This window comes from Triticum aestivum, chromosome 3A (assembly GCF_018294505.1).
Source record: "Triticum aestivum cultivar Chinese Spring chromosome 3A, IWGSC CS RefSeq v2.1, whole genome shotgun sequence".
Taxonomy (NCBI): Eukaryota; Viridiplantae; Streptophyta; class Magnoliopsida; order Poales; family Poaceae; genus Triticum; species Triticum aestivum.
In genome coordinates this window covers 366,938,981-367,083,159 of record NC_057800.1, presented here as the reverse complement: position 1 = coordinate 367,083,159, position 144,179 = coordinate 366,938,981, and positions in this window count along the sequence as shown.

The window sequence follows — 144,179 nt, the reverse complement described above, 5'->3', positions numbered from 1 at the left end:
CTATCCTTGTGTTCAAAATCTTCCATGGAGTATTCGAAGGAGGAACCCGCCTTGCAATGCCGAAGACAATACTGCCCGCCGGACTCATCGTCATTGAAGCCTGGTTCGGGGGCTACTGAGGGAGTCCTAGATTAGGGGGTCTCCGGATAGCTGGACTATATCCTTTGGCCGAACTATTGGACTATGAAGATACAAGATTGAAGACTTCGTCTCGTGTCCGGATGGGACTCTCCTTGGCGTGGAAGGCAAGCTAGGCAATACGGATATGTAGATCTCCTCCCTTGTAACCAACTCTGTGTAACCCTATCCCCCTCCGGTGTCTATATAAACCGAAGGGTTTAGTCCGTAGGAAAACATACAATCATACCATAGGCTAGCTTGTAGGGTTTAGCCTCTACGATCTCATGGTAGATCAACTCTTGTAATACTCATATCATCAAGAATAATCAAGCAGGACATAGGGTATTACCTGCTTCAAGAGGGCCCGAACCTAGGTAAACTTCGTGTCCCCTCCCTCCTGTTACCATCCGCCTTAGACTCACAGTTAGGGACCCCTACCTGAGATCCGCCGGTTTTGACACCGACAGTCGCCGTCGAGGAGGCGGTGGTGCTGCAAGCAAGGAGTGAAGGTTTCAACTTGGAAAAGAAGGCGGAAACATGGGAAATGTGACTTTTGGTAAGGAAGACGGGGCGGGGAGGTAGATATTTGCATGGAGCCAAAAACTTGGAATCGCTTCAGCCAAAAAACTGGCGCACAAAGTGTCATCAGATACGGTCCCTTATTCAGACACGGTCCGAAGATATTTTGTGTTGCATCTCACACGGTTGGTTATAATAAACTGTGTGGGATCTACTTGATTTTTCGTCTTGATTGGAATTACATAATGGGGTCAAAGCGGCCATGGATGGTGTTTTAATTGATAGAACTTTTATCTGCAGTGAACATGCAACTATAGGTGTGTCGTCAAAAAAATTGGAATTATTCAGGGTTCATTTGGACATTTTTATATATTAACTGGATTTCTAGGCATTTTATGCGCATAATTCAAATTTGAACTACATGCACATGCTCGAGTGCATATAAACTGGTTGAAAAATCAAATATGTGTCTTTGGTTGCATGCTTATGTCCCATGCAAGAAATGGGAATGAATTTCAAACACCCTGCTATGGTCAGTCGATCGCACATATTGAGATACCTGGTTTTTAAATTCTAGTAAATCCAAAACTCGTCTGAAATTAAAGAAACTTGGCATGCTATCATGGAGCACAATCAACATGCCGTGGTATAATTTTTGTCCCATTTGGGGCAGGTTTGTGTATAAGCTTCTCACAAACCAGAAACGTGCCACCTTTGGGGACGAACGTGTATTGAAATTCACAATTTGGGTTCTAAGGGAAATAATTTTTGCGGGCGGAAAATGCCTAGTGATAAAAGCATCTTTGCACTTATTCCAAGAATCAATACTATTGCGAGGCAAAGAAGAGAACCAAATTTTTGCAGAATCACACAAAGAAAACGGATATAATTTCATCTTGACCACATCATTGTCCACATCTTTTTTCTTTTGCATATCACATAATTCCACGAAGGTATTAAGATGGGACACGGCATCCTCATTAGGAGTACCAGAAAATTGGTCTTTCATAACGAGATTCAGCAAAGTAGTATTAATATCACAAGTCTCCGCACTAGTGGCGGGAGGAGCAAACAGATTGCCAATAAAATCATTGTTGTTGGTATTTGAGAAATCACATAACTTGGTGTTCTCTTGAGTCATGATGCCCACACAATAAGATTGCACTCAAAAGGAGATCCGGCAGGAAAATGGCGAATGGAAAAGAGAGGTGAATAAAATGAAAAAAAATTGTGAAGTGGGGGAGAGGAAAATGAGAGGCAAATGACAAATAACATAAATTTCAAGAAGATGAGATTGTGATTAGGAGCCTGGTATATGTTGAAGATCCTTGCGGGAACGGCACTAGAAATTCCTTTTGATGTCGCTTGAAGCTACGTCGGTATTTTCCCAAAGAGGAAGGGATGATGTAGCACAGTGGCGGTAGGTATTTCCCTCAGATATGAAACCAAGGTTATCGAACCAGTAGGAGAACCAAGCAACACAACGTAAATAGCCCATACACACAGATAACAAATCCTCGCAACCCGACGTGTTAAAGGGGTTATCAATCCCTTTCAGGTAACGGTGCCAGAAATTGGTGCGTGACGGGAAAAAGTTGTAATAGATTGGATAAATAGATCGTAAATAAAATAAAGTGCAGCAAAGTATTTTTTTGGGTTTTTGGATTAATGGATCTGAAAATAAATGCAAATAAAAGTAGATCGCAAAGGCAAATAATATGAGAAAGAGACCCGGGGCCCATAGATTTCACTAGTGGCTTCTCTCGAGAAAATAGCAAAGCGGTGGGTGACCAAATTACTGTCGGGCAATTGATAGAACTTCAAATACTCATGACGATATCCAGACAATGATCATTACATAGGCATCACCTCCAAGATTAGTGGACCGACTCTTGCCTGTATCTACTACTATTACGGAAGAAAATATGCCCTAGAGGCAATAATAAAGTTGTTATTTAAATTTCCTTATATCATGATAAATGTTTATTATTCATGCTAGAATTGTATTAACCAGAAACTTAGTACATGTGTGAATACATAACCAAATAGAGTTTCCCTAGTATGGCTCTACTTGACTAGCTCATTAATCAAAGATGGTTGAGTTTCCTAGCCATGGACATGTGTTGTCATTTGATGAATGGGATCACATCATTAGAGAAAGATGTGATGGACAAGACCCATCCATTAGCTTAGCATAATGATCGTTTAGTTGTTCTGCTATTGCTTTCTTCATGACTTATACATGTTCATCAGACTATGACATTATGCAACTCCCAAATACCGGAGGAACACGTTGTGTGCTATCAAATGTCACAACATAACTGGGTGATTATAAAGATGCTCTACAGGTGTCTCTGACGGTGTTTGTTGAGTTGGCATAGATCAAGATTGGGATTTGTCACTCCGTATATCGGAGAGGTATCTCTGGGCCGTCTCGGTAATGCACATCACTATGAGCCTTGCAAGCAATGTGTCTAAAGAGTTAGCCACATGATGATGGATTACGTAATGAGTAAAGAGGCTTGCCAATGACGAGATTGAACTAGGTATGATGATACTGATGATCAAATCTCAGGCAAGTAACATACCAATGACAAAGGGAACAACGTATGTTGTTATGCGATTTGAACGATAAAGATCTTCGTAGAATATGTAGGAACCAATATGAGCATCCAGGTTCCGTTATTGGTTATCGACCGGAGATGTAACTTGGTTATGTGTACATAGTTCTCAAACCTGTAGGGTCCGCACGCTTAACGTTTGATGACGATTTGTATTATGAGTTATGTGATTTGATGTACCGACGTTTGTTCGAAGTCCCGGATGAGATCACGGACTTGACAAGCAGTCTCGAAATGGTCAAGACATAAATATTCATATATTGGAAGGTCATATTTGGACACCGGAATGGTTCGGGTCATTTCGGGTAAGTTTCGGAGTACCGGGGGTTACCAGAACCCCTAGGGAAGTTATTGGGGCTCATGGGCCTAGTGGTGGAAGAGAGGAGGCAGGCCAAGGAGTGGCACGCCCACCCTAGCCAAAACCGAATTGGAGTAGGGTTGGGGGAGGGCTGCCCCCTTTCCTTCTCTCCTCCTCCTCCTTCCCCCTTCTCCTAGTGGGAATAGGAAAGAGGGGGGTGAATCCTACTTGGGGTAGGACCCCCCCCCTTGGGCGCGCCACCCTTGGTAGGCCTCCTCCTCCCTCCCTCCTTTATATACGTGGGGAGGTGGCACCCTAGAACATACAAGTTGATCTTTTAGCCGTGTGCGGTGCCCCCTCCACAGAAACACACCTCGGTCATATCGTCGTAGTGCTTAGGCAAAGCCCTGCGCCGGTCACTTTATCATCACTATCGCCACTCCATCGTGCTGACGGAACTCTCGCTTGGCCTCAATTGGATCAAGAGTATGAGGGATGTCATCGAGCTGAACATGTGCTGAACACGGAGGTGCCGTATGTTCGGTGCTAGGATCGGTCGGATCGTGTAGACGTATGACTACATCAACCGCGTTGATAAACGCTTCCGCTTTCGGTTGACGAGGGTACGTGGACACACTCTCCCCACTCGTTGCTATGATTCTCCTAGATAGATCTTGTGTGATCATAGGAATTTTTTTCAAATACTATGTTCCCCAACAATTACTCCACACATCGACCGCTATCCAGCATGCATCTATTGTATTAAGTTCATGGACAAACGGAGTAATGCAATAAGAACATGACATGATGTAGACATGATCTATATATGTACAGATAGACCCCATCGTTTTATCCTTGGTAGCAACGATACATACGTGTCGGTTCCCTTTCTATCACAGGGATCAAGCACCATAAGATCGAACCCACTACAAAGCACCTTTTCCATTGCAAGATAAATAGATCAAGTTGGCCAAACAAAACCCAAATATCATAGAAGGATAGGAGTTTTTTCTCTATCTTGCTCCATGGTGTTCAAGCAATGCGTCCAGAAAGCAGAAATACGAGGCTATAAGAGATCATGCATAAAAGAGATCAAAGAAACTCAAATACTTTCATGATATAAAAATGTAGATCTGATTATAAACTCAAAGTTCATCGATCCCAACAAACACACCACAAAAAGAGTTACATCATATGGATCTCCAAGAGACCATTGTATTGAGAATCAAGAGAGAGAGAGAGAGAGAGAGAGAGAGAGGAAGCCATCTAGCTACTAACTACAAACCCGAAGGTCTACAAAGAACTACTCACGCATCATCGAAGAGGCACCAATCGAGGTGGTGAATCCCATCCGAGATGGTGTCTAGATTGAATCTGGTGGTTCTGGACTCTACGGCGACTGGATCATTATTTCGTCGACTCCCCTAGGGCTTTGGGAATATTGGTGTATTTATAGAGCAAAGAGGCAGTCCGGGGGGCAGCTGAGGTAGGCACAACCCACCAGGGCGCGCCTGGGCCTCCTGGCGCGCCCTGGTGGGTTGTGCCTCCCTCGGGGCACCCCCAAGTGCAGCCATGGCGCGTTGTGTTCCTCTTGGCCCATAAAAATTCTCCGTAATGTTTCGTGGCATTTGGACTCCGTTTGATATTGATTTTCTGCGATGTAAAAAACATGGAAAAAACAGCAACTGGCACTTGGCACTATGTCAATAGGTCAGTACCAAAAAATGTTATAAAATGACTTAAAATGATTATAAAACATCCAAGATTGATAATATAACAACATGGAACAACCAAAAAAATTAGAGATACGTTGGAGACATATAACTTAGTTCCCCTAGCATTTCTATTTCTTCACTTTGATCAGTTGGGGAACGCAGTAATTTCAAAAATTTCCTACGCAGACGCAAGATCCATCTAGGAGATGCATAGCAAGCGAGAGGGGGAGAGTATGTCTACGTACCCTCGTAGACCGAAAGTGGAAGCGTTATGAAACGCGGTTGATGTAGTCAAACATCTTCGTGATTCAACCGATCAAGTACCAAACGCACGACACCTCTGTGATCTACACACGTTCAGCTCGATGACATCCCTCGTACTCTTGATCCAGCTGAGGCTGAGGAAGAGTTTTGTCAGCACGACCGCATGATGATGGTGATGATGAAGTTACCAACGTAGGGCTTTGCCTAAGCGCTACAACGATATGACCGAGGTGGAATTCTGTGGAGGGGGGCACCGCACACGGCTAAACAATCAACTTGTGTGTCTATGGGGTGCCCCCCTCCCAATATATAAAGGAGTGGAGGAGGGTAGGGCCGGCCCTCTCATGGCGCGCCAAGGGGGGGATTCCTACTCCCAGTAGGAGTAGGTTTCCCCCCTTCCCTAGTTGGACTAGGAGAAGAAGGAAGAGGGAGAGGGAGAGAAGGAAAGGGGAGCGAGCCCCCTTCCCAATTTGGATTGAGCTTGGGGGGGCTCCCCCACCTTGTCTACTTCCTCCTCTCTCCCACTAAGGCCCAATAAGGCCCATTGACTCCCCGAGGGGTTCTGGTAACCCCCCGGTACTCCGGTAAATGCCCGAACTCATCCAGAACCATTCCGATGTCCAAACATAGCCTTCCAATATATCGATCTTTATGTCTCGACCATTTTGAGACTCCTCGTCATGTCCGTGATCACATCCGGGACTCTGAACTACCTTCGGCACATGAAAACACATAAACTAATAATACCGATCATCATCGAACGTTAAGCATGTGGACCCTATGGTTCGAGAACTATGTAGACATGACCGAGACTCACTTACGATCAATAACCAATAGTGGAACCTAGATCCTCATATTGGTTCCTACATATTCTATGAAGTTCTTTATCGGTCAAACCGCTTAACAACATACGTTGTTCCCTTTGTCATCGGGATGTTACTTGCCCGAGAATATATGGTCGGTATCTCAATACCTAGTTCAACCTCATTACCGGCAAGTCTCTTTACTCGTTCCGTAATGCAACATCCCGCAACTAACTCATTAGTCACATTGCTTGCCAGGCTTATAGTGATGTGCATTACCGAGAGGGCACAGAGATACCTCTCTGACAATCAGAGTGACAAATCCTAATCTCGATCTATGCCAACTCAACAAACACCATCAAAGACACCTGTAGAGCATCGTTATAGTCACCTAGTTATGTTGTGACGTTTGATAGCACACTCTGTGTTCCTCCGGTATTCGTGAGTTGCATAATCTCATAGTCATAGGAACAGGTATAAGTCATGGAGAAAGCAATAGAAATAAACTAAATGATCATAGTGCTAAGCTAAGGGATGGGTCAAGTCAATCACATCATTCTCCAATGATGTGATCCCGTTCATTAAATGACAACTCATGGCTATGGTTAGGAAACTTAACCATCTTTGATTAACGAGCTAGTCAAGTAGAGGCATACTAGTGACACTCTGTTTGTCTATGTATTCACACATGTACTAAGTTTCCGGTTAATACAATTCTAGCATGAATAATAAACATTTATCATGATATAAGGAAATATAAATAACAACTTTATTATTACCTCTAGGGCATATTTCCTTCAGTCTCCCACTTGCACAAGAGTCAATAATCTAGTTCACATCGCCATGTGATTTAACACCAATAGTTCACATCACGATGTGATCAGTTCACATCGCCATGTGACTAATACCCAAAGGGTTTACTAGAGTCAATAATATAGGTCACATCGCTATGTGATTAACACCCAAAGGGAGATCATGTTTTTCTTTTGAGAGAAGTTTAGTCTACGGGTCTGAACATTCAGATCCGTATGTATTTTGCAAATTTTTGTGTCTACAATACTATGCACGGAGCTACTTTAGCTAATTGTTCCCACTTTCAATATGTATCTAGATCGAGACTTAGAGTCATCCAGATCGGTGTCAAAGCATGCATCGACGTAACTCTTTACGACGAACTCTTTGTCATCTCCATAACCGAGAACCATTTCCATATTCCACTAAGGATAATTTTGACCGCTGTTTAGTGATCCACTCCTGGATCACTATTGTACCCTCTTGCCAAACTCATGGTGAGAGGTACACAATAGGTCTGGTACATAGCATAGCATACTTTATAGAACGTATGACCGAGGCATAGGGAATGACTTTTCATTCTCTTTCTATTTCCTGTCGTGGTCGTGTTTTGAGTCTTTACTCAACTTCACACCTTGCAACACAGGCAAGTACTCCTTCTTTGACTGTTCCATTTTGAACTACTTCAAAATCTTGTCAAGGTATGTACTCATTGAAAAATCTTGTCAAGCGTCTTGATCTATCTCTATAGATCTTGATGCCCAATATGTAAGCAGCTTCACCAAGGTTTTTCTTTGAAAAACTCCTTTCAAGCACTCCTTTATGCTTTCCAGAAAATTCTACATCATTTTCGATCAATAATATGTCATTCACATATACTTATCAGAAAGGTTGTAGTGCTCCCACTCACTTTCTTGTAAATACAGACTTCACCAAAAGTCTGTATAAAACTATATGCTTTGATCAACTCATAAAAGCATATATTCCAACTCTGAGAGGCTTGCACCAGTCCATAGATAGATCACTGGAGCTTGCAAATTTTTTTAGCACGTTTAGGATTGACAAAACCTTCTGGTTGTATCATATACAACTCTTCTTTTAAGAAATCCATTAAGGAATGCAGTTTTGACATCCATTTGCCAGATTTCATAAAATGTGGCAATTGCTCACATGATTCAGACGGACTTAAGAATCACTGCGGGTGAGAAGGTCTCATCGTAGTCAACTCCTTGAACTTGTCGAAAGCCTTCCGCAACAAGTCGAGCTTTGTAGACAGTAACATTACCGTCAGCGTCAGTCTTCTTCTTAAAGATCCATTTATTATCTATGGCTTGCTGATCATCGGGAAATTCAACCAAATTCCACACTTTGTTTTCATACATGGATCCCATATCAGATTTCATGGCCTCAAGCCATTTTGCGGAATATGGGCTCATCATCGCTTCCTCATAGTTCATGGGTTCGCCATGGTCTAGTAACATTACTTCCAGAACAGGATTAGCGTACCACTCTGGTGTAGAACGTACTCTGGTTGACCTATGAGGTTCGGTAGTAACTTGATCTGAAGTTTCATGATCATCATCATTAACTTCCTCACTAATTGGTGTAGGCATCACTGGAACTTATTTCTGTGATGAACTACTTTCCAATTCGGGAGAAGGTACAATTACCTCATCAAGTTCTACTTTCCTCCCACTCACTTCTTTTGAGAGAAACTCCTTCTCTAGAAAGGATCCACTCTTAGCAACAAAGATCTTGCCTTCGGATCTGTGATAGAAGGTGTACCCAACAGTTTATTTTGGTATCCTGTGAAGACGCACTTCTCCGATTAGGGTTTGAGCTTATCAGGTTGAAGCTTTTTCACATAAGCATCGCAACCCCAAACTTTAAGAAATGACAACTTAGGTTTCTTGCCAAACCATACTTTATACAATTGCATTTCAATGGATTTAGATGGTGCCCTATTTAACGTTAATGCAGTTGTCTCTAGTGCATAACCTTCAAAACGATAGTGGTAAATCAGTAGGAGACATCATAGATCGCACAATATCTAATAAAGTACGGTTACGACGTTCGGACACACCGTTACACTGTCGTGTTCCAGGTGGCGTGAGTTGCGAAACTATTCCACATTGTTTCAAATGAAGACCAAACTCGTAACTCAAATATTTGTCTCCGCGTTCAGATCGTAGAAACTTTATTTTCTTGTTACGATGATTTTCCACTTCACTCTAAAATTCTTTGAACTTTTCAAATGTTTCAGCCTTATGTTTCATCAAGTAGATATACCCATATCTGCTCAAATCATCTGTGAATGTCAGAAAATAATGATACCCGCCGTGAGCCTCAACACTCATTGGATCGCATACATCAGTATATATTATTTCCAATAAGTCTGTTGCTCGCTCCATTGTTCCAGAGAACGGATTCTTAGTCATCTTACCCATGAGGCATGGTTCGCAAGCATCAACTAATTCTAAAATCCCATCAGCAAGGAGTTTCTTCATACGCTTTAAACCAATATGACCTAAACGGCAGTGCCACAAATATGTTGCACTATCATTATCAACTTTGCATCTTTTGGCATCAATATTATGAATATGTGAATCACTACGATTGAGATTCAATAAACCATTCACCTTGGGTGTATGACCTCGGAAGGTTTTATTCATGTAAACAGAATAACAATTATTCTTTGACTTAAATGAATAACCATATTGCAATAAACATGATCCAATCATATTATGCTCAACACAAACACCAAATAACATTTATTTTAGGTTCAACACTAATCCCAAAGGTAAAGGGAGTGTGATGGTGATCTTATCAACCTTGGAATCACTTCCAACACACATCGTCACCTAGTCCTCAACTAGTCTCTATTCATTTTGTAACTCCTGGTTCAAGTTACTAATCATAGCAACTGAACTAGTATCAAATACCCAGGGGCTACAATGAACACTAGTAAAGTACATATCAATAACATGTATATCATATATACTTTTGTTCACTTTTCCATCCTTCTTATCCGCCAAGTTATTTGGGGCAGTTCCGCTTCCAGTGGCCATTTCCTTTGCAGTGGAAGCACTCAGTTTCAGGCTTGGGTCTAGCTTTGGGCTTCTTCATGGGAGTGGCAACTTGCTTGCCATTCTTCTTGGAGTTCCCTTTCTTTCCCTTGCCCTTTTACTTGAAACTAGTGGTCTTGTCTACCATCAAAACTTGATGCTTTTCTTGATTTCTACCTTCGCCGATTTCAACATCGCGAAGAGCTCGGGGAATCATTTTCGTCATCCCTTGCATATTATAGTTCATCATGAAGTTCGAGTAACTTGGTGATAGTGACTAGAGAACCCTGTCAATCACTATCTTATCTGGAAGATTAACTCCCACTTGATTCAAGCAATTGCAGTACCCAGACAATCTGAGCACATGCTCACTGGTTGAGCTATTCTCCTCCATCTTGTAGGCAAAGTACTGTCAGAGATCTCATACCCCTCGACACGGAAATGAGCCTAATATACTAATTTCAACTCTTGGAACATCTTATATGCTCTGTGGCATTCAAAATGTTTTTGAAGTCCTAGTTCTAAGTGATAAAGCATGGCGCACTAAACTATCAAGTAGTTATCATACCGAGCTTGCCTAACGTTCATAACGTCTACATCTGCTCCTGGAATTGGTCCGTCACCTAGCGGTGCATCAAGGACATAATTCTTCTGTGTAGCAATGAGGATAATCCTCAGATCATGGAGCTAGTCCGCATCATTGCTACTAACATCTTTCAACATAGTTTTCTCTAGGAACATATCATAAATAAAATGGGGAAGCTATACGCGAGCAATTGATCTACAACATAGATATGAAAATACTATCAGGACTAAGTTCAATTAATCATATTACTTAAGAACTCCCACTTAGATAGACATCCCTCTAATCATCTAAGTGATCACGTGATCCATATCAACTAAACCATGTTTGATCATCACATGAGATGGAGTAGTTTTCAATGGCGAACATCATTATGTTGATCATATCTACTATATGATTCAGCTCGACCTTTAGGTCTCAGTGTTCCGAGGCCATATCTGCATATGCTAGGCTCGTCAAGTTTAACCCGAGTATTCTGCGTGTGCAAAACTGGCTTACCCCCGTTGTATGTGAACGTAGAGCTTATCACACGTGATCATCACATGGTGTCTCGGCATGACGAACTGTCGCAATGGTGCATACTCAGGGAGAACACTTGTACCTTGAAATTTAGTGAGAGATGATATGATAATGCTACCGCCGTACTAAGCAAAATAAGATGCATAAAGATATAAATATCACATGCAATCAAATAATTGATATGATATGGCCACCATCATCTTGTGCCTTTCATCTCCATCTCCAAAGCACCGTCATGATCACCATCGTCACCGGCTTGACACCTTGATCTCCATCGAAGCATCGTTGTCGTCACGCCAACTATTGCTTCTACGACTATCACTACTGCTTAGTGATAAAGTAAAGCAATTACATGGCGTTTGCATTCAATAGAATAAAGCAACAACCATCTGGCTCCTGTCAGTTGCCGATAACTGTTACAGAACATGATTATCTCATACAACAATTTATATATCGTCATGTCTTGACCATATCACATCACAGCAAGCCCTGCAAAAACAAGTTAGACATCCTCTACTTTGTTGTTGCAAGTTTTATGTGGCTGCTACGGGCTTGGCAAGAACCATTCTTACCTATGCATCTAAAACCACAACATGGTATAGTGATTTCTTTTTGATCTTCAGAAAGAACCCAGTTCATTGAGTCCGATTCAACTAAAGTTGGAGAAACTGACACCCGCCAGCCACCTGTATGCAAAGCACGTCGGTAGAACCAGTCTCATGAACACGGTCATGTAATGTTGGTCCGGGCCGCTTCATCCAACAATACCGCTGAATCAAGAAACAACTAGTGATGGCAAGCAATACGTATATACCCACGCCCACAACTCTTTTGTGTTCTACTCATGCATATAACATCTATGCATAGACCTAGCTCTGATACCACTATTGGGGAACGCAATAATTTCAAAAAATTCCTACGCACACACAAGATCCATCTAGAAGATGCATAGCAACGAGAGGGGGAGAGTATGTCTATGTACACTCGTAGACCGAAAGTGGAAGCGTTATTAAACGCAGTTGATGTAGTCGAATGTCTTCACGATTCAACCGATCAAGTACCGAATGCACAGCACCTCCGCGATCTGCACACGTTCAGCTTAATGACGTCCCTCGTACTCTTGATCCAGCTGAGGCCAAGGGAGAGTTTTGTCACCATGATGGCGTGATGACGGTGATGATGAAGTTACCAACACAGGGCTTCGCCTAAGCGCTACAACAATATGACCGAGGTGGAATTCTGTGGAGAGGGGCACCGCACACGGCTAGACAATCAACTTGTGTGTCTATGGGGTGCCCCCTCCCCCATATATAAAGGAGTGGAGGAGGGGAGGGCCAACCCTCTCATGGCGCACCCAAGGGGGGAGTACTACTCCCAGTAGGAGTCGGTTCCCCCCTTCCCTAGTTGGAGTAGGAGAAGAAGGAAGAGGGAGATGGAGAGAAGGAAAGGGGAGCCGGCCCCCTTCCAAATTCAGATTGGGCTTGTGGAGGGGGATGTCGGTGTCAAAACCGGCGGATCTCGGGTAGGGGGTCCCGAACTGTGCGTCTAAGGCGGATGGTAACATGAGGCAGGTGACACAATGTTTACCCAGGTTCGGGCCCTCTCGATGGAGGTAATACCCTACGTCCTGCTTGATTGATCTTGATGATATGAGTATTACAAGAGTTGATCTACCATGAGATCGTGGAGGCTAAACCCTAGAAGCTAGCCTATGATTATGATTTTTGTTGTCCTACGAACTAAACTCTCCGGCTTATATAGACACCGGAGGGGGCTAGGGTTACACAGAGTCGGTTCCAGGGGAGGAGATCTACATATCCGAATTGCCAAGCTTGCCTTCCACGCAAAGGAGAGTCCCACCCGGACACAGGACGAAGTCTTCAATCTTGTATCTTCATAGTCCAACAGTCCAGCCAAAGTATATAGTCCGGCTGTCAGAGGACCCCCTAATCCAGGACTCCCTTAGTAACCCCTAAACCAGGCTTCAATGACGATGAGTCAGGCGCACAGATTGTCTTCGGCATTGCAAGGAGGGTTCCTTCTTCGAATACTCCGTAGAAGATTTTGAACACAAGGATAGTGCCCAGCTCTGCAAAACAAATTCCACATACCACCGTAGAGAGTATAATATTTCCACAAATCTAATCTGCCGACAACGTGACATCATGCCATGGCCCAGTCATTATTCGAACCGTTTTTCTCAACCAGCCATTGCATGTGTTGCGAGGCGGTTTTCTTGGCACGTCTTATCGAAGCAGAGATCGTGTCCCCTTATCACGGGATTCTCATCAATACGGGTGTGGGTAACCCAACCATGCCATCAATTACTGCGCTTGGGGAATAAGCGATTTTACCAGGCAGGTGGGGAGGTGCATAGCTTCTTCCGCCCTTATAAAGGGACAAGGACCCCTCCTTTTCACCCACGCCTTCTTCTTCCCTGCCTATCCATCCTTGCGCACTCGAGCTCCAGTGCCCAAGTTTGCATTTTCTCCATAAAACCGCTCCAAACATGTCCAGAGTGGGTGGCAAGTGGATGGTCTCCTCCGTTACGGAGGAGAACATTATGAAGCTCCGGGAAGCCGGATACCTGGCCGCAGACATCGCGCACCGGCTCCCAGACGAGGGGCAGATCATCCCTACTCCCGGACCCCATGAGAGGGTTGTATTCCTCCCCCACTTCATCCGCGGGCTGGAATTTCCATGATCTAGCCCCCAATTTCATCCTCAACATTTCGGCGTTTATCATCGTGTGCGGGGCCTTCCTCCGCATCAAGCCCCACTTCGGCCTGTGGCTGAAGACCTTCAACGTGAAACCGACGGTGGTGGTCGGCTAGCAAGCGGAGTGCGGAGGCGCCATGGTGGGAAAAATGCCTAATGTCACCTGGCTCGAAGGCTCCTATGTGGAGACTGTGAAGTGGTGGCAATCGGGGTGGTTCTACATCACCGAGCCGCGCGACGCCAACTGGGCGGCGGCCCCCGAATTTCGACCCGGCATCCCCACGTGGCTCACCTCCTCGAAGGAGAAGGGCCTATCCTGGGGTTCATCGTTAGAGCTGACCGGACTCCAAAACTACATAAGAAATATGATAAGCAAGAAAATCTAGCTCGTCAACAGGGTCCAGGTCATGCTCTTCCACCGGATCCTTCCGTGTCAAGGACGGGCATTCAATATGTGGGAGTTTGACCCGGCCAAGAACCAGACGCTGCGAGAGCTTTTTGACACGACGCACCAAGACGTCTGGAGGGTGCTATTCAAGGCCGCCGAGGTACCTCCTCCCCTTACCGAGGATCGCGGACTCAGTGCAAAGTGCCCTGCCAATCCGGTAAGCTCTTTATATCTCATAAGACGTTTTCTTTCCCTAGTATAATCATGTGGGGGATCTAAGCCTCCATGCCATTTAACAGGAATGGGTCACGACAGCAGAGCAGATCGATTGTCCGGCCCCACTTCATGAGGATCCAGCAAGTGCTCTATTAACGGAGATGCTGGCTCCTGCGCCCTATGAGGCGTCGGAGAAGAAGGCCAAGAAGAAGGCCACAGGGACCAGGAAAGGTCTCCGACGCAAGGTCATATCGGACTCATCGTCCGATAACACCGAGGCGCCCTCCTCCCACGAAAACGAGGAGGAGGAAGAGGAAAGTTCTCCCCCCTAGATGGGGGAGACAAGAAAAGGAAGGCCGCCTCGTCAGGGGAAGCTGAAGGGTCCAAGAAGGGAAGGACTCTCCTTCCGGACTGCTCCACGGCAGCCGCTGTTAGTGATGAAGAGTGGTTACCTAGGGACAAGCCCCTGGCGAAGTCGTAAGTATCCGGATACCATAATAGTTCTTGGTATGTTTTATTTTATTGCTTCTTATCATGCCGAACATGATCATGTAGCCCATCCAAAGCCCATATTGATGTATCCTCTTTGGATGAGTCTTTGGGCTTGTCGGAGATGAATAGCGATTCACTCCCGACCGCCTCCTCCCCCCGCCCTACAGACGACATCGAGGTGCTGTCTCAAAGGGTACCGAACCAAGGGGAGACAGTTCCGGAAGCGCCATAAGGCGACATTCCGGACGCTGGGCGCACGAGGGGCAAGACTCCCCTGGGCTCTAACGCCGGGGGCAGCAAGTCTGTGCCGATGGCCTCTGTCCATCCAGGTTCATTGGACAATTTGCTGGAAGCGCTTCGCCACGTTTCCATTGACGAAGAGCACCGCACTATCATGAGTGCGATGGTCAAGAAGATTCAGTCCGCGAAAAGCGGACTTACCGAAGCCTGTACCAGCCTCCTAACAGGCTTCGAGGTAAGTAATCAAATTATGAGAAAATGTTATAGCATAGACAGTAGCCCCTGATGCTCTGTTTGGTGTTCAGAAGAAAAGCCGAATAGAGGATCAAAAAATAACCACAGGAGTCTAATCAGAATATGTCTATGTGAATAAGCAGGCTTCACTGCTGGCCGCTGCTGCTCACACGGGGGGAGGTCTCCGCACTAAAGCGGGACCTTGAGCGGTCCGAGGAAGAGCTCGGCCTTACCAAGAGGCAGCTCGAAGAGAACAAAGGTAAATGATACCTCATCTGTTTATTGATAAAGAAAAAGGAAACTTGTTGTTGGATCACATGATCGTCATGAATTTTGCTAGGGGCCACGACCGAAGTGGCAGCCCTGAAGAAGGTGCTGTCCGAGGCCAAAAGCAAAGCGGCCAAGGAGCGCGCAGAGCGCGAGAAGCAAGAGGCCCGAGTTGGCGAGGTTCAGCAAGAGCTCCAGGGGTTTGTCAAGAAGTACGAATCCTTGGAGCGTGTCTCTAAGACACAAGGGTCCGAGCTTGCGAAGGCCCTCGAGAACGCGCAAAATGCCAAGGCCAAAGCCCAAAAGGCCCTCCAGGAAATTGAGGCGGTCAAGAAGATAGTGGTGGGTAAGGCATTCATTATGGAAAGCTGTGACACCCCAAAATTTTGGCCTTGTTTTATTAAATTAATTTTTTTTTCAGGAATTAAAACTTTGGATTTCTGAGCTCCATTTTGAATTTTTTTTAAATCATTTCCTTCCCTGTTATGATGAGTTTTTCCCAAAGAGAAAACTTTTCAAATATGTTATTGGACTTGTTTAACCTCTCAAGAAAAACTTTCCTTTTATCAGTATAACTAATTAACTAACTTAATTGCTTGATCTTTACTTTCTTGAAAATAGTTTTTTCAAGGTTAAATGGCCATATTTGAACTACAACCATTTGATAGATTCACTTAAAATTTCCACAAAAATTTGGAGATGTCATGTGATGTTTTTAAATCACTTTTATGCAAAAATATATTTCATTCACTAAATATTTTGAGCCCTACTCTCAATTTTTCTTCTCTGGTCCAGAGTGCATTTTGCACTACAACCTATTTTATATTCATTTAAAACTTCTACCAAAATTAAGGGAGGTCAGTAGGAGCCTGTTATCCCTCTTTGTGCAAAAAACTAATTATGTTCTTTGAAAAATTTGAGTGAATCAACCTCATTTCCATTCTGGACCAACTTGAGGATTTGTACAGCAACCACCATTTTAGTTGCTCCTATACCCTTAACTATTTCTCCTACTTGTAGTCCCCCATGTTAAACCCTTAAGTCCAGGAGCATGCACCATTTAGATCATTTTTGGTTCATGGAATAATGTCATTTATTTCCTGTCCAGAATTGAAGTTTTGTAAAACTTGCACTAACAAGTTTCTTCTTTTGTCCAACTAACATCACCACTCTCTCTTTCATCCACAGAGACACTGATCTGGAGATTTTAGCCACTCCAAGAAATGCCTAAGTGCCCTTGGCATTTTGTCAAACACCTGGTATGCATGGCCAGTTTTGACATGTTTTTGTCTTTGCATTGTGACCTTGCACCTCTGATCAAACCAGCATGTCCACTAGACTCCCCGTTCCTCCTAACCTAGGTCTGTTAATTGCCAGTCTCAACCAAGCTCTGTAGCATGCTCTGGCATTTTGTCGAGCACACCCAGTGCGTGCACTGGACGCGCCCAGAGCGCGCGTATTGCAGCCGCGCGCCCGAGCCGACACGCTGGCCCCCACGGCTTTGGCCCGCTCTGCAGAACCTTGCCGCGCACTCCCTTTCTCTCCGCTACACGCCAAGCAGCCCCCGCCGCGCCCGGCAGGCCAAGCGCTAGCCGCCGCCGCCGCCCAACAGCCCTGCGCCGTTCAGCGCCGCCCAAGCCTCGCCCGCTCGCCACCTGGCCCTTGGAGCAGTGCGAGCTCATCCGCAAGCGTGTCTGCTAGCCCTCGTCGCCGCCACGTCGCCCTAGCTACAGAACGTCGGTTCGCCGGAGAGCTTATCCACGGCCGCCGCGGAACCGCCTTGCCACGCTATAAAAGGGAAGCCCCGAGCGTCTCCAAGCCCTCAGGTAGCCTCATGCCGTCTCACTAGCGCCCCCATCGTCACCAATTGGAAGGGAGCAGGTCTTCTTCAACCTCTCCGGTCAGTTCGGCCACCGCCGCCTCCCGGCTCCATTCGGCGCAACCAGAGCTTCCCCCTCTCCGTTCTCTTCACCAGGAACCATCTCATCCTCCCGTGAACTCGTTCCCCTGCTTGATTTTGATCGGGAGCCATCGCCACCACAAACTCACTTTGTCACCGAAGCTTCCCTTCGCCGCGGAGCTCGCCGCCGGCGATTTACTCCTTCCCCAGCAACCCCTCGACCACCGGGAGAAACGCCCCAGCCGTGCGGATCCATCCCCACCCTCGGGGGCCCGCGAGGAACAGCCAAACGCCGGCGACGATCGCCGGAGCCCCGCTCCGCTCGGGCAGAGGAGGGAGACGACGCACGGCGACTGGTCAAACCTGACCAGTGGGCCCCTGGACCCACTGTCAGCGACCCCGCGCCGTCCACGCTGGAGTAAGTGGAGGCGTCATACCCGTAATACGTCTTCTCTGCGCGAAAGCGTAATCTCTTCAAAACGTTTTCTTTTCTGTTTTAATTTAAAAACAGATATTGACCAGAACTTTGACTAGCTATAACTTTTTAAATATAAGTCCAAATGAGTTGATTCTTTTTCCTACCTTCTTCAAATTTGATCTAGTTTATTTTAAGATTTATTTAAAAAAATTTCAAACAACTTTTTGGTTCTGTTTTTGAAATATGTGTTAATTCAAATATATTTTCAAATAGGATTTTGGGGAAAGAGAAGAAAACTTTCAAAAGTTTGGAGAGCACCCTGCCTTTCCACACATTGAAGGCAAGCATTCTGAACCCCGGCATAATAATTTTTGGAGTAATCATTGATGCATTTATAACACCACCGCATTTCGAAGGACTTGTTATTTCATGTGATATGATCATATGCATGGGTGCATGTTATTGATTTCCATGCTGTTGGAAATGAACACACTTGTGATGATAATCATCCTCATGTGCCTTGCATGCATACCGGTAGGAACCGGGAAAACCTCTGCCTTGGGTAGGCATGAGTTTGTCGCCGGTCACCGTCGGGACGGTTATGTCCGGTATGGCATGGTAAGATATAATGAGTGTTGATTGTATTGGTTGAAATATATTCGTTATACTAATCATGCAGGGAATACTTAAACCTCCTGAGTCGACCGTAGATCGAGTCTTGTTCCAGTAACCCCCATACTTGTTTCGTACTACCACTCGTCTCTACAGCAAGTAGAGTACGGTTCAGTAAGTTGTCAACCTCTTTCTAGCACACACCGTACAGAGAGGCCATGGTGGAAGATACTGGTTGTAACTGGTAGGCAGGCCACCTGGTCCGGGAGCATGGGTGTTTCCGGTTGGGACCGAGAGGGGAGGCCACCCCTTAGAGCGCGCGATATAAATTTGATCCCATGCTACGCGAGGTTGTAGCCTCCCCACTTAGAGTTTGCTTAACAGGTGTCGTGGGTGATTCCAGACACGTGTGTGATAAGCTGGTGTGTGCAAGTTAGGTGTGTTTTCAACAAAAAGACCGTAGATGGAATTAGTCCCGATGGACTAAAGAAATCCGTTACTCGTGGGTAAAGAGTACACCCTCTGCAGAGAATAAACCTATTCGAATAGCCGTGTCCATGGTTAAGGATTACAGCCTGGGATGGGTCAAGTATCGGTCTTAGTGTCGGTCTTCGGAGGTGAAACTATTAATCCAGAAATGGAATTACTACTTGTGACTGGTGATAACTATGATTATTATTATTTGACTAACCCATGATATTATTGTTATTATCGTGTATCTCTGGGATGGTTCTACCTCCGGGATATTCACTTTGATTGTTTCTTTTAAAGCCCTTTATGAGGCGTCGCCCAGACGCCCGACTGTGGCATTTCTTTTAAAGCCCTTTATGAGGCGTCGCTCAGACGCCCGACTGTGGCATTTCTTTTAAGCCCTTTATGTGGTGTCGCTCAGACGCCCGACTGTGGCATTTCTTTTAAGTCCTTTATGTGGTGTCGCTCAGACGCCCGACTGCGGCTTTTCTTTTTAAGCCCTTTATGTGGTGTCGCTCAGACGCCCGACTGTGGCATTTCTTTTAAAGCCCTTTATGTGGCGTCGCTCAGACGCCCGACTGTGGCATTGCTGGTTATTCGTTTTTCATAAATTTTAATACTACTATGTTATTGCAATTTTATAAATAACCGCAGGCACGCATCAGAAATTTATTTACTATTTTCGACTGACGTCATGAGCATAAAATGTTTTCAGCACATCATTGTTATATTATACCTGTGTTCATAATGTTTGCGAGTACATTCAAAGTACTCACTGGCTTGTCCCTGGCTATTGTCTTGGCCAGATTTTTCTGCACGGAGAGGAGCGACGCGATGCCAGCTCCGGAACCCACGCAATGGAGATAGCAGCCTCGCGAAGATAGGAATTTAACCTGGTCAGCTGTTCCCGTGGGGAATGGAGTCCCATAGACACAGATGTTTCACAACCCGCTTCCGCCATCAATCACTAGAAACCATTGGTTGTACCCACAGGCCAGAATGGTCTTGTACTACATATTCTGTATTTTGCTTGGAATTTCTGTATCAAGTTGGAGCCTCATCAGCTAACAGTAATCCTGGGGCTGATGAGAACGACAGTCTTTTCTGGAAATTTATTACCCAGAAAACCGGTCGTGACAGACTTGGTATCAGAGCCAGGCTGACCATTGGCTAATCCTATCCTAGCCAGGTCAATAAACTTAGGCAAACCAACCCACCAGACCTTAACCAAACCCCAGCCAAGCTTCTCGTGCAAGATAGCCACACAGTGACCCAACACCTTTTGGCAGTCGGTGCCCAACCTATCAACCTAACCTGTCACTCATGTGCCAGTGACCGGCCCCTAAATAGTCCTTTCTCGCAAGCGTTCGAAGGAAGACTCCGTCCCCTTTTTCTTATAAAAAGGGGCACGCTAGCCTCAACCCAGCACAGCACAGCCGCTACCCCCAAACCGAGCCACAATGCCTGGACCTATAGTGCACAACGAAACCACCGCAACCAACCTTGGAGGTTTTGTGACCATCCTCGCAAACCTCACCCGTCGTGCCTACGCGTTAGAGGAGCCACCAGAATATGTTGTGTATCAAGGACCCATGAGCGGTGAAGACCGCCAATTCTGGGCCACTGTGCACATTTACGGTAGGAGTCTAGCACCCGAGCGCCCCTACCGGTTCACCGGAAGAACAACTTCCTTTGAGCCACAAGCCATCCAGCTAGCCGCTCGAGAGGCTATAGTTCATCTCAGGCACTTGTCGCCCAGAGTTAACTGTCGCTCGTTCCACTACTACCCCAGACGAGAAGGGTATGGTAGACCACCCCAAGTCGCCAATGGAGACCACGAGACGGACCCCGCATTGTTGCACCTAGTGCGCTATGTAAGTGCACTAGAGGCACTGTTCGACCAGATCACCATTGATCTAATAGCAGCTCGTGGAGAGCTGGTTCGTCGAGCCCCGGCGAGAGAAGAAAACGAGCCCAACACCAACAACCCGGTCGTGCTGTTTGGACAACCAATCGAGACCCCGAGATCTGCCCCAGCCATCGGCCAAGGTGCTGCGATAACCCCAGAAGTGCTTCGTAGCATATTGGGAGCACACTCCAACGGGGTTGTGGCCAACAATCCCCGCAATGGTCATTCTCACTACCCCGACCCTGCAGTTCCTCCGCCATCTCCGACTAATCCCGGCAGAGAGACACGTGGAGAAGCCTCGACATCCGCCAGGCACGCCCGTTTAGACATAAACGAGGTAGACTGAGCCGTATGAGTAGTACCAAGTTTCAATGTATCCTCGCTTTGTAATCATGCGACCGCATATATTAACGCAGCCTGTCTTTGTGCCTCTGTTTTAATAATAGCCTTGCATGTTTGGTCAGCGCATAGCTGCATATTCTTCCGGGCACAACTACCAAAACCAGCCCGACAACAACCACAGTAACACATCTCTTTATGAGATATGTGTATCTCTGACACTGACCTGACCTTTGGAGCCAAGCTGGCAAATTTATTACTTTTCGCCACGGTAAAACGATCCGGCTCCATTGCTATATAAAGGCCACCTTGTGACCTTACCCAGCAACCCTCACTTTGCGCACAACACTCACGCTTCTTCCTGTCATGCCGAACCCCAGCATTCATCTGAGAACCCCAGATGCAACCCCAGGTAGCTTTGTCAAATTATTGTGGGATTTTACCCGCAGTACCATGGGTTCTACCCAGCCACCCCAGTACGAGCTGTTCAAATCAAGGATCACCCCATCCACCTCGGAATATTGGGCAGCAGTACACATTCCTCCTGTAGACCCCAACCAAGATCCAATAGAAGTTTCCTTCGTGGGGAAATCTATGCCAACCCCACACTTGGCCATAGAAGCTGCTGCGAAAGAAGCGATTGCTCGTCTTCGATCCGCAGTACCCTATGCCCGCGAACGAGGATATTATTACTTTCCAAGTCGTGCAGCACCCGGAGAAATAACGTCTTTTCCCGGTGGGCGGATTGAGAGAGACCCAGTTCTGGCCAACCTCATCCAGTACATCATTGCTCAAGAGCATTTAAACCAGCGAGTGATGGATTATCTCCAGAGCCTCGCAGATTTAAATCCTCAGATTGCCATCGGCAGACCACTGAGACCCGACCCGGAGAGACGCATACATCGACTGGTCAATCCACTTCCTCCAATAGAAGAGGAGTGTATTCCTTTACCAGAGACATTTTATCAGGACCCCGTCCAGTTACCGTTTTCATTTTAGACGTCACTATTGTATTTGTTCCTTGCAGCATTTATTTATGTATGTGACTTATGCGTGATACCCTGAGTTTGTACGGCAAGTCAATTATTTGGCTTCTGCTCATGTGTGTAGTTTTGTTGTGGTTTACGCTCCTTTAAAGTAACTGTTTTCCCCTCGCGAAACCCTGGAGTGAGATTTTCTTTTCCCTGAGTTGCTACACCTACCCTTTCTCATGACGTGGATTATTTAATTTCACTCAGCACCACGAGCAGACTCACAACCATAATCACACGGACGCATACACTGTTTGCAAAACTTTGCAACGGTGTTACATCCAGCTAATCACCCCCTAACAACAGTTAGCACCCGGCATACTTCATCTACTCCTCATGATCACCACCACCGCGGAGAGCCAACACCCGAGCCGCAGCATCGCGATACTCATCGAAGATCATCGCGCACAGGAGCACAGAGAGCCCCAGCAGTGTCGCCAGCCCTCCGCATATCAGGATCACAAACCAGTCCGGCATCGCCTCCGCCATTAGAGCCTCGACCGAGCTTCTGTAAGCAGTAACGGAGAAATAAGGAGGAGGAGAAGTGAGGCCAGGTGTAAGGAGGAAGAGAGAGGCACCCCGGCCGTTTTTATAGCTCGAGCTCGGTGTACGGTGGGCGAAGTCCACCAACGCCGCTCGTCGCCGATCGCCGGTGTTCGGAGTCGAATCCACGAGCAGTGCCGATAGCGCACTGGCCCGCGAGGTGAGTGCACGCTGCACCAGCAGCTAGCACGCCGCGCACTACCACGGTACGGCCTAGATGCCCTACACACTAGGCGTCGCCGGTGGAGAAAGCGCGCGGGAGAGAGGAGGAAGAAAGGTCCAGAGGGAGAAGAAGAGGAGACTGACAGTGGACCCCGGGTCCACCTGTCAGCCAGAGAGAGCACTATGCTCTCGGGAGCGATCAGCGTATATCTAAATTTAGGAGTTATCCTAAATTTATATCCAGCGTAGAAATCGCCCGTTTTTGTCTCGGACCGTAGACTTTTCCGCGCAGCACCAGTTTTCACACGGTGGTTTTTCACCACTTATTGCCCTCTCACTGTAGCTACATCTTTATTGCGTAAATATTCTCTTAACACCGCTTTCAGCAAATCTCGAGGACGAGATTTTTGTTAAGGGGGATAGTATTGTGACACCCCAAAATTTTGGCCTTGTTTTATTAAATTTTTTTTTTTCAGGAATTAAAACTTTGGATTTCTGAGCTCCATTTTGATTTTTTTAAATCATTTCCTTCCCTGTTATGATGAGTTTTTCCCAAAGAGAAAACTTTTCAAATATGTTATTGGACTTGTTTAACCTCTCAAGAAAAACTTTCCTTTTATCAGTATAACTAATTAACCAACTTAATTGCTTGATCTTTACTTTCTTGAAAATAGTTTTTTTCAAGGTTAAATGGCCATATTTGAACTACAACCATTTGATAGATTCACTTAAAATTTCCACAAAAATTTGGAGATGTCATGTGATGTTTTTAAATCACTTTTATGCAAAAATATATTTCATTCACTAAATATTTTGAGCCCTACTCTCAATTTTTCTTCTCTGGTCCAGAGTGCATTTTGCACTACAACCTATTTGAGTATTCATTTAAAACTTCTACCAAAATTAGGGAGGTCAGTAGGAGCCTGTTATCCCTCTTTGTGCAAAAAACTAATTATGTTCTTTGAAAAATTTGAGTGAATCAACCTCATTTCCATTCTGGACCAACTTGAGGATTTGTACAGCAACCACCATTTTAGTTGCTCCTATACCCTTAACTATTTCTCCTACTTGTAGTCCCCCATGTTAAACCCTTAAGTCCAGGAGCATGCACCATTTAGATCATTTTTGGTTCATGGAATAATGTCATTTATTTCCTGTCCAGAATTGAAGTTTTGTAAAACTTGCACTAACAAGTTTCTTCTTTTGTCCAACTAACATCACCACTCTCTCTTTCATCCACAGAGACACTGATCTGGAGATTTTAGCCACTCCAAGAAATGCCTAAGTGCCCTTGGCATTTTGTCAAACACCTGGTATGCATGGCCAGTTTTGACATGTTTTTGTCTTTGCATTGTGACCTTGCACCTCTGATCAAACCAGCATGTCCACTAGACTCCCCGTTCCTCCTAACCTAGGTCTGTTAATTGCCAGTCTCAACCAAGCTCTGTAGCATGCTCTGGCATTTTGTCGAGCACACCCAGTGCGTGCACTGGACGCGCCCAGAGCGCGCGTATTGCAGCCGCGCGCCCGAGCCGACACGCTGGCCCCCACGGCTTTGGCCCGCTCTGCAGAACCTTGCCGCGCACTCCCTTTCTCTCCGCTACACGCCAAGCAGCCCCCGCCGCGCCCGGCAGGCCAAGCGCTAGCCGCCGCCGCCGCCCAACAGCCCTGCGCCGTTCAGCGCCGCCCAAGCCTCGCCCGCTCGCCACCTGGCCCTTGGAGCAGTGCGAGCTCATCCGCAAGCGTGTCTGCTAGCCCTCGTCGCCGCCACGTCGCCCTAGCTACAGAACGTCGGTTCGCCGGAGAGCTTATCCACGGCCGCCGCGGAACCGCCTTGCCACGCTATAAAAGGGAAGCCCCGAGCGTCTCCAAGCCCTCAGGTAGCCTCATGCCGTCTCACTAGCGCCCCCATCGTCACCAATTGGAAGGGAGCAGGTCTTCTTCAACCTCTCCGGTCAGTTCGGCCACCGCCGCCTCCCGGCTCCATTCGGCGCAACCAGAGCTTCCCCCTCTCCGTTCTCTTCACCAGGAACCATCTCATCCTCCCGTGAACTCGTTCCCCTGCTTGATTTTGATCGGGAGCCATCGCCACCACAAACTCACTTTGTCACCGAAGCTTCCCTTCGCCGCGGAGCTCGCCGCCGGCGATTTACTCCTTCCCCAGCAACCCCTCGACCACCGGGAGAAACGCCCCAGCCGTGCGGATCCATCCCCACCCTCGGGGGCCCGCGAGGAACAGCCAAACGCCGGCGACGATCGCCGGAGCCCCGCTCCGCTCGGGCAGAGGAGGGAGACGACGCACGGCGACTGGTCAAACCTGACCAGTGGGCCCCTGGACCCACTGTCAGCGACCCCGCGCCGTCCACGCTGGAGTAAGTGGAGGCGTCATACCCGTAATACGTCTTCTCTGCGCGAAAGCGTAATCTCTTCAAAACGTTTTCTTTTCTGTTTTAATTTAAAAACAGATATTGACCAGAACTTTGACTAGCTATAACTTTTTAAATATAAGTCCAAATGAGTTGATTCTTTTTCCTACCTTCTTCAAATTTGATCTAGTTTATTTTAAGATTTATTTAAAAAAATTTCAAACAACTTTTTGGTTCTGTTTTTGAAATATGTGTTAATTCAAATATATTTTCAAATAGGATTTTGGGGAAAGAGAAGAAAACTTTCAAAAGTTTGGAGAGCACCCTGCCTTTCCACACATTGAAGGCAAGCATTCTGAACCCCGGCATAATAATTTTTGGAGTAATCATTGATGCATTTATAACACCACCGCATTTCGAAGGACTTGTTATTTCATGTGATATGATCATATGCATGGGTGCATGTTATTGATTTCCATGCTGTTGGAAATGAACACACTTGTGATGATAATCATCCTCATGTGCCTTGCATGCATACCGGTAGGAACCGGGAAAACCTCTGCCTTGGGTAGGCATGAGTTTGTCGCCGGTCACCGTCGGGACGGTTATGTCCGGTATGGCATGGTAAGATATAATGAGTGTTGATTGTATTGGTTGAAATATATTCGTTATACTAATCATGCAGGGAATACTTAAACCTCCTGAGTCGACCGTAGATCGAGTCTTGTTCCAGTAACCCCCATACTTGTTTCGTACTACCACTCGTCTCTACAGCAAGTAGAGTACGGTTCAGTAAGTTGTCAACCTCTTTCTAGCACACACCGTACAGAGAGGCCATGGTGGAAGATACTGGTTGTAACTGGTAGGCAGGCCACCTGGTCCGGGAGCATGGGTGTTTCCGGTTGGGACCGAGAGGGGAGGCCACCCCTTAGAGCGCGCGATATAAATTTGATCCCATGCTACGCGAGGTTGTAGCCTCCCCACTTAGAGTTTGCTTAACAGGTGTCGTGGGTGATTCCAGACACGTGTGTGATAAGCTGGTGTGTGCAAGTTAGGTGTGTTTTCAACAAAAAGACCGTAGATGGAATTAGTCCCGATGGACTAAAGAAATCCGTTACTCGTGGGTAAAGAGTACACCCTCTGCAGAGAATAAACCTATTCGAATAGCCGTGTCCATGGTTAAGGATTACAGTCTGGGATGGGTCAAGTATCGGTCTTAGTGTCGGTCTTCGGAGGTGAAACTATTAATCCAGAAATGGAATTACTACTTGTGACTGGTGATAACTATGATTCTTATTATTTGACTAACCCATGATATTATTGTTATTATCGTGTATCTCTGGGATGGTTCTACCTCCGGGATATTCACTTTGATTGTTTCTTTTAAAGCCCTTTATGAGGCGTCGCTCAGACGCCCGACTGTGGCATTTCTTTTAAAGCCCTTTTATGAGGCGTCGCTCAGACGCCCGACTGTGGCATTTCTTTTAAAGCCCTTTATGTGGCGTCGCTCAGACGCCCGACTGTGGCATTTCTTTTAAAGCCCTTTATGTGGCGTCGCTCAGACGCCCGACTGTGGCATTTCTTTAAAGCCCTTTATGTGGCGTCGCTCAGACGCCCGACTGTGGCATTACTTGTTATTTATTTCATAAATTTCTTTTATACTATCAGGTTATTGCAATTTTATAAATAGCTTGCTTGCACGCATCGAGAGTTACTTATCTTTTGTGGCCGACGTCATGAGCATAAAATATTTTTCAGCACATCATTGTTATATTATACCTGTGTTCATAATGTTTGCGAGTACATTCAAAGTACTCACTGGCTTGTCCCTGGCTATTGTCTTGGCCAGATTTTTCTGCACGGAGAGGAGCGACGCGATGCCAGCTCCGGAACCCACGCAATGGAGATAGCAGCCTCGCGAAGATAGGAATTTAACCTGGTCAGCTGTTCCCATGGGGAATGGAGTCCCATAGACACAGATGTTTCACAACCCGCTTCCGCCATCATTCATTAGAGACCATTGGTTGTACCCACAGGCCAGAATGGTCTTGTACTACATATTCTGTATTTTGCTTGGAATTTCTGTATCAAGTTGGAGCCTCATCAGCTAACAGTAATCCTTGGGCTGATGAGAACGACAGTCTTTTCTGGAAATTTATTACCCAGAAAACCGGTCGTGACAAAAGCAAGCATGTGAAGGAAACTTTCCTTTTACTTACCCGAATTCAGAGTTCTCTAGGAGCGTTCGCAGATCTACCCCGCAGTGTGTCGGATGCCGCGGAGTTCTACCGGGCCGAGGAAGGGAGCTCGACAGAGAAGTTGTTCTGGTCTTAGTATACTGGGACCGAACATCTGATGCCCTTGAGTGACCAGTTGAAGCAACTGGTCGAGCTTTACAAGGCGGCCGAACTGGCCATGAAAGGCCTCATAGTTCAGATGTGGCCTGGTGAGCCCCTGCCTGTCAGCTATTTCGGCTTGGTAAGGTGGCTCGTGAACAGCTGCCCCCGGTTTGAAGTCATAAAGCGGTCCGTCTGCATTGAGGGTGCGCGCAGGGCTTTTGCCCGGGTGAAAGTGCACTGGGCGAAGATGGACACCGAAAAGCTGGTGAAGGAAGGGCCGCCGGAGGGCAAGGAGCATCGCCACCCCGAAAAGTATTATGACATCGTCCTGAAGGGTGCTCACCTTGTGGCAGAGGAATGTACTAAGGATGTAATATTTAAATTAATGTACTTTCTGATCCTGTAATGTGAAACAAGTTCATATGCGCTATGTAGCGCTTGTTTGATTTAAAATATTACCTTCTGTGCGACCGTTTATAAAATTTGAGAGTTGGCCAGTCTTCAACTTTTGCCCCCATGTAACTAGTACTGAGGTGTTCGGGATAAACCTGATCACTCTTTATCCTAGTTTTGGGTGCTTCGAAGGAGGTGTTCAGCACAACGAACTAGGCAATCGGACTATAAGGCTTTATCACTCTCACTTAGCCATAGAAGTCTACAATTTTAAACTTTGGCAAAGCCCCTAGTATTCGGAAGGCCGAACTTGGGGCTCTATGTACGCCTAAGTCGGACAAGGCCGACTCCTCGCCCGAAGCGGAAAAAATCTTTAAGGATTTGAGACCTCTCGAACAGCGACCAGCTCTCGCCGCATCATGACAATCAGTTTTCGGCTTTCTCTACTGAGGTGCTCATCCGGAAGAACCGGGACACAATCGCAGTAGTTCTCCCAGTGCTACCTTAGCCGATATAGAGGAACGTAAGGTACCAAAACATGGGACCCGAGCAAACCCAACTATTGACCCAAGACATGATTCGGAGCTGATGCATATAATGCTATAAGTTCGGGGTGCCGCACTGTCAAAAGTGTTCAGACTTCTCCTACCGTGTTATGGGGTACACTGAAGCCCCTGGCGCACTAGACGTACCAGAACGTACGGGTGCAAGTTGTCATAAATAGGCAGACAGGAAAAAGGATGAAGAAATGTAATAATAAGCTAATGTTGTATATTGGTATTTAAATGATACGTCAAAGCATATGTATATAAGTAGTGCAGTAAGCAAGACTAGGACTATTTGACATGTCCTATCCAAGGGCAAGCTGCGTGTGGGTATGTAAAACATGTATAGTAATCGTTCTCAGAGACCACCTGGGGATTCCCTTGTATGTCAAAGCTTCTTGCTTCCTTGGTGTTTCCTTCCCGTGATGGGTCCGATAATTAGACTATCGGAGAGGGGCCTGGCAATCCTCTTGCAGGGTACTCCGGACTCGCTTGAAGGTGTCCGAGGTCTTTTTCGCTGAATTGGCGGTTTGCCTCATAAGGCTTCTTTGCGCTTCTGCTGCGAGGGCCATCGTGTGTTCCTCCGTGCAGAGTGAGCGCTCTATGTTTCCATTAACTGTTAAAACCCCGCGAGGTCCTGGCGTTTTGAGCTTGAGGTATGCATAATGCGGTACCGCATTGAATCTGGCAAATGCGGTTTGTCTGAGTAGTGCATGATAGCCACTGCAGAAGGGGACGATATCGAAGATTAATTCCTCGCTTCGGAAGTTGTCCGGAGATCCGAAGACCACTTCCAGCGTGATTGAGCCCATGCAACATGCCTCTACACCTTGGATGACACCTTTAAAGGTGGTTTTGGTGGGTTTGATCCTCGAGGGGTCTATACCCATTTTGCACACTGTATCCTGATAGAGCAGGTTCAGGCTGCTGCCACCATCCATAAGGACCCGAGTGAGGTGAAATCCGTCAATGATGGGGTCAAGGACCAATGCGGCGGAACCTCCATGACGGATACTGGTGGGGTGGTCCCTACGATCGAAGGTGATCGGACAAGAAGACCATGGGTTGAACTTTGGGGCGACTGGCTCCAACGCATAGACGTCCCTTAGTGCACGCTTCCGTTCCCTCTTGGGAATATGGGTTGCGTATATCATGTTTACCATTTTCACTTTTGGAGGAAATTTCTTCAGCCTCCCGTGTTCGGCGGCCGGGGCTCCTCCACGTCGTTGCTATGCAGCCCCTTTTCCTTGTTTTCGGCATTCAACTTGCCGGCCTGTTTGAACACCCAGCATTCTCTGTTGGTGTGGTTGGCTGGTTTATCGGGGGTGCCGTGAATTTGACACGAACGATCGAGTATGCGGTCCAAGATGGACGGTCCCGGATTGCTTCTTTTGAATGACTTTTTCCGCTGATCAGATTTAGAGCCACTGAATCCAGCATTAACTGCCGTGTCTTCGGCGTTGTCGCCGTTGTTGCGGTGCTTGTGCCTATTACGACGTGGCCTGCCGTGGCTATCTTTGGTATCTAAATTGCCAGGGTTTCTTGATGTGTTCTTGCTGCGAGCCAGCCAACTATCCTCGCCCGCACAAAAGCGGGTCAAGAATGTCATGAGGGCAGCCATGGATTTTGGCTTTTCTTGGCCGAGGTGTCGGGCGAGCCACTCGTCGCGGATATTATTCTTAAATGCCGCTAAGGCCTCAGCATCCAGATAGTCGACAATTTGGTTCTTTTTAGTTAGGAACCGAGTCCAGAATTTCCTGGCTGATTCCCCTGCCTGTTGGGTTATGTGACTCAAGTCATCGGCATCTGGTGGTCGCACATAAGTGCCTTGGAAGTTGTCAAGGAATGCATCTTCCAAATTCTCCCAACTGCCGATGGAGTTTGCCGGCAGGCTATTGAGCCAATGCCGAGCAAGCCCTTTGAGTTTTAATGGGAGGTACTTGATGGCATGTAGGTCGTCACCGCGGGCCATGTGGATATGGTGGAGGAAATCTTCGAGCCATACTGCGGGGTCTGTTGTGCCATCATATGATTCGATATTCACTGGTTTAAAACCTTTTGGGAACTCGTGATCCCTTACTTCATCAGTGAAGCATAGGGGGTGTGCGGCTCCTCTGTGCCGGGCTATATCACGACGCAGTTCATATGAGTCTTGTCTATTGTATTCGGCCCGGCCGGATTTGCTTTCAGTGTATCCGACGTGATGGTCGTCGTCATGCATTGGGGCGCTCCCCCGTGATCTGTAGATCGATCTTGTATGTCCTGCTTTGTTTTCCAATACGTCTCACAGGTCATGCGTGTTGCCCCAGGCTTTTGTGTTTTTAATTTACTGGCGACGGGGTGCGAGCTAGACTTCGGCCTGATATGTTGCTTTGTATAGGCCACGAGGTGGTCAGTCAGCCGCATCATACGCTGGGAGCGTAGGCTTTAATGCTTCTTCCTCAAGTTGGGGTAGCAACCTGCGCTTTGTGTAACTTTTGGTTGGGCATTTGAGTTCGTATTCCTCGGCTGCCAGGTCCTCGGTCCATCTATCCGCATGCAGATCTTGGTCAGCTTGAAGCTGTTGTTGCTTTTTCTTCAGGCTTTTTGCTGTGGCTATAAGCCGGCGCTTGAAGCGCTCCTGTTCGGCGGGATCCTCAGGCACGATAAATTCGTCGTCGCCGAGGCTCAACTCACCTTCGGAGAGATGCATGTAATTGTCATCCTCTGATTCTCCGTCTGCTGCCTGTTCCTTAGGGCTGGCTTGCCCATCCTCCCACTCGAGGCCTGGCTAGAGGGGATTGTATTTGTCTTTGGTGCTATCCGCAGCGTTATTGTCTCTTGTGCCGGTATTGCCGTTTTTGCTATGGCGGGCTTTAGAGCGGTGCCGTTGACGCTGGTGCTTAGATTGCTTCTCAGGGGGATTATCCTCTGTTGCCTTGTTGCCATCGCTTTCTTTGGCGGTGTCCACCATGTATATATCATATGATGAGGTGGCTGTCCAGTGCCCTATGGGCGGTGGTTCCTGTTCTTCTCCTACATCGTCGCCCATACCGTCGATGTCTTCGGAGCCGAAATCAAGCATGTCGGTTAAGTCGTCGATAGTGGCTATTAAGTGGGTGGTGAGTGGGGAATGAGTTTCTTCGTCGTTCACTTCCCACTCAAGCCAGACATAGTTCGGCCAAGGGTCTCCTGACAAGGAGAGAGATTTCAATGAATTTAGCAAGTCGCCCAAGGGCGAGTGCTGAAAGATATCCGCGGAGGTGAACTCCATGATTAGTGCCCTATCAGATTCGATAGGCACGGGCGCGGGCGGTTTAGAGCCTGTGGCTGGGGATGAATCCAAGGGTTCGGCAACACAGGTCTCATAGGGGGTGAAGTCAGTATTCGGCTCTATCGTCGTTGAGTGTGCGGCCTCTGTGGTGGGGTCTATCCACCCATCCTCGGACGGCCCGATCTGCTCCGGATCGAGGACCGGAGTAGCCACTAGTGTGATCTCCCGGACACCGTCCAACGGCAGAGCTAAGTCATGCTCGTCGAGACTATGCGGCTTACCTGACATGGGCTCAAATCCGTCGAAGATTAAGTCTCCGCGGATGTCGGTAGTGTACTTTAAGCTTCCAAACCTGACCTGATGGCCAGGGGCGTAACTCTCGATCTGCTCCAGATGGCCAAGCGAGTTGGCCCGCAGTATGAAGCCGCCGAATACAAAGATCTATCCGAGGAGAAAAACCTCACCCTGGATCGCATCGTTGCCGATGATTGAAGGAGCCATCAAGCCTTATGGCGACGACACAGTGGAACTCTCAATGAAAGCACCAATGTCGGTGTAAAAACCGGCGGATCTCGGGTAGGGGTTCCCGAACTGTGCGTCTAAGACGAATGGTAACATGAGGCAGGGGACACAATGTTTACCCATGTTCAGGCCCTCTCGATGGAGGTAATACCCTACATCCTGCTTGATTGATCTTGATGATATGAGTATTACAAGAGTTGATCTACCACAATATCGTAGAGGCTAAACCCTAGAAGCTAGCCTATGATTATGATTGTTGTTATCCTACAGACTAAACCCTCCGGCTTATATAGACACCAGAGGTGGCTAGGGTTACACAGAGTCGGTTACAGGGGAGGAGATCTACATATCCGAATTGCCAAGCTTGCCTTCCATGCAAAGGAGAGTCCCACCCGGACACGGGACGAAGTCTTCAATCTTGTATCTTCATAGTCCAACAGTCCGTCCAAAGTATATAGTCCGGCTATCCGAGGACCCCCTAATCCAGGACTCCCTCACCCCCACCTTGGACACCTCCTCCACTCTCCCAATAAGTCCCATTGACTCCCCGGGGGGTTCCGGTATTCCAGTAAATGCCCGAACTCATCCGGAACCATTCCGATGTCCAAACATAGCCTTCCAATATATCGATCTTTGTGTCTCGACCATTTCGAGACTCCTCGTCATGTCCGTGATCACATCCGGGACACCGAACTCACTCCGGTACATGAAAACACATAAACTCATAATATCGATCGTCATCAAATGTTAAGCGTGTGCACCCTACGGGTTCCAGAACTATGTAGACATGACAGAGACTCACTTCCGGTCAATAACCAATAGCGGAACCTGGATGCTCATATTGGTTCCTACATATTCTACGAAGATCTTTATCGGTCAAATCGCATAACAACATACGTTGTTCCCTTTGTCATTGGTATGTTAGTTGCCCGAGATTCGATTGTCAGTATCTCAATACCTAGTTCAATCTCATTACCGGCAACTCTCTTTACTCGTTCCGTAATGCAACATCCCGCAATTAACTAATTACTCACATTGCTTGCAAGGCTTATAGTGATGTGCATTACCGAGGGATCAGAGATACCTCTCCGACAATCAGAGTAACAAATCCTAATTTCGATCTATGCCAACTCAACAAACACCATCGGAGACACCTGTAGAGCATCTTTATAGTCATCCAGTTATGTTGTGACGTTTGATAGCACACTAAGTGTTCTTCCGGTATTCGGGAGTTGCATAATCTCATAGTCCTAGGAACATTTATAAGTCATGGAGAAAGCAATAGCAATAAACTAAACGATCATAGTGCAAAGCTAATGGATGGGTCAAGTCAATCACATCATTCTCCAATGATGTGATCCCGTTCATCAAATGACAACTCATGTCTATGGTTAGGAAACTTAACCATCTTTGATTAACGAGCTAGTCAAGTAGAGGCATACTAGTGACATTCTGTTTGTCTATGTATTCACACATGTACTAAGTTTCCGGTTAATACAATTCTAGCATGAATAATAAACATTTATCATGATATAAGGAAATATAAATAAAAACTTTATTATTGCCTCTAGGGCATATTTCCTTCATGATCTTCATCATATTCATCAGAGTTTGATGAATTTCTAAAAATCTCCCATTCACCCCCGCTCTGTGAGTACACCTGCAATTTCAATTGGTATCAGAGTAATGCACTCCCTTGTTCTATGTGATTTAGGTTTAACCACCTGGATTTTTAATTATGTTGACCGCACATATGATCAAGGTATTCATTGCATGCCCTATCTTTGATGGCACAGACTATCCCTACTAGAATAACTAGATGCTACTGGTATAGCAAGCTGCTATACAAATGGTTTTTAACCCCTTCCTGCAATGGTATTTTGAACCGTAGCATGTGAACGTTTGCGATATGGGGTCCTTCCTACATGATCCAAAAACCGTTGGGGATAGTGTAACACCCACAATGTGGCTATATCTCTCACGTGTCGGGGCACGACTTAGAGGCATAGCCGCATGGTAGGTTTGTCGCAAGAGGGGTAATCTTCACACAATCCCATGTACTAAATAAGAAAGGGGTAATGAGTTGGCTTACAATCGCCACTTCACAAAATACATAAATAATGCATACATCATCCAAATACAATCAAAGGTCTGTCTACAGAACCAGAATAAAGGAAGATAACCACAAATGCTAGATCCCCGATCGTCCCAACTGGGCACCACAACTGATCATCCGGAAAAGACACAAAACAACGACCAAGATCTTGATCGAGCTCCCACTTGAGCTCGGTTGCGTCACCTTCACTGGTATCCTTGGCACCTGCAACTATTTGGAAGTATTTGTGAGTCACGAGGACTCAGCAATCTCACACCCGCGAGATCAAGACTATTTAAGCTTATGGGTAGGATAGGATAAAGAGGTGGAGCTGCAACAAGCACTAAGCAAATATGGTGGCTAACATACACCAATGAGAGCGAGAAGAGAAGCAACGCAACGGTCAAGAAGGTAGAAGTGATCAAAAAGTGATCCTGAAACTACTTATGTTCAAGCATAGCACAAGACCGAGTTCACTTCCCGGACTCCACCGGAAAGAGACCATCACGACTACACACGTGGTTGATGCATTTTAATTAAGTCAAGTGTCAAGTTCTCTACAACTAGAAATTAAGAAATTCCCATCTAGCACATAACCACAGGCACGGCTCTCGAAAGTTTATACCCCACAGGGGTGTCCCAACTTAGCCCATTACAAGCTCTCATGGTGAACGAAGGATATTCCTTCTCCCGGAAAGACCCGATCAGTCTCGGAATCCCGGTTACAAGACTTTTCGACAATTGTAAAACAAGACCAGCAAAGCCACCCGATGTGTCGACAATCCCAATAGGAGTTGCACGTATATCGTTCTCAGGACACACCGGATAGGTCAAGCTACGAGTAAAACCAGCCCTCAAATTGCCCCGAGGTGGCCCTGCAGGTTGCCCGGTTCAGACCAACACTTAGAGAAGCACTGGCCCGGGGGTTAAAATAAAGATGACCCTCGGGTTGGCCGACCCAAGGGAAGGGTAATAGGTTGTTAGGCAAATGTAAAACCAAGGTTGGGCCTTGCTGGAGGAGTTTAATTCAAAGTGAACTGTCAAGGGGTTCCCACAAAACCCAACCGCGTAAGGAACACAAAATCAAGGGACATAACACGGGTATGACGGAAACTAGGGCGGCAAGAGTGGAACAAAAGACCAGGAATAAGGCCGAGCCTTCCACCCTTTACCAAGCATATAGATGCATTAGTTAAAATAAGAGATATTGTGATATCCCAACATAACCCTGTTCCAACATGGAACAAACTTCAACTTCATCTGCAACTAACAATGCTATAAGAGGGGCTGAGCAAAAGCGGCAACTTAGCCAAACAACTGTCTGCTAGGAAGGAGGGTTAGAGGCTTGACATGGTAATATGGGAGGCATGATATAACAAGTGGTAGGTAGCGCGACATAGCAATAGAACAAACAACTAGCAAGCAAAGATAGAAGTGATTTCGAGGGTATGGTCATCTTGCCTGAGATCCCGCAAGGAAGAAGAACGAGTCCATGAAGAAGACAAGTGGACGTAGTCGAACGAATCCTCACAACTCCAGAACGACACCGAAGCAAACCAGAGAAGCAACCCGGAAAGAAGCAAGCAACATAGTAAACAACCATAACATAAACATGGCATGATGCACAACCAAGTATGATGCATGTCCGGTTTAATGAGGCATGGCATGACAAAATCCACAAACAATACTACAAATTAAGTGGAGCTCAATATGCAATGAGTTGCATATTGATGAAACACCACATTCAAACATTTAGTTCACTCTCGTTTATGTACCCAACAATATTAAATGTTGTTAAACATGGCAAGAGGTGAAGCATAATAAAACTAACTATCTAGGCAAGTTTAAATGAGGCCGGAACAACAAACAACAAGTCCAGAAAATCCTCATATGCAAATTATGGATTTGGTACTGTTCTACCCTAAACCATATTTTAGAGTTGTTAACCATGCAAAGCATGTACACCATGTTAAACTAGGCATTTTTCTACCCCATTTACATATAAAGATTATTTAAATCCGAGCTACTGTTAATTAGTTATGAATTAAAGCATTTTAACATGGCATTATGCAAAATAAACACAAACATCATTTTAAACATTTCAAACATGCATGGAAGTTGGAAATTATTAATCTACAAAAAATTCTAAGAATTTTGCATATAAAGTTTGTTTAAATCTGATGCATAGTTATGAGGTTATTATATGCATGAACTAGAGGGTTTTTCTGTAAAACTGCAATTCCCTGATTAATTAGCAAATTCGTGGTACTGTGAAAAAACTGCACTGGGCCAAATCTAGCTGGCCCAACAATGGAAAAAAAGGAGGGCGCTTGGGGCTGCTCACCCATGGGCCTCGGCCCAGTTCAGTGGTGAGGCGAGGCTGACCGGGGGGGGGGGTGCGCAGCTGGGCCTTGGAGCCCACCTAGCGTTCACTTGCGGATGTAGCGCACTCAACGCGTGCGCTCGCTGCATGCGAACAGAGGTGGCGCACAGGATGGCTGCGGTGGCGCGTTGGAACTCCGATGAGGCTCGGGACGGCCGGGAATAAGCGGATCCAGGCGAGGGTGACCAGATCTGAATGTGGGGAGTCCGTTTTTGGTGGCCAAGGAGCTTGGCGGCGTTGGTGGTGGAAGTCCATGCTTCGGGCGCCGATGGCGGGGCTTCCACGGTAGAGAGAAGGAGAAGGTTAGAGAGAAGGGAACCAAACAAGTTAAGAGGGAGGAGAGATAGGGAGGCCGGAGAAGACCTAGGCTTCTGGTCGCCGGCGATGGGGATTGTCGGAGTGGGAGAACAGCGGGAGGCGCGGCGGCGAACGGGAGATGGCGGGGTGCTCTCTCGATCCAGATCGGGATCGAGTGAGAGAGCCTCAGGTGCGGGCGGCGGCTCGGGACGCTCGGGCTCCGTGGGCCGCGATGAAGTGGGGCGCGAGGAGGACAAGTGGCGCACGGGGGTTGGCTGACGCGTGCGCTAGGGCGATGTGGAGGCTCGCGATAGGTCGGGGAAGGCGGTTAGGTGGCGGTGCCGGCGAGTGGCGGCGCGCCAAGTGGCGGATCTGAGGTGGAGGTGCACGCTAATTGATGAGGAGGTGGGAGGATAGAAGGTAGGGGAAGACTAGGTTGTCATATTTGGAAGGGGAGGTGTATATAGGGTAGGTGCTAGGGTTAGGGTTTTTTTGCCTGTTTTTGGACCATACGATCTCGATCACGCGACTCTGAGCAGAGGAGTAGGTAGGTGGGCTAGAGGGTCGTGTATATGGTCTAGGAAGGTAAGAGAGGGAAAGCCCGGCAACAGGTTTCAGAGACCGAAAACGGCCGACGTTTGACCGATTATATTGCGGCTATAGTTATTCGTTAGGGCATCAAACGGACTCCGAATGCGTCCAAATTTGATAGGCGGTCTATCTACACTATAATAAGACCACACGCCAACTTTCATCCCATTCCGAGAACATTTTCTGGCCACTTATAAAATAATATTTCGGAGGTGCCGCGGGGGCGTGCAAGTGTGTCTGGGCTTAGAACGGACAACGGAGAGAACTAGGGGAAACCGGACGGATGCAAGTTTTGAAAACATGATGATGCAATGCACATGATGACATGATGAAATGCAACATGCAAGCAAATGACAAGGCAACAACAACGAATAACTGGAATACACCTGGTGCATCGGACTCGGGGCGTGACAACACTCCTCCACTACAAGAGGATCTCGTCCCGAGATCTAGGATGGCATCGGAGGGAAACAGAAGAGGAAGAGAAGTGGTAAAATTAAGTTGCTTCTTTGACAAATGAGTGAAACCAAGGAACCTTGCGAGGTTGAACAACTTTAAAGAAAGAATACAACGAAGATGAACAAAGTTGAAAGCACTCCGTTAGAAAAGAGGAACAAGGAACATTACTAGAACCTTGTAGGTTGAAAGAAATAAGAAAAAGGGTTGCAATGGACATGAAGTACATGCAAGCACTCCGGATGAAATGAGATGTACAAGGAATGATAAGGATCAATTACGACAACACTCTGGTTGGACATGGAAGGTAAAGAATATGAGCTTGGCAAAATGAAAGCACTTGGATGAGAGTCCGGTTAGAAGAGGAATTATAGCCACAACACTCTGCTAAAAACAGGATAGAGAAGGAATAAGAATGATATAATTTGGACAGCACTCCGACTGTAAATGGAAGGAATTGAACATGATCTTGACAAGATGAGAGGATACTTGAAAAGAGGACACGACACTCCGGTGAATGGATAAGAAAAGGAAAAAAACATGATCTTTGACAAAAAATGGAATGATGGGTCGAAGAGTGCAACATCACAATGCCCCCGGAAGAAAGAATAGAAGATAGCTCATTGGAACAAAAGAATGTAGAAGAAAATGCCAGCTTCTGCCACAAATGAGCTTGGAGAGCACCCTTCCAAGAAGGTTATAACAGAATTGTTGGAAAACCAACAATGAAACGAATAAGTTTATAGTAGGCTTATGAAAAGCATCCCAAAATTCAGGCAAAATTCTACCAGTAATGGAAACAATAGATTGGATTGATATGAACAAGGAGACGAGAAACTTATTTCACTGGGAGGATAAGAAAAGAACTTGGGTCATTGATGAGCACCACAAATAGCAACATTCCCAATGGAAGGCTTTAGGTGAAATCTATACCAAGATACTCCAACGAAGAGATTGATGGATTACAAAGGATCTCATGAACGAATTAAAAATGATGGATTTAAAATATGTCATTTCGGACAATTTGTGAATCATGAAACACGAGGGGAAATTGTCAAGAGTGGCATAAAACCATCTCAACAGATAAGATAGAGAGAATGCACTTTGGAATGCAAGATGAAGAAGGCTTGAACTCCTCAAAACAAAGCATGTGTTGAGCACCATGTTTATTTTAGATTAAGCTAGGCAGATCTTAACTCCGAGAGAAATCTTGAAGAACAAATGAAGAATGAAAGAAATCCTTGACGAAACACCATGTAGAGCCTCCATGAAGAACTCTGATAAACGAAAGGATGTAAAAAAAGAAAGAGAAGTTGAAAACACAAAGTGAAGCCTTGCAATGATTTAGATGGAGCTTCACGACGAGATAAAGAGGAAAACTTGGAACTCCGGAAAAGAAAAGATGAACAAACAGAAACCGAGAATTGATATCATGAATGAACTCTGAAATAGAAAAGACACAACATCTCGAACCGAGAATGTGATATGAAGGAAAAATCCAGAGAGAAAGATGAATCACCTGGATGAACCAAGAATAAGAATTATGTTATGGGTATCCTTCACCAATTTAGATTGATGACAAGCAACGTATTTGGCATACTACCTATTCTCGTAGAAAGGATTAAGAGAGATATAGCATAAACAATAGGAGGTCTTCAACGAATCACCAGTCAGGATTGGAAAGAATGAATGAATCTGTATGATAACGAAGTAACAGAACTCTTGGATGAACCACCGTAAGAATTGAAAATGAAAAATAGCAAAGGCACCAATCACCAGGAAGAAATGGAAAATGAATGAAGATGCTTGCTGGGATTTAGATACATGAGAATGAAGAGATCATGAACTGATTAGTGGATATTTAAACGATGCACCGGTAAGATTTGAGAACAAAAGCTGAAAGATGGAATGAATAATTCTGAGATGATGGACTCCGAAGAATCACACTGAAAAAAAAACTCCTGAATTGCCCCGGATGGGTGAAAAGAATTCTCACAATCGAAAACAATTATGAGAGGATGGCATCAAGCTAGAACCATGAATCTTGAAGAAAATGGAGCAAGATTTGGAGGAAAACTCTTCTTTGGTCTTCAAACTCCGAGAATGACGATGAGAAACACCATCAAGAATTGTTGAGACACTCTGGAATGATTAAAAGAGGAAAGGTTGAGCCAAAAATGAAAATAATTTAAAAGCGAGATTGGAGGAGGCAAATGACTGATGAAAATTCATTCTTACGTCAAACTTTGAAAGAATTTGAGGATAGCTCCGGGAAAATTAGAAGAGTCAGATAAGATTCTGGGAGAAGACCTGTGGGTTAGGGCCCACTCAAAAGAAACATCATTGAACGATTTTAAAAGAGAGATTGCATTAGTTGAGTTAAATGGCTTGAATAAGGTAAGACCTCGAAATAGCTTGAAAGGATTAGGAATAGAAACTTGAATCTTCTGGGATATCTTCAGCACTCCAGATAAACATGAATAGCAAGAGGTGGATGATTAAGAAGTGCACCGGCATGAGAAAACATTTAAAACGAGGAAAGGAATATGATCAACAAATCTTGAATTGAATCCACCGGAGAAGAAAAAGAATGAAGAATTATAAACTCGTAGCTTCCTTAGTATCTTCCTGAGAATCACCAGATAAGAACATTGAAGGAAAAGAATGAAGAGACTTCGTGTGAATAAAATGGATAATTGATTTAACTATCTCTGAGTCCTTGAAGAAAAAGGGTGAGAGGGTAGGAAAACAAAGGAAACTTGGGGACGGATGAAACTAACACCGATGAGAAAAACTTAGAGTTGATCTTGCGGATGTTGAAAATGACCGGATCCACTTGACGAGGAAAACGCCTGTTGAAAAGGATTGACATGACAATCTCGATTATCATGAAGGATTAGTATTCACAGAGAAATATGAGAACACCGCTTAGGAAAGGTATGGAATCCACATTTGAATTCGAAGCAACTCGAATACCACAACTCAAAACAAAGCAAGGATTGGCTTGCAGAATAAGCCGGAACAAACATACGATAGAGATTTCGTCCGAAGGTTTCGTGGTGGGGCCCACACGGGCTCGATCATACAGCACCATCATGTACAAGGCAGTGCACATGACATACAAAGCGTCCCCGAGTCAGCATAGCAAAGGACTCTTTAAGACACAACGAGACCACTGTAAAACCAACCGTGGATAGGCGGACCACTATACGTCGAACCCCAATTTCATATCATGCATTTCTCGGAAAGATATTCTAGGAGCTACTTCAATTCCCACTTATAAACTCCCGAAACTTTCTGATTATTCAATCAGGTGTTAGGGATACAGGGGAAGCATAATATCTCACCCAAGCTAACAATTCCTATATCCAGCTGTATCCATCCTTCAACACATAACCAAGAAACCTTCGGAAATCGTGTACCTCAACCTTCGAAAAGCATCCGTCATGCGAGTTATGGAAATACTCCCAAACTCCTGCCCCAGTACTGGGTGGCGTGGAGGTTATCTCACCAGCAACTGCGTAAAAGAGATTTTTGATGTGGGCGAACTCAGGTATTCCAGAACTGCAACGATAAAATTGTGACGACAACACCTCGGAGCTCAACTCCCCAGGACACTGCCACAACCCCTAAATTTCAGGAGGCACCAAGAACAATGTTCTCGTCACAAGACTATCGGGACGATTCCAAGATACCCGCGTGATCCTAAATTTTTTTTAGTGAAATTTGAGGAGAGGAGAGTCAAAACTTCTACGTCAGGAGGCCTCACCAGAGCGACGAAGGGACTAAGTAGTAAAAAGAATCATACTCTCTGATATATATAATTCTAAGACTCAAAACAATTTGTTCTAGACTCAACAACGTTAGCGATTCGATCAAGCAGGGGGCTCCTAAGTTGGGGATGGCTCTGATTACCAACTTGTAACACCCACAATGCAGCTATATCTCTCACGTGTCGGGGCACGACTTAGAGGCATAGCCGCATGGTAGGTTTGTCGCAAGAGGGTAATCTTCAGACAATCCCATGTGCTGAATAAGAAAGGGGTAAAGAGTTGGGTTACAATCGCCACTTCACACAATACATAAATAATTCATAAATCATCCAAATACAATCAAAGGTCCGGCTACGGAACCAAAATAAAGGAAGACAACCCCAAATGATAGATCTCGGATCGTCCCAACCTGGCACCACTACTGATCATCCGGAAAAGACACAAAACAACGACCAAGATATTCATTGAGCTCCCACTTAAGCTCGGTTGCGTCACCTTGACTGGTATCCTTGGCACCTGCAACTGTTTGGAAGTATCTGTGAGTCACGAGGACTCAGCAATGTCACACCCGCGAGATCAAGACTATTTAAGCTTATGGGTAGGATAGGGTAAAGAGGTGGAGCTGCAACAAGCACTAAGCAAATATGGTGGCTAACATACGCAAATGTGAGCCAGAAGAGAAGCAACGCAACGGTCGAGAAGCTAGAAGTGATCAAGAAGTGATCCTAAAACTACTTACGTTCAAGCATAACACAAGACCGTGTTCACTTCCCAGACTCCGCCAGAAAGAGACCATCACGGCTACACACGCGGTTGATGCATTTTAATTAAGTCAAGTGTCAAGTTGTCTACAACCAGACATTAACAAATTCCCATCTGCCACATAACCGCGGGCACGACTCTCGAAAGTTTACACCCTGCAGGGGTGTGCCAACTTAGCCCATTACAAGCTCTCACGGTCAACGAAGGATATTCCTTCTCCCAGAAAGACCGGACCAGTCTCGGAATCCCAGTTACAAGACTTTTTGACAATAGTAAAACAGGACCAGCAAAGCCGCCTGATGTGTCGACAATCCCGATTGGAGTCGCACGTATCTCGTTCTCAGGACACACCGGATAGGTCAAGCTACGAGTAAAACCATCCCTCAAGTTGCCCCGAGGTGGCCCCGCAGGTTGCCCGGTTCGGACCAACACTTAGAGAAGCACTGGCTCGTGGGGGTTAAAATAAAGATGACCCTCGGGTTGGCCGACCCAAGGGAAGGGTAATAGGTTGTTAGGCAAATGTAAAACCATGGTTGGGCCTTGCTGGAGGAGTTTTATTCAAAGAAAACTGTCAAGGGGTTCCCATAACAACCAACCGCGTAAGGAACGCAAAATCAAGGAACATAACACCGGTATGACGGAAACTAGGGCGGCAAGAGTGGAACAAAACACCAGGCATAAGGTCGAGCCTTCCGCCCTTTACCAAGTATATAGATGCATTAGTTGAAATAAGAGATAGTGTGATATCCCAACATAACCCTGTTCCAACATGGAACAAACTTCAACTTCACGCACAACTAACAACGCTATAAGAGGGGCTGAGCAAAAGCGGTAACTTAGCCAAACAACGGTTTACTAGGAAGCAGGGTTAGAGGCTTGACATGGCAATATGGGAGGCATGATATTACAAGTGGTAGGTAGCGCGACATAGCGATAGAACGAACAACTAGCATGAAAAGATAGAAGTGATTTCGAGGGTATGGTCATCTTGCCTGAGATCCCGCAAGGAAGAAGAACGAGTCCATGAAGAAGACAAGTAGACGTAGTCGAACGAATCCTCACAACTCCAGAACGACACTGAAGCTAACGAGAGAAGCAACCCAGAAAGAAGCAAGCAACATAGTAAACAACCATCACATAAACATGGCATGATGCACAACCAAGTATGATGCATGCCCGGTTTAATGAGGCATGGCATGACAAAATGCACAAACAATACTACAAATTAAGTGGAGCTCAATATACAACGAGTTGCATGTTGACGAAACACCACATTTAAACATTTAGTTCACTCTCATTTATGTACCCAAGAATATTAAATGTTGTTAAACAAGGCAAGAGGTCAAGCATAATAAAACTACCTATCTAGGCAAGTTTAAATGAGGCCAGAACAACAAACAACAAGTCTGGAAAATCCTCATATGAAAATTATGGTTTTGGTACTGTTCTATCCTAAACCATATTTTAGAGTTGTTAACCATGCAAAGTAAGTACACCATGTTAAACTAGGCATTTTCTACCCCATTTACATATAAAGATTATTTAAATCCGAGCTACTGTTAATTAGTTATGAATTAAAGTATTTTAACATGGCATTATGCAAAATAAACACAAACATCATTTTAAACATTTCAAACATGCATGAAAGTTGGAAATTATCAATCTACACAAAATTCTAAGCATTTTACATATAAAGTTTGTTTAAATCCGATGCATGGTTATGAGGTTATTATATGCATGAACTAGAGGGTTTTTCTAGAAAACTGCAATTCCCTGGTTAATTAGCAAATTCACAGTACTGGGAAAAAACTGCACTGGGCCGAATCTAGCTGGCCCAACAATGGAAAAAAGGAGGGCGCTTTGGGCTGCTCACGCATGGGCCTCGGCCCGGTTTCGTGGTGAGGTGAGGCCGGCGGGGGGGGGGGGTGCACAACTGGGCCTTGGAGCCCACCTGGTGGTCACTTGCGGACGTAGCATAGTCAACACGTGCGCTCGCTGCACGCGAACAGAGGTGGCGCACAGGATGGCTGCAGCGGCGTGTTGGAACTGCGATGAGCCTCAGGATGGCGAGGAATAAGCGGGTCCAGGCGAGGGTGGCCAGATCAGAACGTGGGGAGTCCATTTTTGGTGGCCAAGGAGCTTGGCGGTGTCGGTGGTGGAACTCCATGCTTTGGGCGCCCATGGCGGGGCTTCCATGGCAGAGAGAGGGAGAAGGTTAGAGAGAAGGGAACCCAACAAGTTAAGAGGGAGGAGAGATAGGGAGGCCGGAGAGGACCTGGGCTTCTGGTCGCCGGCGACGGGGCTCGCCAGAGTGGGGGAACAGCGAGAGGTGCAGCGGTGGACGGGAGACGGCGGGGTGCTCTCCCGATCCAGATCGGGATCGAGCGGGAGGCGCTGGGGCGATGTGGAGGGGCGCGATAGGTTGAGGAAGGCGGTCAGGTGGCGGCGCCAGCGAGTGGCGGCACGCCAAGTGGCGGATCTAAGGTGGAGGCACAGGGAAATTGAGGAGGTGGGAGGCTAGAAGGTAGGGGAAGACTAGGTTGTCAGATTTGGAAGGGGAGGTGTATATATAGGGTAGGTGCTAGGGTTAGGGGTTTTTTGCCCGTTTTCGGACTGTACGATCTCGATCGTGCGGCTCCAAGTGAAGGGGTAGGTAGGTGTGCTAGAGGGTTGTGTAGATGGTCTAGGAAGTAAAGAGAGGGATAGCCCGGCAACAGGTTTCGGAGACCGAAACCGTCCAACGTTTGACCGACTATATTGCAGCTATAGTTATCTGTTGGGGCATCAAACGGACTCCAAATGCGACGAAATTTGACAGGCAGTCTATCTACACTATAGTAAGACCACACGCCAACTTTCATCCCATTCCGAGGACATTTTCTGGCCACTTATAAAATAATATTTCGGAGGTGCCGCGGGCGTGTGCAAGTGTGTCTGGGCTCAGAACGGAAAACAGAGAGAACTAGGGAAAACCGGATGGATGCAAGTTTTGAAAACATGATGATGCAATGCACATGATGACGTGATGAAATGCAACACGCAAGAAAATGACAAGGCAACAACAATGAATAACTGGAGGACACCTGGCGCATCGGACTCGGGGCATCACAGATAGGCCCTCCTGTCACACACGCCGGGCAAAATGAGATCGTGTGCGATGGACGAGCTATAAAATACGATTATATGTACAAGTGTGTTAAAAAATACAATTATACATGCACAATCGTTTCCGGTCGTAAGTACATCACACAGTTAGTCCCAGACAAACGTTTTCATTTGTCTATACATTCCATACATTTAATCCAAGGAATATGTTTCCGTTAACATGTATATATGAAAGTGCAACTAATCCCTGGGTGGTTTTGGTAATTCTTAACAACATATTGCTCATTGAACTTATATTCTTTCAAGATAATCATTTCAGAAAGTTCAATGATTGGCATGGCATGTACTAAGAGATGTGGATCCCTCAAAATGCTAAGGACACATATTGGCAAAATATCAAGACTTTACACTTTCATTTTAGTGATCCAAGATCACATTGAGTCCATAGGACAAGCCAATACTATTAAAAGGGTATGAGCTATTGCTTACTGGCTTGCTTGGTCAAAATGCTTAGTGATATGCTCCAAAATCCCTCAACCACTTTCTCATTTCCTCATATGTCCTAAACCTAATAGTCTAACTCGGCCCCACCGATTTGATCTATCAAGCGCCACCGAGTTCACTTGACATAGCCACTGCCAGAAACCCTAATCAGTTCTGTCTTACCAATAGGGATATCGGTCTCACCGAGATGGGATTGCAAACTCTCTGTTTCCCTTCGTAATGCTTCGATCTAACTGAGATGAGCGATCGGTCCCACCGAGTTGGCAATGCAAACTCTCTGTTTCCTTTTCGTAACGTTTCGGTCTCACCGAGATGAGCGATCGGTCCCACCGAGTTTTCCTGGCCAAGTCTCTATTTTCTCATTACTGAAATCGGTCTCACTGAGTTCATGCGATCGGTCTTACCGAGATGAGGTTTCGCCCTAACCCTAGCCCATCGGTCTCACCGAGTTGATATTGTCGGTCCCATCGAAAAGCCTAATGTTCACATTTTGAACCAAGTCGGTCTCTCCGAGTTTCACTATTGGGTCCCACCGAGTTTGGTAAATTGTGTATAATGGTTAGATTTTGTGCGGAGGCTATATATACCCCTCCACCCTCCTCTCCATCAAAGAGAGAGACATCAGAATGTGCCTACACTTCCAGCATTCATTTTCTGAGAGAGAACCTACTCATGTGTTGAGACCAAGACATTCCAATCCAAACACACGAATCTTGACCTCTAGCCTTCCCCAAGTTGCTTTCCACTCAAATCATCATTCCACCATATCCAAATCTGTGAGAGAGAGTTGAGTATCGGGGAGGCTATCATTTGAAGCACAAGAGCAAGGAGTTCATCATCAACACATGTCGGTGTACAAAAAGAGGGGTACACTTTTTGTACCCCTATAACTGTGCACGTGCATTATGAGCCACGGGCACCACCCCACCAAGCAAGGCAAGGGAGGTGATCTAGGGTAAGACGGAAGCTCAAGAGAAATACGACGCTAAGGCCAAGACCACGAAGAGCAAAGGGGACAAAGCGGACTCCCTCGGCAAGATCCTTGCCGGGAGATAGTTCTAGCAGCCCCGGCAAGACCCTTGCTGCGGCGACTCGTCCCGTGCCTACGGAGCAAATCACCCTTGAGTCCACTTCCCCCAAAGGGCAAGGATCCGGGAGACATCCCCATGGTGGAATGCAGATCTTTGTAAAGACATTCAAGATCAGATACGCACTAAGGAGACAACAACCCTTGGCGGGATCCCAGCCGAGGAAGACAACAAGGCCCCCGGCAAGCGCTTTGCCGGGGATGACAGCAGGCGCCTCGGCAAGACCCTTGCCGGGGCCCTGGCAAGGCCCATCCCGAGGACACCCGCGGGGCCACCATCAGGCCCACGCCGACTAAACCTCCACCATCGCATGCATGCAGCTGCCGACCCAACCAGCTGGGCAGGCACCTACGTGGCGGCATGCAGATCTTTGTGAAGACCCACCACTGCGCCACCTCAGCTGCCTGCCTACCTACGTGGCATCTCAGGCATCGCTGGCCAGGGCGTGTGTTGACACAAGAAGGAGCGGCAACGGACGAGACAGATCTCTCCCCCGTCCCCGATAAAGCAAAGACACCTAAGCAAGACGCATTAAATGCGCCTTGTCATGTAATGCAAGGGATAACCTCGCATCAATGTACCCTTTCCACCTCCTATGTGCCACTGTGGCAACCCCCCTTTTCTATAAAAGGAGGCCCGAGGCGACCAGGAGAAGGATTCAGCCTTTTGGAGCTCCTCACGCCCCATAGCTAACTCAAGAACACAGATATACAATCCACCAAAGCAGGTGTAGGGTTTTACGCATCCTCGCGGCCCGAACCTGGATAAACGAACCGTGTGCTACCTATTAGATCTGCTCTTCTCATGACCCCGCGCCCTGCTAACCACAGGAGGGATTCTTGTGATCCCATAGGTGTCGTTTCCACCGACATCTTTGGCGCGCCAGGTAGGGGGCGCAGTTGTGAGAATCGACTTTAGCAGTTAGTTCAGCGCTTCTTCATCGTCATGGCGCCCAAGAAGAAGACGGCGGTGGCGGTTGGCCAGTCAGAAGTCGGACAGCCCGTCCCGATGCGGGCGAGCAGCGGACCGGTCGCAGAAAGGCCCTGGGCTCTGCTCGCGAATACCAACACCATCCCAGCAGCCAGAGTTTGGGAGGCGGCGATGTTTGTGCGCCTGGTAACAGGCCACACGTCGCGAAATCCAAAGGCGGAGCCAGGCCCTTTGCGGGTGGAGCGGGGCCTTCCAAGGTCATCGCCGCCCCGCCCGAAGGCGGCGCAAGGACCTCCAAGACTCCCACGCCGGCGCCAACAGCGCGCTCCTCCCAGGCAACGCGCGACGAACAGCGTAGTCACGCCGAAGATCCCGGGCATCACCGCGGGAAGAGCCCCGAGTGCCACTCCCAGGACGTAGAAGACCTGCCCACTCGCTGAGGCGCTGGTGAAAATGGCATGCGACCGTGGGGTCGTGATAGAGCTCCTTCTGACATGGTCAGAAGTCGAAGCGCGTTGCCATCCGTGCAGGTTTCGCCACCACTGACGCCAGCAGAGGCCCTGGCGCGCGCGCAGTTGCTCCTCGACTTTCCTCCCACTACGGGGAAACTCGACAAATGGAGAGACACTATCCGAAGCCTTGTTGCGGTGGCCAACAAAGACAAACCAAGTCCGGTGGGGCCCCCAGGTCGACGCTCTGATGGAGTCTCACGGACCAGTGGCGGAAAAGCTGGCGGCGCCGTGACCATGGTGCATTCACCTCTCCCCCATCCAGTACCGTGGACGCTGGCTCGTCGCGACGTCGCGGCGATGCCATCTCCATAGCATCGTCTGACCCGCGGACCCACTGTGACCAGCGCCAAGTTCTTCGGGAACGAGCCCGTGAAGACACTCGAACCACTATCGACCGCCGGCGCGGAGCGCGCCACCAGTCAGACAGGCGAGCAGGGCCTGCTGTGAACCACCCGGCCCCGGAGAGCCCTGGAGGCCTACCTTACGAGGTAGGCTGTCCGGCTTTTACCCGTGAGCTGCGGCAGTTCCAGTGGCCCACTCACCGCACCTTCAAACCTGACGTTGGCGAAAAGTACAACGGCAAGACTCACCCGTCTGAGTTCCTCAGCATCTACACCATCACGATGCAAGCCGCCGGAGCCTGCGACGATAAGGTGCTTGCGAATTACTTTCCATTTGCTCTTAAACCCAACGCCATGTCGTGGTTGATGCACTTGCCGGTAGACTCTATTTCCTCCTGGTCGGATTTGTGCCATGAGTTTGTAGGCGCCTTTACTGGAGGTCACCAAGCCCATGGCCAAGCAAGCGATCTGCATGTCATTCCCCAGAAGGGAGGCGAGAGTCTGCGCAAGTATATACAGAGGTTCAGCCGGGTACAGTACAATATCCCTGATGTTCACCCTGCTGCCATCATCAGCGCGTTCCATCAGAATGTGCGTAACCGCAAGATGCGCGAAGAACTGGCAATGAACAAGGTGAAAGATGTGGCAGAACTCTATGTTCTTGCTGACAGATGTGCCCGAGCTGAAGAGGGAAGGAAGTACCCCGGCGAAGATGCCGGTGTGGAAACTGACTCCTCAGATGAGGATACTGCCGCCCCAAGGAAGAAAGGCCGGCGCCGCAACAGGAAGCACAAAGGTAAAGCTGTGCTTGCCGTCGAGGGATCTGACGACGCCAGCTCCGCCAAGAAAACCAAGGCAGATGACCCCGGCAAGGAAATTTCCGGATGTGTCTCCTGCCGGGCCTTGGCGGCTGCCAAGAAGCCAGGAAACTCCGACAAGCAATACTGCAAGATCCATCGCACCAAAGGCCATGATCTCCAGAACTGCCGACAGGTTGAGCTCCTTGCTGAGAAGCAGAGGGCTGAATATGAGAGGCGGGACAAGGAGAAAGGCTAGGACGGTGCTGAGGGGTCCGGCAAGAAGCGTGGCGGCCAGGCGGGCCATCGCGGCAAAGATAAACAGCAGGAGAGGCCTGCCCGGGGCCGTGAAAAAAAGCCAGAAGACGATGATCACGAAGAGGACGATGAGTCTGGTGACCAATAATTTCAGAAAGCTATAGAGGCCATGTGCGTCGATGGCGGCGCCTCGCTGCATATCTCTCACCGCCAGCTTAAACAGTGGGCGCGTGAGATTACAGCGGCGGAACCGTCATTTGATGCCCAAAGGCCGCTGAAGTGGTCCAGCACACCTATCATTTTTGACACTGAGGATCACGCTGATTGCACTACTGCAGTCAGGTGCTTGCCATTGTTGGTTTCACCAACAATATGCAACCTCAAGGTGACAAAGATGCTAGTCGATGGCGGGGCCAGCCTGAACTTAATCTCGCCTGCCGTGATCGAGAAATTGCAGATTCCTGATGAAGACCTCGAAGAGACCGGCACGTTTCAGGGGGGTCAACCCGGGAAGAAGTCAACCAAAGGGAAAGGTCACATTGCCCGTGACTTTTGGGAGTGATCTGAACTACATGACAGAAAGGATTGTGTTTGGCGTTGTCAAGATCCCCTTGCCTTACAACGGGATCCTTGGCTGCCCAGCGCTAGCCAAGTTCATGGCGGCGTCACATTATGCCTACAACACCCTGAAGATGCACGGGCCTGTGACGATCATCACCGTCCCATCAGACAAGAAGGATGGGCTAATTTGCGCTGACCAACTCTACCAACAAGCAGTTGCAGCAGCCGCCGCTGCTAAGGCACTTGCTCCTGCCGCTAGAGCCCCGGGAAGGCAAAAGTAGAAGACCGGTGAGACCTCAGGCACCCACTCCGGCAAGTGCACCTCTTCGGAGTGTAGCGCTCTCGTCAAGGACGTGCCAGAGAGCTCCGCCGACAGAAACAAGAAGTCCAGGGACACACCGCCGGGAACCAAGAAGGTTTCTGTCAAGGAGGACGGCACGGGAGGAGCTTTTACCATAAGCTCCACCCTTGACGACAAATAGGAAGACGTGCTCGTCACCTTTCTGCGGGCAAATGTCGATGTGTTTGCATGGAAAGCATCCGACATCCCCGGCGTTCCCAGGGAGGTGATTGAGCACCACCTTGCTGTTTGTCCTCATGCGCGGCCCGTCACGCAGAAGGTCAGAAAGCAAGCTTTGGAACGACAAGAGTTCATCACAGAGGAGATCCGGAAACTGGAAGCAGCGGGTTTGGTAAGAGGAGTGCTCCATCCAACGTGGTTGGCCAATCCCGTGGTAGTGCGCAAGGCAAATGGGAAGTGGAGGTTGTGTATTGATTACACAGATATTAATAAGGCTTGTCCCAAAGACCCCTTCCCATTGCCGCGCATCGACCAGATTGTTGACTCCACAGCCGGGTGTGATCTGTTGTCATTCCTTGATGCCTACTCCGGCTACCAGCAGATCTTCATGACAAGGGAATATGAAGAGAAAACGACATTCATCACCCCATGTGGTACGTATTGCTTTATACGGATGCCTTTCGGGTTGAAGAGTGCTGGTTCAACATTTGCAAGGGCGGTCCAGATTGGTTTTGAACCCCAGCTCCATAGAACATGGCAACCCTCATATTAGATTTACAAGAAACATTTGAAAACCTATGCAAGATCAATCTCAAGCTGAACCCTGAGAAGTGCGTCTTCGGCGTCTCGTCTGGCAAGCTTCTCGGGTTCTTTGTGTCACAGCGTGGGATAGAGGCCAATCCGGACAAGATCAAAGCTATAGAGCCGATTGAAGCGTCCAAGCGAGTCAAGGATGTGCGTCGGCTTGCTAGTTGCGTTGCCGCCATGAGCAGGTTCATTTCCAAGTCCGTCGAGCGCGCCCTTCCCTTTTTCAAGATTTTGAAAAAGGCGGGCCCGATGGAGTGGACGCTAGAAGCCAAAGCAGCATTGCAAGATTTGAAGAGGTACCTCTCCTCCGCGCCAATACTAGTTGCACCTAGGCCACAGGAACCGTTGTTGTTGTACCTGGCGGCAACGAACCAGGTGGTCAGCACCGCACTAGTGGCGCAGAGAGAAATTGATGATGAGGTAATAGCAGCGACGGAGCCCGATGCCACCGATGCCAAGACGACGCAGCCAATTGAAGTGCCGCTGAAGAAGAAAATGATGCAGCACCCGGTCTACTTTGTTAGTTCCCTCCTGCAGGGGGCTAGATCGAGGTACTCCGGTGTGCAGAAACTGCTCTTCGGCCTTCTTATGGCCTCGAGGGAGCTACGTCACTACTTCCAGGCGCACGAAATCACTGTCGTCACTCGCCTCCCTCTGCAATGGATATTGCACAATCCAGATGCAACGGGGAGGATCGTAGAGTGGGCACTAGAACTGTCCAGCTTTGGCCTCAAGTTTGAGAGTACCTCGACGATTCAAAGCCGAGTCCTGGCGGAGTTCGTTGCAGAATGGACCGCGACGCCTGATGAAGAAACCCAAGAGACTGCTCTCCCCGGCAAGGAGGCAAGTTGCGACTGGATCATGTACTTTGATGGAGCTTTCTCCTTGCAGGGTGTCGGGGCTGGCGTACTGCATGTCGCGCCCACCGGAGAGCACCTCAAGTACGTGATCCAGATGCACTTCCCCAGGGAGGTGTCAACAAACAATACGGCTGAGTATGAAGGGCTGCTTGCCGGTCTTAGGATCGCGACGGACCTCGGAATCAAGAAACTCGTTGTCAGAGGCGACTCGCAACTTGTCGTCAAGCAAGTCAACAAGGATTACCAGAGCCCGTTGATGAAGGCCTACGTCAATGAAGTGAGAAAGCTGCAAGAGCGTTCTGACGGTATACAGGCAGAATACGTTCCCCGAGCGGAGAATGATATCGCCAATTACCTGTCAAAAGGCGCTGCCCTCAAGCTACCTGTGGAACGAGGTACCTTTGTGCTTCGGCTAACTCAGCCATCCGTTGATCCATCAAGAGAGTAGAACAAGAGGAGAAAATCAGGGCCTAGCAAGTACTTTCCCGCCGAGCTCCCTGAAGCCGCCAGCAAGGATGTTGCTGGAGACACTGAGCCTGCCACAGGACGGCTAGCTCCGACAGAGCATCAAGCTCTTGCCGTCGAGACAGCCGCTCCTGTAGCGGAGGAAATGCCTTTAGTCCTTGCCGTCGAGCCCCAGGCTCCAGCGTGGGCACAGCATACCGTCCGATTCCTCCAAACTGGGGAACTTCCTGAGGAGCAGGAAAAAGCGGAAAAAGTAGCCCGTCGCTCTACTATGTACTAGTTCGTCGATGACGTCCTGTACAGAAAGAGGCCGAACGGCGTGAAATTGAAGTGTATCCCTCGAGAGGAAGGACTGGGGCTGTTGGCGGAGATACATGGAGGCATATGTGGATCCCACATCGGGTCAAGGGCCCTTGCTGGCAAAACATTTCGGCAAGGTTTCTTATGGTCCACCACCCTCCAGGATGCTACGACACTAGTCACCAGGTGTGAAGCGTGTCAGTTCCATTCAAAGAAGCTTCATCGGCCAGCTCAAGCCCTTCAAACCATTCCTCTCTCCTGGCCTTTCTCGGTCTGGGGGCTCGACATACTGGGCCCTTTCCCCCGCGCTGTCGGGGGCTTTGAGTACTTGTACATTGCAATCAACAAGTTCACAAAGTGGCCAGAAGTGAAAGCAGTGAGGAAGGTCATAGCACAGTCAGCCGTCAAGTTCTTCAAAGGACTGGTGTGCCGTTTTGGTGTACCCAATAGGGTTATCACCGACAACGGCACGAAGTTCACAAGCCACACCTTCATGCAATATATTCAAGACCTCGGCAGCAAGGTCTGTTTCGCTTCCGTTGCTCACCCACGAAGCAATGGTCAAGCTGAGAGGGCAAATGCTGAAGTACTGCGAGGCCTGAGGACAAAGACCTTTGACAGACTGCGCAAGAGTGGAATGCGCTGGATTGATGAATTGCTGGCGGTTCTTTGGTCAATCAGAACGACACCAAATCGAGCCACCGGCCAGACAGCCTTTGCCCTGGTATACGGGGCAGAAGCAGTTCTCCCCACAGAACTCATATACGGGTCACCTCGAGTACTCGCTTATGACGAGCTTGAGCAAGAGCAATTGTGGCAAGATGACGCAACGCTCCTTGAGGAAGTAGTCTTCGGGCGGCCGTGAGAGCAGCGCGCTACCAGCAAGCCTTGCGCCGCTACCATAGCCGCAAGTTTCATGCCCGAAGCTTTGAGGAAGGCGACCTTGTTCTTCGGCGCATTCAATCGGCCAAGAATTCCAACAAGTTGACACCAAAGTGGGAAGGCCCTTATCGGGTAATACGACTCACCAGGCCCGGCGCAGTCCACCTGGAGACCGAAGATGCCGTTCCGGTGAGTAACTCCTAGAACATTGAGCATCTTTGCAAGTTTTACCCGTGAGGCGCGGCTTGTCGGGACCCCCGGCAAGCCACCTTTTGTACGAGCCTTGCCGATGACGCATGTAACCCTTTGTACAAAGCCAGGCGCAGACCCTGAGCATAAGTAAATGAAGCGCTGGCGCCCTAAGTTATAGCATGCATGCTAGGTCGAGTCTCGTCCTTGGTTAGGGTTGATAGTGCTTAGCGGCGACTAACCCCTAGCTTAGAGGTCGAGTGTGCGTCTCTTTGTCTTTCTTTTGTCTTCTTTGGTTCATAGGACACACAGATATCCGTGCCGAACCACTTGGAGAGGAAAAAAGGGAGGAAAAGACCAGCATCTAGCCCCCGGCAAGCCAGTATTGCCGGGGGCTGCAAGAGCAAAGATTCACCCACGGCGAACCAGGGTTGCCGGGGACTGCAGCTTCAGATAAGTTCTTCATCCCTTATCATGCATTCCATTATGGACTGAGGTATGCGAAACCTTGTTTTCCCCTAAGCTACCGTGCTCCCATAACTCTAGGCCCTAGGGCTCGTTCCTGGGGCCAAGTTTGGTCGTAGTCGCGGCAGCGAAAGGATGAAACAAGGAGCCTGAACCCGCCTCATCCCTTCCTCCGCCGGCGGAGGAAGGTTGAGCAAAGTGGGGAGACGGCAAGGCCTGTTATCGGGCAAGGAAATGTTTATCTTGAAGATATCAAGGATTTACTCCTTGTCGTGGGTTCCACCCGCAAACAAATGACCCGGCAAGCATCCCTTTTTCATTAAAAAAACATTCCACTCAGGTACAGTCCATAGGGAATGAAAAACATGAATGATGGGATTACAAGTTTTAAATTCAACAAAGGCACGAAGGCTTACAAACTAAAAAGAGATAAGGTGCCCGTAATCCCTTTCTTGTCCCTCTCCTCCGGAGGCAGGTCAAGGAGGCGAAAGGGACAAAAGGAGCGCCTAGGCGAGCTACGGGTGGCGGAAGACACCAAGAGAACATCTTGGTGGCCGTCCAAAGGCTGGATGATGATGGCGGCACCGAAAGCAGAGCTCGAAGACGAGGCGGCAGGACGTCAGCACGCGTCGAAGGTGTCGGTGCCCTCGTACTCTGACTTGACGGCCTTGCCACCCGCCCTCTTCCTCTTCCGCAGCCTCCCAACGCCAGCCGCCCAAGGAGACGACACCGAGAAGTTCAGGGAGCCGGTGACGCGGATGATGGGGTCGCCGGTGCCGCACGGAGCGGCACCCGACACCTAATCGGACCTGTCATCCTGCCGCCTACTACCCTCGTCGTCGCTGCCGCTGTCCTCCTCGTCACTCCCGCCCGAGGAGGATTCTTCACTATCAGAAGAGCTCTCCACACAGCACCTTGCACGGGTCCCAAAGCACCCGAAGACCTTAACGAAGAGAAGGCTACCCTCCATCAGCTTAAAATGGAGAGTGAGCCCCTCCGTCAAGCGGTGGACATCTTCCATCCCTGACGAAGATACATCACGTGAGGGGCGGGGAAGTCGACGCGGACCCACGTGCCGCTGATCCCGCAGTGCCTCATGTGCAGCCGCAACGATTCCGGCGGATCCAGCTCCATCTGCCACGCAAATGGAGTCGGGAGACGAAGGCGACGGCGCGGCGGCCGGCGCAGCCTGACGAAGAACTCACAAGGGTCATCCCCAACATGGCCCTCCATTGGAGGAGGAGCTGCTGGCGAAGGCGAGGCCGGCGCGCCGCCCCGTCCTCCTCTTCCCCGAGTGCCCCAGCCTCGCCCTCGCCCACGGCCTCGTCCCCTCCCCCTTCCCCTCGCGGCTGGCTCTGCCACCGCAGGCGCAGGGGAAGGAGGGACGCGTTGTCGAGCGGCGACCCTCGCCACCACTGTTGAAGGACCGGGATTCCCTCTCTCCATGACGGATGGAAGGGAGGAGCAGAAGCTGAAGGAAGAAGAAGATGAAAGAATGTGGGACGACATCCCCCCTCCCGCTCTTTATAAAGGATCGGGGTTGGGGCTCGGCTGCCCCGCTCGGCCAATCAAGATACAGAAGGCGCAGGGAGCCAGGACCGACCCGCCGCCCCAACCAGCGACGGCCCGGTTTCTCGCCTCCACCGTTTGCCACCCCAGGCGCATGGGAGACACGTGGCGGACATGCAGAACCGAGGGGACGGGTGAGACGACCACTCCCCACCCCGTGATCGTGGGGAGTGGATGCCTTGAAGACCACACCTCAGCCCCATTCAGTAAATGGGCCGCGCCTCCATGCCTCCCTCCATTTATGGGGAAGGCGCGAACCGCCCCTTTACTACGATGTGACGCATGCCTGCGGGAACCAACCCCACGCATCACGTCACACGCACCTCCCCACGCTGCGCCACGCGCGGGAGTTGTGGGAAGCACAGCGCGCGAAGAATCTTACTGCAGTAAAAACTGCCCCGCCTGCCCGCACACCATTTTTGGGCCTAGCCCAACAACATGTTGTGCTTATGTGTGGCCCAGACCCGGGGGCTCCTGTCGGTGTACAAAAAGAGGGGTACACTTTTTATACCCCTATAACTGTGCACGGGCAGTCTGAGCCACATGCACCACCACACCAAGCAAGGCAAGGGAGGTGACCAGGGTAAGACCGAAGCTCAAGAGAACTACGACGCCAAGGCCAAGACCACGAAGAGCAAAGGGGACGAAGCGGACTCCCCCGGCAAGATCCTTGCCGGGGGACAGTTCTAGCAGCCCCGGCAAGACCCTTGCCGCGGCGACTCGTCCCTCGCCTACGGAGCAAATCACCCTTGAGTCCACTGCCCCCAAAGGGCAAGGATTCGGGAGACATCCCCGTGGCGGCATGCAGATCTTTGTAAAGACATTCAAGATCAGATACACACTAAGGAGACGACAACCCTTGGCGGGATCCCAGCCAAGGAAGACCACAAGGCCCCCGGCAAGCGCCTTGCCGGGGATGACAGCAGGCGCCTCGGCAAGACCCTTGCCGGGGCCCCGGCAAGGCCCTTCCCGAGGACACCCACGGGGCCACCATCAAGCCCACACCGACTAAACCTCCACCACCGCATGCATGCAGCTGCCAACCCAACTAGCTGGGAAGGCACCTACGTGGCGGCATGCAGATCTTCGTGAAGACCCACCACTACGCCACCTCAGCTGCCTGCCTACCTACGTGGCATCTCAGGCATCGCTGGCCAAGGCGCGTGTCGACACAAGAAGGAGCGGCGATGGACGAGACAGATCTCTCCCCTGTCCCCGATAAAGCAAAGACACCTAAGCAAGACGCATTAAATGCGCCTTGTCATGTAATGTGAGGGATAACCTCGCATCACTGTATCCTTTCCACCTGCGTGCCACTGTGGCAACCCCCTTTTTCTATAAAAGGAGGCCTATGGCGACCAGGAGAAGGATTCGGCTTTTTGGAGCTCCTCACGCCCCATAGCTAACTCAAGAACACAGATATACAATCCACCAAAGCAGGAGTAGGGTTTTACATATCCTCGCGGCCCGAACCTGGATAAACGAACCATGTTCTACCTGTTAGATCCGCTCTTCTCACGACCCCGCGCCCCGCTAACCACGGGAGGGATTCTTGTGATCCCATAGGTGTCATTTCCACTGACATCACACCATCTATTACCTTTTGGAGAGTGGTGTCTCCTGGATTGGTTAGATGTCACTTGGGAGCCTCCATCAAGATTGTGGAGTTGAACCAAGGAGTTTGTAAGGGCAAGGAGTTCGCCTATTTCGGGAAGATCTACCCAAGTGACGCAAGTCCTTCATGGGCGATGGCCATGTTGGGTAGACAAGGTTGCTTCTTCATGGACCCTTCGTGGGTGGAGCCCTCCGTGGACTCGCGCAACCGTTACCCTTCATGGGTTGAAGTCTCCATCAACGTGGATGTATGATAGCACCACCTATCAGAACCATGCCAAAAATCTCTGTGTCTACATTGTGTTTGCTCCCTCCAAACTCCTCCCCTTTATCTTCATATGCAATGACTTACATTCCGCTGCTATACTCTTAGAATTGCATGTGTAGGTTGATTGCTTGACTTGTGTTAAGTTGCTAAAATCTGCCAAGACTTAAAATTGGGAAAAGGCTAGATTTTTATTTGGTCAAGTAGTCTAATCACCCCCTCTAGACATACTTTCGATGCTACAAGTGGTATCAGAGCTTTGGTCTCCATTTTCCTTGATATCCATAGCTTTGGTGATCATAGCCTTGGTTTCACAACCTAGGAGAGTATGGCGTCTAGCGAGGGAAATTTCCACCGTAGAGGTCCTTACTTTGTTGGTACTAATTTTGCTAGTTGGAAGCATACGATAAAAATGCATATTCTTGGACATAACCCCGCCGTTTGTGCTATTGTGCGTATTGGCTTGCAAGGTGAATTCTACGATGGAAGGGAACTGAATCATGAAGCAACTGCTGAACAATTGAAGATGTTGCAATACAATGCTCCAGCTTACGATATCCTATTCAATGGATTGTGCCCCGAAGAATTCAACAAAATCAACCGTCTTGAGAATGCAAAGGAAATTTGGGATACTTTGATTGATATGCACGAAGGTACTGACTCCGTCAAGGAATCCAAATTGGATGTGCTTCAAAGTTAGCTTGACAAGTTCAAAATGAAGGATGGTGAAGGTGTCGCTGAAATGTACTCTAGTCTTGCTCTCATCACAAATGAGATTGCCGGCTTAGGAAGTGAACAGATGACTGATAGATTCATCATTAAGAAGATCCTAAGAGCCTTGGATGGAAAATATGACACCGTGTGCACATTGATCCAAATGATGCCCAATTACAAATATCTCAAGCCAACGGAAGTCATTGGTAGAATTGTTGCTCATGAGATGTCACTCAAGGATAAAGAAGAGCTTCACAACAAGTCTAGTGGTGCTTACAAAGCTTCATGTGATGCTCGTACATCATCAAGTGAGAAACAAGTCTTCAATGAGGAATTGAGCCTAATGGTGAAGAACTTCACCAAGTTCTACAAGAGTAGAAGCAAAGAGAGAAGTTCCAAGTCAAGGTCCTACAATCACAAAAGATCTTCTAGTCGTGAACGTAATTGTTACAATTGTGGAAGACCCGGACACTACTCCAATGAGCGTACGGCTCCCTACAAAAGAAGAGAAGACTCACCTAAAAGGAGAAGCAAAAGGGAAGAATCACCTCCAAGAGAGAGAAGGAGTAGAGATGATCATTATGAATGAAGAACCTCTTGCAGAAGCAAGGTTTCGGAAAGGAAGGACAAGTCATCAAGGAGCTATACAAAACGAAGACATCAAGCTCATGTTGGTGAATGGGTATTTGGTTCCGACTTCGACCACCACTCCGAGAGAAATTATCACTCCGACTCCGAATATACTCAAGATGAAGGTGTTGCCGGTCTTGCACTTGTGTGATCCAACTCCTATGACATATTTGATTCACCAAATTAAGGAATTGGAAGATGCTTCATGGCTAAAGGCCCAAAGGTAACACACCCCGAGTATGTTGATTTCAATAGTGATGAAGATGATTTGCCAGGTGATGATGATGATTTACTTGTTGACAACTCTAGTGATGAAAACTATGATGAACTTGCTATAAATCATGCTAATCAAGATAAAACGAATGACGATGATAAGAAGGAGATTGAGCGTCTAACTAAAGAACTAAACACCCTTAAGTTAGCTCATGAGACTACCTTAGAATCATTGAGAGCTTTCAAAGACTCATGAGAAGCTACGCTTTGAAAAGCTCAATCTAGAGCAAGAACATGGGTTCTTAAAGGCAATCAATTATGATATTCATAAGAAAAGCTCTTCTTACATTGCCAATCATTTACTCTTGTCCACTTACACGCCACAAGTAAAATCTAGCAACAAGAGTAAGAAAGATTCTTCTTCTAGTAGTAACAATAACCATGCTAAATCCAATATTGTTGCTTCTAGTAGTTCTCTTGATTCCACTAATGATTCTCTTGGCCAAGTTACACTTGAGCAAGAAAATAGCTTATTGAAGGGAATTATAGAGAAAGGTGTTTACAAGAGCCTTGCCAGAAGTAAGCAATTTGAGGAAATTGTACACAAGCAAGGAAGGCACCGGAAGAATCAAGGTGTTGGTTTTGAACGAAAGTTCAATGCCAATGGAGCTAAGTGGGAAGAAGATCAATACCCCAAGACGAAGTTTGTTCCTCAACAAGAGAAGTATGATCCTACCTACTTCAAGGGGACACAAGCTCAAGATGATCTTCCTCCACAAGACCACAAGCTAAAAGGCAAGGACAAGCTTCAAGAGGAGATTCATGCATTTGAAGAAGCTCCTAAGGCCTTGGTCAAGTGGGTTCCCAAGACTACATCAAGTTCTACTTCATCAAGTACGACTACAACTCCAAGGATTCCCATCAAGATGATGTGGATCCCAAAGAAGAAGAACTAGAGAGTTCTTGAGGGTGACTCCGCCAACATACTTCACTCATATTCATATTGACAAGGACAAGTGCAATCAATTTTCACATCTTGCACTAGATCAAGGACTCACAAACCCTCTTGTTGGTAAGTCAAGGGACAAGGTAACCTAATGTTTTCATGGACATCATCTTGTGTGTACTTCACTCTATGTATACGGATATCCTTGTATGTTCCTTGTGGGACTAACCCGTGTAGGCATTCAAAGTGAAACTCACTCCAATGGATTGCTCCAAATGATTCAACACCGAGAATCTACATCTTCAACACCTACATGAAGTCATCATCGACAAAACCCAAGGTTAGTTCATCCCTCTTAGGGGGGATATGACATCTAGGGGGAGCTTTACTCTAAGAATTGAGCTAAAGCAACTCTAATGGTTTGAACACAACAATGCTTTATGTAAAAGTGGTAGCCCCACTTGTGCTTAAACGATGAGTATGACCTACGATCAAACATTCTCATTTGACTCCTCAGTCAATATACTCATATATAGATGACCTAGTCATCGCCAATTGCTTGATAGATTCTAGAGTGTTTGTGCATGCTTTGCCACATATTTCTTTTGCCATCTTATTGTGTGAGCATGTTGAGTGCATATATTTCTCATTCGAGGACATCCATCTATTACTTTGATTGTTTGGTCTTTTCTTTTGCCAAATGGATGGACAAAAATGCCTAAGTACTCTCTCTATTTATCTATGCTTTTCTCGTCTCAAACTCTATTCATGCTACATCACAAAGTTTGGTCAAGTCAGATTCGAACCCTTTGGGTGAGGAGCACTCGGAGCCATTGATTCGTCATAGACTTAAATTTCCAAGGATTCACGACCCCAACCTCCGCTCTGGCCTTAGAGCCGAAGCGCCTCACTAGGACCGAAGACAGGATTTCTAAACCCGCCGTTCTATTTATGGCCACTAGGCCCATTACGGGAGAGCCGAAGGAAGCAGTGTTGTTGGTAACCATCACAAAGCCGGACCCTTCCCCGGATACTGGCTCCGAACTCTCGGAGTCAGCGTCATGTGAGCTCGGCCGAGGAACTCCCTTCCCGCCATACTCCACGGATTCTTTTCTCCCTCAACAAACCTCGCCTTCAAGCGGGGCTTTGGACTTGATGCGATCCCTTATGTTTACAGAGGACGAACGTCCGAACTATGCCCAGCCCGGACTAGGGGCTGAGAGCGGGGAATTTTACGTCCCACCCACCACCCACTTCATCGCCACAATAGAGGACTTAACTGACTTGCTCGATTACGGCTCCAAAGACATCGACAGTATGGACGACGATGCCGGAGAGGAGCAAGCCGAAAACCCACCGTTTATCGGACGCTGGACGGCCACCTCTTCGTATGACGTGTACATGGTGGATACACTCAAGGAGGGTGACAACGATAATGAGAAAAATCTAGAAGAGGATAAACCTCCCGAAATACAACAAAAGCGCCGACGGCGCCGCTCTAAATCACGCCACATCAAAGACAAAAATACCAGTACGAGAGACAACAACACTCCGGACGATGCCGAAGACCAAGAAAACCCCGTCGAGCAAAACTCTGAACAAGATGATCGGGAGGATGGGAAAGTTAGCCCTGATGAAGAGGCTGCAAACGAAGACTCGGAGGACAGTAATTACCTTCCACCCTCCGAGGATGAGGTGAGCCTTGGCGACAAAGACTTTATCATGCCAGAGGAACCTCTCGAGCAGGAGCGCTTTAAGCAACGGCTAATAGCCATTGCAAGGAGCCTGAAAAAGAAGTAGCAACAACTTCAAGCTGGTCAAGATCTACTCAATGATAGATAGACTGATGTCCTGGCAGCAGAGGAATACGACCTCGAGCGCCCAACCAAAAGTGACCCGAAGCATAAACTGCTACTTAAATTCGATGACGAGGCACTTGAGCCCATACCATCAACGCATAATGCGGCTGATCGACCACCGCGTGACCGGGACAAAATTGCAACTCAAGCCGGACACCAACCCCTCCTACCTCGCCGTAAAGGCAGAGATAAAACAGCTCGGGGATACACATATGACCTGCAGCAGGACCTGAAGAATAAAGCAGGTCCAGCCAGATCGATCTATGGATCGCGGGGGCGTGCCCTGACGCGCGACGACGACAATCAAGTCGAACATGGCAAGCACAATCATGTCTGGGCCGAAAACTGCACACGGACTCCATCCGAACTATGTCACGATCTGGCCCGATATTGAGGCGCCGCACACCCCCTCTGCTTCACTGATGAAGTAATGGAACATGAATTCCCAGAAGGGTTCAAACCCGTGAATATCGAATCATATGATGGAACCACAGATCCCGCGGTATGGATTGAAGACTTTATTATTCATATTCATATGGCCCAGGGTGATGACCTTAACGCCATCAAATACCTCCCTCTAAAACTCATGGGGCCAGCTCGGCACTGGTTGAACAGCCTACCCAAAAATTCCATTGGCAGCTGGGAGGACTTGGAAAACGCTTTCCACAATAATTTCCAAGGTACCTATGTCTGGCCTTCGGATGCCGATGACCTAAGTCACATTATCTAGCAGCCTAGGGAGTCAGCCAGAAAGCTCTAGACTAAGTTCTTAATTAAAAAGAAGCAAATCATCGATTGTCCGGACGCCGAAGCCCTCACGGCCTTTAAACATAGCGTACGAGACGAGTGGCTCGCCCGCCACCTCATTCAAGAAAAAACAAAATCCATGGCAGCCCTTAGCGCTCGGATGACCCGCTTTTGCGTGGGAGAAGACAGCTGGCTCGCTTGCAGAAGCAACAACACCAGTGATCCGGGCACCTCCGAAGTTTGAGACGGCAACGACATGCCACGACGCAATAAACACAAGCGTCGAAACAATAATGAAGGAACGCAAGACACGATGGTCAATGCCGGATTCAGCGGTTCCAAACCCGGTCAACGGAAAAATCCATTCAAGGCAAACAGAGACGGACCATCCAATTTAGACAAGATACTGGATCGGCCCTGCTAAATTGATGGCACCCCCAATAAACTAGCCAATCATACAAATAGAAGCTGTCTGGTCTTCAAATAAGCCAGCAAGCTTAATGCCGAACACAAGGGGATGGGTCGCCCAGTGCCAACAATGACGAAGGGACTCGCCAACCGAACACCAGGGGTCAGAAGCAATTTCCCCCCGAAGTAAAAGTAGTAAACATGGTATACATGACGCACATCCCTATAGGGAAGCACAAACACACACTATGGGACACCTAAGCCATAGAGCCAGTCGCCCCAAAATTTAGCCAATGGGCGGCCTGCCCGATCACTTCTGATCGCAAAGATCACCCAGCCAGTATCCGTCACGAAGGTTCGGTAGCTCTGGTCCTCGACCCAATTATCGATTGGTTCCATCTCACGAAAGTCCTTTTGGACGGTGGCAGTAGCCTTAATCTACTCTACCAAGACACTATCCGTGAAATGGGCATTGATCCTTCAAGAATCAAGCCCACCACAACTACCTTCAAGGGAGCAGTACCCGACATAGAAGTTCACTGCACGGGTTCAATTACATTGGAAGTCGTTTTCGGCTCGTCGAACAACTTCTGAAGCGAAGGCTTGACCTTCGATATTGTCCCGTTCCACAGTAGCTACCATGCACTGCTCGGGCGTACCGCTTTTGCTAGTTTTAATGTGGTCCCAAACTATGCTTATCTAAAGCTTGAGATGCCCGGCCCACGTGGCGTCATCATGATAAATGGAAACATGGAAGGCTCGCTCCATATAGAGAAGCATACTATGCCTACTGCAGCCGAAGTACAAAGCGCCTCAGCAAGCCGCGTATCTCATTGGCCATCAAGCTGCCGGCCTCTATTAAAAAGGACCGATCAATCTCAAGCTGGACTAGCAGTTCGGCCTTCGTCGTTTGCCTCATATAAAGGTGAAGTTTGTACCGCGCATACATAATTATGCACTTAAAACACCTTGGTCATCGGCGGAGGCACAATATGGATGGGCCTACAATGCAGTCTGCACTCCAATATCCATTTTCCCCTTTTTCTAACTATTTTCTATCTTTTACCATAGGTGATTCAAAACCTAATCATCTTACGGACTCTTTTTGGCTTCGTACAGATCACCAATGGCTATTCCTGCCAAGGAGTTCTTTTGCCAAGGCAAGGCAACGCAGACATGCGATAGGAGGTCCAAATAATTTCTTGTGGACCGCACTCTTTATTTCAAACATGTAAAGTGCCTTTCTTCTCAGCCTTCGACCCCCGACATGCTCAATAGTCCTGGTAGTGGCATTATAATCTGAAAGATTGCATTTGACGTGTCAATCAGATTACAGTGAACAAACTCCGTATTCAGTATTTTCTTTTTCTAAGAACTGAATTGTGCTTCTTCGGCTATTTCACGCTCACACCTCGGCACAAATTCCCAGGGGCTCGATGGGGCAACATATGAGTTGCCGACAAGTCCGAACAGCTCTATAGCATGCTTCGGCGTCACGAGTTTGGCCTTATATGCATCAGTTCCGAATCATATCTTTGGTCACTAGTTGGGTTGCTCGGCTATTGTGCTTACTACCTTACATTCCGCCCTATCGGCTAAGGTAGTAAGGGAGAACTACTACGATTGTGTTTTCAGTTCATCTGGTCAAGCACCTCAGTAGAGAAAGCCGAAAACTGACTGTCATGATACAGGGTGAGATGGTCAACCACTCAATGACTTATCAGAATCTTTCACGATTCCTTCCGTACTACACGAAGGACCATTTTTCTGTTCACCTATGTAACGCACCGTATTCGAATAACCGTGTACATACCAGGGGCTATATCATAGAACCGCCGTCAAACTCCTATGGCTAAGTGAAAGTGTTAAAGTCCCATAGTCCAATTGCCTTGTTCGCCACATTAACACCTCCTTCATGGACCAAGACGTTGGGTCAAGAGTGATCAAGTGCTTTTATGAACACCCCAGTATTATATGCGAGGGGGGGGGTGAAGCCGACGACTGGTAAACTTTTAGATTATACAAAAAATGGCCGTACAGGAGGAACCAAAAACTCTCAGGCAAAAAGCATAGCCTATAAAATATCATAATATTGTTTTTACAATTTCGGTACAATCACTCAAATAGCATATCCTTCGAGCACTGGCCCTCTACCAAGCGGGCGCCCTCAAGGACTTCCTCAAAATAATGCTCCGACAGGTGATGGTCCTTGCCCCCGGGTGGACTCCTTGCTGCAATATCAGTGGCCTTCATCTTCGCCCAGTACGTCTTGACGCGGGAAAGGGCCATTCATGCACCTTTAATGCATGTTGACCGCTTAACGGCGTCGATACGCGGCACCGCATCAACAAGTCGCTGCACCAAACTGAAATGACTATTCGGAATTGGTTCCGTTGGCCACAGCCGGATCACGACGTCCTTCATGGCAGATCCGGATATTCTGTGGAGCTCGGCCCACTGGGCCATCTGTTTGTTCAGCAATAGCAGGCACTTTGGCATACTGAATTGAGACCAGAAAAGCTTCTCCGTTGCATGTCCTTCTTGTGCTTGGTAAAACTGTGCCGCATCGGAGACACTCTTCGGCAAGTCCAAGAATGCATTTGGAGAACTCCACATTTGGTTAAGAGGGGCATACATTGGATCCCCGAATTTATCCTGTAATAAGAAGGGCTTACCGGCCGCTATTTCCCCATCTTGCCGGATCTCCTCCCGAGCCGCTCTAGACTCGGACCATGCTTCTCTCGCCTCTTGTAAGGCCTTGTCGAGATCGGTAGTTTTGACTTTGCCATCCTTTTTGAGGAATTCACATTAGACAGTGGCATCCTTTAGCTCGCGCGCCATGGTAGACATTCTCTCCTCACATTGGTGCCGAGCAGCCTGTTCGGCTTTCAACTTAGCGGCTGCCTTCTTGGCAACCACATCACTCATCCTGGCTTGCTCCTTGGCCTGGACGAGCTCAGCCTGCTGGGTCTCAACCGCGGCAGCACCATCTGCAGTTATGCACATCTCAGTATATAATTCTCAGCTTCATGCTCATATTATTATACATACATATACTGATTGCCCCAAAACATACCTTGCGCCTCGTCGAGCCGCATGTTAATATGCATGATGTCGTCATCCGCCACATGAAGTTTCTGCTTCAGATCCGGAACCTCTGAAGCACGGGCAGTCGCCATGGATGAAACAACCTCTCTTTCAGTTAAATAGATTAGTTCCTGGGCAAATCTTTTTTGATCCTATGATCGCCTCCTTTTTGGACGCCAACCAGAGTCTCAGGGGCTACTATCTATACACGGGCACATTTTTTTGTGCATGTAGAGTGCAATTGAAGATATTACATTGCATACCTCGAAGCCTCTTAGCAGGCCCGTGAAGGCTTCATTCAATCCGCTTCTCGTGGAAAGAATCCTTTCAACTACCATACCCATCAAGGTACGATGTTCCTCTGATATGGACGCATGTTGCAACACGTCCGTCAATGTATCCTGCGCCTCCTGATTCCTGGAAGTGGCGGTGGGAGTACGGACTCCCTTCGAAGGGATGTGTTTACTCAACCCTAGAGTCGTCTCCGGCTGCAAACCGTATAGTTCGGGGCCTTTATCGTTGGTCCCCGAAGGGGCTGCATGCCCCGGACCCTGGACTGCCGAAGTATCACATTCGGGTGTGGTCTTCATTGTCCCTTGCACCACTTGTTGATCAGGAGAAATCCTCCGGGATGATACCTCAAAGTCGTCCGCCCTATTCGGCGAGAGGTTCTGTGGAGGCGTCTCGCTTTCCATCATCTCCAGAAGAAGATCCCCCGAGGAGGAGGACTATTGAGGAAGACTGCATGCCAGATTGCAAACATATATTTCAGATGTTACCCTTGTAAGCGGAAAGTAACGGGATATGTTTAGGACACCTTTGTTTACTTTTGACTTGGCTAAAGGCTTGTCCTTACGGAGGAATTGCGCGTGAGCATCGTCTTCCGAACCCGAACCGCCAGGCAAAGACATCTTCCCTCACTTAGGAGCCTCTACCTCCAAATCTTCGGAGGCGGTCCTCTTCTTCCCATGCGGGGAAGGAATGTCCACCTCTCCTTCTCTTTTATCTTCGGATGAGGGAGTCCTAATCTCCCCGGACATAGCATCTGGCGTACCTTTAGAATGGAGGCCACCTTTGGCCTTCTTGCTCTCCTCCTTGTCCTCCTTCACCGGTACTTGATATGGTGCCGGAGCCAGCATCCTTGTTAACACAGGATCGGCTGAGTCTTCGGGAAGAGGGGCCAAACACCTAATTCGTTCCGCCTTCTTTAGCCAGCTCTGTTCGAAGATGGTTTTCTCAGTGCTACAGGATATTTAACTAAGCTGTGTTCGGGATTCGGGTACTTACCGAGGTATACGGATTGTTGCAGTCGAGGTCAATGTCTTCGTTCGTATCCGACCACTGCTTTCGTGTCCCGAAGAATAACATCCTCATTCCTTGGTGCATAGTGCCGAAGAAGTGCTAAAGGGTCCGTGGTCCTTCCGTCTTGAACTCCCACATGCGAAGGGGCCGTCGCTCGCATGGCAGGACCCGGCAGACTAGCATTACCTGGATTACGTTGATGAGGCCGGTGTCCTTTTCGAGGAGGCTCCGAATGCGTCTTTTTAGCGCCTACACTTTGTTAATTGATCCCCAGTCCAGCCCCTTATTAATCCATGAAGCGAGCTGTAATGGAGGGCCAGATCGGAATGCAGGTGTAGTTGCCCACATGGTACCACGGGGTTCGGTGATGTAAAACCACTCCTGCTGCCATAGGTTGGAAGCTTCTGTGAAAGAGCCTTTGGGCCAAAAAGCATTAGCGAGCTTGTTCACCGTAGCACCACCACACTCCATTTGCTTCCTCTCGATTACCTCTGGCTTCACATTAAAGGTCTTGAGCCATAAACCGAAGTGAGGGGTAATACGGAGAAAGGCCTCACACATGACAATAAACACCGAGATGTGAAGAAGGGAGTCCGGAGCTAGATTGTGAAAATCTAGCCCGTAATAGAACATGAGTCCGTGAACGAAGGGATGGAGAGCAAACCCTAGCCCCCGGAGGAAGTGAGAGATGAATACGACCCTCTCGCCGGGTCTAGGAGTTGGAATGACCTGTCCTTTAGCAGGTAACCTATGGGGGATTTCCGCGGTCAGGTATCTTGCCGCCCGGAGCTTCACGATATCCTCCTCTGTGACAGAGGAGGCCACCCGCCGGCCTTGAAGGATAGGTCCGGACATGACTGGCAGGCTCGGAGCAATTAAGTAGAAACCTGGGTGCTGGAACTTGAGGTTGGAGAGGTTGAGGAAGAGGTAGGCGTGGAGGAGAAAGATGGGTCTGTGCCCCTTTATAAAGGCGATGAATATCAAACGCCTCCTCATAGGCCTTAAAGCCTGCCTATTCCCACGGGATTATGCCAACGGAATGGTTGGGTTATCCACGCCCATATTAATGAGAATCCTGTAATAAGGGGACACGATCTCTGCTTCGACAAGACGTGCCAATAAAACCGCATCTTAAAGCCTGGAGCGGGAGGATAAAAAACGGTTCAAAATAATGACCAGGTTGGGACGTGGTGTCACGCTACCAAAGTTGTCAGAGGATCGGACTCATAAAATATTATACTCTCTGGGGATATATGTGGTGTTTGTTTTATAGAGCCGGACATGTTCTCTGTGTTCAAGAGTTGTATTGGAGTATTTGGAGGAGGAACCCGCCTTGCAATGCCGAAGACAATCTGCGCGCCGGACACCTCATCATTGAAGCCTGGTGTAGGGGCTATTGAGGGAGTCCTGTATTAAGGGGTCCTCGGGCATCCAACCTTTGTGATGTGGGCCAGACTAATGGGCTATGAAGATACAAGACAAAAGACTCTCTCCCGTGTCCGGATGGGACTCTCCTTGGCGTGGATGGCAAGCCTAGCGTGCGGATATGAATATTCCTTTCTCTGTAACTGACTTTGTACAACCCTAGATCCCTCCGGTGTCTATATAAACCAGAGGGTTTAGTCCGTAGAGGCAATGATAATCATACATGCTAGACTTCTAGGGTTTAGCCATTACGATATTGTGGTAGATCAATTGTTGTAACCCCCATACTCATCAATATCAATAAAGTAGGACATAGTTTATTACCTCCATCAAGAGGGCCCAAACCTGGGTAAAACTTCGTGTCCCCTGTCTCCTGTTACCATCAACCTTAGACGCACAGTTCAGGACCCCCTACCCGAGATCCACCGGTTTTGACACTGACACCCCTTCGCCCTCGCTCGATCTGGGTGCCTGCTGATGCCTAGTACACAACCTTCTTCTTGTAGACGTTGTTGGGCCTCCAAGTGCAGAGGTTTGTAGGACAGTAGCAAATTTCCCTCAAGTGGATGACCTAAGGTTTATCAATCTGTGGGAGGCGTAGGATGAAGATGGTCTCTCTCAAGCAACCCTACAACCAAATAACAAAGAGTCTGTTGTGTCCCCAACACACCCAATACAATGGTAAATTGTACAGGTGCACTAGTTCAGCGAAGAGATGGTGATACAAGTGCAATATGGATGGTAGATAAAGGTTTTTGTAATCTGAAAAATATAAAAACAGCAAGGTAACTAATGATAAAAGTGAGTGTAAACGGTATTGCAATGCGTTGAAACAAGGCCTAGGGTTCATACTTTCACTAGTGCAAGTTCCCTCAACAATAATAAAATAATTGGATCATATAACTATCCCTCAACATGCAACAAAGAGTCACTCCAAAGTCACTAATAGCGGAGAACAAACAAAGAGATTATGCACTACAAAAAAAGACACATCCGTGAAATTTTGGGCCGAACGAATTTTTTTCCTGTCATACATATGACACTTCTATGACGATAATTGTGACAAAACCCGGCATCATCATAGATGTGGTGGGATCCTACTTCTATGACAAAAAAATCATGACAGAAAATGGGCTTTTCGTCCTGGGCGGGCCGGAGACGCAGCTCCATGACATTCTATGGGCCGTCCATGACGGAAAAAACCGTGGTAGAAGCGAGGGCGAGGAAAATTTCGGGGAGTTTCCGGTTATGGTGGGAGGTCGGGGGCCGAGCGATGCGCGTTTCTCTCGTACACGTACGCGTGTGTGTGCGAGGCGTTGGCTCTAACTGAACCCGAGCAAGGCGTTGGGCTCTAACTGAACCCGACTGATTGCACTGCAGGCTACGCATTACTGAACCCGAGCGATCGATCGATGGCTGTTAACTGAACCCGATCGAGCGATTCCTTCGCTATTGCTGCTAACTGAAGCCGATCTATGCTGCCTCTGGGATGAACAGTGAGTGTTGTGGGGGGGGGGGTTGGATGAACAGTGAGCGGTGGCATTGCCTCTAGATGAACATGACCCCATGGTGTGGTGGAGGGCTGGATGAACAGTAGACGGTGGAGGGGTGCCCGTGGAGGGGTAGTTGAACAGGACTCCGTGGTGTGTAGGGTAGGATGAAAAGTAGACGGTGGAGGGGTGGTTGAACAGTAGCCGATGAAGTAGCGCGCGGTGGAGGCTGGATGAACAAGAGCCCATGGAGGCCGGAGGAGGTCGACGGTAGCCCGTGGAGGCTGGAGGAGGTCGACGGTGGAGATGAACAGTATCCGGTGGAGTCCCGTTTTGCGGTACGCCACACCCATCCCGATGGATAGGACCCCCGTTTCGACCGTAGGAGGTCCGTTTCGTCCGTTTTGCGGTACGCCACACCCCTCACGATGAACAGGACCCCCGTTTCGACCATAGGAGGTCTGTTTCATCCGTTTTGCCGTACGCCACACCCTCCCGATCAACAGGACCCCCGTTTCGACCGTAGGAGGTCCGTTTCGTCCGTTTTGCGGTACGCCACACCCCTCCCGATCAACAGGACCCCCGTTTCGACCGTAGGAGGTCCGTTTCCTCCGTTTTGCGGTACGCCAGGCCTCGTTTCCATCGCCTTTTCCGTCCAAGTCCTCCCGATGAACACGACCACGCATTCCGTTCCGACCCAGTCGGTTGGCTCCCACGCGTTTCGTTGCCTCCCGATGAACATGACGCATTCTGTTGCCTCCCCATGAACACGACGCATTCCGTTGCCTCCCCATGAACATGACGACGACATTGTTTCTCCATTCGGACCCAGCCATGTACACGATCCCTGGCCGTTCGTATGCGCGAGTAGGCGCTCGAGACCCCGCCCGTATGTACACATACATGGCCGTATTTTCTTTCTTGCACCCTGGCCATTGTACGTACGTGTACATGATACGTGCGCGCCTCTACTACGACATGTACGCGCCTCTACTACGACACATGCACGCCTCTACATCCACTAGTATATATGTACGTACAGGTTCGCGACCAGAATGAAAACGCTATGTACGCTTCGACCAGGTGGGTCCCGACAGTCAGGCACTTCCTTGCCTGCGAAGATGTAGCTGGTGGATCCTAGCAGTCAGGGGGGCGAATCATTTTTTTGCCCGGACGCACTTCCTTGCATGCGAAGATGTAGCTGGTGGGTCCTAGCAGTCAGGGGAAACGTTTTTTTCGTGAAATATAGTGGCCCGTCTGGTGGGTCCCAGCTGTCAGGTGGAGGAATAATTATTTTGTGCGTAATAAGGAGGCACTTCCTTGCTGCGGCTGTGGACCCAGCTGTCAGCCTCTCCACGTACAGTCCATGTCCGATGGAAGCCATTCCTTGACCACGTTGACCACGCCGCACCGAGAGCACCAGGGCGGTGGACGACAGCGAGGCCTAGGAAGGGGACGATGCAGAGCCGGGGAAGACGCGGCAGTGGATGCCCACGCATAGAGGAGTATGAGGGTTCACTCGTTCGGCTGCGGTGTGAGGCTACCGTCGCCGCAGAATAAAAGGGGTGTGGGTACGTAGAGGGATGGCCTGGCCAGCGGTGGGAGTAGTAGGGGGCGGTGAGGCCTCCGCTGCATCACACCCGACCACGGGCGGCGGGAGCAGGCGGCACGACCGGCGGTGCTTTGGGCGGCTGGAGCAAGAAGACAAAAGGTTGAAGAAGCACAATGGCCGTTGGATGGACATCGTGCAGTCACTGGAGCTAGAATCGTTCATATATTGACTAAAGTTGACAAAGGCCTCAGTCCCAGTCAACTTAGTAGGCTCACAAGTTAGCATCCCACCAAGGTGGGTCCCAGCTAGCAGGGGGTATTCATTTTTTGTGCGTAATAAGGAGGCACTTCCGGTGGGTCCGAGCTGACAACGGGGGGAACGTTTTTTTGCGAAATACGGTGGCACGTCCTGTGCGTCCCAACAGTCAGGGGGAAACGTTTTTTTCGTGAAATACTGGTGGCCCGTCCTGTGGGTCCCTGCTGTCAGGTGGAGGAATAATTATTTTCCGCGTAATAAGGAGCCACTTCCTTGCGGCTGCCGTGGACCCAGCTGTCAGCCTCTCCATGTATAGTACTCTTCTAATGGAAGTCGGTCGTTGACCACATTGACCACGCCGCGCCGAGAGCACCACGGCAGTGGATGACGACGAGGCCTAGGAAGGGGACGACGTGGAGCCGGGGAAGATGCGACAGTGGAAGCCCGCGTGGAGAGGAGTACGAGGGTTCACCGGTTCGGTTGCGGTGTGAGGCTACCGTCGCTGCAGAATAACAGGGGGTCTGGGTGAGTAGAGGGATGCCCTGGCCAGCGGTGGGAGTAGTAGGGGGCGCTGAGGCCTGCGCGGCAGCACAGCCGGCCACGGGAGGCGGGAGTAGGCGGTCCCGCCGGCGCTGCTTTGGCGGCGGGAGCAAGAAGATCAGAGATTGAAGAAACACGACGGCCGTTGGATTGACATCCAATGGTTACATCTGCTAGAATTGTTTGTTGACGTATATAATAACTAAAAAAATCTTGCATACGCGTCAAATAAACAGGCCGACAAGTCAGACCACTCCCTCTTTTTTTAATAATTTATATATAGCTCATGGCAACTTCTTATGCAATTTATTACAGTGTTTTTGGTTGGCCAGGGCCAATTTCGCATATTTCTGTGGGTTCCAAACTATTTTAAATACCGAAATGTCGATCCAGATTTAAAGTACTTTGAAGTTATATTTAAATTAGGTTAATGCCTAGTGAAATAGGAATCTGATAATGTGAAAAAATTCAGAAATTATAAAGTAATTACCAATTTTTCATCTGTTTTTATATTTACAACCCATTTCATATTACTTTCAAGATTTGCAGGCGTCTTGAAAGAGTTGCAGCCCATCAGGGCGTTGAAAAATAAGTAGGCCTGGATTGGGTATTCTTTAGAAAAAATAAACTAGGCTCATTTTCACAAAGAAAAAATAGCTGGGCTGGTCACATGGTGAACATAAAATATAAGCCTGGGCTAGACGGGCCACAACCCAGTTCAAACCCTGCTCCGTCTCAACAATACCAAACAAAAAAATACTGCTCGAGTAGCTACGTCCCAGGTGTCAGCCGATCTTGTGCTGTTCTCTTGTCTATTGACTTTATAGCTCACAATGTCGTGGGTCCCAGATGTGAGGAAAACACTAGGAGGAAGCATTTTATTTTTCCATACGCTGACGTGGTGGGCCCCTACTATCATCCTCTCCACGTACTTCTGCCGATTCCTGTTGTTTGTTGACCATGTTGACAACACGAGAGGGCGGCATCGCGGCGAGTGCACCAAAGCGCGCAGAGGATGTCGGCGTTAATGATTTAGGAGACGTTAGGGCAGCGATGCGTGCGCTGAGGCGCAGCCAGCCGTGGGAGGCGGAAGCAGGTGGCCCCGCCGGCGCTGGTTTGGTTTTGGCGGCTGGAGGAAGACAGGACTGAAGAAACACGACATACTGTAAAAGCAGTAGGAGTACTTAACAACCTTAACTGAAACCAGCAGGGACACTTAACAACCAAAGATGAAAGCAGTATGAGTACTTATACAGGTTCAACCGTACAAAGCACGCCTCGAACAGTGCTACTTTGCCTACAGTTAACCAAGGGTGAGGCCGCCAAGCCCCAGGACAAGGCCCAGGCGCCACCCCGCGCATCCACAACCTACTGAAAGCGGCTTCATCTCGCAACGTGGTTAATAAACAGGATATTCGATTTAGAGCCATGGAAAAACATGAATATAATCTTCCGTTCTATTCTCCAAGATGGACGGGCCTTCATTATTTGAGACCACCCGTGAATAAGTATCTTTTCACCTCCAAGGGGAATTGAGTAGGTCGACATAAACATCATGTTGTGACCAAGCACAAGTCTGACCCGACCATGGTCAGGCATCTGTATAGGAACAATAGAATTCGGCAGTTCCTCTTTCAAGAAGATCACAGCTGTAAAACTGTGTATAAGCAATAGTTTATGAACAACATATATAACAGAAAACAGCTCATACCATAAGTTTCTCGACACAGTTGGACCTGTTCAACGAGTGCAGCAGTGGCACACATATTCCACGTGGCCTTCCATCATTGAAACGCCCCACAAGGACCTCAAGACGATCAATAAAGTGTAGGAACTTGTGGATGTCGATACAGTCAACTTCAGTGCCATTAGTAACAACCGAGTTATTACAGAGTAACAAACAAGCAGACTGCTTCACTCTGAAAGACCTACACGTGCCACCAATTATAAGAAAATATTAGTTAGAAGTAGCATCTTCGTGAGAGATTCGTTGCTACTTCTAAAGTTAAATTGTGATTAGTTAGACAGAATAGGTGGATTACTAAGTAATCGAGGCAACAAGCAAGAACTAGATACAAAACTAACATGGATGAACAATTGGAACGATGTCGGGGTGGAAGATCACAGTGAAGATGAGACCAGGTTCTGCTATTTCCATCAACATTCGTGCGCCAACTTTCAGTCCGTAACACTTGAGAAAGTTTATCCAAGTTCGGCCATAAAAAAAGCAGCGATCTTCTTGGTTCATGAACCCAACTCGAAACTTATATCCATGGCTTGTCTTCACTATGACCATTAAACTAGTGTATTCAGTTATGGCAAGGCCGAGCATCTTGAGTACATGTGTTCTGGCAGAGCAAATAATACACTGCAGGAAAAATAATATGAGAACACAACATGTTCAAAAAAACCCCACCCTCCCGGATAGAAAAGAGGATTCTAGGAACATACTGTGCATGTTTCAAAATGTTGTGTTAATGAGAAGGAACAAGTGTGGCGTCTCGCCGAGGGCGCAGAAACCTGTAGGGTACTCACACTTTGGGTACTGCAAATGAAACACACTAGATTCAGTAGGAAGAAAAATGCATCAACGGCGGCAGCTGCCATCCTAGCATTACCTGTGACCAAGGGACTTGGATTTATTGGGGATGGATGAAGAATTCGTGCCTGGTTCTCCATGAGAAAACCCTATGCAATCCCCGAGAGGGGTTTTTCTCTGAACAAGCAGACGAGGGAGAAGGGGATTCAGGCCTAGTGAAATATTGCCGCTTCGTCCGTCCAGCTTACTGCTAAAGCTGGAAAGGGGGGGTTATGATTTGACGGCTCATTGGGGATTACTGCGGCACTACGACCGGGGTGTGTCTACCGTGAAGTTGCGCACTCTAATTTGTGCATATGGCACCTGGACCCCATTGCCGGTTGCCCCACATATTAGTGAAAGGAAGTAGAAAGACAGGAGTAACTAGCTACACATAAATATATATTTTTGACAGAGAGATACTCCCTATGTAAAGAAATATACAAATCTTTTATATCACAGGCTCACCTTGCCGAGAGATATACTCCCTCTGCAACGCTCGGGCATTATGGGGGTTCAGCTTTTTTTATGGGGGTTCAGCTGAGAATATAATACTCAGATAGGCTCATGGTTCTGGACTTTGGGCCACAGGCCGACCCTGCATGTTTGGGGGCCCATGTGTTCTACCTCAGCGCTTTTCATATTGCAAGCGATTGGCACGGCACTGGTTTTAGATGCTATCGCAAGGCGAATACACAAAATTGAATAAAGCACGGCAGTTGTTGGAATGAAATCGAACGATAGTTCCTAACCAGCAATCAGAGTTGCAATTCTATCAACGATATACCATGTCATAAATAATACTATCGTACTACTTATACACATAGGACACTTGTTTCACCATGCCAGATTATTACATCAAAATCTCTCGGAGGATAGATCAGTTCGGCAGTTGCGTGCTGCTACTGAAGAATTTCAAAGTTGATTTGGACCAGCTCTCCTTGCCGAGAAAGTTCGATTTTGACATCATCCCCTACCACAAGATATGATTTAGATTTGAACCTTGACCATCCTTTAGCATCAATCATCATGCGACCATCCTTTGTACTTACGGTATATTGAGCTAGTTCATTCACACCAAGGTTGCACATGGTAAGAGAAACTTGGCCGCGGTCGCCCGGATTATTGAACGACTCCCTCGTTGCTCTAGGAATTCTCTGTCTGCAAACAACAAGACATACCCAAACAGTTAGATCAACACAGTGAATCATGTGAAACAACATGGAAAGAAAAAAGAACGAAGCACTTGGGCGGCCAATGCTTACCAAGAAAGTGGACATGTCGGTTTGTAAGGACTTTGGTACATGAAGTGCGAACTGCAGCACAGTCTGTTGCCAGTGCAACTGCACGGGCCAGAGTAGATGCAAGTGCAAGTGTTGGTACAGGTGCCGAAGCTACTGCTGCTGCCGGAGATGGTGCTCCTTGTAGAGCTGGTGCCTGTGTTGGAGCAGGTGCCGGTGTCGATGCCCGATCCTCCGGTAGATCAGACTGATCCGCTGACACGGTCGGTGCCCAATCCTCAGCTGGATCAGACTGAGCTGCTGCCGCTGTTAGTGCTAGAGCAACTGCCGGTGCTCGATCTATGCGAGACATCGGCGATCGTGTCTGGTCTGCTATGATCAACTTTCTTACTTGACTAGGATCCATGATCGTGATCCAGTCTTTTTCTTCATTTATTTTAAATGCGAGAAGGACTAATTGTGGCGTTTTTGTTAAACCAAACTGCAGTTCATCATAGGGATTCAGCTTGTACTCAGACAATAGACTGACCCAATTTTTTCCAGTAATATAAGTGATGCACAGTGCCTTCGTTACTGACATGACATAAGAAGTGAAACCTACAAAAATAGCCATCGTAGAGCAAACCAAACGGTTTATTCTGTGATGAATGTCACATGGAAAAACTTGCATCATAAAATTGCAGGAAAAGAAAGAAAACATGACATTAAATCAATAAGATTTAGACAGTAAATCAATAAGATTTACTTGACGTGACACGAGTGAATCCTTACCAGGAAATCACTATGTTGAAGTACTAAATAGAAGATTGATCGTCCAACTACGCATGGCAGGCAGGGGCCCCGCCTACTCCCACAAGCAGGACAGTCCAAAGGTCGTGACAAATCATATGGACCGAACATCCATGGGACTGGAAATCCTGGTGGGTGCGATAAACCCTACAATGCATACAGATATTGGAGTGTAACCATAATTGATAAACCGTCCTCACAAAAAATATGATCTGGATACTTCAAAATATATAGACTGAATTGAGTGGACAGACATTAACATAGACCATTCTCAGGACTGACCACATACCAAAAGCGGCAGTACTAATAAACAATACAGGGTTCACAAACGCAAATCAAGTACTGAACAATAGTACTTACTACAGACAAGCAAAGTTGCACTAACTAAACTCTGTAGACTATTTCTTGCCACCAATCTATGGGATTAACCCCGCATAACTGACTAGGCCATGGACTTTGTGTGAGATGTCTACATGCACCATCACCATCTTGTCAACCTTGGAGAAGCTAACAGAGTGGTCTTTCCACTCATAAACATGATGATGAAGACAGGCCGCATCAGATTTGTTGGGAAGCTTTACAAGAACCACACCCTTCGTAATCAAAGGCACAGCCAGGAAATTGTTGTGGTCAAGTATAGCCTCGAGAACACGTCTGACAACAATGCTACAGGAAAACACTAGTTCAGGACATGCGGCGACAAGGACACAACAGCAGGATAGTTCAGCAGTAGAACTCATCATCAGGTCTTCCAGTTCACACGACATGACTTTGAGAACTTCATCTCCACCGCGGACCTGGTTCTAATTCAAACAGAAACCATATTTTATTACTACCTCCGTTCAGAAATATAAGATGCTTTTCGATATTATACTCCATATATGACTACATATACGCACAAAAATGAGTGAACAAAGACATCAGAACATGTATTAAGTCACATTTTAGTATTAGATACATCCGTATCTAGACAAATCTAAGACAAGAAATTTGGGACAGAGGGAGTAGTTGAAAGTAATCTATAAGAAATCAGTGTCAACCTCCCACATGTTTTGGTCAAAAGAGGAATTTAGAACCGTCATTTGGCACACTAAAATCACATGCAAGATCCCCCAGAAAGTTGTACTACTAGTACTAGTACTGCGTGTTAGATGAAAAAACACGATCAAGATCGAGAAATAGATCGTCAACAAGAGACATTACCTGGACTTGCTTAATGAGGGATCCCAGAGAGGGGGGCTTGGACAGGGCGATGGCTTTGAGCTTGTCTGCAGTAGTCTCGGCGGGGTGCTTGAGCTTCTTCGTACCATGAGCCTCGATGGTTTTGGCCAGAGCCATAGACATCACGTTGGCCGGTGCTCCGGCGTCCATCAAAGAGAGGAAGCTGAGAGAGAAGAGTGAAAGGAGGGATGAGATGAGGGAGAAGCGAAGCGAGTGGGGGTTTTCGTCAAGAGAGGAAGCTGAGAGAGAAGAGTGAAATGATGGTTGCTTCGTCCGTCCAACTTATTGCTAGAAAGGAGGGGGTTTTGTGATTTGACGGCTCATTGGGCATTACTGCGGCGGTTCGATCGGGGTAGTCTACCATCACTCTACTACGGAGTAATTTAGTGCATGGCTGGTGGACCCAGGTGCTAGCTGTCCCACACGTCGGCGAAAGTGATTAATTTAGTGCATGGCCGGAGGAGGATCCGCACGGTAGAGCGTGTCCATTGTTTTTCTGAAGAAAAAATGATTACAACAAGCGTTTCCACTCTTACGACGGGGGAGTGCGAAACATGACAGCCACTTGAACATACACAATGCTCCTACTACTAGGCATGTGTAGTGGTTTATACGTTAGTATTACACAATCTTGTTGCTAGTGTAGTAAGATATGACGATAACAAATGATGTTGTGCGCATGTCAACTACTCCTATATGTAATGTAGTACCGCTTTTTCGATTGTCCGGTCGAGAATGAACGGTGAGATCAATGTTAACAGAACTAGGTCCACAGCGCATTGAGAGTACGGTGCTATAGTACTCCATGAAACACGAACCATATGAAGCACGAATAGTGTTAGGCAAGGTGTTTGAAGGGTGCACGGGATGGGAGCAAAAGTTCCGTTCTCGACCCACTTTTGGGTGTTTGGCAGAGTGCATGAAGGGTGCATGAGTCCACACTAGTAGGTTGACAAAAATACACAAAGAGGAAACAACAATATTGAGATGAGAATGCAACCAAACACACCACACGCTTTGTGCTACAGTGACTCATCTGCACCATCTGAGTTTGGTCCAACGGTCATGTTGCACCGAGACATGGACATGCCCATGGAGAGGGCGCCTAAACACCACCAAGGCGCACGATGTTGGCGATGAGGGGTGCTACCACCCGCTCCCAGTCAATGGGAGCCAGTGTCAGGCGCCTCACCTCGGACTCCATGATGTGCTGCGCCGCCATGGCACCAGGTAGAAGCAATGGGGAGAGGAAGCAAAGGGGGCGAAATGGTTGAAAGGCAATGCAATCTACGGGAAGGCGGAGAGAGCGGGGAATCTTTTGGTTTTCACCACGGTAAAACACTAGTAGATGACTTCTCACATCAGGGAGCAGTGGGTTTTTACAGGCGGAGTCATCGTGACTAATTGCTGCCGCGCCTGCTCCCGTCAATCAAAAAATTAAAAATCCTGCCTCACCCAAACACCAGAGCAACGCCGTGGTGGATATTTAAATTTACGTGCCGGCAAGTAGATAAAAAAAGGGGTGAAAAAACATGGCGGCGGTCTAGCTAATCAGTCAAACTAGCCCAACTAGCTAGCCACCGTGCTTCACTGATGTACTCGGCAGGAAAGGTGGTCTTTCGTGATTTGATGACTCATTTACTTGCTTCGGCGCTATGACCGAGGAGGACCCAGAAAATGCATGGTAGGGCGTCCCACTTCAGGAAGAATATATGCGTGCACCACCTGGGAGGACCCCGAAACCGCGCAGTAGGGTGTGCCACGTCTCGGCACGGAGGAAAAATATGCGTGTAAAAATATACTGTATCAGATGTAGTACCTATGGTTCGACCCCGGGACCTAGCTAGTCGGTCAAAAACACCACACTAGCCACATAACTTCATCATGCAAACGTGGCACGAAGGATAGATGTGGTTAGCTCTGTCTCGACCAGCCACAACATCTCTTGTTCTAGGCGATTCTTCTAGTTTCCAAGATTTTTTTAGTTGTAATAACACCACGGCAAGCTAGCGCCGCTCTTCATGTGTGCCCATGCAAAGGTTAGATGATGGAGAGAAGAGAGATTGAGATCCGAGACCTGGGACCCACCAGTAAGTGAGGCAACGGCCATGCATGTGTTGACGAGGCACTCCCTCTACTCTACTCAACGCAAGTACTGTATAAAATCAAGTTATGGGACAAAGCCAACAACCGTTCGTTTTTTCAGGCTATCGACTTACGCTTTGTAGTCCAGGTTGCCTATTCGAATCTCGTCTTTCAGATTTGTTACTTTTAGGTCCAAATTTAATTAATGACAAGTGGGACCCCCGTGTGTTGTTCTGATATTTCAGTGTAGGATGGTTTTTTTGAACAAACACTTTGCACGGTTAGACAAGTAACGTCACAAGTTACACATTTTTTTGCAAGTTTACGAACAAAAATGACAGCGGCATAGAATATCACATCCACCCCGCAGCTTAGATACTATGGTGATACGAGTTTTTACACCGTTGGAAGTAGACCCAATGGCTTGGGAGTAGTCTTTGTAATTATGCGCAATTTCCATACTCTTCAAAGGTTTTTTTGCAAATAAAACATTCAGGCCTCGTGTGTGCCGCTGCATCTTCGATCCAACGGCTCCCCGGTGCTCATATTAGGTGCTCCCCGTAGCTTAATTACCCGCTACGGTGATATGAGCATCTAGATCGTATGATCAGTGATCAGATGGCACATGCGTAGTACTTCTACTTTCTGCACATTTCCCAAACTCTATCAGCCGTATATTGCAAAAGCATTCAAACATCCTACTGTGGGCCGTTAGATCTCAGTGAACTCGTATCACCATAGAATCTATGGTGCGGGAGCACCTCATAATCTCCCGTGCGAGAAAATATAAGGTGCTATCGCAGCTTGGATGCTACGGTGATACGAGCTTGGAGGTCGTTTGATCTGAGATCCAATGGCATCTGAGCAGTCTTTGTGCTTGTAAGCAGTGGCAGAACTCTTTTGGGGCTTTTCTGCAAAAACCATTCGAACCACCTAGGAGGTGTTGGGTCACAAATCCAACGCCTCCGAAGAGCTTGTATCACCAAGGCATCTAAGGTGTGGTAGCACATGATATTCTTACATACAGGAGAATATGATGTCCTCCTTCATCTTAGATGCTACGGTGATACGAGCTTCGAGGTCGTTGGATATGGGATCAAAGGGCATCTAAGTAGGTTTTGTACAAATGGTGTGCAATTCTCAAACTCATCAAGGTTTCCTACAAAAATATTAAGACACATCATGTGAGCTACTATATCTCAGATCTACAAAGCTCCAAGCAACTCGTATCGGCATAGAGAATCTAAGGTATGGGGGCACATGATATTCTCCCGGGGAGGAGGGGTGGGGGGTGCACAACCAATCGGTGGTTGGGAGGGTGGGGACAAATATAATCTAAACAACCCTAAACAGAGCTCCACAATTTTATCTAAGGTCGAGGGGTTGACCCCCGACAATCATAGCTCCATCTAAATAGAACATTTGCATGTACTGTAGTACTAGACTTAATATTCATGTTTCAGTTTCATGTTCATTTTAAATATTGAACTGGGGACCATGGATGTCTTACATTTTACTCCCTTCGTTCCTAAATATTAGTCTTTTTAGAGGCTTCAAAGACTGGCACATATGGATGTATATAGACATATTTTAGAGTCTAGATTCACTCATTTTGCTCCGTATGTAGTCACTTGTTGAACTCTCTAAAAGACTAATATTTAGGAATAGAAGGAGTATTTTTGAGTTCGTGTCATACATGCATGGTTTGGAAAAATAGATGCACTATACTTATTGGATTGTTGTTGTGTTCGTGTGTGTGTGTCTTTGTGTGTGTGTGTGGTCATATGCTTGATACATACAAAGTTTTCTCACCTCCATATTGTTCATTTTTTAAATTTGAATTTGCATTGGAAAACTTACTAGGGATACCATGAAATGTGAAATCCACATTGAGATCACTATATCACAAACTCACTCTAATTCAACAACTCGTCATAAATCAATTACCACGTTGAGATTAGTATTTGCAAGGAAAACACGGGTATTGTAATACACATAGATTCGTTCGACAATTTAAAAGGTTCCTTTCGTATTATTGAATGGTAGGACCCAACGGCGAACCAGCCAGACCTTTGGCTCGTGTTGATCCTAAAAAAACCGAGCTCGTGTCCTTCGGTGGCGTGCGTGGTACGCACATTAGGCAACCCCAACCAGTCGAGCCTCAGCGTTTCAAGTCGAAATATCTGGCGGCCAGAATTCCAGCCCTAGGAAATTCCCCTCATGTCCCCGGTCCATAATGACTACTGATGAACAATGGAGGGATGCTTTAGTAAGTAGGCAACATTACCTACCGTGCCGAGCACGGTTCAATTCCCTCGGTCGCCGCTCGTCAAGGTCACCCGTCAACTGCATTGCCTAGTACTACTACTACTACTACTACTACTACACCAGGATGAGCACAGAATTGAGCCCATTTGTTCGTGCCTTGTACTTGAGTTAATATATTAGGCAATGCACTGGTACGGAGGGATTATCCTTTTACTCTGCATATATAACTTGTCTGAAGTCTAACTAAGAAAAATGTTTGACCAAATCCTTTCTTAAGAAATACAACATGACATATGTACGGCTTGAAAATTTATTGCATGATGCAGGTTATGATATTGTTTCGAATGTTGGATCTTAAATTTCAGAAAATCCAAAAGTGAGCATAAATTCTTGAAACTAAGCATGGTCACGTGATATGGCACAAATATTACTTCGTAAGTTTTTCTTCAATTTCAGACAAGCTGCTTATGACAAGTTGCACAAATGAAGAGCCAAGGAATTTTGGAACAAAGATCTGTCACGTTAAGGCGAACGCTTTCACTATTGAAACCATGAGCGTTTATGTGCCGCCACGAGTCCCCGCTTCTCATCGGCAGGTGCCGTCCGAGCAAGCGTGTGAGTCGATGGGAGGCATGCGAGCAGACTACTGCGCCGGCTGTCAGGGAGGCGTGCGAGAAGACCACTATGCAGGCTCACCGGGAGGCGAGCCCTTTGACCAGGCTCCGCCGCCCACTGTCATCCCAACTTCTCCCACTTCTAATGTCGCCGGCGCCGCAGTTTAAAATCAACCCCGCACTACCCGTTATCGCTACAATCCTCTCTCTTCCTCTCCGATTCTCCTATCGTCTAACTCCAACTAGCCTGACCTAAACATACGCCATGCCGCATCACGATGGTCTGCCCTTAGTGTTCTAGTTTCCTGAGGAAGACGCCTAGCCGGAGTCTCAAGAACATAAGGCGCTTTGGGACGAGCTTGAACTGGCCTTGCGGGAAGACCCCGTGCCTGTCCCCGCTCCTATTCCGGCTCCCGTCGCCCCGACTGTGCCAGCGCCCAGCCCCATGGCATTGATAGGCAGGGAGCCGCACATTGTCGCCGAGCTTGATCCCATGGGGTTCCACGAGGTCCCCGCCAACTTTCATGTGCCCGTGCACCTGCCAGCGCATGCGCCTGCGCATGCACTGATGCGCACGCCCATGCCGGTGCTCGTGCACCTCCCAGGGCATGCGCCTGCGCGTGTACTTGACGTTCGCGCCCGTGCACACGAATGTCTCTATCTCGCCGTTGACAGCGCCTGTCCCCGCGCGGGTGCCAGTGCCCCCCTCAGCGGCATGGATGGCTGTCATTGACCTCTTCCTTGCACCAACGCCAGTCACCTCCTCCCGCCTGTTGACTCGCTCCGAAGTCCAGAACGTTTTGGCCTTCCTTGAAGCTAGGCCAACGTCCAGGAGTACGCCAACAACGGCGCAAGACGCCGCCGTCGCCGTCAGTCAGTGGCCCGACGACACACAGAGCACGGCAGAGGAGCCGCTTCCCACCGCGAGACGCCCCCGCCGCCGCCGCGTAATCTAAATTTGCCATGAAAAATGTTCGGATTGCCATGCTTAAAATCCGAGCGTTTATCATTTCCGTTTGTTTTATATCGATCGTCGTATAATTTAAAGTCGGAGACAGACTGAACGAAATGTATGGTTTGATCGATTGAATGTTCTGCTAGAGCCGTATGAAATTAAATATAAAACGTCATGAAGCCACATGTATTCCTTGTCATCCAACGACCTAGACTGCTTCAATGTCGAACGCTCAACACGTTTAGCATGTAGTTAATTTCATGCCAAAAATAGTGCTAATCACATGACAACACGCAAATAATATCCTAGTAGTTAATATCCGCATGCACTTAATATACTTCCAAATTAACGTGCATTGCACGTACAGACTGACTATTGCTGCTAGTACGTGAAACCGGTGCCGTGACTTGTGAACGCGTCCAGATATGGTCAACGGAAACATCACCCGCGAGTTCTTCCTGTTTGCCCGTGCGTCTAAATGCAGAAGGGGAGGAGAGAGAGAGAGAGAGCACACATGGAACCCACCAGTAAGTGAAGGCGAATAGTACTAAAAATAATATTACATGTTATCCATTAATTGGGCTGTGGTAATATAAAAACATTATGTGGACAAAGGGGGTACAACAAACATTGCTATTCTAAGTATGTTGCCTATTGACGTGCGGCTTGAAGGCCCGGTCGCATGTTCGATCCTCGTCCTTTATTTTTTAATTTGTATATGGGTCCAAATTTGTTTCATGACATGTGGGCCCCTCGGTGTAGTTTGTAGCACTTTAATTTGTGGATCGAAATTTGTTCCATTCCAAGTGGACTATCGGTGTGTAGTTTTGTAGCTTATTTATAATAATTAAAGAGAACAACATAGTTTTTTCAATAATACCATGGTGCAACGTTAAAGGCGAGAAAGGACGTGCGAGAGAGTGATGAGCGAGCCAGAGGGAAATCAACTAGGGGAGTTGCGTGGGTTGCAACGGTGTTTGGAGTAGTTATGGGCCGAATGCTACGAAAATATAATCTAAACCGACCGGAATAAATGCCTACACAAATTAATACAAGGTTCGAGTGCCCCTCGCAATGTAAATAGCTCCGGCTTTGCGAGGGATGGATAGGTAGTAGCTTCAACACATGGAAGATACGGTGTGAGAAAGCGAGGTAAATCGAGAGACATATAGATAGAGAGATAAAGTGTGGTCCGACATTCATTGAACAAATATATATGCTCTGGAGAGATATTGTCCGATTGAGCTTTTTGGTAAGGGTGAGGGCTGTAAGATAGAGCTTCAAAGATGATCCAGTCACAGACGTGTAGATATATTTTGTGCATGGGAGGAAGCAAGGTCAACCGATCACATAGGGTCGCCGTGCGATCGAAAGAGTGAGGCGGGTTGGAGAGAGTAACCTAGATAGACGATGTGCATGAGAGAGTATACAATGTGAATAGGTCGAATTAGGCTCAAACATGTTGATATATCATTTTTGTCCAAGAAAGAGCGAGGTCAATCGAGACATACAAAGAGAGAGAGAGATATTGAGTGAGCGTGGCCCACCATGAGGTCGAAAGAGTGGTGGTGGCTTGGATGGACTGACCTAGATAGACAATCTACATGAGAGAGTATAGCGTGTGTCGATCGAGCCCGAACATGGAGATATATCATTTGTGTGTGAAAGAAAAGAGGTTAAACGAGACTCGGATAAAGAGAGAGAGAGAGATTGAGCGAGTGTGGCCTGCCGTGCGGAAGAAAGAGTGAGACTGTCTCGAGGGAGTGACCTAGATATACAACGTGCGTGCGTGCACACGAGAGGTTGGGGGCTAGATAGGCAATGCATGTATTTAACGCGAGAGGGTGAGAGGGAGAGGGGGGAGAGAGAGAGCTCGACATGGGGTGCAATGGCGGGTGTGTGAGGTAAATACATTTGGTAATAGAGTGGAAAAAGGGGTTGTGTAGTTGAGAGATTTAGAGATCGAAACATGGAGAGAAAGAATGTACGTCTGTTGGAAACCGATAGCTTCCTAAGGTGGTTAGGAGGTGAAGATTGATCGATACAGGAAGTATGTAGCGTTTGTGCCGAGGGGGGGGGGCTAAAAACAACATTTGAATGTACATAGTACGAGAGTTAATATCGATGTTTCAATTCGGTGTACATTGTAAGATTTGAACCGAGGACCAGGCATACGGGTAATTATTTCGAATTTCCCATACTAAGTTTTGAAAAGTTGACATTGACTCAGTTTGTTGTGCTATTTTGTAGGTCATATGTTTGAATCCATCCAAAAGTTTTCTCACTACCATGGTGTTCATCATATACATATGAATTTGTATTAAAAATGTAGCCACGTTAGAATTGGAGATCGCTACGTGACACACACTCTAATTCAAATAACTAACTACGTGACACACACTCTAATTCAAATAACTAATTATGTGACACACACTCTAATCCACGTTAGCATGGGTACCGTTTTGATCTTTTTTCAAATAACTCCTCATTAATTAATTTATAGTACTCCCTCTGTTCACTTTTATAAGACCTTGAAGACATTTCAGACAATGTGCAAAACAGTTCATTTTAAGTTGTCTGAAACGACTTACAAAAGTGAACGGATGGAGTATCTCGTTTCGAATGACTAATTATTGCAAGGAAAACACGGGCATGGTAATACATACAGATTCGTTTGCAAATGAAAGAAGATTCGTTTGCATTCTCAAATGTAGGCGCACCAGGAAGACCAGGGTCGTGCCGGGGTGGACGCTGCTTCGGTGCCTTAAAGGCAACTGCCTTTGGGTCACTGACATGTGGGCCAACCACCTGTTGGTCCCACATGTCATGGACACAAAGGCAGGTGCCTTAAGGCACCAAAGCATAGTCATGTCGGGGTGGTCGCATGTGTCGGACGGACGTGTAGCACCCAGCCACCCAGCCCCTAATCCCCCAAAAAAGGACGACGAGAATATAAGTTCGCACTTCCACGTTTCAGATTGAAATATCTAGCGGCCCCAATTCCAGCCCTGCAAAATCTCTCTTCTCCACCGTCCCCTTCCGCACCCAGATTTTGCTCAAATCCCTAATTCGCCGCCAACCCTCAAATCACCCCTCGTCTCGTCTCTTTCCCCACCGTTCCCCACCTCTGTGCCGAACGACGACGACGAAGACGACGGTCGCGCTTCACCACCGCACCGGAGCTACCTCATCTACGCCCTCGTCCACCGCACCCGGTGGTCCACTGACAACGTCGGCTGCCGCAACCAACGTGCCTCACAGACACCGAGTTCCACCGCATCAGGTGCGCTTCACCGACGCCGTCTCCCAGCTCACCGGGGCTACTTCACCGAGCACATCATCGCACCTCCGCCACCCGATGCCGTTGGGGCTTCACCAATGGTTTCGTCCACCGCATTGTAGCGCTCCGCTGCCACTCAAGATCTGCATCTGTGCACGGCCAGCCAACGCCAGTGCATCACCCTCAACGGCTCTAAAGTGACCCGCACTCTAGCTAGGCGAGCATGCCCAAACGCCGGCCCGAACTAGGCATCCACACATCACTCCCTTGTGCATTGTTCCGACGATGTTTGGATATCCTTTCACTGCTCTCTTAGCTTACACGCCTATGCAACTCTAACTTTAACTCTTATTTCTTCTGGAGATATCATCTGAAACAAGCAAATCCATTTTTTAGCGAAGCATGATGGCACTACGGGATCTGGTACACATCCTGCACACCCGTATAACCTTGTAAGTATCTGTCCTCTGGTACAACATCAAGGTCGATTCCTCTTATTTGATCAACCATTCACCGTGTCAAAAATGCAGAGGGGGATGCAAGGAGCACAAGGCATGCACATCCAAGCAAGTGGTAACATGGACTTGTACATGGAACATCCCAAGCGCAAGCAGAGCTGCAGTGAGCCTGTACAACAAGCTCGCGTAAGTCCCTGCATTTCATTTAATCCGTACTGGCATTCGTGTATGATTTGTGTGCAGTGGCTGATCCATGAATTCAAGTTACCAGGGGCGAACATTTAACTTAAAAAATACGAAGGCACTTGCACTCCGGAAATCAACATAACTTGAGAAATGTGAAGCTACATGCACTTTGAAAACTAGCTAATGATCCAAAGTAGTTCAGATTATAAACACTAAATGATGCAAGCACCAAAAACACAAAATGCAACATGGTGTACAAGGACTACAAACATGGTCTGTACCTGCTTGAATTATTCGTTCTCTGGCTGAAAATATCGAAGTGTAATTGCATGTATAACCAGTGCGCAAACTGCATATCAATATATCTATCCTGCACAAGTATGCCAATAGTTTCAAACAACAGATTAGAAACGTATTTATGCTATGTTGTCATGACATGGCGACTTTCTGGTAGATGGCCTCGACGGTTCCTCAAGCTATGAAAATGCACTATAATTTGCTTGTCATCAATGCATGCAAAACTCTGTCTCTGTCAACATAGTAGATCATCATTAGACACTAAATCCTTCAATGAGATTGCAAAATGCTTGCATTAGATCCCTCATTAGACACTATATGTTCATCACCAGGAGCATGTAAAATGTTTGCATCAAATCCTTCATTAGCAGTCTATTCATTAGACACTTCAGGCTCAAGAACAACATGAGCTTGTATGTTTGCACCGGAAACTTGATTAGATACATCAGATTCAGTCAGTTCAGTATTGATTTGGGGAGTTATAAAATAAGTAGAAACTGGTTTCATTTTCTCATAGATTCCCTACATACAAGCAGTTTTGCAACACCGCCAGGTTTAACTATTGGCCAGAAATTGAAGAGTTGAATTAGATATTGTAACACCCCAAAAATTTAACCATGATTCATTAATTAAAATTTTGCCATGGTAAATTAAATTTTTATTTTTTGGATTTTCTTTTAATTCAGAACCACTCTTTTCTCCTGAATTATGGAGTTTTCACCCCAAGTGAAAACCTTTCAAAAATATTGTTGGACTTGTATATCTTCCCAAGACCATTTCTTTTTATCAGTGGAATTATTTCTACAATTATTTTCCCTGAGCTTTATTTCTTTAAAAATGATTTTCATAAGTTTTAGGGTTCCATTTGCACTACAACCCTTTCAAATACTTCTTTAAAATCCCCACCAAAATTTTGGGATGTCATGTGATGTTCCCACATAAATTTTATGCAAAAATCTCTTTTAGTCATTTGGAAATTTTGAGCCCTATCCCAAGTTTTCAAATCTGGTCCAGTTTGTAATATGCACTACAACCTATTTAAATATTTCTTTATAAATTCCACCAAAAGTTGGGAGATGTTAGTAGGAGTATATAATTCAACTTTATGCAAAAAAAACATTGGTGTTCTTTGAAAAATTTGAGCAAATCATCCTCTTTTGCTCTCTGATCCAGTTTGGTATTTTCTACTGCAACTCTATTTTGTTTTGCTCTAGTGCCCATAATCTTTCTCCTGCTTATAGACCACTCTACGAAACCCATAAGTCTAGGAGATTGGACCCATTGGAGTATTTTTGGTCCATGCAATAATGCCCTCTACTTTCTGTCCAGATTTGGTTTTCTCAAATACATGCACTAGGGAGTTTTTGTTTTTGTCAAACTAACCTTGCCACCCTCTTTATCGTCTAAAGAGACTCTGATCTGGAGTTTTTGGCCACCCAAAGAGATGCCTAGATGACCATAGCATTCCATCGAACACCTTGAGTTCATGAACAGAATTGGCATGAAACCTAGTTTGCATTTTGAACCTGCTTGCTTTGTCTAAACATCATGTCTCATGGCTCTACCTTAGCCTATAGCACCACCCTGCTAAACCTCATGTGGATTAGAGCCCCCTGGCAGGCATTGGCATTTTTCTGAGCACCTCGCGTGCGTGCTCTGGGCACGGCCAGAACGCGCGTGTTGCACGTGCCTGCGCCCGAGTCACTGCGTCCCGTTGCCGCCTCACCGCGTTCGTTCTGATCCGTGCCCGCTCACATCCATCCCGCCCCGACCCCTCCCTCATCGCAGAGCCGCCCTGGCCACCTCCTGGAGCCCCGCAGCGCAGCCGCCAGAATGGCCATGGCGGCTAGCTAACGGCCGTAGTAGGGCAGCGCCGCCCAAGCCATACGTGCGCGCCAGCTCACCCCTTGAGCAGTGGGGAATTCGTTGGAATGCGCCGACCAGCTCCAATCGCCTCCACGTCGCCCTGCTAGCAACAGAACGGCGGTTCGCCGGCGCTCTTATCCGCGGCCGTGGGAACCGACCTCTCCGGGCTATAAATAGCCCTCCCGGTCACGCCTAAGCTTGTTAGCAGCCTTGTTTGAGTAGTAGGAAGCCCCCCTCCTCCGCAGTTGGCCAGAGGCCATCCTCTCTCCCATCTCTGGCAGGTTCGGCCGCCGCCACATTCCTATAAAATCCGGCCAAGACGAGGCCCCAAACCCCTCGCGTGATCCCATCCTCTTCCCCTCGACCTTGCGAAGCCACCCCATCTCTCAAACCCGATCGGGAGCCACCATAGCTCGAGACCCCAAATCCTCCCAAAGCCATCGTCCGCCGCGGAGCCCGCCACCGGCGACTCCCTTCGTCCCCGCCAGCCTTTCGACCACTGGGAAGACCGCCATGGACCAGCGGATCCATCCCTGCCCTCGGAACCCTTCGGGGAGCCGCCGATCGTCGGCGGCAATCGCCGGAGCCCCGCCTCTGCTCGGACAGAGGAGGAAGGAGGTGCGGGTGACTGGTCAAACCTGACCAGTGGGCTCGATGGACCCATTGTCAGTGACCCAACCCCGCCGAAGCGTGTTTTAAGTGGAAGCGCATTCCACCAAATACGCCTTCGCTAGGGGAAAACGTAAGTGCCGCCGAACCGTTTTCTTTTTTCTGATTTTTATTAAAAACAGATTTCGACTAAACTTTGACTAGCTGTAACTTTTTAAATATAAGTGCAATTGATTTGATTCTTTTTCTGTTATTTCTCAAATTTTGTCTAGTTTATTTTCATACTTATTTGAAAAAAATTCAAACAACTTTTCTGTACTATTTTGAAACTATGTGTTAATTTGAATTTTTCTTAAATAGGATTTTGGAGAGGGAGGCAACTTTCAAAAAAATGCACCCCCACTTGCATACTCTTGAAGGCAGCATTTTGAACCCTGGCATAATATTGTTGTGTGTTGTTTGATACGGTAACAACACCACCTTGACTCGGAGTATTCGTTATTTTATGTGATGATATGATCATACTCATGAGTGCATATTGATGATTCCGTGCTGTTGGAATTTGATATGTTTGTCATAGTAATCTCCCTCGTATACCTTTCATGCCTACTGGAAGGAATCCAGGAAAGCCTCTGTCTTGGGTAGACACGAGCTTGTCTCTAGTTGTTCATCGAGACGGTTGTGTCCGGTAAGGCATGGTGTGGTATGATGAGTGGTGATTCTATCTGATTGGTGTGAGATATATTTCTTATGCTAATCATGCAGGAAATGCTCTAACCTCCTGAGTCGACCATAGATCGAGTCTTGTTCCAGTAACCCCCATACTTGTTTTGTACTACCACTTCTCCCTGCCATAGGTAGGGTACAGTTCAGTAAGTTTTCAACCCCTTCCTAGCACACACCGTACAGAGAGGCCATGGTGGAAGATATCGGCTGCATCCGGTAGGCATGCCACCTGGTCCGAGGGCATGGGTGTTTCCGGTTGGAGCCGAGGGGGTAGCTCCCCTAGTTTTCGCGCGTTATAAATTTTGTGATCCCATGATAGTCGACGTTGTGGCCTCCCCACTTAGAGTTTTAATAAACGGGTGTCGTGGGTGATTCCAGACACCGGTAAGTTAGGCTGGTGTGTGCGGTCAGGTGTGTTTTCAATTAAAAGACCGTAGACGGAATTAGTCCCTATGGACTAAAGGAATCCGTTACTCATGGGTAAAGAGTACACCCTCTGCAGAGATTATATCTATTCGAATAGTCGTGTCCATGGTTAAGGACTACAGTCTGGGATCGGTCAAGTGTCGGTCTTAGTGTCGGTCTTCGAAGAATTTTTTGCTAAACCAGAACACGGATCATGACTTGTGACTTATGATGATTATGATTACTATTATTATGGACTAACCATTTACATTATTTGAATTATTGAGTATCCCTGGGACGGTTCTACCTCCTGGATATTCACTGTGACTACTCTCATATAAGCCCTTTATGTGGTGTCGCGGAGACGCCCGACTGTGGCATGCTCATTATTCATTTACTTTATAAGCCCTTTATGTGGTGTCGCGGAGACGCCCGACTTTGGCATGCTCATTATTCATTTACTTTATAAGCCCTTTATGTGGTGTCGCTGAGACGCCCGACTGTGGCATGCTTATTATTCATTTACTTTATAAGCCCTTTATGTGGTGTCGCACAGACGCCCGACTGTGGCATGTTTGCTACTTATTTCCTTTATAAGCCCTTTATGTGACGTCGCTCACACGCCCGACTGAGGCATGCTTTATATTATTATCCTTTCGAGGCGTCGCTTCAGACACCCGATCGGTGCATTCTATTTCTACTCCCTTATTGCATATTCATGTTGTATATGAATAACCTGCTTGTGTGCATCATGGATTATTATTTTGTGACTGACTTTGTGATCATAAATTATTTCAGAGCATGATTATCAACTGATATGTTATACCTGTGTTCATAATGTTTGGGCATACATTCAAAGTACTCACTGGCTTGTCCCTGGCTATTGTCTTGGCTAGATTTCTTGCATGGAGAGGAGCATTGCGATGACAGCCCCGGAACCTGTGCAATGGTGATTAGCAGCCTCGAGAAGATAGGAGTTATCTAGGTCCGCTGTTCCTATGGGAAATGGAGTCCCATAGACGCTGATGAACCACAAACCGCTTCCGCCATCAACCACTAGAAACCATTTGTTGTACTCATAGGCCAGAATGGTCTCGTACTACATTCTTTTGTATTTTTCTTGGAGTTTCTGTATCAAGTTGGTGTCTCATCAGCTAACAGTAATCCTGGGGCTGGTGAGCACCAGGGCCATTTTCTGGGAAATTAATATCCTGAAAATCCGGTCCTGACAACCTTGTATCAGAGCCAGGCTGACCATTGGCTAATCCTATCTTGGCCAAGTCAATAAACCTTGGTTGACCAACCCACCAGACCTTAACCTAACCCCGGCCAAGCTTCTCGTGTCAGATAGCCACACAGTGACCCCGACACCTTTTGGCAGTTGGTGCCCAACCTATCAGTCTAGCCTGTCGATCACGCGCCAGTGACCGACACCTAAATTGTCTCTTTCGCAAGCGTGCGAAGTAAGACTCCGCCCCCTTTTTCTATAAAAGGGCACGCTAGCCCCAACCCAGCGCAGTTCAGCCTCTATGCCAAAACCAAGCTAAAATGCCTAGCCCCATTGTGCATAATGAGACCACAGCAACCAACCTTGGAGGATTTGTGACCGTGCTAGCAAACCTCACCCGTCGTGCCTTTGCATTAGAAGAGCCCCCAGAATATGTTGTGTACCAAGGGCCCATGAGCAGTGAGAGCCGTCAATTCTGGGCCACTGTGCATGTCTATGGTAGGGGTCTATCGCCAGAACGCCCCTACAGGTTCACCGGAAGGACAACTTCCTTTGAGCCACAAGCCATCCAACTAGCTGCTCGAGAGGCTATAGTTCAACTCCGGCACTTGTCGCGTAGAGTTAACTGCCACTCATTCTACTACTACCCCAGCCGTGACGGGTATGGTAGGCCACCCCAGGTTGCCAACGGAGATCATGAGACGGATCCTGCATTATTGCATCTAGTGCGCTATGTAAGTGCACTAGAGGAACTGTTCGATCAAATCACCCTTGATCTGATCGCAGCTCGTGGAGAACTGGTTCGCCGAGTCCTGGCAAGAGGAGAAGATGAGCCCGACGCCGACAACCCAGTCGTGATGTTCGGACAACCGATCGAGCCCTTGAGGTGTGCCCCAACCATCAACCAAAATGCTTCGGTGTCCCCAAAAGTGCTTCATCGCCTTTTGGGAACACGCTCCAATGGGATCGTGGCCAACAACCCCCGAGATGGTCATCATCGCTACCCCGACCCTACAGCTCCTCAGCCCCATCCAGCTAACCCCGACGGTGAAACCCGTGGAGAAGCCTCGACGTCCACAAGGCACGCCCGCTTAGATATAAACGAGGTAGACTAAATTACTCAAGTAGTACCGAGTCATAGTATGTCCGTGCCCTGTAATTGTGTGATCTTGTACCGCCATAATTAAATATTGTCTGCTTATGCGCCCCTATTTTAATAGCCATGCATAAGTATGTTGGTGTACAGTTACATTTTTAATTCCGGGCATAGCTACCGAAAACCACCCCAGACGACACCCACAGTTATACATCACTTTTGTGAGATATGTGTATCTGTGGCCTTGACCCCGACCCCATAGAGCAGAACTGACAAACTAGTTTCCCCTCACAGTGATAAATGACCCTGCCCAGATGCTGTAAAAAAGGCCACCTCGTGACCTTGCCAAGTACCCCTCACCTTGTACGTAACCCTCACAGCCATTTCTTTGCCATGCCGAGCCCTAGTATTTATCTGAGAACTCAGATGCAACCCCAGGTAGTTTGGTTAAAATATTCTGGGACTTTACCTGCAGTACCATGAGTTCTACCCATCCACTCCAGTACGAGTTGCTCAAATCGAGGATCACCCCTTCCACCTTGAAATATTGGGCAGTGCTGCACATCCCTCCTGCAAACCCAAACAAAGACCCAACGGAAGTCTCCTTCGTGGGAAAATCTATGCCTACTCCGCAAATGGCCATAGAAGCTGCTGCGTACGAAGCACTTGCTCACCTTCAATTCGCGATACCCTATGCCAACGAACGAGGGTATTATTACTTCCCGAGTCGTGCAGCACCTGAAGAAGTAGCATCTTTTCCCGGTGGATGAATTGAGAGAGACCCAGTGCTGGCCAACCTTGCCCAGTATGTCATCGCTCAAGAGCGTTTGACCCAGCGGGTAATGGGTTATCTCCAGAGCATTGTTGATTTAAATCCTCAGATCGCCATCGGCAGACCACTGAGGAACGACCAGGAGAGACGCATTCATCGACTAGTCAATCCACTTCCCCCGATAGAAGAAGAGTGTGCCCCCGTACCAGAGACATTTTCTCAAGACCCTATCTATTTACCGTTTTCATTGTAGACGTCACTGCTATGTTTATTGTCCCAACATTTATTGATGTGTTGCAACTTGTACGTGGGATCCTAAATTTGTGTGATGAATTAAATATTTGGTTTCAATTAATGTGAGTAGTTTTTACTGCTGTTAATTTTTATTAACTAATTTCACTCTCGGTAATTTCTGAAGCGAGATTTTTTTCCCAAGTTGTTACAGCATATGTCTCTTCACGACATAGACTTTTATTTACGCAGCACCACGACAGCAGACTCACAACCACAACCACTCAACCACGTGCACTAATTGCAATTCCACGTGTACGTGTTGCACCTAACTGATCACCCTGCCCCCTTGCACACCACAGTCTCTGAAGGAGAGATTTGTGGGTAATTATTCAGCTGCAAGTTGCCTACAGCACACTGACAGTAGTTAGCACCCGACACCAGCACCTAATCCGCATGATCGCCGCTGCTGCGGAGAGCTAACACTCGAGCAGAAGCATCACGACGATCATCGAGGATCATCGCACACAAGAGCACGGAGAACCCCAGCAATGCCGCCAACCCTCCGCACACCAGGATCATGTACCAGTCCGGCATCACCTCCGCCATTACAGCCTCGTCTCGAGCTCCTGCAAACAGAAATGGAGGAGAAGGAAGGAGAAGGAGAAGCGAGGCGAGGTCTGAGGAAGAAGAAAGGAGCACCTCGGTCATTTTATAGCTCGAGATTGGTGTACGGTGGGCGAAGTCCACCAGCGCCGCTCGTCGCTCGATCGCCGGTGTTCGGAGGCGAATCCGCGAGCAGTGCCGATAGCGCACTGGCCCGCGATGTGAGTGCACGGTACACCGGCAGCTAGCACGCTCCGCACTACCGCGGTACGACCTAGATACTCTACGCGCTAGATGTCGCCGGTGGAGAAAGCGCGGGAAAGCGCGCGAGAGAGAGAGGAAGAAGAGAGAGCCAGAGGTAGAAGAAGAGACTGACAGTGGGCCCCGGGTCCATCTATCAGCTAGAGAGAGCACTGTGCTCTTGGGTACGACCAGCGTATTTTAGAAATTTAGAAATTTATTCTAAATTTACTGTAACCAAAAGTAGAAATTTCTCGTTTTCCCCAACCATGGATTTTTCCACGCAGCGCCAGTATTCCACATTGTAGTTTTACACCACTTAATTGCCCATTCACTGTAGCCACATTTTATTACACAGGTAGGATGGTTATTTTTGGTGATATTATTTTTAGATAGTAGGAGTTTTTCTTTTCAAAACAACCCTTAGCAAATCTCGAGGACGGGATTTTTCTTAAGGGGGGTAGTGTTATAACACCCCAAAAATTTAACCATGATTTATTAATTAAAATTTTGCCGTGGTAAATTACAATTTTATTTTCTAGATTTTTCTTTTAATTCAGAACCACTCTTTTCTCCTGAATTGTGGAGTTTTCACTCCAAGTGAAAACCTTTCAAAAATATTGTTGGACTTGTATATCTTCCCAAGACCATTTCTTTTTATCACTGGAATTATTTCTACAATTATTTTCCCTGAGCTGTATTTCTTTAAAAGATGATTTTTTTGTAAGTTTTAGGGTTCCATTTGCACTACAACCCTTTCAAATAATTCTTTAAAATCCCCACCAAAATTTTGGGATGTCATGTGGTGTTCCCACATAACTTTTATGCAAAAACCTCTTTTAGTCATTTGGAAATTTTGAGCCCTATCCCAAGTTTTCAAATCTGGTCCAGTTTGTAATTTGCACTACAACCTATTTAAATATTTCTTTATAAATTCCACCAAAAGTTGGGAGATGTTAGTAGGATTATATAATTCAACTTTATGCAAAAAAAACATTGGTGTTCTTTGAAAAATTTGAGCAAATCATCTTCTTTTGCCCTCTGATCCAGTTTGGTATTTTCTACTGCAACTCGATTTTGCTTTGCTCTAGTGCCCATAATCTTTCTCCTGCTTATAGACCACTCTACCAAACCCTGAATTCCAGGAGATTGGACCCATTGGAGTATTTTTGGTCCATGCAATAATGCCCTTTACTTTCTGCCCAGATTTGGTTTTCTCAAAAACTTGCACTAAGGAGTTTTTGTTTTTGTCAAACTAACCTTGCCACCCTCTTTATCGTCTAAAGAGACTCTGATCTGGAGTTTTTGGCCACCCAAAGAGATGCCTAGATGACCATAGCATTCTGTCGAACACCTTGAGTTCATGAACAGAATTGGCATGAAACCTAGTTTGCATTTTGAACCTGCTTGCTTTGTCTAAACAGCATGTCTCATGGCTCTACCTTAGCTTATAGCACCACCCTGCTAAACCTCATGTGGATTAGAGCCCCCTGGCAGGCATTGGCATCTTGCTGAGCACCTCGCGTGCGTGCTCTGGGCGCGGCCAGAATGCGCGTGTTGCACGTGCTTGTGCCCGAGTCACCGCGTCCCGTTGCCGCCTCCCCGTGTTCGTTCTGATCAGTGCCCGCTCACAGCCATCGCGCCCCGACCCCTCCCTCATCACAGAGCCACTGGCCACCTACTGGAGCCCCGCAGCGCAGCCGCCAGAACGGCCATGGCGACTAGCTGACGGCCGCAGTAGGCCCCGGCCTTGGCAGCGCCGCCCAAGCCATACGCGCACGCCAGCTCGCCCCTTGAGCAGTGGGGAATTCGTCGAAATGCGCCGACCAGCTCCAATCGCCTCCACGTCGCCCTGCTAGAAACAGAACGGCGGTTCGTCGACGCTCTTATCCATGGCCGCGGGAACTGACCTCTCCGGGCTATAAATAGCACTCCCGATCACGCCTAAGCTCGCCAGCAGCCTTGTTCGAGTAGTAGGAAGCCCCCCTCCTCCCTAGTTGGCCAGAGGGCATCCTCTCTCCCATCTCCGGCAGGTTCGGCCGCCGCCACGTTCCGGTAAAATCCGACCAAGACCGAGGCCCCTAACCCCTCCCCTGAAACCATCCTCTTCCCCTCGACCTTGTGAAGCCACCCCACCTCTCAAACCCGAACGGGAGCCACCGTAGCTCGAGACCCCAAATCCGCCCGAAGCCATCGTCCGCCGCGGAGCTCGCCGCCAGCGACTCCCTTCGTCCCCGCCAGCCTTTCGACCACTAGGAAGACTGCCCAGGACCAGCGGATCCATTCTTGCCCTCGGAACCCAGCGGGGAGCCGCCGTTCGTCGGCAGCAATTGCCGGAGCCCCGCCTCCGCTCGGACAGAGGAGGAAGGAGGCGCGGGCGACTGGTCAAACCTGACCAGTGGGCCCGATGGACCCACTGTCAGTGACCCAGCCCCGCCGAAGCGTGTTTTAAGTGGAAGAGCATTCCACCAAATATGCCTTTGCTAGGGGAAAACATAAGTGCTGCCGAACCGTTTTCTTTTTTCTGTTTTTTATTAAAAACAGATTTCGACTAAACTTAGACTAGCTGTAACTTTTTAAATATAAGTTCAATTTATTTAATTCTTTTTCTGTTGTTTCTCAAAAAAAATTCTAGTTTATTTTCATATTTATTTGAAAAAATTCAAACAACTTTTTTGTACTGTTTTGAAACTATGCGTTAATTTGAATTTTTCTTAATTAGGATTTTGGAGAGGGAGGCAACTTTCAAAAAAATGCACCCCCACTTGCATACTCTTGAAGGCAAGCATTTTGAACCCTGGCATAATACTGTTGTGTGTTCTTTGATACGGTTACAACACCACCTTGACTCGGAGTATTCGTTATTTTATGTGATGATATGATCATACTCATGAGTGCATATTGATGATTCCGTGCTGTTGGAATTTGATATGTTTGTAATAGTAATCACCCTCGTATACCTTTCATGCCTACCGGAAGGAATCCAGGAAAACCTATGTCTTAGGTAGACACGAGCTTGTCTCTAGTTCTTCGTCGAGACGGTTTTGTCCGGTAAAGCATGGTGAGGTATGATAAGTGGTGATTCTATGTGATTGGTGTGAAGTATATTTCTTATGCTAATCATGCAGGAAATGCTTTAACCTCCTGAGTCAACCATAGATCGAGTCTTGTTCTAGTAACCCCCATACTTGTTTCATACTACCACTTGTCCCTGCCATAGGTAGGTGTAACACCCTCGATGCGGCTATATCTCCCACGTGTCGAAGCACGACTTAGAGGCATAACCGCATTGAAAACAATGTCGCAAGTGAGGTAATCTTCACACAACCCATGTAATACATAAGGGAAAGAGATACATAGTTGGCTTACACTCGCCACTTCACACAATTACATGAATAAAGCATTACATCAACCAGATACAATCAAGGCCCGACTACGGAGCCAAAACAAAAGAAGACTACCCGAAAAGCTACACAGATCCCCGATCGACCCCAACTGGGCTCCACTACTGATCAACTAGAATGAAGCAACACAAAGGCAAGATCTTCATCAAGCTCCTCCTTGAGCTTGGTTGCGTCATCTGCATGGTTCAACGGCACCTGCAAGCTGGTTTTGGAAGTATCTGTGAGTCACGGGGACTCAGCAATCTCACACCCTCGCGATCAAGACTATTTAAGCTTATGGGTAAGGTAAAAGGTATGAGGTGGAGCTGCATCAAGCGACTAGCATATATGGTGGCTAACATACGCAAATGAGAGCGAGAAGAGAAGGCAAAGCACGGTCGATAAAAAGTATGATCAAGAAGTGATCCTAGAACAACCTACGTCAAGCATAACTCCAACACCGTGTTCACTTCCCGGACTCCGCCGAGAAGAGACCATCACGGTTACACACGCGGTTGATGTATTTTAATTAAGGTCAACTTCAGGTTTTCTACAACCGGACATTAACAAATTCCCATCTGCCCATAACCGCGGGCACGGCTTTCGAAAGTTCAAATCCCTGCAGGGGTGTCCCAACTTAGCCCATCACAAGCTCTCACGGTCAACGAAGGATATTCCTTCTCCCAAGACATTCCGATCAGACTCGGCATCCAGGTTACAAGACATTTCGACAATGGTAAAACAAGTCCAGCAACACCGCCTGAATGTGCCGACAAATCCTGATAGGAGCTGAACATATCTCGTTCTTAGGGCACACCGGATTATCCAAGGTACGGGTAGGCCAGCCCAGAGTTGCCCCTGGTGGCCACCGGCAGCTGACAGGTTGGACCAACACTCAGAGGAGCACTGGCCCGGGGGGGGGGGGTTAAAATAATGATGACCCTCAGGAGCGCGACTCCCAAGGGAAAAGAAAAAAGGCTAGGTGGCGAATGGTAAAACCAATGTTGGGCATTGCTGGAAGAGTTTTATTCAAGGCGAACTGTCAAGGGGTTCCCATTATAGCCCAACCGCATAAGGAACGCAAAATCCGGGAACATAACACCGATATGACGGAAACTAAGGCAGCAAGAGTGGAACAAAACACCAGGCATAAGGCCGAGCCTTCCACCCTTTACCAAGTATATAGATGCATTAATTAAATAAGAGATATTGTGATATCCCAACAAGTGAACATGTTCCAACAATTAACAACATCTCCATGTTCCAACAAGGAACAAACTTCAATCTTCACCTGCAACTAACAACACTATAAGAGGGGCTGAGCAAAGCGGTAACATAGCCAAACAATGGTTTGCTAGGACAAGCTGGGTTAGAGGCTTGGCTTAACAATATGGGAGGCATTATAAGCAAGTGGTAGGTATCACAACATAGGCATAGCAAAAGAGCGAGCATCTAGCAAGCAAAGATAGAAGTGATTTCGAGGGTATGATCATCTTGCCTGAGTTCCCGCAAGGAAGAAGAACGAGTACAAGAAGAAGACAAACGGACGTAGTCGAATGAATCCTCACAAACGCGACGTTATCGGAACTAACCCGAAGAAGCAACACCGGAAAGAAAGCAAACAATATAGTAAACAACCACCACATAATCATGGCATGATGCACAATCAAGTATGATGCATGTCATGTTTAATGAGGCATGGCATGGCAAAATGCACAAACAATCCTACAAATTAAATGGAGCTCAATATGCAACGAGTTGCATATTGATGAAACACCACATGACTTATATAGTTCTATCATGTTTATGTACTCAACAATATTAAATGTTGATTATCATGACAAGGGGTGAAGCCTATGAAAACTACCTATCTAGGCAAGTTTAAATGAGGCCGGAACAACAAAACAACAAGTCCGGAAAAATCCCCATATGCATATTTTGAATTTGGTACTGTTCTGCCCTAAACACAATTTTAATATTGTTAACCAGTAAAACAAAGTGCACCATGTTAAACTAGGCATTTTTCCACCCCATTTACATATAAAGTTTATTAAATTCGGAGCTACGGTTAATTAGTTATGAGATAAATCATTTTAACATGGCATAAAAGCAAAATTAAACAAACAGCAAGTTTAAACATTTTAAACATGGATGAAATTTTCATACTGTTAAAGAACATGAAAATCTGAGCAAGATGCATATATGGCATGTTTCATTTGGATGCATGGATATTTGGCTATAAACAATTAAAGACAATGGCAATTGTGTAAATATGCAATGCAGTAGACAAATAGCAAAACGCAAGGCTGATAAAAAACACAATCGGGCCGAACTGCAGGAACCTGCAGCGGCCCAGGAGGATTTGGCCCGAGTGACAGTGTGTGTGCAGAACAAAAAATAGTGCAAAAATTGAGATGCGTGAGACTCGAACCCAGCACCTCACAGGTAAAAACTGAGAACGCTAACCAACCCGTCTGAGACTTGTTTCTGTGAAACTAAGGAAGCTTCTTTACTTGAGCAAGCTACAGAAGGCCGAGCCTTCCGAGCCATGGCATCATGACGATGCTCGCCGGCGATGAAAGCAAGAAAAACAGTGGGGATTCAAGCTACCGGACAGTGGCGGGCTTGTGGAAAACTGTGAAGGTACGGTTGCGCGAGCGGTGGAGCAAGGTAGGAGCTCGTCTCGGCCACGAGAGCGAGGCATGGCGAGGCAGTGGCAGTGTGCAAAAGCGCGGGCATTAGTCACGCAGGAGGCACGTCAAGGCGGACGCTTGCGGGGAGTGCGTGTGAGGATGCATGCAAAGGTGAGGCGTGCAGAGGCTCGGTCTTGGAAACGCCATGAACACCCAGCAACTTGCCAGCGACAACGGCAAGCAAAGCAGTGGCTGCCAGTGCAGCAGAACACCGGAGGGGGTGCGGGTTTGGAAGGTGGATGCGCAGGTGGTGGGGCGGGCGCAACAAAGGTTCGGGTGTGCGGGATCCCAAGGACGAGCTCGTGCTCGCTTCGGACACGCCGGCTGCAGAGGCATGCAAGGGACGACGAGGCTTCAGTCGAGCGCGAGAGCTGCTGGCTACAGATGCATGCGGGGAGGTGTGGCAGTGAAGGTGCAGCAAGGGCAGCATGAGCAATGAAGCTAGCGGGCATGTGTGGGAGCAGTAGCTTGCGGTCATGGCGGCGATGCATGGTGAGGCAGGAGCTACAGCGGGGCTGGATGAGCATGATACAACAACCCCAACACTACAGGAAAACGTTGCAGACTTCGCCGGAGCACCGACAGCTAGACGAAGGCACGAAACTAGCGATGCGTACATGGATCGATCGGCAACAGGAAAGATCAGGGATGGGTCTGGGTATACCTAGTATACCTAGGACAAGAAGATGTGGCCGGGGACGCAGCAGATCGACGGCGGGGAGGCGAAGATCTCCGGTGGACTTGCTGTCCATGAAGCAGAGGAAGCAGGGGAGGAGGCTGTCGGCGTGGAACTTGGCGATTCGACTTGGGGAAGACGTCTGAACGAGCATAGTCGACGTCGAGGAAGAGGATGGACATGCTGGAGACGACTGTGGTGGCCTCCGACCAAGCAGGAGACGCCGAAGCTCTCGGTGGTGCTCTCTGTTCTTGAAGAAGAAGAAGAGGAAGAAGAACCAGAGGAAGTAGAGGCCTTGAGGCAGTGGCGAGAGGGGGAAGAGGGAAACCCTATGGCGCGGGCTTGGGGCTTAAAAGGAGGGGGAGAAGACGGCGCGACCTCGGCGTCCGTGAAACTCACGACACGAGCGCTCTGTCTCTGGAACAGAGACGGCAATGCAACGGGGCAGGTGGCCGTGAACAGAGTTGGGCCAGGTGGGCTGCGCTGGAGCTACTACTAGGCTTGGTTGGGCTGCGGGTGAGGGGAAAGGCCCAAGTGGCTGCACTGGGAGGGCTTTCCTTTCCTTCTTAAATCTGTAAATTTGAAATTCGCAGTTGAAGAAAAGGAAAATGCCATGGAGGTAGGAAATGAATTTGGCAGATATAAGAGTATCCTCATGCTCCAAGAATTATGCTCTATTGGATAAAATTCGTTTGGACATTTTAGAGGTAGAAAAATAATTCAAGTTTGAACTAGATTCAAACTTGATCCATTTTTGGACCCAATCAAAACAACTCCAAAGGGTTCTGAAATTTGACAGAGAAGGTGTAGGCATGGTTTACGGAATTTAGACAGATAGTGAACATTTCTCTGGAGTAGAAGAAATGCCACGTGCAATAATTGGCAGAAAAGAAAGAATTGGAAGCGTTGACTTGGTTTTGATGAAACTTGGTGGAACCAAATTGGAGCTTGAGGAAAAGAAAAGGAAAGGCAAGAGGAAGAACACACCCAAGCACACAAATGGAAACAAGGCAACATGAACATGATGGATGAAAATGGACATGGCAACATACATGAAGATGGAATGCACAAAGTGAGAAGAAAAGATAACACAAGCATGATGATGCAACAATTTATTATCACAATCATGGCAACCCATACATGGCAACAACAAAATAAATGGAAGGCAACTGGAGCATCGGTCTCGGGGCGTCACAACACTCCACCTCTATTAGAGGATCTCGTCCCGAGATTTAGGATGGCACCGGAGGGAAAACGGAAGAGAAAGAGAAGAGGTAAAACTAAGTTGCTTCTTTGAAAAATGAGTGAAATCAAAGAACCTTGAGAGGTATAACAACTTCGAGAAAAGAATACAACAGAGATGAACATAGTTGAAAACACTCCGTTAGAAAAAGAGAAACAAGGAGAAGAACAAATTCGGGCAGCACTCCGGTTGAAAAGTGAAAAGAAACTTTATAAGATGAAAAGAACTTGAGCAGCGGGCACACTCCGGTTAAATGGGCAAGCAAAGAAAGAAACATGATCTTCACAATATGAGATGATGATTGAAAAGAGCAACATCACAAGGCCTCCGAAAGAAAGAAAATAGAAGATAGATAATTGAAAGAAAAGAATGGAGAAGAAAATGCCAACTTCTGCCACAAAAGAGCTTGAAAAGGCATCTTTAGAAGAAGGGTCGAACGGAGTTGTTGGAACACCAACAACGAAAAGAATACGCTTGATATGGTCTTATAGAATACATCTCAAATTATGAGGTGACAACCAACCACTCATGGGAAAAGAATTGGATTGATAAGAACAAGGAGACGAGAAACTTATTTCACCGGGAGGATAAAAGAAGAACTTGCATCATTTATATGCACCATAAATAGAAACAATCCTTAGGGAAAGCTTTAGGTGAAATATAACCCAAGGTAACTCCAATGACGAGATTGATGGATTTAAAATACCTCATTCTTAATAACATGTGAATCATGAAACATGAACTCAAATTATCAAGAATGACATAATACCACCTCCAAAGGTACGGTAGAAAGAAATTGCACTCCGGATTGCAAGATGAAGAATGCTTGAGCTCCTCTGAAAAGATATTTGATGAACACTTCGAGAAGAAATTAAATCCTCTATGAACCATCATGTAGAACCTTCTTGAAGAAGTCCGTTAAACAAAAGGACGATCAAACGGAAGGAAAAGAAGTTGAAAACACAAGGTGAATCCTTGTACCGATTTAGATGAATCTCTATGGTGAAATAGTTGTAAAATGTTGGAACTCCGGGAAAAAGAGAAGATGAAACAATTGAAACCGAGAATTTGATGAGCCTCCGGAATAGGGAATTGAGTTCACTCGATGAAACAAGAATAAGAACTACATTATGCTTATCCTTCACCAATTAAATTGATGATAAACAACAGATTTGCCATACTACTTATTCTCGTAGAAAGGATTAAGATAGATATAGCGTCAACTTGGAAAGGTGTTCCATGAACCACTAGTAGAATTGAAGCAACGAATGAATTGATATGATAAACAAGGAAGATAATTCTTGAACGAACCACCGTAAGAATTTGCAAAATGGAATTGGAAAAAGGCCCAAATCACCGGGAAGAATTAACGAATGAACAAAGATGCTTGAGGGAATTTAGATCCCTGAGAACGAAGAGATCATGAGCTAAATAGAGAATGTTTGAATAATACACCGGTAAGATTGGAGAATGATAACTGAAAACTAGAATGAATAAATCTTAGATGATGGGTTCTGGATAAACAAACTGAGTAGACTCTTGAATTGCTCCGGATATGTGAAAAGAATTTTCACAACCAAAACAATTAAGAGAGGATGGCAAGAAGCTAGAGCCATAAATCTTGAAGAGAAAGGAGCAAGATTTAGAGGAAAACCTTCTTTGGTCTTCAAATGTTGAGAATGACGATGAGAACACCACCAAGAATTGTTGAGGCACTCCGGAATGAAGAATGGAAAAGGTTGAGCCAATGATGAAAAGAATTTGAAATATCTTGGAGAAATACATATGACTGATGATGAATCATACTTACGACAAACTTTGAAAAGAATTTAGGATAGCTCCGGAAAAAATTAGAAGAGTCAGGTAAGATCATGGGAAAAGACCTATGGGTTAGGGCCCACACAAAAGAAACACCGTAGAACGATTCAAAAGAGAGAAAGCACCGGTAAGATTTAAATGGCTAGAATGAGATAACAACCTTGAAATAGGTTGAACTGATCTTGAAAGATAAGACGAGCCTTCTGAGATATCTTCAGCACTCCCGAACAAATGAATAGCGAGAAGTGAATTATTATGAGGTGCACCGGTATGAGAAGGTATTTGAAACGAGGAAAAAGGGATATGAGATCAACACCGAAAGCTTGATTTGAAACCACCGGAGATGAAAAGAATGAAGAATGACGAACTAGAATATCCGTTAGTATCTTCATGAGAATCACCGGATAAGAACATTGAAGGAAAAGAATGGAGAGGCTTCACATCAATAAGATGGATACTCGATTAAGAAATCTGAGTCCTTAAAGAAAAACAAGGAAGGGAGGGCGGGAAAAACAAAGGCAACTTGGAGATGGATGAAGCAAACAACATTGAGAAGAACTAATAATTGATCTTGTGAATGTTGAAGTGATCAGATCCACTTGAAGAGAGACACACCGGTAGAACAAGATTGGCATAACAATCTCAATTATCGAGAAGGATTAGTATTCACATCGGAGTATGAGAACACGATTTGGGGAAGGTATGGAATCAACACTTGACATTGAAGCAACTCGAATACCACAACTCTAAACAAAAACAAAGGATTGGCTTGCAGAATAAGCCGGAACAAACATATGATAGAGATTTCGTCCGAAGCTTTCATGGTGGGGCCTACACGGGCTCGATCATACAACACCATCATGTACAAGGCAGTGCACATGACATACGAAGCGTCCCCGAGTCGGCATAGCGAAGGACTCTTTAAGACACAACGAGACCACTGTAAAACCAACCGTGAATAGGCGTACCACTAGACGTCGAACCCCAATTTCATATCATACACCTGTCGGAAAGATATCCTAAGAGCTACTTGAATTCCCACTTATAAACTCCGAAACTTTCCGGTTATGCAATCAGGTGTTGGGGATACAGGGGAAGCATAATATGTCACCCAAACTAGCAAATCCTACATCTAGCTGTATCCATCCTTCAACACATAACCAAGAAACCTTCGGAATTCGTCTACCTCAACCTTCCAAAAGCATCCGTTATATGAGGTATGGCAATACTCCCGAACTCCCGCCCCAGTACTGGGTGGCGTCGAGGTTATCTCACCAACAACTGCATAAAAGAGATTTTCGATGTCGGCGAACTAAACTCAGGTATTCCAGAACTGCAGCGATAAAATTGTGACGACAACACCTCAGAGCTCAACTCCCCAGGACACTGCCACAACCCCTAAATGACAGGAGGCACCAAGAACAATGTTCTCGTCACAAATCGATCGGAACGATTCCAAGATACCCGCGTGATCCTAAAAAAAATTTAGTGAAATTTGAGAAGAGAAGAGACAAAACTCTACGTCAGGATGCCTTACCAGAGCGATGAAGGGACCGGGGAGTAAAAAGAATTCCTAAACTCTCCGATATATAATTCCTAAAAGACTCAAAACATTTTTCTAGACTCAACAACGTCTGCTAATTCGATCAAGCAGTGGGGGCTCCTAAGGTCGGGGAAGGCTCTGATACCAACTTGTATCACCCTCGATGCGGCTATATCTCCCACGTGTAAAAGCACGACTTAGAGGCATAACCGCATTGAAAGCAATGTCGCAAGTGAGGTAATATTCACACAACCCATGTAATACATAAGGAAAAGAGATACATAGTTGGCTTACACTCTCCACTTCACACAATTACATGAATAAAGCATTACATCAACCAGATACAATCAAGGCCCGACCACGGAGCCAAAACAAAAGAAGACTACCCGAAAAGCTACACAGATCCCCGATCGACCCCAACTGGGCTCCACTACTGATCAACTAGAACGAAGCAACACAAAGGGCAAGATCTTCATCGAGCTCCTCCTTGAGCTTGGTTGCATCATCTGCACGGTTCAACGGCACCTGCAAGCTGGTTTTGGAAGTATTTGTGAGTCATGGGGACTCAACAATCTCACACCCTCGCGATCAAGACTATTTAAGCTTATGGGTAAGGTAAAAGGTATGAGGTGGAGCTGCTGCAAGCGACTAGTATATATGGTGGCTAACATACGCAAATGAGACCGAGAAGAGAAGGCAAAGCATGGTCGATAAAAGTATGATCAAGAAGTGATCCTAGAACAACCTACGTCAATCATAACTCCAACACCGTGTTCACTTCCCAGACTCCGCCGAGAAGAGACCATCACGGTTACACACGCGGTTGATGTATTTTAATTAAGATCAACTTCAGGTTTTCTACAACCGGACATTAACAAATTCCCATCTGCCCATAACCGTGGGCATGGCTTTCGAAAGTTCAAATCCCTGCAGGGGTGTCCCAACTTAGCCCATCACAAGCTCTCACGGTCAACGAAGGATATTCCTTCTCCCAAGACATTCCGATCAGACTCGGCATCCAGGTTACAAGACATTTCGACAATGGTAAAACAAGTCCAGCAACACCACCCGAATGTGCCGACAAATCCCGATAGAAGCTACACATATCTCGTTCTCAGGGCACACCGGATTGTCCAAGGTACGGGTAGGCCAGCCCAGAGTTGCCCCTGGTGGCCACCGGCAGCTGACAGGTTGGACCAACACTCAGAGAAGCACTTGCCTGGGGGGGTTAAAATAATGATGACCCTCAGGAGCGCGACTCCCAAGGGAAAAGAAAAAAGGCTATGTGGCGAATGGTAAAACCAATGTTGGGCATTGCTGGAAGAGTTTTATTCAAGGCGAACTGTCAAGGGGTTCCCATTATAGCCCAACCGCGTAAGGAACGCAAAACCCGGGAACATAACACCTATATGATGGAAACTAGGGCGGCAAGAGTGGAACAAAACACCAGGAATAAGGCCGAGCCTTCCACCCTTTACCAAGTATATAGATGCATTAATTAAATAAGAGATATTGTGATATCCCAACAAGTAAACATGTTCCAACAAGGAACAAACTTCAATCTTCACCTACAACTAACAACGCTATAAGAGGGGCTGAGCAAAGCGGTAACATAGCCAAACAACAGTTTGCTAGGACAAGCTGGGTTAGAGGCTTGGCTTAACAATATGGGAGGCATTATAAGCAAGTGGTAGGTATCACAGCATAGGCATAGCAAAAGAGCGAGCATCTAGCAAGCAAAGATAGAAGTGATTTCGAGGGTATGATCATCTTGCCTGAGTTCCCGCAAGGAAGAAGAACGAGTCCAAGAAGAAGACAAACGGACGTAGTCGAATGAATCCTCACAAACGCGACGTTATCGGAACTAACCCGAAGAAGCAACACCGGAAAGAAAGCAAACAATATAGTAAACAACCACCACATAATCATGGCATGATGCACAATCAATTATGATGCATGTCATGTTTAATGAGGCATGGCATGGCAAAATGCACAAACAATCCTACAAATTAAATGGAGCTCAATATGCAACGAGTTGCATATTGACGAAACACCACATGACTTATGTAGTTCTCTCATGTTTATGTACTCAACAATATTAAATGTTGATTATCATGACAAGGGGTGAAGCCTATGAAAACTACCTACCTAGGCAAGTTTAAATGAGGCCGGAACAACAAAACAACAAGTCCAGAAAAATCCTCATATGCATATTTTGAATTTGGTACTGTTCTGCCCTAAACACAATTTTAATATTGTTAACCAGTAAAACAAAGTGCACCATGTTAAACTAGGCATTTTTCCACCCCATTTACATATAAAGTTTATTAAATTCGGAGCTACGGTTAATTAGTTATGAGATAAATCATTTTAACATGGCATAAAAGCAAAATTAAACAAACAGCAAGTTTAAACATTTTAAACATGGATGAAATTTTCATACTGTTAAAGAACATGAAAATCTGAGCAAGATGCATATATGGCATGTTTCATTTGGATGCATGGATATTTGGCTATAAACAATTAAAGACAATGGCAATTCTGTAAATATGCAATGCGGTAGACAAATAGCAAAACGCAAGGCTGATAAAAAACACAATCGGGCCGACCTGTAGGAACCTGCAGCGGCCCAGGAGGATTTGGCCCGAGTGACAGTCAGTGCAGAACGAAAAATAGTGCAAAAATTGAGACGCCTGGGACTCGAACCCAGCACCTCATAGTTAAAAACTGAGCGCGCTGACGAACCTGGCTGAGACTTGTTTCTGTGAAACTGAGGAAGCTTATTTACTTGAGCAAGCTACAGAAGGCCGAGCCTTCCAAGCCATGGCATCACGGCGATGCTCGCCGGCGACGAAAGCAAGCAAAACAGCGGGGATTCAAGCTACCAGACAAAGGCGGGCTTGCGGAAAACTGTGAAGGTACGGTTGCGCAAGCGGTGGAGCATGGTAGGAGCTCGTCTCGGCCACGGCAACGAGGCACGGCGAGGCAGTGGCAGTGTGCAAAAGCGCGGGCATTAGTCACGCAGGAGGCACGGCAAGGCGGACGCTTGCGGGGAGTGCGTGTGAGGATGCATGCAAAGGTGAGGCATGCAGAGGCTCGGTCTTGGAAACACCATGAACACCCAGCAACTTGCCGGCAATGACGGCAAGCAAAGCAGTGGCTGCCGGTGCAGCAGAACACCGGCAGGGGTGCGGCTTTGGAAGGTGGATGCGCAGGCGGCAAGGCAGGCGCAGCAAAGGTTCGGGTGTGCGGGATCCCAAGGACAAGCTCGTGCTCGCTTCGGACACGCCGGCTGGAGAGGCATGCAAGGGATGACGAGGCTTCGGTCGAGCGCGAGAGCTGCTGGCTACATATGCGTGCGGGGAGGTGTGCCAGTGAAGGTGCAGCAAGGGCAGCATGAGCAATGAAGCCAGCGGGCATGTGTGGGAGCAGTAGCTTGCGGTCATGGCGGCGATGCATGGCGAGGCAGGAGCTACAGCGGGGCTGGACGAGCATGATACAACAACCCCAACACTACAGGAAAACGTTGCAGACTTCGCCGGAGCACCGACAGCTAGATGAAGGCACGAAACTAGCGACGCGTACAGGGATTGATCGGCAACAGGAAAGATCAGGGATGGGTCTGGGTATACCTAGTGTACCTAGGACAAGAAGATGTGGCCGGGGACGCAGCAGATCGACGGCGGGGAGGCGAAGATCTCCGGTGGACTTGCTGTCCATGAAATAGAGGAAGCAGGGGAGGAGGCCGTCAGCGTGGAACTTGGCGATCCGACTCGGGGAAGATGTCTGAACGGGCATAGTCGACGTCGAGGAAGAAGATGGACATGCTGGAGACGACTGTGGTGGCCTCCGACCAAGCAGGAGACGCCGAAGCTCTCGGTGGTGCTCTCTGTTCTTGAAGAAGAAGAAGAGGAAGAAGAACCAGAGGAAGTAGAGGCCTTGAGGCGGCGGCGAGAGGGGGAAGAAGGAAACCCTAGGGCGCGGGCTTGGGGCTTAAAAGGAGGGGGAGAAGACGGCTCGACCTCGGCGTCCGTGAAGCTCATGGCGCGAGCGCGAGCGCTCTGTCTCTGGAACAGAGACGGCAACGCAACGGGGCAGGTGGCCGTGAACAGAGTTGGGCCAGGTGGGCTGCGCTGGAGCTGCTACTAGGCTTGGTTGGGCTGCGGGTGAGGGGAAAGGTCCAAGTGGCTGCACTGGGAGGGCTTTCCTTTCCTTCTTAAATCTATAAATTTGAAATTCGCAGCTGAAGAAAAGGAAAATGCCATAGAGGTAGGAAATGAATTTGGCAGATATAAGAGTATCCTCATGCTCCAGGAATTATGCTCTATTGGATAAAATTCGTTTGGACATTTTAGAGGTAGAAAAATAATTCAAGTTTGAATTAGATTCAAACTTGAGCCATTTTTGGACCCAATCAAAACAACTCCAAAGGATCTGAAATTTGACAGAGAAGGTGTAGGCATGGTTTACGGAATTTAGATAAATAGTGAACATTTATCTGGAGAAGAAGAAATGCCACTTGCAATAATTGGGAGAAAAGAAAGAATTGGAAGCATTGACTTGGTTTTGATGAAACTTGATGGAACCAAATTGGAGCTTGAGGACAAGAAAAGGGAAGGCAAGAGGAAGAACACACCCAAGCACACAAATGGAAACAAGGCAACATGAACATGATGGATGCAAATGCACATGGCAACATACATGAAGATGGAATGCACAAAGTGAGAAGAAAAGATAACACAAGCATGATGATGCAACAATTTATTATCACAATCATGGCAACCCATACATGGAAACAACAAAATAAATGGAAGGCAACTGGAGCATCGGTCTCGGGGTGTCACAGTAGGGTACGGTTCAGTAAGTTTTCAACCCCTTCCTAGCGCACACCGTACAGAGAGGCCATGGTGGAAAATACCGGCTGCATCCAGTAAGCATGCCACCTGGTACGGGGGCATGGGTGTTTCCGGTTGGAGCCGAGGGCTTAGCTCCCCTAGTTTGCGTGCGTTATAAATTTTGTGATCCCATGCTAGTCGAGGTTGTAGCCTCCCCACTTAGAGTTTTGCTTAACGGGTGTCGTGGGCGTATTTTAGAAATTTATTCTAAATGTACTGTAACCAAAAGTAGAAATTTCTCGTTTTCCCCAAGCATGGATTTTTCCACGCAGTGCCAGTATTCCGCACTGTAGTTTTACACCATTTAATTGCCCATTCACTGTAGCCACATTTTATTACACAGGTAGGATGGTTATTTTTGGTGATATTATTTTTAGATAGTAGGAGTTTTTCTTTTCAAAACAACCCTTTGCAAATCTGGAGGACGGGATTTTTCTTAAGGGGGGTAGTGTTGTAACACCCCAAAAATTTAACCATGATTTATTAATTAAAATTTTGCCATGGTAAATTGAATTTTTATTTTCTAGATTTTCTTTTAATTCAGAACCACTCTTTTCTCCTGAATTGTGGAGTTTTCACTCCAAGTGAAAACCTTTCAAAAATATTGTTGGACTTGTATATCTTCCCAAGACCATTTCTTTTTATCAGTGGAATTATTTCTACAATTATTTTCCCTGAGCTTTATTTCTTTAAAAATGATTTTTCATAAGTTTTAGGGTTCCATTTGCACTACAACCCTTTCAAATACTTATTTAAAATCCCCACCAAAATTTTGGGATGTCATGTGATGTTCCCACATCAGTTTTATGCAAAAATCTCTTTTAGTCATTTGGAAATTTTGAGCCCTATCCCAAGTTTTCAAATCTGGTCCAGTTTGTAATTTGCACTACAACCTTTTTAAATATTTCTTTATAAATTCCACCAAAAGTTGGGATATGTTAGTAGGAATATATAATTCAACTTTATGCAAAAAACCATTGGTGTTCTTTGAAAAATTTGAGCAAATCATCCTCTTTTGCTCTCGGATCCAGTTTGGTATTTTCTACTTAAACTCTATTTTGTTTTGCTCTAGTGCCCATAATCTGTCTCCTGCTTATAGACCACTCTACCAAACCCTTAAGTCCAAGAGATTGGACCCATTGGAGTATTTTTGGTCCATGCAGTAACCCCATTTACTTTCTGCCCAGATTTGGTTTTCTCAAAAACTTGCACTAGTGAGTTTTTGTTTTTGTCAAACTAACCTTGCGACCCTCTTTATCGTCTAAAGAGACTCTAATTTGGAGTTTTTGGCCACCCCAAGAGATGCCTAGATGACCATAGCATTCTGTCGAACACCTTGAGTTCATGAACAGAATTGGCATGAAACCTAGTTTGCATTTTGAACCTGCTTGCTTTGTCTAAACAGCATGTCTCATGGCTCTACCTTAGCCTATGGCACCACCCTGCTAAACCTCATGTGGATTAGATCCCCCTGGCAGGCATTGGCATCTTGCTGAGCACCTCGCGTGCGTGCTCTGGACGCAGCCAGAATGTGCGTGTTGCACGTGCTTGCGCCCGAGTCGCCGCGTCCCATTGCCGCCTCCTCACGTTCGTTCTGATCCGTGCCCGCTCACAACCATCGCGCCCCATCCCCTCCCTCATCGCAGAGCCGCCCTGGCCACCTCCTGGAGCTCCGCAGCGTAGCCGCCAGAACGGCCATGGCGGCTAGCTGACGGCCGCAGCAGGCCCCAGCCTTGGCAGCGCCGCCCAAGCCATACGCGCGCGCCAGCTCGCCCCTTGAGCAGTGGGGAATTTGTCGGAATGCGCCGACCAGCTCCAATCGCCTCCACGTCGCCCTGCTAGCAACAGAACGGCGGTTCGCCGGCGCTTTTATCCGTGGCCGCGGGAACCAACCTCTCCGGGCTATAAATAGCCCTCCCGATCACGCCTAAGCTCGTCAGCAGCCTTGTTCGAGTAGGAGGAAGTCCCCCTCCTCCCCAGTTGGCCAGAGGCCATCCTCTCTCCCATCTCCGGCAGGTTCGGCCACCACCATGTTCCGGTAAAATCCGCCCAAGACCGAGGCCCCTAACCCCTCCCGTGAAACCATCCTCTTCCCCTTGACCTTGCGAAGCCACCCCACCTCTCAAACCCGATCGGGAGCCACCGTACCTCGAGACCCCAAATCCTCCCGAAGCCACCGTCCATCGCGGAGCTCGCCGCCAGCGACTCCCTTCGTCCCCGCCAGCCTTTCGACCACTAGGAAGACCGCCATGGACCAGCGGATCCATCCCTGCCCTCGGAACCCTTCGGGGAGCCGCCGTTCGTCGGCGACAATCGCCGGAGCCCCGCCTCTGCTCGGACAGAGGAGGAAGGAGGCGCAGGCGACTGGTCAAACCTGACCAGTGGGCCCGATTGACCCACTGTCAGTGACCCAGCCCCGCCGAAGCGTGTTTTAAGTGGAAGTGCATTCCACCAAATACGCCTTCGCTAGGGGAAAACGTAAGTGCTACCAAACCGTTTTCTTTTTTCTGATTTTTATTAAAAACAGATTTTGACTAAAGTTTGACTAGCTGTAACTTTTTAAATATAAGTTCAATTTATTTGATTCTTTTTTTGTTGTTTCTCAATTTTTTTCTAGTTTATTTTCATATTTATTTGAAAAATATTCAAACAACGTTTTTGTACTTTTTTGAAACTATGCGTTAATTTGAATTTTTCTTAATTAGGATTTTGGAGAGGGAGGCAACTTTCAAAAAAATGCACCCCCACTTGCATACTCTTGAAGGCAAGCATTTTGAACCCTGGCATAATATTGTTGTGTGTTGTTTGATACAGTTACAACACCACCTTGACTCGGAGTATTCATTATTTTATGTGATGATATGATCATACTCATGAGTGCATATTGATGATTCCGTGCTGTTGGAATTTGATATGTTTGTGATAGTAATCACCCTCGTATACCTTTCATGCCTACCGGAAGGAATCCGGGAAAGCCTCTGTCTTGGGTAGACACGAGCTTGTCTCTAGTTCTTCGTCGAGACGGTTGTGTCCGGTAAAGCACGGTGAGGTATGATGAGTGGTGATTCTATCTGATTGGTGTGAAATATATTTCTTATGCTAATCATGCAGGAAGTGCTTTAACCTCCTGAGTCGACCATAGATCGAGTCTTGTTCCAGTAACCCCCATACTACCACTTGTCCCTGCCATAGGTAGGGTACGGTTCAGTAAGTTTTCAACCCCTTCCTAGCGCACACCCTACAGAGATGCCATGGTGGAAGATACCGGCTGCATCCGGTAGGCATGCCACCTGGTCCGGGGGCATGGGTGTTTCCGGTTGGAGCCAAGGGGTAGCTCCCCTAGTTTGCGCGCGTTATAAATTTTGTGATCCCATGCTAGTCGAGGTTGTAGCCTCCCTAGTTAGAGTTTTGCTTAACGGGTATCGTGGGTGATTCCAGACAGCGGTAAGTTAGGCTGGTGTGTGTGCAGTCAGGTGTGTTTTCAATTAAAAGACCGTAGACGGAATTAGTCCCGATGGACTAAAGGAATCCGTTACTCGTGGGTAAAGAGTACACCCTCTATAGAGATTATATCTATTCGAATAGCCGTGTCCATCGTTAAGGACTACAGTCTGGGATGGGTCAAGTGTCGGTCTTCGGAGAATTTTTTTGCTAAACCAGAACATGGATCATGACTTGTGACTTATGATGATTATGATTACTATTATTATGGACTAACCATTTACATTATTTGAATTATTGTGTATACCTGGGACGGTTCTACCTCCTGGATATTCACTGTGACTACTCTCATATAACCCTTTATGTGGTGTCGCGGAGACGCCTGACTGTGGCATGCTCATTATTCATTTACTTTATAAGCCCTTTATGTGGTGTTGCGGAGACGCCCGACTGTGGCATGCTCATTATTCATTTACTTTATAAGCCCTTTATGTGGTGTCGCTGAGACGCCCGACTGTGGCATGCTTATTATTCATTTTCTTTATAAGCCCTTTATGTGGTGTCGCACAGACGCCCGACTGTGGCATGTTTGCTACTTATTTCCTTTATAAGCCCTTTATGTGACGTCGCTCAGACGCCCGACTGAGGCATGCTTTATATTATTATCCTTTTGAGGCGTCGCTTCAGACACCCGATCCGCGCATTCTATTTCTACTCCCTTATTGCATATTCATGTTGTATATGAATAACCTGCTTGCGTGCATCATGGATTCTTATTTTGCGACTGACTTTGTGATCATAAAATATTTTAGAGCATGATTATCAATTGATATGTTATACCTGTGTTCATAATGTTTGCAAGTACATTCAAAGTACTCACTGGCTTGTCCCTGGCTATTGTCTTGGCCAAATTTCTTGCATGGAGAGGAGCGTTGCGATGACAGCCCCGGAACCTATGCAATGGTGATAGCAGCCTCGCGAAGATAGGAGTTATCCAGGTCAGCTGTTCCTGTGGGAAATGGAGTCCCATAGACGCTGATGAACCACAAACCGCTTCCGCCATTAACCACTAGAAACCATTTGTTGTACTCATAGGCCAGAATGGTCTCGTACTACATTCTTTTGTATTTTGCTTGGAGTTTCTGTATCAAGTTGGTGTCTCATCAGCTAACAGTAATCCTGGTGCTGGTGAGCACAAGGGACATTTTCTGGGAAATTAATATCCTGAAAATCCGGTCCTGACAGATATAATAAGGGATGTGATGTACCTGCTCGTTGCGGATGCTACTCTTGCAAGCTGCGACTGTCCATTTGCGCAAGCTCGTTGCCATGCTCGTGCTGCCGCCACTGCCTACCATGCAGGCTACACCCAGGGTTGGATCTTCATCTTCTTGTCCTTCCGTTCACTTGAAGCCCGGCGACCGCCCTACAACGAGGGCGCGAGGAAGTGCTGTGTCGGTCTGTGCAGCGGCGGCTAGGTTAGGAGCGAACCAGACTGGAGGCTGGAGCGAATGAATTTGAATTTTTCCTTATGTCGATCGATATGGGAGGCGCTCTTTTGGGCCGCGAGCCTGCTATAGGGCCTGCCTTGCACTTATGTTATTGGCCCATCCAAATTGAAACATTTTTCTTCATTTTTTACATTGCCTGCCCGTGCGTTGGGACGAACAAAACTAGCATGGGCCAACCTGGACGACTCAAACTAGGTGCACACTTTCTAGCCACCTGAGGTGGCCGCCCATACCAGCCCCTATGGTGGCGTCACCCCTTTTTGCGTGTATGATTGGATAGTGAAAAATATTCCAGTGGCGCTTTTGATTTACCCACAGAATGGTTGAATTACTTGTTTCTATGAACTGAGTTTGCCAATAATGTGAAGGATGCCAGTCTTTTCTCCCTATTGTAGATTGCTTAGATCTCGATATGCCAAAAGTAATCGCATGAAATATACTGTAAAAGTCAGTGTGCTGTGTTTGGCTACAACTAGTCTGACTACACGTCCTCATATAACATATCAAGGACGCACCATCTTACCAGATTAACCATTCGACTTACCCATGCAGTGTGGGCAGAAAGAAGTATTGGGACTGCGTATCCAAGCAATTGATGCCATGGACTCCTTCGTACAACCTTGTAAGCAAAAAAGAAGTTGTAGTGTGCCTGTACAAAGAACTAGCGTAAGTTCAGTTACCTGCTTCTCGGAATTTTAGTTAGCCACTTATTGCAAAATTGTTCAATTACGTTGCTTGGCTTAATTTAGTTTTCTACTGATTACATAATGGCACAGCCTGTTAATCATATTGTAGACTGCGCATATCTATGTGTTTGATACTTACTGTTAAGAATTACCTGTTTTCCTTAACATAAATATCTACTTGTTTGTTTAACTGCTTTGCTGCTGCAACAACGGGTTACAATGATGTTAATAACTACTTTTCAGCATCCAATTGAAACTCTTTAATGCCTTGTTTGTTTAACTGGTTTGCGGTTATAACTCCCAGTTGACATGATTTGCTAACTTCAACTTTTCTGAGTCCAATCGGAACTCTAATGGCAAAACAGGTTAGCCCAAGATCAAAGAGCAAGGTCCCCATGGACGTTGCATCATCCCACAGCAGTGGCACCGGCCCAATCATGCATTATGAATTGCCAACTGCTGATGCTCTAGAGGCTAAACTAGTGGTAGAAAGAGATTCTGCTTCTGCATTTAGAGATGAAGTTGACATGTTGAGGAAGAAAACAACACAATCACAAGCAGTACTCAAGACAACCATTAAATATTTGGTGGATTTCAAAACGAAGCAAGCCGAGACTGACCAGATTGTTAAGGTCCTGATGGAAAAAAGGAAATTAAATTCCTACTTGGTAAATCATAGGTGAAATGTTCTTCCCATAGTTGAATAACCTTTGTGTTGTCTGTTCATGTAATCAATCAAACCATTTGTTTTAGAGATCATGTAATAATTGATTTTTTTGTTTTTTGGTTTGTAATTTTATTTGAGCACAAGTTTGTATTAATTGATAAGACTCGGAGACATTTCATTTGGATTGTTGTGCCAGACCTACAAATATGCCAATCGGGCTGAATGTGCATTCAGCAATAGTAGTAGTATAGATGGACCATAAGTGGCATGCATCGGAAAGGGCCAAGATGCTGGCTAAAAAAACGATGCTGTTGTAGCCAAAAAAAGTACAGCGGCCTGCCTTATGTATGTTAGTTGATATTATTGATCCATATACTCTATAAGTGTTTATATGTTTGTTAGTTCTGTACATTCTTGGTTGATTGACTCGGTATTTGAATATTGATACATCGCTTGTGTACATATCGAAATGGGAGTACACATTATGCCGTGTGTGACATTTGAGTTGGACATGAAGTGTTCCAAATATTCAAATTCACCTTAAAATGGATTCTAGTTTCTGAATTTGAGTATCGGCATTTGTAAACAATATTCATATATGATAGTGGAATACATCTTTGTTGTCCTTTTGAAGATATATAAAAACACATAGAATGATTTATAAAGATTCATATAGGAATAAAAAATGGATTCAAATTTAGTTGCCAGGGTAAACGTGGATGCTTATTGTCCCAAAATTCGAAAGAGGCAGCAAAATGTCCACTCCCACGTTGGCTCCCCGAAGCCAAGTGGTTGAGAGATGGAAATTACTGTCTACCCATTACACGGACAATCCATCGGCCCGATTTCCACTGCTCTAAATAGGGGTAGGTTAGTAACTTCAATTAAACGTGACACGACCGCCTCTGAGCCCATTCCGACACTGTGGGTGTCAAACATGGGCGGCAAAACTCATTTGATTCAAGCTCATCCAAAAGACCTTTGTTTCTCCCTCGATTCCCCATTCATACACGGTGGGCGGCAAAACAAACCCGACTCGGCTGAAATCGATGTAGGCAAATATTTTCAATAGGGGCAGGTTTGTAACTTCACTCAAACGTGACACAACCGCCCTACCTGTCAGCCTCATTCATACACCATGGGCGCCAACCATGGGCGCCAACCACCCTCTCCTCACCCGAAATCGCTCTGGGCAAATATTGGCGAGATGTGAGATTACCGTCCTATCCCAAACCAACGAGACGTCCAAATTTTAAACGGGGGCTAAGTTTGTAACTTTCCCATATTTTAGACAGGCCCGTCCCCAAAACATGGTTCCCCGTACCTCTCCCTCCATTTTCCCATTCATACACCGTCCGCGCTAGAACACCCCATCCCCACACCAGCCTCCGTCCGCCACCCCATCCATCGCCGCCGTCCTCCACCACATCCATCGCCACCGTCCTACACCATGCCGGAGCGCCTACCAAGACCGTGTCGTCCACTGCTAGAGATGGACATTTCTCATCCACGGCGACAGACCAATAGACTTGCGTCACGTCCTCTAGCTTCATCGGTACCGTCGTCCTCTTTGTCGGGGCCGCTCACATGACCTTCTCTTCCACCGCAACGGGACTTATCCCCCGATGCACCCATCTACCGTCGCAGATCTGCTTCAACGCCACCGACACCCATCGCACCCCCGATGCCTACACGGCGCCACAAGAGAGGTGGTACTTCATATCTCCTCAACTTTTTGATCTCAACCAGAAAATAGATCTTAACTTGGTTACTCTACTTTCTTTTCAGCTCTTAGAATTTAGTTCTTAGTTCAAAGCAAACAATGGATGCTAAATATCATTTCTCCGGTTTGCAGCTTCAAATCTGCCATGGCACAGCCATAATACGGTTTAATTGATCATGCTTAGGGTTTAATTGATCATGTTGGTTCCGTGGTGGTTTCTTTAATAGAAATCGGAGGGGAAACCCTCTTTTGCTAAAAAAAATATGCTTAGAGTTTCCCCCTTTATGATCACTATACGATCAGAATACGTGCTTCGTGTCATAATAAAACTGCTCCACCCATCAAGCTAAACAAGCTTAGTTGTTCAAATACGAATCTGATATTATTAAAACAGAGTTGTTTAATTGGTCAGCTATATGTTCCTAAATTAGTTTTGAAAATGCATGTTCACCGCTCGGGTGTGTATCTCTACAGGGTGCCCATGGTGGGCCGGCCCACCCTAGGATTTTGGGTCGTCCCAGGCCCCGATTCCCCTCTGTTCTGCTGCGCGCTTCCGATCTCTACTCGCCCCTAGCCGCCTACCTCGCCGGCGACTTGCCGTCCCCGGACGTCATGACTCTAGGAGGATACGCCGGGCTAACAGGAGGCTAGGAGCCGCTCGCCCAACAGTGTCACCGCTGCCCGGGCGCGCCGCTGTGCCTACCTTCCCAGTCCGTTCAGGGCTCAGGCATGCAGCACCCACCAAGCCAACCCGATTTATCTTGAGATACGTCCTCAACACTCAGCAACCACTCCTCATCACCCATTTTCTAATTGATTCATTACTCATTAGGCAGGACTGTCATTAGGGTTTGTTGTGTGCTCAGTGCTACCTACACTTAATGGTTCAGATGTATTTCAGTAATTTTAGTACCTCTAAAGTTCACAGGGTTTTCAAAATTCCGGCACTCGGAACAGAAACTAGTCATTTTGGATTGTTGGTCGTAGTGACATTGACCCAGATTACTACTGCAAGCCAGGTTTGTTGACAATTTTACTTGTATTTCTTACTCATTTGATATAATATCCAGTTATGCACGTCAATTAGTTGCAAACAATAAGTGCTAGACAAACTTCTTCATTCAGATTTTGGACGGTCTCTTACTGCAGTTACAATTCTGCATACTTGTCCTAGTAAGCTCACAAGTAAATGATTGATTCACTACATCTATGCTTGCCTTGTCATATTTGTTGTCAATATTCTTTTAGGTTGGACCACCCTGTTTCTAAATATTGGAACCGTACACATGAGTGAATAGTATTTCTCTATGTGATCTCTTCCATCATGTGTGGGTAACGAACACTGCATTGTATAGAAAGAAAGTGTCATTTCCAGCTTTTACATAGGTTTCGATCTTTTACATGGAATACAATCTGCCTACTTGCTTTGTGTCGCACTACCAACACTCCACCCTTGAAGCTAAACATTACGCCACTCATAATTGCTTAGTTTATTTGTTGAAATACGAATTTCATATGATTCTAATGTTCCTACTTCAGTTTTGAAATGTGTGCCTGCCTATTATAGAGACATAAGGGGTTTGTATTTCTGTGTGTGGTCTGGTCAGCACGGTTGGGGAGGTGAACTTTGCATATGCAGGGGTTTATAGGGAGACACTCTCTGAGTTGAATCTGCAATGCATTCCATAGATAATCTGACTACTTTTTATGTTTTTATGAATCTCAGATTCTGAACAGCATGATAATGATTATGAGCTTGCGCGCATGAAAAGAATAAAGCAGAACAATGCCATGGCTGTCAAACTTGGCATTAAGGGACTGAAATCAAGTCTGGATGCAATGCAATGCAAACGCTCTCCACCTACATATTCATGCTGAGAATATGATCCTAACTGTCGGTGTCAAAACCGGCGGATCTCGGGTAGGGGGTCCCGAACTGTGCGTCTAAGGCGGATGGTAATAGGAGGTAGGGGACACGATGTTTTACCCAGGTTCGTGCCCTCTTGATGAAGGTAAAACCCTACATCCTGCTTGATTTATTCTTGATGATATGAGTATTACAAGAGTTGATCTACCACGAGATCGGAGAGGCTAAACCCTAGAAGCTAGCCTATGGTATGATTGTATGTTGTCCTACAGACTAAAACCCTCCGGTTTATATAGACACCGGAGGGGGCTAGGGTTACACAAGGTCGGTTACAAAGGAGGAGATATACATATCTGTATTGCCTAGCTTGCCTTCCAAGCCAAGTAGAGTCCCATCCGGACACGAGACAAAGTCTTCAATCTTGTATCTTCATAGTCCAACAGTCCGGCCAAAGGATATAGTCCGGCTGTCCAGAGACCCACTAATCCAGGACTCCCTCAGTAGCCCCTGAACCAGGATTCAATGACGATGAGTCCGATGCGTAGTATTGTCTTCGGCATTGCAAGGCCGGTTCCTCCTCCGAATACACCACGGAAGAATTTGAATACAAGGATAGTGTCCGACCCTGCAAAATAAGTTCCACATACCACCGTAGAGAGAATAATATTTCCACAAATCTAATCTGCTGACACGTTTTGGCAACATGACATTATGCCATGGCCCGGTGATTATTCGAATCGTTTCCTTTAACTAGCCCCGCACATAACGCGAGGCAATTTCTTGACACATCTTGTCAAAGCAGAGATCGTGTCCCCCTTATTACGGGATTCTCATCAATACGGGCATGGGTAACCCAACCGTGCCATCGATTACAGCACTTGGGGGATAAGCGAGTTTACCAGGCTAGTGGAGGCACATAGTTTCGGCCGCCCTTATAGAGGGACAAGGTTTAACCTTTTTCTACCCACGCCTTCTTCCTCCTTGCTCATCCATTCTTGCGCACTCGAGCTCCAACGCCCAAGTCCATATCCTTCTCCTCAACCATCTCCAAACATGTCCGGAGCGGGAGGCAAGTGGATGGCTTCCTCCGTTACGGAGGGACACATCAAGAAGCTGCGCGGAGCCAGATACTTAGCCGCGAATATCGCGCATCGGCTGCAGGCCACGGGGCAGATCGTCCCTACCCCGGAACCTCATGAGAGGGTAGTTTTCCTCCACCACTTCCTCCATGGACTGGGGTTTCCCCTCCATTCATTCGTCTGTGGTCTCATGTTCTACTACGGGTTGGACTTCCATGATCTGGCCCCGAACTTCATCCTCAACATTTCAGCATTCATCATCGTGTGTGGGGCTTTCCTCCGCATCCGGCTCCACTTCGGTCTGTGGCTGAAGACCTTCAATATCAAGCCGAAGGTGCGGGGGGCCAACAAGCAGAATGCGGCGGAGCCATGGTGGGCAAGATGCCCAATGTTATATGGCTTGAAGGCTCCTTCGTGGAGACCATAAAGGGGTGGCAATTGGCGTGGTTCTACATGATCGAGCCGCGCGACACCAACTGGGTGACGCCCCCTAGTTTCGAACCGGAATCCCCACGCAGCTCACCTCCTGGAAAGAGAAGGGCATGTCCTAGGGTTCATCAGTGGAGCTGGACGGACACCAGAAGTGTATCCGGAATATGGCAAGCAAAAATCTCAAGCTTGTCAACATAGTCCAGGTCATGCTCATCCGCCGGATCCTGCCGTGTCAACAACGGGACTTCAATTTGTGGGAGTTCGACCCGGCCTAGCACCAGACTCTGAGTGAGCTCTTCGACATGACGCATAAGGACGTCTAGAGGGTGCTGTTCAAGGGCGCCGAGGTCCCTCCCTCTCTCACCGAGGACCGCGGGCTAAGCGCGAAGCGCCCAGTGCATTCAGTGAGTTCTATACATCCGGTAGGATATTTTATTTCCCCTAGCTTAATCATGTGCAGGGTCTGAGCTCCATGCCTTTGACAGGACTTGGTGGAGATGTCGGGGCAGATTAACTGTCCGGCCCCTCTGCCCGAAGACACTACGGACGCTCTCCTGACGGAGATGCTGACTCCGGCTCCTTACAAGGTGCCAGAGAAGAACAAGAAGGCTAAGGGAACCCGAAAGATTTCCTGACGCCAGGTGTTATCAGACTCATTGTCCGATAACTCCGCGATGCACTCCTCCCTCGAAGACGAGGAGGAAGATGAAGATGCTCCCCCTCTAGTCGGGGGAGACAAGAAAAGGAAGGCCGCCCCAACCGGGGGGGCCGAAGGGTCCAAGAAGGGAAGGACTCTCCTTCCGGACTACTCCACCGCCGCCGCCGAAGGCGAAGACGAGTGGCTGCTCAGGGCCAAGCCCTTGGCGAAGTCGTAAGTATTCGGATGCCAGAGTAACTCATAGCATACCTTTGTCGCACTGCTTCTCCTAACGCCGAATTATGATTATGCAGACCGCCACGAGCCTGTATCGACGTATCGTCGAACGGCTCCCTGGCCTCGTCGGATATGGATAGCGATCCACTTACGACCGCCACCTTCCCTGGCCCTACGGACAACGCCGAGGTATTGTCTCAAGAGGCACCGGGTCGAGGGGAAACAGTCCCGGAGGCGCCTCAAGGCGACCTTCCGGACTCTGGGAGCAGAAGGAGCAAGGCTACCGAGGTCTCCGAGTTCGGCCCTCAGCCGAACACCGCGCCGGAACCTCTAGTGGTTCCGGAATCGGGCAGGCAGCCTCCTTCCAAAAGGGGCAAGACGCCTGTGCCGGTGACCTCTGTCCATCCAGAGGCACCGGACAATCTGCTGGGAGCACTTCGCATCGCTTCCATCAACGAAGAGCACCGCACTATTATGAGTGCGGTGCTCTAGAAGGTTCAGTCCGCCAAGAGCGGACTGACTGAAGCCTGTGCCAGCCTTCTAACAGGCTTTGAGATAAGTATTTGAAATATAGGAAAAGTATTACCGCATAGATAGTAGCCCCTGATGCTCTGTTCGGTGTTCACAAAGAAAAGACGAATAAAGGATCAAACAATATCGCAGGAGTCTAATATAAATATGTCTATATGCGTATGCAGGCTTCGCTGCTGGCCTCTGCCCCACTGACTGCGGAGGTTGCCGCATTGAAGCAGGAGCTCAAAGGGTCCAAGGAAGAGCTCGGCCTTGCCAAGAGGCTGCTCGAGGAGAATAAAGGTAAGTAGTACCTAGTCTATGGATATATATAAAAAGAATGCGATTGCAAAATGACAGGATCATCATAAATTTGTCAGGGGCCATGACCGAGGTGGCGACCCTGAAGCAAGCGCTATCCGAGGCCGAAAAAAGCGGCCCAGGAGCGAATCGAGCGGGGAAAACAAGAGGCATTGGTGGGCGAGGTGCAGCAAGAGCTCCACGCTCTCGTGACGAAGCACGAGGCGTTGGAGCTTGACTTGAAGACGTGAGAGTCCAAGCTTGCCACGGCCGTTGAGAGTGCAAAGAGTGCAAAGGCCGAAGCCTAAAAGGCCTTCCATGAGATTGATGCGATGAAGAAGATAGCGGCGGGTAAGGCATTCTATATGCAAAGCAAGCATGTGAAAGTAAATTACTTATTACTTACCCGAATCCGGAGCTCTCCAGGAGCATTCGCAGATTTGCCCCACAGCGTTTTGGATGCCGCACAATTTTACCAGGCCGAGGAGGGAAGCTCAAAGGAGAAGCTTTTCTGGTCTCAGTATACTGGGACCAAACACCCGATGCCTCTGAGCGACCAGCTGAAGCAACTGGTCGAGCTGCACAAGGCGGCCGAACAGGCCACGAAGGGCTTTATAGTCAGGATGTGGCCTGGCAACGCCCTTCCCAACGCTACTTTGGCCTGGTGAGGCGGCTTGTGGATGCCTGCCTACGGCTGGAAGTTATCAAGCGGTCCGTCTGCATCGAAGGTGCACATCGGGCTTTTGCCCGTGTGAAGGTGCAATGGGCCAAGATGGACGCCGTGAAGCTGGTGAAGGAAGGGCCGCCACAGGGCAAGGAGCATCGCCACCCCGAGATGTACTATGAGGGTGTCCTGAAGGGTGCCCGTCTCATAGCAGACGAGCGTGCGGAAGATGTGATATTTGAATAAACTTGCTCATGTAATCCTGTATGATGAAAACTTGTTCATATGCGCTATGCAACGCTTGTCTGAATTTAATATATTACCTTCTGTTCGGCTGTTTATCAAATCTGAGAGATGGCTAGTCGTCGGCTTCTGCCCCCAAGCCACGAGTGCTGGGGTGTTCGGGATAAACCTGAGCACTCTTGTTCCCATTGATGTGCCTTCGAGGGAGGTGCTCAGCAACGAACAAGGCAATCAGACTATAATGCGTTATCACTCTCACTTAGCCATAGAATTCCATAATTTTAAATTTCGGCGAAGCCCCTAGTATTCGGAAGGCCGAATTCAGGGTGCGATACACGCCTTAAGCCAGACAGGGCCGACTCCTCGCTCTAAGCGGCATAAGTCTTTAGGGACTTGAAACCTCTCGGACAGCGACCAATCTCTCGCCTTATCACGACAGTCATTTTTAGCTTTCTCTACTGAGGTGCTTAGCTCAGCAGAACTGGGGCATAATCGCAGTAGTTCTCCTAGTGCTACCTTAGCCGATATAGCGGAACATAAGGTACCAAAACATGGGAGCCTGGCAAACCCAACTATTGACCCAAGACATGATTCGGAGCTGATGCATATAATGCTATAAGTTCGGGGTGCCGCACTGTCGAAAGTGTTCGGACTTCTCATGCCGTATTATGGGGTATGCTTAAGCCCCTAGCGTATTGGCCGTACCAGAGTGTACGGGTGCTAGATGTCGTTAATGAACATATATGTAAAAAAGGAAGAATGCAATAATAGTCTTAATGCTATGCATTGTTTATTCAAAAAGGTGCGTTAAAGCAGAATGATACAAGTAGTGTGATAAGCAAAAAAATAGGACTATCTGACATGTCCCATCCAAGGGCGAGCTGAGGAGTAGTATTAAAGCAAGCATTTTACTAGTTATCGTAATCCACCTGGGAGTTCCATGGTGTGACGTAGCTTTGTGCCTCCATGGTTGTTGCATCATGTGTTCGGCAATCATGCTGCCGGACAGGGTTTCCAGAGATTAAAGTCCTGAAAGAGAAAAATAACAAAGCGGGAAGCCCCTAGTGTGGTTTAAGACGCGACTTGGGGTGTGCCGCAGCCGTGCCCCCCTCCCCGCCTGTGCCCATGGTATTTTTAATGCGTAATTAAGTACGCGTGGGACGGATTTCGCCGTTTGGCTGGGACCAGGGTGGGGGCCGCATTGCTATGCAAGCTCAGAATGTGCCAGGCGGTCCAGTTGCCGATTACTCCGGGCTTGGTTGAAGGTGTTCGTGTTCTTAATCATCGAACTAGTGGATTGCCTTAAGAGGCTGCTTTGTGCTTCTGCTGCGAGGGCCGCAGTGTGCTCCTCCATGCGGAGAGAGCTCTCTGTGTTTCCATTGACTGTGATGACCCCCCGAGATCCTAGCATCTTGAACTTGAGATATGCATAATGCGGTACCGCATTGAATCTTGCAAATGCGGTTCGCCCGAGCAGTGCATGGTAGACACTGCGGAACGGGACTATGTCGAGGATTAACTCTTCGCTTCGGAAGTTATCCAGAGATCCGAAGACCACTTCCAATGTTACTGAGCCTGTGCAATGGGCCTCTATACCTGGTATGACGCCTTTAAAGGTTGTTTTTGTGGGTTTGATCCTTGAGGGGTCTATACCCATTTTGCGCACTGTGTCCTGATAAAGCAGGTTCAGGCTGCCGCCGCCGTCCATTAGGACTCGAGTGAGGTGAAATCCATCAATGATTGGGTCTAGGACCAGTGCGGCGAATTCGCCATGAGGATACTAGTGGGGTGGTCCCTGCGATTGAAGGTGATCGGATAGGAGGACCATGGGTTGAACTTTGGTGCGACTGGCTCCAACGCATATATGTCCCTAAGCACACGCTTCCGCTCCCTCTTGGGGATGTGGGCTGCGTATATCATGTTCACCGTCCGCACTTGTGGGGAGGAACCTCTTCTGTCCTTCGGTGTTCGGCTGCCGGGGCTCCTCCTCGTCATCGCTATGTGACCTCTTATATTTGTTTTCGGCATTTAACTTGCCGGCCTGCTTGAACACCCAACAATCCCTGTTCATGTGGTTGGCTGGATTATCGGGGGTGTCGTGTATTTGGCACGAGCGATCGAGTATACGGTCCAAACTGGACGGGCCCGGAGTGCTTCTTTTGAATGGCTTTTTCTGCTGACCGGGTTTAGAGCCTTTGAATCCGGCATGGACTGCCGTATCCTCGGTATTGTCGCTGTTACTGCGGCGCTTATATTTGTTGCGACGTGACCTACCATTGCCGTCCTTGGTATCCGAAGTACCATGGTTCTTTGATATGTTATTACTGCGAGCCAGCCAACTATCTTCTCTCGCGCAAAAGCGGGTCATGAGTGTCGTGAGTGCTGCCATAGATTTCAGCTTTTCCTGGCCAAGGTGCCGGGCTAGCAACTCGTTGCGGATGTTGTGCTTGAAAGCTGCTAGGGCCTCTGCATCCAGATAGTCGACGATTTGATTTTTCTTTGTTAGGAACCGTGTCCAGAATTGCCTTGCCGATTCTTCTGGCTGCTGGATTATGTGGCTCAAGTCATCAGCATCTGGTGGTCGCACATAAGTGCCCTGAAAGTTGTCGAGGAATGCGGCTTCCAGTTCTTCCCAACAGCCAATGGACTCTGCTGGCAAGCTGCTGAGCCAATGCCGAGCTGGTCCTTTGAGATTTAGTGGGAGGTATTTGATGGCGTGTAGGTCATCACCGCGGGCCATGTGGATGTGCAGGAGGAAATCCTCGATCCATACTGCAGTATCTGTTGTGCTGTCGTATGATTCAATAATTACGAGGTTGAAACCCTCTAGGATTTGATGATCCATTACTTCGTCTGTGAAGCATATGGTGTGTGTGGCGCCTCTGTACTGGGCTATGTGGCGACGCAGCTCAAAGAGTCTTGCCCGCTGTGTTCGGCCCGGCCGGACTTACTTTTACTCTATCCGGCGTGACGATTATCGTCTCGCATAGTGGCGTGCCCTCGTGATCCGTAGATCGATCTTGCACGTTTTGCTTTGTCCTCCAATACGTCTCGCAGGTCTGGCGTATTTCCCCATGCCTTTTTATTTGAATGGCGTCGGGGTGTGGGCTGAGCTTTTGGCTGGAATGTTTCTCTGTCGCGGCCACGAGGTGGCCGATCAGCCACGTTATATGCCGGGGATGTAGGTTTCGGTGCTTCCTCCTCCAGTCGAGGTAGCAACCTGCACTTTGGGTAACTCTTGGAGGGGCGTTCGAGTTTATATTCCTCGGCCGCCAAGACTTCAGTCCATCTATTGGCTAGCAAATCTTGATCAGCTTGAAGCTGCCGCTGCTTTTTCCTAAGGCTATTTGCCGTGGCTATAAGCTGATGCTTGAAGCGCTCTTGTTCGACGGGATCCTCTGGCACGACGAATTTATCATCATCGAGGCTTGCCTCGTTTTCGGAGGGAGGCATGTAATTATCATCCTCTGCCTCTCCATCTGCCGCTCTCTCAGGAGGGCTGGCTCCTCCATCCTCCTGCTCTAAATCTTGCTGGAGGGGATTGTTGTTGTCTTGGGCACTGTCCGGAGTGCTATTATCTCGGGTGCCGGTATCACCACTCTTGCCTTGGCGGGACTTAGAGCGGCGCCTCTGACGCCGGCGCTTGGGTTGCTTCTTGGAGGGCTCATACTCCGTTGTCTCATTGCCATTGCCTTCTTTGGGTCTGTCCACCATGTATATATCGTATGATGAGGTGGCTGTCTAGTGCCCTATGGGAAGTGGTTCCTCTCCGTCTCCCGCATCGTCGTCCATACCGTCGATGTCTTAAGAGTCGAAGTCGAGCATGTCGATTAAGTCATCGACAGTGGCTACTAAGTGGGTGGTGGGTGGGCGCAAATTTCTTTGTCATCCGCATCCCAATCCTGTCGGACGTAGTTCGGCCAGGACTCTCCTGACAAGGAGGGGGACCTTAATGAGTTCAGTATGTCGCCAAAGGGCGAGTGCTGAAAAATATCCGCGGAGGTAAAATCCATGATCGGTGCCCAATCGGATTCGACAGGAATGGGCGCAGGCGGTTCGGAGTCCGTGGCCGGAGAAGGATCCGACAGTTTGGCAACACGGCTCTTGTGAAGGGTAAGGTCGATATTGGGCTCGATCGCCGCTGAGGATACAGCCTCCATGACGGGGTCCATCCACCCCTCCATGGATGGCGCAACTGGCTCCAAATTGAGGCTCGGAGCGGCTGCCGGTGCGATCTCCTGAATACGGTCCGATGGTAGAGCTAAATCGTACTCATCGTGACCGCGCGGCGCACAAGGCAGGGGCTCGAATCCATCGAAGATCAAGTCTCGGGGGATATCGGCCATGTAGTTTAAGCTTCCAAACTTGACCTAGTGGCCAGGGGCGTAACTTTCGATCTACTCCAGATGGCCAAGCGACTTGGCCCGTTGTGCGAAGCCGCCGAACACAAAGATCTGTCCAGGGAGAAAAGTCTCACCCTGGACTGCATCGCTATCGATGATCGTAGGAGCCATCAAGCCTAACGGCGACGACACAGAGGAACTCTCAATGAAAGTACCAATGTCGGTGTCAAAACTGGCGGATCTCGGGTAGGGGGTCCCGAACTGTGCGTCTAAGGCGGATGGTAAAAGGAGGCAGGGGACACGATGTTTTACCCAGGTTCTGGCCCTCTTCATGGAGGTAAAACCCTATGTCCTGCTTGATTTATTCTTGATGATATGAGTATTACAAGAGTTGATCTACCACGAGATTGGAGAGGCTAAACCCTAGAAGCTAGCCTATGGTATGATTGTATGTTGTCCTACGGACTAAAACCCTCCGGTTTATATAGACACCGGAGGGGGCTAGGGTTACACAAGGTCGGTTACAAAGCAGGATATACACATATCCGTATTGCCTAGCTTGCCTTCCACGCCAAGTAGAGTCCCATCCGCACACGAGACGAAGTCTTCAATCTTGTATCTTCATAGTCCAACAGTCCGGCCAAAGGATATAGTCCGGCTGTCCGGAGACCCCCTAATCCAGGACTCCCTCACTAACAGTGATTCTGAGCTAGAGGGAGACCTAAGTCAATGTATCTCCCTAGTGGAGGAGTAAGAGTAATATGCCCTATCTTATTCACCCATCAAGGTACTTGCTCTAACTTTCCAAGGATACATTGCTCGCACATATCTTGCAACTGATGCTTTGCATTGCTTCTACTTTGTTGAACTGTCATTAGCTTAGTTTACACGTCGTGTATGTGAATACGCCCTACCTATCCATTTTCAGTACATATTCCATCTGTCATCATACCATATTTATCCATTCAAATGCTGTTCTTGTGTGTCAGACGTTCAAAACGAAGAGGGTGATTGCTGATCATGGAGGAGCACAAGCAAAGTATTTGGAAAAGGTAGTGGCACATGATAAATCAAATAGCCCATTAGCTGTAGTTGCAATATCACCTGACCCACAAAATACCCCAACTCTAGCAGACTCTAGCCCTACTACACTGGTCATTTCTGATGCCCCAACTCAGCAGACCCCAACTACAGCAAACAGTATGATTATGCCACTTGACATAGCACTAGCTGTACGACACAAAACCCCCAGTCTAGCAAAGAGTACACCAAATCCAGTTGCCAAATCCCTTTTCGAACCAGAGAGAGACCCAATTGCAGCAAATAGGACCCCTGTTCCATTTCTTCCTAGTTTAGAAGACGAAGCTTATGTTGTTGTCAGGAACTTTGTGCGCATCTTTCATTCATGGAAAGATTATACCGCAGACACAGAACAATTTCCAGTCTTCCTCTGCAACTTACGCGTAAGTAATGTACTAATGTTATTTATGGTAATTACTGCATATGTTTCTGCTGACAGAAGACACAAGATTTCATTCTTTTAAATAGGCGAGGAGCAAACTGGATTGTGATGACGAGCAAGGGTTGGTTGCGCTTTTCAAGCACTCGTTGATGAAGTATCGTTCCTACCTGAGGCAAGCGCACTTCGATGGCAAGCCTTTGAACGAAATTTCTGTAAAGTCTCCGGTGCTACATTTATCCGACGGTGACTGGAATAATCTTGTTGCACATTGGTCTCGGCTATAGCGTAAGGTACTGTCTATGATATCACATCACAATTTGAACTACATTTCTGCATTTGCCTTAATGTCTCACTTGTACGAAAACTGTTAGCAGAAGAACATTCGTTCTCAAGGGACCACAGAATCTCGCAACTATACTGCACACTGCATTGCTCTTGTGAGTACCTCTTGTTGGAAATATGCCCTAGAGGCAATAATAAATTGATTATTATTATATTTCCTTGTTCATGATAATCGTTTATTATCCATGCTAGAATTGTATTGATAGGAAACTCAGATACATGTGTGGATACATAGACAACACCATGTCCCTAGTAAGCCTCTAGTTGACTAGCTCGTTAATCAATAGATGGTTACGGTTTCCTGATCATGGACATTGGATGTCGTTGATAACGGGATCACATCATTAGGAGAATGATGTGATGGACAAGACCCAATCCTAAGCCTAGCACAAGATCATGTAGTTCGTATGCTAAAGCTTTTCTAATGTCAAGTATCATTTCCTTAGACCATGAGATTGTGCAACTCCCGGATACCGTAGGAGTGCTTTGGGTGTGCCAAACGTCACAACGTAACTGGGTGGCTATAAAGGTACACTACGGGTATCTCTGAAAGTGTCTGTTGGGTTGGCACGAATCGAGATTGGGATTTTGTCACTCCGTGTAAACGGAGAGGTATCTCTGGGCCCACTCGGTAGGACATCATCATAATGTGCACAATGTGACCAAGGGGTTGATCACGGGATGATGTGTTACGGAACGAGTAAAGAGACTTGCCGGTAACGAGATTGAACAAGGTATCGGTATACCGACGATCGAATCTCGGGCAAGTACCATACCGCTAGACAAAGGGAATTGTATACGGGATCGATTGAGTCCTTGACATCGTGGTTCATCCGATGAGATCATCGTGGAACATGTGGGAGCCAACATGGGTATCCAGATCCCGCTGTTGGTTATTGACCGGAGAACGTCTCGGTCATGTCTGCATGTCTCCCGAACCCGTAGGGTCTACACACTTAAGGTTCGATGACGCTAGGGTTATAAAGGAAGCTTGTATGTGGTTACCGAATGTTGTTCGGAGTCCCGGATGAGATCCCGGACGTCACGAGGAGTTCCGGAATGGTCCGGAGGTAAAGATTTATATATAGGAAGTCCTGTTTCGGCCATCGGGACAAGTTTCGGGGTCATCGGTATTGTACCGGGACCACCGGAAGGGTCCCGGGGGCCCACCGGGTGGGGCCACCTGCCCCGGGGGGCCACATGGGCTGTAGGGGGTGCGCCTTGGCCTACATGGGCCAAGGGCACCAGCCCCTAGAGGCCCATGCGCCAAGATATAGGAAAAAGGGGAGAGTCCTAAAAGGGGAAGGCACCTCCGAGGTGCCTTGGGGAGGATGGACTCCTCCCCCCCTCTTAGCCGCACCCCTTCCTTGGAGGAAGGGGCAAGGCTGCGCCTCCCCCCTCTCCCCTGCCCCTATATATAGTGGAGGGGAGGGAGGGCATCCATACCTGAGCCCTTGGCGCCTCCCTCCCTCCCGTGACACCTCCTCCTCTCCCGTAGGTGCTTGGCGAAGCCCTGCAGGATTGCCACGCTCCTCCATCACCACCACGCCGTTGTGCTGCTGCTGGATGGAGTCTTCCTCAACCTCTCCCTCTCTCCTTGCTGGATCAAGGCGTGGGAGACATCGTCGAGCTGTACGTGTGTTGAACGCGGAGGTGCCGTCCGTTCGGCACTAGGATCATCGGTGATCTGAATCACGACGAGTACGACTCCATCAACCCCGTTCACTTGAACGCTTCCGCTTAGCGATCTACAAGGGTATGTAGATGCACTCTCCTTTCTACTCGTTGCTGGTCTCTCCATAGATAGATCTTGGTGATACGTAGGAAAATTTTGAATTTCTGCTACGTTCCCCAACAGTGGCATCATGAGCTAGGTCTATTGCGTAGATTCTTTGCACGAGTAGAACACAAAGTAGTTGTGGGCGTCGATATTGTTCAATATGCTTGCCGTTACTAGTCTTATCTTGATTCGGCGGCATCGTGGGATGAAGCGGCCCGGACCAACCTTACACGTACGCTTACGTGAGACCGGTTCCACCGACAAACATGCACTAGTTGCATAAGGTGGCTGGCGGGTGTCTGTCTCTCCCACTTTAGTCGGATCGGATTCGATGAAAAGGGTCCTTATGAAGGGTAAATAGCAATTGGCATATCACGTTGTGGTTCATGCGTAGGTAAGAAACGTTCTTGCTAGAAACCCATAGCAGCCACGTAAAACATGCAAACAACAATTAGAGGACGTCTAACTTGTTTTTGCAGGGTATGCTATGTGATGTGATATGGCCAAAAGGATGTGATGAATGATATATGTGATGTATGAGATTGATCATGTTCTTGTAATAGGAATCACGACTTGCATGTCGATGAGTATGACAACCGGCAGGAGCCATAGGAGTTGTCTTTATTTATTTGTGACCTGCGTGTCAACTTAAACGTCATGTAATTACTTTACTTTATTGCTAACCGTTAGCCATAGTAGTAGAAGTAATAGTTGGCGAGGCAACTTCATGAAGACACGATGATGGAGATCATGATGATGGAGATCATGGTGTCATGCCGGTGACGATGATGATCATGGAGCCCCGAAGATGGAGATCAAAAGGAGCAAAGTGATGATGGCCATATCATGTCACTATTTGATTGCATGTGATGTTTATCATGTTTATACATCTTATTTGCTTAGAACGACGGTAGTAAATAAGATGATCCCTTACAACAATTTCAAGAAGTGTTCTCCCCTAACTGTGCACCGTTGCGACAGTTCGTGTTTCGAAGCACCACGTGATGATCGGGTGTTAGATTCTAACGTTCACATACAACGGGTGTAAGACAGATTTACACACGCGAAACACTTAGGGTTAACTTGACGAGCCTAGCATGTACAGACATGGCCTCGGAACACGGAGACCGAAAGGTCGAACATGAGTCGTATAGAAGATACGATCAACATGAAGATGTTCACCGATGATGACTAGTCCGTCTCACGTGATGATCGGACACGGCCTAGTTTGACTCGGATCATGTAATCACTTAGATGACTAGAGGGATGTCTATCTGAGTGGGAGTTCATAAGATGAACTTAATTATCCTGAACATAGTCAAAAGGTTTTTGCAAATTATGTCGTAGCTCACGCTATAGTTCTACTGTTTAGATATGTTCCTAGAGAAAAATTAGTTGAAAGTTGATAGTAGCAATTATGCGGACTAGGTCCGTAAACTGAGGATTGTCCTCATTGCTTCATAGAAGGCTTATGTCCTTAATGCACCGCTCAGTGTGCTGAACCTCGAACGTTGTCTGTGGTTGTTGCGAACATCTGACATACACGTTTTGATAACTACGTGATAGTTCAGTTAAACGGTTTAGAGTTGAGGCACCAAAGACGTTTTTGAAACATCGCGAAACATATGAGATGTTTTGAGGGCTGAAATTGGGATTTCAGGCTCGTGCCCATGTCAAGAGGTATAAGACCTCCGATGACTTTCTTAACCTGCAAACTAAGGAGAAAAGCTCAATTGTTGAGCTTGTGCTCAGATTGTCTGAGTACAACAATCATTTGAATCGAGTGGGAGTTGATCTTCCAGATAAGACAGTGATGGTTCTCCAAAGTCATTGCCACCAAGCTGTTAGAGCTTCGTGATGAACTATAACATATCAGGGATAGATATGATGATCCTTGAGGTATTCGCGATGTTTGACACCGCGAAAGTAGAAATCAAGAAGGAGCATCAATTGTTGATGGTTGGTGAAACCACTAGTTTCAAGAAGGGCAAGGGCAAGAAGGGATACTTCATGAAACGGCAAATCAGCTGCTGCTCTAGTGAAGAAACCCAAGGTAAAACCCAAACCCGAGACTAAGTGCTTCTGTAATAAGGGGAACAACCACTAGAGCAGAATTACCCTAGATACTTGGTAGATAAGAAGGCTGGCAAGGTCGATAGAAGTATATTGGATATACATTGTGTTAATGTGTACTTTGCTAGTACTCCTAGTAGCACCAGGGTATTAGATACCGGTTCGGTTGCTAAGTGTTAGTAACTCGAAACAAAAGGCTACGGAATAAACGGAGACTAGCTAAAGGTGAGCTGACGATATGTGTTGGAAGTTTTTCCAAGCTTGATATGATCAAGCATCGCACGCTCCCTCTACCAAAGAGATTGGTGTTAAACCTAAATAATTGTTATTTGGTGTTTGCGTTGAGCATAGACATGATTGGATTACGTCTATCGCAATACGGTTATTCATTTAAGGAGAATAATGGTTACTCTGTTTATTTGAATAATACCTTCAATGGTCTTACACCTAAAATGAATGGTTTATTAAATCTCGATCGTAGTGATACACATGTTCATGCCAAAAGATAGTAATGATAGTACCACCTACTTGTGGCACTGCCACGTAAGTCATATCGGTATAAAACGCATGAAGAAGCTCCATATTGATGGATCTTTGGGCTCACTCGTTTTTGAAAAGTTTGAGACATGCGAACCATGTCTATTGGTGTATATGCATGAAGAAACTCCATGCAAATGGACCGTTTTGACTCACTTGATTTTGAATCACTTGGGACATGCAAATCATACCACATGGGCAAGATGACTGAAAAGCCTCGTTTTCAGTAAGATGGAACAAGATAGCAACTTGTTGGAAGTAACACATTTTGATGTGTGCAGTCCAATGAGTGCTGAGGCATGCAGTGAATATCGTTATGTTCTTACTTCACAGATGATTCGAGTAGATGTTGAGTATATTTACTTGATGAATCACGAGTCTGAATTATTGAAAGGTTCAAGTAATTTCAGAGTGAAGTAGAAGATCATTGTGACAAGAGGATAAAATGTCTATGATATGATCATAGAGATGAATATCTGAGTTACGAGTTTGGCACACAATTAAGACATTGTGGAAATTGTTTCACAATTAATACCGCCTGGAACACCATAGTGTGATGGTGTGTCCGAACATCATAGTTGCACCCTATTGGATATGGTGCGTACCATGATGTCTCTTATCGAATTACCACTATTGTTCATGGGTTAGGCATTAGAGACAACCACATTCACTTTAAATAGGGCACCACGTAATTCCGTTGAGATGACACCGTATGAACTATGGTTTGGAGAAACCTAAGTTGCCGTTTCTTAAAGGTTTGGGGCTGTGACGCTTATGTGAAAAAGTTTCAGGATTGATAAGCTCGAACCCAAAGCGGATAAAATACATCTTCATAGGACACCCAAAACAGTTGGGTATACCTCCTAATTCAGATCCGAAAGCAATATGAATTGTTTCTACAATCGGGTCCTTTCTCGAGGAAAGGTTTCTCTCGAAAGAGTTGAGTGGGAGGATGGTGGAGACTTGATGAGGTTATTGAACCATCACTTCAACCAGTGTGTAGCAGGGCACAGGAAGTTGTTCCCGTGGCACCTACACCAATTGAAGTGGAAGCTTATGATATTGATCATAAAGTTTCGGATCAAATCACTACCGAACCTCGTAGGGTGACAAGGATACGTACTACTTCAGAGTGGTACAGTAATCCTGTCTTGAAGGTCATGTTGCTAGATAACAATGAACCTACGAGCTATGGAGAAGCGATGGTGGGCCCGGATTCCGATAAATGGCTCAAGGCCATAAAACCCGAGAGAGGATCCATGTATGAAAACAAAGTGTAGACTTTGGAAGAACTACTTGATGGTCGTAAGGCTGTTAGGTACATATGGATTTTGAAAGGAAGACAGACAATGATGGTAAGTGTCACCATTGAGAAAGCTCGACTTGTCGTTAAGATGTTTTTCGACAAGTTCAAGGAGTTGACTACGATGAGACTTTCTCACTCGTAGCGATGCTAAGAGTCTGTTGGAATTATATTAGCAATTACTGCATTATTTATGAAATCTTGCAGATAGGATGTCAAAACATTGTTTCCTCGACGATTCTTGAGGAAAGGTTGTATGTGATACAACCGGAAGGTTTTGTCTATCCTGAAATATGCTAATAAGTATGCAAAGCTCCAGCAATCCTTCTGAGGACTGGAGTGAGCATCTCGGAGTTGGAATGTATGCTTTGATGATGATCAAAGATTTGGGTGTATACAAAGTTTATGAGAAACTTGTATTTCCAAAGAAGTGAGTGGGAGCACTATAGAATTTCTGATGAGTATATGTTGTTGACATATTAATGATCAGAAATGACGTAGAATTTCTGGAAAGCATATAGGGTTATTTGGAAAGTGTTTTCAATGGAAAACCTGGATTAAGCTACTTGAACATTGAGCATCAAGATCTATAAGGATAGATCAAAACGCTTAATAGTACTTTCAAATGAGCACATGCCTTGACGTGATCTTGAAGGTGTTCAAGATGGATCAGTCAAAGAAGGAGTTCTTGCCTGAGTTGTAAGGTATGAAGTTAAGACTTAAAGCTCGACCATGGCAGAATAGAGAGAAAGGACTAAGGTCGTCCCCTATGCTTAAGACATAGGCTCTACAGTATGCTATGCTGTGTACCGCACCTGAAGTGTGCTTTACCATGAGTCAGTCAAGGGGTACAAGAGTGATCCAAGAATGGATCACAGGACAGCGGTCAAAGTTATCCTTAGTAACTAGTGGACTAAGGAATTTTCTCAATTATGGAGGTGGTAAAAGAGTTCGTCGTAAAGGGTTACGTCGATGCAAGCTTAACACCTATCCGGATAGCTCGAGTAGAGATACCGGATATGTATAATGGAGCAACAATTTAGAATAGCTCCAAGTAGAACAGTTATTTGGAATAGCTCCAAATAGAACGTGGTAGCTGCATCTAGGAGATGACATAGAGATTTGTAAAGCACACACGGATCTGAAAGGTTCAGACCCGTTGACTATAACCTCTCTCACAAGCATAACATGATCAAACCCAGAACTCATCGAGTGTTAATCACATGGTAAATGTGTACTAGATTATTGACTCTAGTAAACTCTTTGGGTGTTAGTCACATGGGGATGTGACCTTGAGTGTTAATCACATATCGATGTGAACTAGATTATTGACTCTAGTGCAAGTGGGAGACTGTTGGAAATATGCCCTAGAGGCAATAATAAATTGATTATTATTATATTTCCTTGTTCATGATAATCGTTTATTATCCATGCTAGAATTGTATTGATAGGAAACTCAGATACATGTGTGGATACATAGACAACACCATGTCCCTAGTAAGCCTCTAGTTGACTAGCTCGTTAATCAATAGATGGTTACGGTTTCCTGACCATGGACATTGGATGTCGTTGATAACGGGATCACATCATTAGGAGAATGATGTGATGGACAAGACCCAATCCTAAGCCTAGCACAAGATCATGTAGTTCGTATGCTAAAGCTTTTCTAATGTCAAGTATCATTTCCTTAGACCATGAGATTGTGCAACTCCCGGATACCGTAGGAGTGCTTTGGGTGTGCCAAACGTCACAACGTAACTGGGTGGCTATAAAGGTACACTACGGGTATCTCTGAAAGTGTCTGTTGGGTTGGCACGAATCGAGATTGGGATTTTGTCACTCCGTGTAAACGGAGAGGTATCTCTGGGCCCACTCGGTAGGACATCATCATAATGTGCACAATGTGACCAAGGGGTTGATCACGGGATGATGTGTTACGGAACGAGTAAAGAGACTTGCCGGTAACGAGATTGAACAAGGTATCGGTATACCGACGATCGAATCTCGGGCAAGTACCATACCGCTAGACAAAGGGAATTGTATACGGGATCGATTGAGTCCTTGACATCGTGGTTCATCCGATGAGATCATCGTGGAACATGTGGGAGCCAACATGGGTATCCAGATCCCGCTGTTGGTTATTGACCGGAGAACGTCTCGGTCATGTCTGCATGTCTCCCGAACCCGTAGGGTCTACACACTTAAGGTTCGATGACGCTAGGGTTATAAAGGAAGCTTGTATGTGGTTACCGAATGTTGTTCGGAGTCCCGGATGAGATCCCGGACGTCACGAGGAGTTCCGGAATGGTCCGGAGGTAAAGATTTATATATAGGAAGTCCTGTTTCGGCCATCGGGACAAGTTTCGGGGTCATCGGTATTGTACCGGGACCACCGGAAGGGTCCCGGGGGCCCACCGGGTGGGGCCACCTGCCCCGGGGGGCCACATGGGCTGTAGGGGGTGCGCCTTGGCCTACATGGGCCAAGGGCACCAGCCCCTAGAGGCCCATGCGCCAAGATATAGGAAAAAGGGGAGAGTCCTAAAAGGGGAAGGCACCTCCGAGGTGCCTTGGGGAGGATGGACTCCTCCCCCCTCTTAGCCGCACCCCTTCCTTGGAGGAAGGGGCAAGGCTGCGCCTCCCCCCTCTCCCCTGCCCCTATATATAGTGGAGGGGAGGGAGGGCATCCATACCTGAGCCCTTGGCGCCTCCCTCCCTCCCGTGACACCTCCTCCTCTCCCGTAGGTGCTTGGCGAAGCCCTGCAGGATTGCCACGCTCCTCCATCACCACCACGCCGTTGTGCTGCTGCTGGATGGAGTCTTCCTCAACCTCTCCCTCTCTCCTTGCTGGATCAAGGCGTGGGAGACATCGTCGAGCTGTACGTGTGTTGAACGCGGAGGTGCCGTCCGTTCGGCACTAGGATCATCGGTGATTTGAATCACGACGAGTACGACTCCATCAACCCCGTTCACTTGAACGCTTCCCGCTTAGCGATCTACAAGGGTATGTAGATGCACTCTCCTTTCTACTCGTTGCTGGTCTCTCCATAGATAGATCTTGGTGATACGTAGGAAAGTTTTTGAATTTCTGCTACGTTCCCCAACACCTCTTGCCCTGTATGACCATACTTACTTTCATAGTTGTTTGAATATGTAGCATCATTGCAAATGTTAGCCTCGTAATCATCCATTTGGTGGACATTATAAGATCCGTATGGACTCTTACATAAATTTAGAATCACCCAATGCTTTTGAAGAGGTTTATCTCTGCAGTCCTCTTGTAAGGACTGAACGTGGTCTATCATTGTACTTACATTAACAGCTACTCCCTCCGTCCCATAATATAAGAACGTTTTGTACAGTACACCAGTGTTCAAAACACTCTTGTATTATGGGAAAAGGGATTGGTTCATTTTGTAGCATTCTGCATCTTATCTCCCTCGCCCACCATTTACTAAAAAAGATTAGATCTATATTTTATCTTACCAACAAGTAGAATACATAGACAATGCCAGTGCAGAAGTGTAGCCCATTGCTCTTGTCGGTACATTTTTTCCTGTAACGCTTGTACTTCTAGGGATTGGTAGTTGATTATGTAGCATCAATCTGCATCTTATCTTCATTATCCTCTATCCCTTCCAGTATTATCATATCTATAATTACTCTCTACAAAATTTAGAGTACATGCAATGCTTATGAAGAAGATTATGTGATGAAATTCTTGAGTTATCCTTCTAAAGCCTTTATCCTCAAATGCTATTTATCCTCAAATGGAGAAGGGCATTATAAAGCCGGTTTTAACTGTTAATGTAAGTCATTCCTTCTAAAGCCTTTATCCTCAAATGCTATTTAATTTGCTCATACTCCCTATCGTTTACTGCTGTTTAGTTTGTTGTTTCTACCAAAATGCATGTTCGTAAGAACCGTAAGTTCTAAGTTTTACTTGTAAACCAAATTCCTTATTCATACCATGCACATTACTTAATACTCCCAAGTATGCTTGTTTTGTGGATCTATAATCCAGTGTGTGGTGAAGCAGCCCACGTTTGCACCTTGTCATCTCCTGTTTTATCTTACTGATGTGGCTGATGATATGAACAACATGCCATGCACATGATCCAAAATAGATACAATGATTTTCTTTGCCCTTCATCTATGCTTGTTATGTTGACATGGTAATCCAGTAGTGTGGTGAAGCTCCGCGCATTATGAACAATGCCAAATTATGCTATTGATATTTTGAACTTACTCTTTATTTTCTAATTTGAAATTGGATAGAATTGACAGAATAGTTATCATCTTTGTTTATACACGTGCAAACCTGTCATCTCTCTGCTTTGTTTCAGGG